Raw genomic sequence first — 144,179 nt, 5'->3', positions numbered from 1 at the left:
CATTATCTTCAGGTTTTCCAGCTATATTAACTGGAAAAGAGAAAGCAGAATATGCTTGCTCTATCTACTTGGAACTAGAAAGTAACTTTCAAAGAATTAAAATTTCAGTATGGATTTCATTAAGCTGATATCTGTTTTCTTCATTTTGTTTACTTAAATAATCTAGTTCTACTATGTGGGAAGTCTGTTATCCACCAACACACCAGAAATACTGGCATTTTCAGAAATCAGAAGCATCTTTTTGATAATTTCAAAAACCAATTATTTGGCCAGTGTTATATGTACTTCCTTCTGCTGGTTTCTGTTTTACTAGGATAAAAGGCTACAGCATACTCAATTACATGCACATATAATTTGTATTCAAAGAAGCAATTAATGAAGTATTGTGTTGCTTAACTTGACTGAAATTTAAATCTCTGCATGGCTGGACCATTTGATTATGCCACTTAAAGAAAGTAACAACAGCATAAAAAGTCCCAACATACCAGAGACTAGCTATTTGAAATGGTCATTAACATAAAACAACATTTTTGTTTCTTTCTTTTACTTTTAAAAAATGGGTTTTATTATATTGCCCAGGAGGACTTCAAACTCCTAAATTCAAGTGATCCTCCTACCTCAGCCTCCCAAAGTAGCTGGAACCATTGGTGTATTCCTCTTTATAAAACTAATGAGGGAGGCTGCTCCCACACTGCTATAGTCTGAATGCTGACTTTTCCCTAAAAGATCTGTATTTTAAAGACTTGGTTCCAAGGTGGCACTATTGAGAGGTTCTAAGGACCTTTAGTAGGAGGGACCTTATGGGAAGTCCTAGATCATTGAGGGTGTGCCCTCAAAGGGGATTGTGGGACTCTGGTTCTTTCCTCTTCCTCATTTGCTTCTTGGCTAATAAAGTGAAATTTTGTTCCTCTATGTGCTCCCACTAGATGTGCTGCCTCACCAATGGTGCAACGCAATGGGAGCTAATGAATCGTGGACTGGAATTTTCAAAACATGAGACATAATAAACCTCTTATCCCTATAAATTAATTATCTCAGGTATTTAATTATAATAATACAAAATTTAACTAATACACAGACCTACCTAATATTAGAATCCAACTTTTTAAAAAAGGATTTCCTGAGTACTTAGAATGTTGTTCTGCACATAGCAAATTTTCAATAGAAGAGAATCAAGTTCAAAATTTTTTCAGAGTAGGGGGTGGGTACCAGGGATTGAATCCAGGGGAACTCAACTACTAAGAAATATCCTCAGCTTTTTAATATTTTATTTAGAGACAGGGTCTTGCTAAGTTCCTTAGAGCCTTGCTAAGTTGCTGAGGCTGGCTTTGAACTTATAATTCTCCTGCCTTAGCCTCCTAAGCCCCTGGGATTACAGGCATGAGTCACAGCACCTGGCAAAGTTCATTATTTCTTGAAGACATATTATGTGTATTTATTGATTTGAATCAGTTTAAAGTGTCTCAGTGTATTTTCTCTAAAATAAACAAAAAAAAAAAAAAAGAAGAAGAAGAAGCAGGGCACAGTAGCCCATGCCTATAATCCCAGCTACTCATTAGGCAGAGACAGGAGGATCACAAGTTTGAAGCTATCCTAGGCACCAAAATGAGATGCCCCCTGTACTTCAAAATTTTTTCAAAAACAATTTTTAAAGGGCTGGGATATAGTTTAGTGCTAGGGTACCCCTGTGTTCAATTCCTAGTACTGAAAAATACATTCAAATATAGAAAAAAAGAGAATATGAAATTTATAATCTGCTATCAGCTTACTATTGCACTTGCTTTAACCAACAACACAGTGCTTTTGAATATAGTGGGCAGTCAATAAGCGTCTGAAGGGAAAGGGTATGAATAAATGAATTAGCCAGAAGATAACCCCTGATGAAGGAGAGGAATTGGCCCATTTTTTTCTTGTGGTTCCCTGCACTACACTTTCTGAGCCAGCATGCCCACAATGAAGGAACACCATTTGAACAAAGCTTCACAATTGCTCTCTCATTACCACTGGGCTTCTGGCATCCAGCATGTCTTGGAGTCCTGGTGTTAAGGAATGTATTCTGAGCCTCTGCCGGCACAGGCATGTCACAGTGATGCTTCTAACACAAACTGGGACTCAAGTTTGTTTCAAGTCTTCACTTGCTTTGATGGAAGGTGCGCTGGCAGCTGTTGTCATCATTAGCCTTGTGGCAATACTTTTTCCCTTGAGTGTCATGTCTCATATGAAAGCTTAAAGCTTGTTAAATAGGGAGGGGCTTTGGAATATGTGCCAAAGTCAAACAGTAAAGTTTTTATTTTCTCCTGTTGTAACAGCTTTCAAGGTCTAAGTTTCCAAATCTCAGTCCCTAACACTACTCAGGATTTTAAATTAGATAATGGGGTGAGAACAGGAGGATACCAATTCCTTCTCTTGACTTTATGATCTTTACCAGAGAAATAGTAAATAAAAAATTTAGAACCTGCTAGGCACTAGGGAGTGGAATTCTCCTATAATTCTGGCTTTTATAGGATGAATGAGCTGTCTGTCTATGGTTCTGTAACCTAGAGAGTCAAGATATCTGAATCTGTATGCTCAACTCAATACTGTCAACATTTTCCTAGCAGCTGATGCAAGTAATAATAACTAACAGTTATTGAGCACTTTCTATGTCTCAGGCACTATCTTAAGTACTTTAAGTTACAAAATGTTCATAAAACACTCTGAGGTAGATATTTGCCTCCATTTTACAGATGAGAAAACATAGTATTAAAGAAGTTAGAAACTTGCTCAAGTTTTTACCATTGTTAGGAAGATTTTTAAGAAAAGTTAATTAGTACTTTCTAATATTATATAAACATCTATCCTACTAGTCTGTATGTTCTTCTACAGCAAGAGCTATTATTTACTTCATTTTTTATCACCCATTATACCTAGAACAATGTCTCCCACATCCAAACTTCTTAAGAAAGTTAACTAAGGATATTAAAGGCCCCATAGTTCTGGAGAGGGAAGTATTTCTTTCTCCCCCACTCCCTTTACATTTTTTCATATTACAGGATATGTTTAAGCTCTTGAACATTTAAAGTCATTCCTACCTGCTCTCCTCCACACACACACTTGTTTGCCAATTTACCTGGGTCTCTCTGGGGCCAAAAGCAGCAGCTGCTGAATAAGTGAACTTCAACATCAAGTAACAGGTTGGGACAGGTAATTAAGGATACTGAACCATTTGATATTGCAGGTGAAATTTAGGGAAGTAGAAAGTATTTATCAGAGTTGGAATTTGGCCAGAATTCTAAGGAAAATACCAATTACCCTTTGATAATATAAAGTAGCACATAAATACTGTTTAACTGAATCTACAGAAGGTAAGCATTTCAGAGACCCACACAAAGGACACATCACCCCTGGACAAATTCTTCCATTGAGAAGGGTCTTTGTTCTTTCATAGTAACTCCTTGTATCTAACAAAGAAAACCTTTTGTTGTCAGGTTCATACTGAAAGTGAACCCTAATTAACAGAGTTGAAACAAGAGGTCTTTCCAACAGTATAATCTATAATGCACATTTAATTAATGTAAATATCTCCCTTCTGCAAAGTATCTTCACAACCTCTATATTCAATGTAGGAGAGACCTTAAGAGTGAATTTTGTCAAAATGGAAATTTTATCAGACAGTTCCTCTGTGTCTGTCCAAGATCATTTAGATGTGATCTCACATGAAGTGAGAAAACAGATTAGGTAACTGTTCAAGGTCTCTTACCACCTTCAAGTTAGAATTCTATTAAAGACTCTAAACCAAATAAAAACAAATAAAAATGGATCTATAGATTTAAGAGATATACAAACTAAATACAATGTATGGACCATACGCAACATTAATTTAAAAGCATTTTTGTGTGTTTTGGTTTTTTGATGCTGGGGATTGAATCCAGGGCTTCATGCAGGCTAAGCATGCACTCTACTACTGATCTATAGCCCCAGCCCATAACAAAGTAATTGTTTTAAAAATAGAGAAAGATGACTAGAAAAAAAAATTAAGCATTTAATGTTGATTTTTCATTTTTTATTATGAGGCAGGATTTTGCTAAGTTGTAAAGTCTGGCCTTGAACTTATAATCCTCCTGCCTTAGGCTCTCTTACTCCCCCTCACCCTGCACCAAAAGTTGGGATTAGAGGTGTGCACCACAATACCTCCCCACAAAATTTTAAAATTATTTTTAAATTTTAATTTGTTATATATGACAGCAGAATACATTACAAATATAGAGCACAATTTTTCATATCTCTGGTTGTACACAAAGTAAAGTCACACCATTCGTGTCTTCATACGTCAACTTAGGGTAATGATGTCTATCTCATTCCATTGTCTTTCCTACCCCCATACCCCCTCCGTTCACCTCTCTCCCCCTTTACCATCTCTAGAGTTCATCTAATCCTCCCATGTCTCCCTCCCCAACCACATTATGAAGCAGCATCCTTAAATCAGAGAAAACATTCGGCATTTGGTTTCAAAAATTTTTTTAAAGTAAATGAATATGGCTATAGATTGTAGCATAGGTGGATGGCTCATAGCTCAAGTGCAATTTACAGTAACATAATTTTTCTCTCCTTTGAAAAAGAATGCATACAAGAATTCAGATGAATGATGGTGACATTTTTATAGCAATAATCTTGAACTTTCACTAATTTATGAAGAACATTTTCTATAACTTAAAATTTTTTCTAAACACAAATCTTATGTAATTTTTTGGTTTTGTTTGAATTTTTATTTTTAAAGTGTTTCAATGAAGCAAAATTACACTATTTTCTAAGTCTCAAGTTGACCTGAACCAAATTAAATAATTTTTTGACCAATATATGAAGTCAAAGTGCTTTTGTTTTTAGCACCTTTGTTTTTGATTGTGCAACATTCTAGTGATATTTAACGAATTCCTACATGCTCTCACTAACATGTTAAAATATATTGTATATACCTGAAAGTTAAGATACCGTAAGTGCCTTCAAAGCCTTACGCCAAATTTGAAAGATTATTTACATAAGAAATAGTTGCATCATAATAATAGATTATATATTTAACAAAGGAATGTACACAACTATTTAAACCAAAAGTTTATTTTAAAAAATTATCTCTAAACAAAACTGAATTGACAAATTTATCATTCTCTTCAAATCTCTAATATTTTTTGCTCTGTTTATAATTATTATTATTTTATTCCTGCTTCTTTAAACTTTTGTTATTTCATTTTATTTTTTTAGAGCAGTTTAAGGTTTACAACAAAACTGAAAGTTCAGAGATGTGCCATATTCTATATCCCACAACAGAGCAGTGTATTTGTTACAACTGATGAACCTACAATAACAAATTATTATTATAAAAAGTCCATAGTGTACATCTTAGTATTTACCCAAGTAAATAAATTGGTGTTTATTCTTGGTATTCACATTCTATAGGTTTGAATAAATGTATAATAACATGTATCTACCATTATAGTAATAGAGTACTTTTATCACCCTAAAAATCTTCTATGCTTCACCTACTCACCCCTCCCTCCCTTCTAGCCCCAAGAAAGCACTGATGTTTTCACTGTCGCCATGGTTTTGTCTTCTCTAGAATGTCATATGGTTGGAATCATACAGTAGTAGCCATTGCAGATAGGCTTCCTTCACTTATTAATATACATTTAAGTTTCCTCCATGATGTTGTTTCATGGCTCAGAGCTCATTTCTCTCTCTCTCTCTCTCTCTCTCTCTCTCTCTCTCTCTCTCTCTCTCTCTCTCTCTCTCTCTCTCTCTCTCTTTCTGCTTATTTATTTATTGCAGGAGTGCCTTACCATTGAGCTACATTCTCAGTCCTTTTTATCTTGAAACAGGGTCTGGACTCAAACTTGTAATCCTCCTGCTCAACCTCCTAAATTGCTGGGATAAGAGGTGTGCACCTGGCCCAAATAATTTGTTAACCTAATAGCTTTTCAAGGTTTTTTCCCCCCCCCCAGGATTGAGGATTAAACTGAGGGTCCTGAGCATTCTATAAAAGCACTCTATGACTGAGCTATATCCACAGCCCTTTATTTCTCTTTAGCACTGAATAAAATTCTATTGCCTGGATATACCACAGTTAATTCATCCATCCACTTATTGAAGGACATCATGACTCCTTCCAAATTTTGGCAATTATGAATAAAGCTTTATAAACATCTGTGTGCAAGTTTTTGTGCAAATATGTCTATGACCAACAGAATATCTCTCCATTTATTTAGTTATTTTATTTCATCCATTTTGTCATTTTTCTCTTATAGATATTGTACATATTTTATTAGACTTATACTTGTTTCATTTTGGGGGGTACTAATACATGCTAATAATAATAATAAATGGTATTATGTTTTTAATTTCAAAATCCATTAATTTACTGCTTACATATAGGAAAGTGACTGACATTTGTACATTAACCTTGTATCCTGCAAACTTACTGTAACTTCTTATTAGTTCTTGGAATTTTTTTGTCAGTCCTTTCAGATTTTCTACACAATTATGTCATCTGCAAACAAAGACAGTTTTATTGTTCAGTATGCTTTTCATTTCCTTTTTTGTGTTTATTACATTAGCTAAACTTTCATTATAGTGTTAAAAACAGTAGTTAGAAGGAACATCCTTACCTTGTTCTGGGTCTTGGTGGAAAAGCCTCCAATTTCCATCATTTAAGTATGATGTTAAATTAGGATTTTTTGCACATGTTCTTGATCAAGTTGAGGAAGCTCCCTTCTACTCCTAGTTTGCTAAGAGTCTTAATCAAATGCCTTTTTGGCATTGATCAATGTGATCATGTGGTTTTTCTTCTACAACTGTCGATGCAATATTTGACATTAATTGATTTTTGAATGTTGAACCAGCCTTTCATACCTGACAGAAATCTCACTAAGCATGTTTTATAATTCTTTTTATACATTGCTGGATTCAATTAGTTTTGTTTAAGAGTCCATTTCTGCCTAAAGTCCTTCGAGAATAGGTTGTAGGCAGATTGTGAATTGACCTAGCAGGATCCCTGCCTCCTAGTGTATATGCTTTGCCTAATCCCCTCCCTTTGCCTGTGGGCTTCTAGCCAAATAGAATATGAAAAAAAATAATGGAATGTTGATTATGTTACGCTATATACCACTTTGTTTTGCTAGTTGACTTACTCTAGACATTCTCTTTATTGGCTTTATGAATTAAACAGCCTTGTTGAGAAAGCCCACACAGCAAGGAACTGTAGGCAACCTTGAGGACATGCAGGTACTAGGAGCTACGGGTAGCCTCCAACTGACACCTCACAGTGATACAGAACCTTCAGTCCTACAGTAACAAAGAATTTAATTCAGCCAACAGCTTGAGTGAGCAGAGAAGCAGAATTATTCTCCAGTCAAACCTACAGATAAGAATGCAACCCAGCCAGCACTTTGATTACAGCTTGATGAGAGCCTAAGCAGAAGAACCAAGTTAAACCATTCCCAGACTGACCTTAAAAAAAAAAAAACAAAAAAAAACTGTGAGATTATAAATGTGTTATTTTAAATCTATAAGTTTGTAGTAAATTTGTTATTGAAGAATAACAAATATAGAAAATTTTTAAAATATATACAAATTCAATTGAATCCTATAGAGGATTATACCTTGTCTGTTTAAAAAGCAAAAGCAGAAGATATTACATTACTAAAGTCAGAATGTCTTTAAAAAGGACTTCTAGGGCTGCGGATGTAGCTCAATGATAGAGTGCTTGCCTCTATCACAAGGCCCTGGGTTCAATCCCCAGAACCTACCCTCCCCTTCTGCCCCTAAAAAAAAAAAGAGAGAGAGAGAATCTGTAACCTGGAAAGAGTAAAATTTTTTCAAATTTAGTCAGATTTTTAGTAGGACACAGTAATTCCAGAGGAAATAACCTAGAAAATTGGTGTGTACCATATCTGAATTAGACAGTTATGAAAAATAACTCCATTAATCACAAATTCTAAACAAAATTTGCACCCCTAGAATTCTTGGTCACTTCAATTTTTTTATTCAGTTTGCTATAATTAAAAGGTTTTAAATCTATGATGAATATTGGTTTCTAGTTTTCTTGTAATTTCTCTGTGTGGTTTTGATATCAGGATAATGCTGACCAAATAGAATTAAAAAATATTCCTCCACTTCAATTTTCTGGAAGAGTTTCTACATAATTGGTACTATTTATTCCTTAAGTATTTCTTTTTTTTTTAAAAGAGAGAGAGAGAGATACCCTGTTCATGGATAGGCAGAACTAACATCATCAAAATGGCGATATTACCAAAAGTCCTCTATAGGTTTAATGCTATGCCAATCAAAATTCCAATGGCATTGCTTGTAGAAATAGATAAAGCAATCATGAAATTCATATGGAAAAATAAAAGACCCAGAATAGCAAAAGCAATTCTAAGCAGGAAGTGTGAATCAGGTAGTATAGCAATATCAGATTTCAAACTATACTACAGAGCAATAGTAACAAAAACAGCATGGTACTGGTACCAAAACAGGCGGGTGGACCAATGGTACAGAATAGAGGATACAGAGACTAATCCACAAAGTTACAACTATCTTATATTCGATAAAGGGGCTAAAAGCATGCAATGGAGGAAGGATAGCATTTTCAACAAATGGTGTTGGGAAAACTGGAAATTCATATGCAACAAAATGAAACTGAATCCCCTCCTCTCACCATGCACAAAAATTAGCTCAAAATGGATCAAGGACCTTGATATCAAATCAGAGACTCTGCATATGATAGAAGAAAAAGTTGGCTACGATCTACATATTGTGGGATCAGGCTCCAAATTCCTTAACAGGACACCCATAGCACAAGAGTTAATAGCAAGAATCAACAAATGGGACTTACTTAAACTAAAAAGATTTTTCACAGCAAGAGAAACAATAAGAGAAGTAAATCGGGAGCCTACATCATGGGAACAAATTTTTACCCCTCACACTTCAGATAGAGCCTTAATATCCAGAGTTTACAAAGAAATCAATGTGATGTTGGCCTCATAGAATGAATTTGGAAGGACTCCCTCTTTACAAAGAACTCAAAAAATTAGACAATAAGACAACAAATAACCCAATCAACAAATGGGCCAAGGACCTGAACAGACACTTCTCAGAGGAGGACATACAATCAATCAACAAATACATGAAAAAATGCTCACCATCTCTAGCAGTCAGAGAAATGCAAATCAAAACTACTCTAAGATACCATCTCACTCCAGTAAGATTGGCAGCCATTATGAAGTCAAACAATAACAAGTGCTGGAGAGGATGTGGGGAAAAGGGTACTCTTGTACATTGCTGGTGGGACTGCAAATTGGTTTGGCCAATTTGGAAAGAAGTATGGAGATTCCTGGGAAAGCTAGGAATGAAACCACCATTTGACCCAGTTATTGCCCTTCTTGGTCTATTCCCTGAAGACCTTAAAAGAGAGTACTACAGGGATACTGCCACATCGATGTTCACAGCAGCACAATTCACAATAGCTAGACTGTGGAACCAACCCAGATGCCCTTCAATGGATGAATGGATTAAAAAAATGTGGCATTTATACACTATGGAGTATTACTCAGCACTAAAAAATGACAAAATCATGGAATTTGCAGGGAAATGGATGGCACTAGAGCAGATTATGCTTAGTGAAGCTAGCCAATCCCTAAAAAACAAATACCAAATGTCTTCTTTGATATAATGAGAGCAACTAAGAATAGAGCAGGGAGGAAGAGCAGGAAGAAAAGATTGACATTAAACAGAGGCACGAGATGGGAGGGAAAGAGAGAGAAAAGGGGAATTGCATGGAAATGGAAAGAGACCCTCATTGTTATAAAAAAACTACCTAAAAGAGGTTGTGAGGGGAATTGGAAGAAAAAATAAGGAGAGAAATGAATTACAGTAGATGGGATAGAAAGAGAAGATGCGGGGAGGGGGATAGTAGAGGATAGGAAAGGTAGCAGAATACAACAGTCACTAGTATGGCATTATGTAAAAATGTGAATGTGTAACCTATGTGATTCTGCAATCTGTATTTGGGGTAAAAATGGGAGTTCATAACTCACTTGAAACTAATGTTTGAAATATGATATGTCAAGAGCTTTGTAAGGTTTTGAACAACCAATAAAAAAAAATACAATACCAAAAAAAAAATTTATCTCTCTCTCTCCTCTATCTCTCTCTCTCTTTAAAAAAAAAGAAATACTTAAGGAATAAATAGTATCAATTATGTAGAAACTCTTCCAGAAAATTGAAGTGGAGGAATATTTTTTAATTCTATTAGGTCAGCATTATCCTGATATCAAAACCACACAGAGAAATTAGAAGAAAACTAGAAACCAATATTCATCATAGATTTAAAACTTTTTAATTATAGCAAACTGGAATAACTTGAAAAGTATTGGTATTAATTCTTCTTTAAAGGTTTTGTAAAACTCCGCTGTATACCCATCCGGTCCTGGGCTTTTCTTGGTTGGTAGTCTTTTGATTACTTCTTCAATTTCATCCATTGATATTGGTCTGTTCAAATCGTGTGTGTCCTCCTGATTCAGTCTGGGCAAATCATATGTCTTAAGAAATTTATCGATGTCTTCACTATCTTCTATTTTATTGGAATATAGGTTTTCAAAATAATTTCTAATTGTCTTCTGTATTTCTGTGGCATCTGTTGTGATATTGCCTTTTTCATCCCTTATGTTAGTAATTTGAGTTCTCTCTCTTCTCTTCGTTAGCATGGCTAAAGGTTTGTCAATCTTGTTTATTTTTTCAAAGAACCAACTTTTAGTTTTGTTAATTTTTTCAATAGTTTCTTTTGTTTCAATTTCATTGATTTCTGCTCTGATTTTAGAGCTGCTAGAAATGCACACCAAACCCTTTTTCTAACAAAAGATATTTTTTTATCATGTAGAACCCAACATATGTAACTTTTCAGGGTTTTTAAGAGGGTATAAATTGAGTTCAAACAGTTATGTATATTTTATCTTTAGAAACTTCCTTTTTGGAAAAAACTTCTTTAGTGGTTTTGTTTAGTTTCTCAAAATGTGCCCCAGAACAACGTGGAATTTATATACTAATAAACTTTAAAAAATAGCAACAAGAATTTCTGGGAAGTCACATTGATAAGTTGCCTTCAGTAAGACCTTTTGGTCTAGTAAGTGACAGGAAATTTCTATTTAGGAAATGTTCTAAGCCCATTTCATCATCGTCTGTGTGTTCCCAAAGGGTCCACTTTAGTGTTCTGGGGAAGGAGTCAGACATCAATCACACCCTGTCTTGTTTTTTTTTTTTTTTCTCTTCAAAACACTTGCTGCTAGTTTGCCCAGTGAGAAAATGGATACAGTCTGAATCATATAAATTTTCTTTAGTAGAATTCAGTCAAGGAGTACAAGGAGAAAAGTTCTAAGATAATAAAAAACAAACAAACAAAAAAGCACTGAGAAGTAAAGCCTTCAACATTTAATTCTAGATGATGTGTCTAAGCAACAGTCTTTTAAAGGCCTCACAACTCTACCCACACACTGCAGCCTCCAATATATCTGTCCCTGCAAGCCCGACATTCTTAGCCCACAGCTGCTTTGGGTAGTGAGATTTCTTGATTGGCCATGGCAAGTTTTCATGTGTTATGAATATACAGTGGGGTAAATTATGTGAATGGACCCAATTGTGCACTATGTTATGCCCCACAAGAACTGGTCAGAGTAAAGATAGTGACAGGGCCTGAAGTGCCAACTATAATTGAATAGAGTGTTTCTTCACCATTTTGGGAAAAAGATGTTAATTGGCACATAACCTTCTCTCAGGTTTGTACATTGGATGCCAAAAATGGAAACAGTGACATTCTGAGTCAGGTATTAAACATTTATTCCTTCAGGAAATAACTTTTAACCAGAAATTACTTCCATTTACTTAGCCAAGTCTCAACCCTGTACAAAGAGTTTCTCCTTAGAGCTAGGGTATTTCTATTTCCTTCAATAATTTTGGTTTATTCAGGAAAGATAATCTCAGACTTTTTGTTATCATATAGATATTTATTTGTTGCTGAGCTACAAAAGATATCTACTGCTTCTTATTTTCCTCTCCAAGAAGAACTTTCCAAAGAAAAGTATTTGTCATCTGTGTCTGTAGTGTTGAGTCAAGAGTTTTCATGTTTGTTGTCTGATGAAATACAACAGCAATTTCTGTTAGTACCTAATATTAGCCTCACTGTTTTCAATGATATTAAAGACTGTATGTATTGAATCTCAATTGTTTCCTTATCTGTTACATTCAACTAAAAATAGTAATACAGGTAAAACAATATTTCTGTCTTTGAGAGGAACATATTTTTTCATAATGGTAAGAACTGGAATTTAGAATCATTCATCTCATGACCAACATGAATAAAGCAGTTTTTAATGCTTTACAATGCTAACAACCAGTTTTGATAGTGATCATACAATTACTTTGTTGTCTTAAACACATGATTATGGCAAAGCAAGAACCAGCCACATAATTTACAGAATCTGGTGCAAAGTAAAAATTTGAGGTCTATCATTCAAAAATTGTTCAAAATTCCAAGCAAATGGTAAAATCAAGCCTGAGACCTACTGAATGCAGGGTTGTTTGACTGCACAGGTTACATACCCATGAAGTTGGCCCTGGACAGGGAAGACATATTGAAACAAGTCACTGTGAAGACTTACTTCACTATTCACATTATTTCAAACCTTACTACCAATGATAAGTTCAAAGAAGTATCAGTAAAGACAGAGCCCATTAAGGAACATGAACTTTTCTACATGTTTTATAAATTACATAATAATCATAACTTAATTAATTAGTTTAATGGTGCTTTGGGTAAGACCATTTAAAACAGGTTTTGACATTTAATCAATGATACCCGAATGGTTGAACTCTTTTATTGTCTTAATAATTTCTCTTTCTGAAATCAGGTAATTAATATGGAAATCAACTTTAATACTGGGAAGCTAAGGCATAGAAGCATGAAGGCAGTGGATCTGAGGACACTTACATATTGATATCTCACAAATGAATACAACAAAGACCCTGTAAGTTTTCTACAAATAACCACTATACATTGGATTTTTACAAGCCAGACACAATGATAAGCATATTAACTCACTTAGTCCTCCTAACAATCCTATGAAATAAATAAGGGAAGAGAAGGTATTCTCAAAAGCAAAGTGAGTCACTTAAATGGACATCCCCAAAAATTGCCAACGGAAACTACATTGGTTATAATCCAGGCATATTTAAATAGGGTAACCAAAAAGAATTCATTAAAGAAAATATGTACAAAAGTGTGGGCATATTTTTAGAGAAGGTAGTAAGGAATAATGCAGGTCCCTATAATCCTATAAAAACAGAGGTTACTATGACCTGCAAAAAGAAGAAGTATATTGAAGGCTTCCTGGCAGAAAATGTGGCCTTTGTTAAAGGAATACAGCCAACTATTGGTGACTTTACATGGGAAGACCTGGAAAAATAAATGTCCAGAAAATATTCTCCTTCCCCCCTCAAATTTCCTACTAGTCCCCCGCAACTGACCAAACCCACAAGATACCCCAAAGGAGTTAAATTATGTTGTATTATGATTCTCAAAGATTAGCAAGAATCAGAATCACCAGAGAGTTATTAGAACACAGCAATCTAATAACAATGGGATAGGACCTGAAAATTTGCATTTCCAATAAACCCCCAGGTGTTGCTGATGCTGCTTGTCCAGGAATCACACTTGGAAAACCACTAACTTAAACTCAACAAGTCAGCCTTTCTGAGCAGAAAGCAGGGTAGAAGAAGGGTGGAGTGTGCAACTGGTAGATGTCCAACATAGGAACAATTGAAGTTGGTATGAGGACAAAGGACTTTTTCATCATCAAAACAGCTGCCTCTGACTGTTGTCCCTTTCTTTTGTTCTTTTTCCCCACTCTGTGAATGCTAAAAGGTTTATTTTCTTGCCTTGGTGAGCGCACAGAGAAGCTTGAAATATTTTCAACATACCTTCTAAGTAACCCCTTGAAAAACTCCAAACCTCCAACAATATCTAGTCTACACTGCCACTGACCAACCAGAATTGGTGCCTGCAAGGAGAGTATTGACAGAGACATAGCAGAAAGAGACTTTGGCTTTTTTTTCTTTTTACTACTACCTATAAGAGTGTACCATCCTCTCTGTGCAGGAAAATCTAGAAAATTGACAGCTTCAATGCTAAATCTATGATAGATTTTCATGAATGTACTGACTATAAAAAGCATTATTAAGTTTTTGATGGGTAGGACCATCAATCAAGACTTGTAGTAACTGAAATACAAGGCTGAACTGGATGGTTTCTCAGTTATAATGCCGCTTGCTCTTACGACGTTTTCATTAAAGTCCAACAATGAGATTATACTAAAGATAATTGAATCCTTCCTAGCAAAGTAGAGATTGAATGTAAAACTAAAAGCTAAAATTTTACCCTGTTCTGTATAAACAAACTCAAGCATGTCAGATTAATGAATGACTCATTTGGGAAAACTTGGAGACAAGGATTTAATGTGTATTTGATAGTGCAAAGGTTGTTTTCATTTCCTGGCAGAGATCTCAGAGCACCTAACTGATATGAAAAATGAAAAGTTCTCAAGAAACATGCAAATCCTGATTATCTTATTTATTCCCTTGGGTACATAACATTAGCTTTATACATAGTATTTTTGTCTGTTTTATGGAATTTTGTTATATTTTGAAAGATGTACATGCTTTAGTCTGCTTTATGTGGGAAAATAAAACCTGATATCTGAAATAGATCATGTTTAAATCAGTTATTTAAATAAGAATCCTAGCTTCTGCACAACTTCAAGAAAGGGATGTGGTAAATGTTAACCTGAAAATTCTACATTTGTTTACTTACTTATCGGCAAATTTCTATAACTACACCTTAGAATTTTAAATCTAAGAACCAACTTATCAATCAAACCAATGAATTATTCTATTTAGAAGATCATTACATCCTATTAGCCTTTTTAGTGTCTGTAGTATCCATCTATAAAATTAGATTTAAAACTTCATTCTTCAAAAATCAGATAATGATGGGGGCTGGGGTTATGGCTCAGCAGTAGAGAGCTCACCTTGCATGTGAGAGACCCTAGGTTCAATCCTCAGCACCACATAAAAATAAATAACTTGAAATAAAAGTTTTGTTTCCAACTACAACTAAAAATTAAATATTAAAAAAAAATTAAATCAGATAATGAGCCAGACAAGGTGGTGCATGCTTATAATCCCAGCAACTTGGGAAGCTGAGGCAGGAGGATCTCTTGTTGGAGATCAGCCTGGGCCAGACCCTTCCTCAAAATAAAAAGGTCTGTGGTAGAGTACCTCTGGGTTCAATTTCTAGTACAAGAAAAAAATTGGACAATGACCAAAATAATGCTGCATAAAATGAATATACTTTCATTCAAAGAATGAATATTTACTTTAAAAATGCACTAATGTAAACTATTTGGCCAAATAACAGAAATTAGTCCAGTCCAAAGATGCACAATTGTGAGCCATTCTCCCACAAATTCATTCTCCCATTCCTCCAAACACAGGTACTTTGCTCTAATTGCACAGGAACAGTAAAACCTTTGACATTGGTTGGGGTACCACAATCCCCAGCCATATGGAGGCCTCCATAGTGAGGTCAAAGCCAAGAGAGAACCAAGGCTACATAGATGTTGTGAGACTAGCAACTGACATGAATCACAGTGCCTGGGAGATAATGGCCTCTAGATCATTATCTTTTTGCCAAGAGGATTGATCAAGTGAATGAGGCATGAAATAGAAACAAACTCTCTAGGTAAAAATGAGTACAGGTTGGTTGAATAATAACAGCATTTAAAAAAATAAAATCAATACTATTTGCTATAAAAGATTTCAAACATTAGATAAGGCCATAAAGTGAAAAGTAAAAATAACCCTCTCTTCAACTTCTATTCACAATTCCCAGAGTAGTTTTTCTTTTATACTCTTCCAGGCATTTTCTAGGCAAATTTAAAAAATGTAAATGTAAAAATTCTTTGATTATATACAAATGAGATCACAATGTAAATATTGCTCAATAAAATTTTTTTCATTTAATGTATCTTAGAGATTTTGTTATAATGGCATATATGTGTCTACTGCATGATGAATAATACTATATAGATTGTAATTACCATAATTTAATTAACTAGTCCTCTATTGATGAACATTCAGTTTGTTTTTAGATGTTTCCTATTAAAAACCACTTGCAATTGAAACAATACAGAAATTTTTTCTCGTCTTTCAGATTGGCAATCTCAAAGTTTGAAAGTATTCTCTATTGGCAAGTCAGTGAGGAAACAGGCATTCCTGTACATTGCTGGCTATAATGCAACATAATGCAACACCTATGGAAAAGAACTTCAACAAAATTACATATATATTTTCCCATTAATCTAGCACTTTCATTTTTAGGAATTTATTCCAAAAATACACTTGCACGATCCTCTCTATGAATTGCTTTTGGCTGAAAAGAGTGGCCTCCCAATCTACATCTAAGGACTATTCCATTTGGGGGTACAAGGATTCTTGCCCCCTTGCCTCAAGAAAGAAAAACTTTTTTATTATTTACAGAATATTAGTTTTGTAATCAAACCCATGTAGATAAGACCTTACGTATTTTATACAGTATGTTACCCCAGTAAAAATGGGAAAAAAATTAAGTTTAATGTTTCTAGGCCAATATGGCTATTAATTTCTGTACAATGCTGACTCAAGATGGTAAACTGGGATACTTTTTCCAAAGTTGATAGCACAGCTAAAGTTTCCAAAAATTCAAATTATATATATATTTACATTTATATAAAAAGACCAATAATAGCAGTATGTTATGCATCAATAGCAGCAAGAGCTTTTCCAGGTTCTGTAGTCATCCAAACAAAATTATAGAAACATCCAGCACAATCCATTAAAAGGGGGGGGGGGTAAAAAAACACAAAAACAAAATAACACCTGAAAAAACAGCAAACTTCTGATACTGTTGTGATACCTGGCACCATTTTTTAAATTGGCTTCTCAATCATCATCTGCAAAGAAAATATTCTAGAATAACGTCATTAAAAACAGTTCTGATAAAGCACAGTCACTACTATGTATCATAAAGCAGGTACAAGAGGTTTGACATTCACAGAGTAAGGTACAGTACTGTCCTACATCTACAATATTAGAGGATACAATTAAAAAGGCAATTATTTGAGAATTGATTTTACTTTTCCAGCAGAGGGCCCAAAGGATGGTGTGACACAGCTCTGTAAAGAATTGTACTTCCTTGGGATTTCCTTTCATTGGTGGCACAGTTCCAAGTACTGACTCTCTTCGTGAATATCAGCTAAAAACCATAAAAAAGAAAAAGAAAAAAAAGCCAGAAAAAAAACAAAAAACAAAAAGCAAAACAAAGCAACCATTGGATCCATACAAAGGTGACCAAGTGGAGGCAAGCAAGACTCAACCTAACTAGAATTTTACCAAATCTGTAATGTTTGGGAAAGAAACACTTTAAAGAATCATCTAGCTCCAGAGTTCTCCATAGAATTGGCTGAATCCTTTGGTGCAACTTCACTGCAGTTCAACTATTCCCAAAGCCCAATCCTACTTCCTTAATCCCTTCAAAGATGTTGATCCTGAAAGCACTCACTAATAACTTCCTGCAGGAGCTCAAAATCTATTTCCTAGGTAACTCAACTGGCCAGAATGGTCCAAGGAAGCAGACTCTAAATGAGGTTTTAGAGCTGGATTATCATCCACTTAGCTGAATGAGGACCACATCACTGCTGGTAAGTGAAGCACTGAAAGTGCCTGACTTGCTGAAGTAGTACGATTGTTAGAACTTTTAGATGTGGTGAACTGCAATGGTACACCAGTGGAAAGGAAATGTACTGGCATTTGTAACACCTTGTGTTTTTGTAGAAGTACTAATTATAAGGACAATGAAATAAAAATTTATTGCTGATTATCATTGATGAACTAGAAAAATACAATCACAGGCTAAGAATAATTGTTATTTACAGGGAAAGCAAAATTGGAAACTCAGAGATCTTCCTTGGCAGTAAATAGAGACTTAGCTCCTGTAGATAGAAGACAAAAGAATTAGCACTGGAATCAGCATTTAATCACAAGAATAGCAGAGTTCCCGAGAAAAAGTAAATTCTCAATCTTGCAAAGTCGAATATGTCAGTCAGGGCCCTGGTGGGGAAGAATGTCATGGGCAAAGCCTTGTTTGTGTCTGGGGATGTATGGATAGACTCACTTAAAAGCCTTGAAATCTTTGATACTCCTGGAGTCTCTAGGCCTGCAAAAATATCTGTTCCTCTCTGTCCAGAGCTATATTTCCACCTTGCCACCCTTTCGTAGAGGTAAGGCATACATCCCTCTCCTTTCTCTCTCAACCTACTTCATTTTTCTCACCAAGCATACTTTATGTATTTCTATATATATAATATTCTCTATCTCCCTGAGTAAGCTCCTTTTGTACCAGTATTTTGTTTACTTTATTCATAGTGGTCTCCCTTTTTTTTTTTAACATTTGCCTGGATGATAATATGTACTCAATTAGGATTTGTTGAATGAGCCCCAATGACTCAAATGTCTATTAGCAGGTTAATGGATAAACAAAATGTGGTATATCCATACAATGAAATACCAACTACTCCACAATATAAAAGGAAGACTAAAAAAATAAAAATAAATAAATTTGAAAAAGAAAAAAAAAAAGACTATTGGGCTGGGACTGTGGCTCAGCAGTAGAGCACTCGCCTAGCATGTGCAAAGCCCTGGGTTTGATCCTCAGCACCACATAAAAAAGAAAAATAAAGGTATTGTGTCCAACTGCAAATAAAAATATTAAAAAAGGGAGACTATTGAAACATGCTGAAATATATGGATAAGTCCTTAAATCATTATGTGGCATCAAAGAAGTCAGACATAAAGTATTAAATATTATGATTCCATTTGTATAAAACACAAATGAAAAGCAACTCCATAGATACTAAGGATAGAGAAAAGATACAGAGTATAGAAGATAAAGAATGGTGGGAAGAATTAAAAAGGAACATACAGTAGTGCATGCCTGTAATCCCAGCAATTTGGGAGGCTGAGTTAAAAGCCAGCCTCAGCAGATTAGCAAGGTACTTAGCAACTCAGTGAGACACTGTCTCTAAATAAAACACAAAAAGGGCTGGAGATGTGGCTCAGTGGTTAAATACCCCCACCCCTGGGTTCAATCCCTGGTAACACCCCCCCCACCCCCCCACCTCCACCCCCCCCACCCCCCCCACCCCCCCCACCCCCCCCACCCCCCCACCCCCCCCCCCCCCCCGCGAAAAGGAACATACAGAATTGGACTAGGAGGTTCTATAGTTTGATTGTGGTACTGGCTTCACAGGGGCATAAAAACTTATTCAAATTCTTCAAATTGTATGCTTTAAATGATACAGTTTATTATGTGCAAATTATTTCTTAATTAAAGTTGAAAAACTTCTCAGGGGTGATGGTGCATGCCTGTAATCCCAGCAGCTAGGGAGGCTGAGGCAGGAGGATCATGAGTTCAAAGTCAGCCTCAGCAAAAGCGAGGTGATAAACAATTCAATGAGACCCTAAATGAAACCCTGTATCTAAATAAAATACAAAACAGTGCTGGGGGGTGTGGCTCAGTGGTGGAATGCCCCTGAGTTCAATCCCTGGTAGCCCCCACCCACACAAAAAAAGTCGGAAAAACTCTTTAGAAATTCTGAATAGGGCTGGGGATGTGGCTCAAGCGGTAGCGGCTCGCCTGGCATGCGTGGGGCCCGGTTCGATCCTCAGCACCACATACAAACAAAGATGTTGTGTCCGCTGAAAACTAAAAAATAAATGTTAAAAAAAAAATTCTCTCTCTCTCTCTCTCTCTAAAAAACAAATCTGAATAAATTGATTTGAAAATTTTAACTACAAGATATTGAAAAAGTAGAGTATTTTTCCCTTTCTCTACCTCAAGCATGGGTATTCAGAGTGCTATTTCCCATGTATGTTGTGGATAGACCTTTCTATAGATTCCCCAAGGGACAGGAAATAGGAGTTTTGAAATCACTGGCTCAAGCATACATATATGGTCTGTTTCCAAACATAGTTACAGGAAGTCTCAAGAGATGATGCTTGAGCATAGTTTCCATATTGTGATTATGTTTTACAAATGCACTTCAGTCATTAATATCAAAATTTTTAAACATTGAAATGCATCAATTAATACCTGCTTTAAGGCCAGAGGCATGGCACCTCCTTGTGCTGACTTCTATCTTATAATGCATATGAACCAGCTGGGCATGTAATCCCAGTGGCTTAGGAGACTAAGGCAGGAGGATCATGAATTCAAAGCCTGCCTCAATTTAGCAAGGCCCTAAGCAACTCAGTGAGACCCTGTCTCTAAATAACATACAAAAGTAAAAGGCTGGGATTGGCTTAGTGGTTAAGTGCCCCTGGGTTCAATCCCTGGTACAAAAAAAAAAAAAAATGCATATGAACCATGGTGTTATAGAGATTTACTAGTATAAATATGAATATCAATCTCAGTTTAAAGTTTCCTATAAAATTATCAGTTATAAAATATAAAGTGAAATAAATTTTGAGCCAGGCACAGTGGTGCACACCTGTAATCCCAGCTACTAGAGAAGCTGAGGTAGGAGGATCACAAGATCAAAGCCGGCCTCAATAATTTAGCAAGACGTCATTGCAAAATAAAATAGCAAGGGCTGGGGATATGGCTCAGTGGTAAAACATCCCTGGGTTCAATCCCCAGAATGAAAAAAAAAAAATAACCCAAATTTTAAATTGATTATTAATTCATAGAAAATGACTTTTATAAGCAACTAAAGAAATGTGCACTTGTTTTGAAGATGAAGTTACAACAGTGTATAGGAACTCTTATGTTTCACAATTAAATCAATATTTGTTATGCTTGGTAAATTGAACAAAAACATTATGCAGTACAAATAAATGTGGTACATTCTCCTTTTTTTAATTGCTCTTTTTAAAATTTTTTAAATTGTCAATAGACTTTATTTTATTTATTTATATGGGGCTGAGAATCAAACCCAATGCTTGACACATGCTAGGCAAGCACTGTACCACTAAGCCATAACTTCAGCCCTACATTTTTCATTTAATCAACAAAGCATTGAGCACATTCTTGTGTTAAGTAAATTGCAATTAGAAAATAAGAGTTAGGTTCTCTACTAATTATTCACTGTCTTCATATAAACTTTCTAAATTTACAATGGGAAGATGAAATTTTAAAAACTCTTAGCCATAAAAGCAATAAAAATAATGAAACCTAAAACAATACACTACGTTTTACTGAAGCACACTTCAGTACAGTAAAGGACAGAAAAGAGGGATTAAGCAAAAAAAAATCTAGAGACATGAATGACAATAATAAATTGCTTGAAACTTCATGTTACAAAGCTAGGAAGAAATAAATACTTTGATAAGTAATATCAATTACAGTCTTTGCCCTGAAAAATGAAGTATTTAAGTAATTCTGTTCCTCCACCCCTTTCCCTTTCTCAGCTATAGCTTGCCTAGTGATCTAAGATTATACCCTCTTCATTCTCTAAAGAATAGCATGAAAGTGCTTGTTTGAAAATAAAGTGAGGGGTTGAAACCCTATACTTTAGAAGAGAGAATCAGTTACCTGACACCCAATACCTATCCTTGCTGTGTTAAGAATGTCAGTGTTTCACATGCCCCACTCAGGAAAAGAGTTGCTTCAATACACGCTTCTGTGGCTTTATTCAGTTTGGTTACACTTCAGGGAGTTTAATTTCATGCAAAGCTTTCAGATAGCACTTTGTAGTGACAGGAGCAAATCTGGGTACATTAAGCAGTAGTTGGAATTTTTTTAAAAAAATGAAAGCAACCTGGATTGCTAATGCTTGATCTAAATTTTGGCCTTGCCCTGGAGTTTAGGCTTCACTGAGAAAGAAGCAAAATGTTGACATTTCTGGAAGTATTAATTAAAAATGTAAACATAATGGGATGAAAGATGATCGTGTTGCATTGGGTAGGGTGTATATTATGACCATAAAGGGAAATGACAATGAAAAGTGGATGTTGGAGATTTAACTAAACTGAACTGATTTCATGGAAGGCTTAAGGATCAACCTGACTGGGAAGAGTGGTAAAACACCTGCACTACTAGTCCACACATGAACAATGCACTTATTTTCAAACAAAGAGCAGATAATGCTCAGGCTTTGGAAGGGGAGATCTATTTTTCAGAGAAAATATGGACACCTGAAAGAAACACAAGGGGCATTGTGTTTAGGAATGAAACATGTGATCTAGGGAAATGCCAGTTTATCCAAGTTCTGGCTGGGTTACTGCTTTGTTAAGAAAAGGGACATATTTTTGAAACAACTGTGATTAACTGAGGTTTAATGTGCCTTTTTGTAATTACCTATAATTTTAAAAGATTACATTGTAGCTTGAAAGCCTGGTTAAAAAACAAATCAGGTGATCTTAAAAAAAAAAAAAAAACTCCTGTGTTTTATTGTTTAGAATTTATCCCCAAATACAAAAGAACTCTTTTGCTGTTTACTAAGAGCAATTTTGTTCATTCACTTTGGTTTCTCTTTTGGCCTTTGGTTTCTTAATACAGTTATATCAACATCAGTTATTTAATATTTCTCAAAATTCAGATAATTGTACTAGTGACTGAAGAATCACCCTGCACAACTAGGATTTTAAATAAGATGAACTGTCACAACTTACTGTTTTCTTTCAACCAAAGGATGAAACCTGAGTAAATTTTTCTTACACATTCAGGAACTCAGAGAGGTGAAAACTCTCTGGATCACAAATTAACTCAAAGAATGAACACAGTTTGTTAGTATTGCTTTTTGAGCCTCATGCTATTTATGACCAAGAGGACATTCTCCTAAGTTGCAAGACCTCATGCAAATTTGATACTCAGCTTCTCCACCCTCTTAGCTCCGTCTGTAAACATAGGGAATTAATTATCCCACAGAATTATTTTTAGCATTAATTTTTATAGTTCATTCATGTTTACAAAATTTAACAGTGTATTGACTAGTCTATTTATATTATTTCTTACATCCCACTCCTTTCTTCTTATGAAGCATATAATTTAGTGTTCTTTCAGGACGCATCTGTGACTTTTAAGCACACAATTTATCTCAGTTCTTAAACAATATTATTTCATTGCTGTATTCTGTTGATGCTGATGAGAAATATGTCATAAGACTGTCATTTATATATAAACAATCCATCTTTTCTCTAAGATTGGAAGAAGATAATTAGAATTAAAATAATTCTAAGGTTCCTGTTTTATTTATCCAAAGGACAGAGATATTAGCTTTAGATTCATTAATAAATTCATAAGTTTTAAGAAAATCACTGATATTAACTATCAAACCAGTAAAGGAGGAGAAAAAGAAAAACAAAATTAATCAAACCAACTAAAGGAAAGTGAGAAGCAGTACATAAAAAGAAAAACTAGAATAAATGAAGTGCAAAATAAGACTATAAAAATAATTCAAAATATGTCAATAATCACTAAGTTAGTAAATTTACCAGATATAAGATAGAGGCTCCAAAATTATTACTTCTTAAATCCAATTAAGTATTCTTAATAAAATACATTTAAAACCTTAGAGCACAGAAAGGTTGGAAGTAATATTATAGGAAAATATATATTATGTACCCACTAACAAAATTAAAAGCTGACATAGCTAGCTACAGTGGCACACACCTATAATCTTAGAGACTCAGGAGGCTGTGGCCAGTCTCAGCAATTTGGCAAGGCCCTAAGCAATTTAGCAAGACCCTGTATAAAATAAAAAATATAAAGGAATAGGGATGTGGTAAAATACCTCTGGGTTCAATCCCCAGTATCAAAAAAGAAAAGAAAAACTGATGTAGCAAAACTAATTGTGGTAAACAGAATTTGAAATGACCCTAAGATTCCCAGACCTTAAGTATGTATACATTTGCCCAGTTATTCAAACACTAATCTACATGCTACTATAAAAGAACTTTGTAGATATCCAAGTCAATTGACCTTAGATAAGAAAGTTTTCCAGGTGAGTCTGACTTAATCACACAAGCCATTTATATATGGTTTTATATGGACTGCAAGAGGCCTTTGAGAGCTGAGAATGGCTCTTGGTTGACAGGCAGCAAGATAAAATGGGATTTCAATCATACAGACACAAGGAACTGAACTCTGTCACAACCACATGTGCTTGGAAGAGGACCTGGAGCTCTAGATAAGAACATAGCTTAGCAAATACCTTGATTTTTTTTTTTTTTGTACCAGAGATTGAACTCACTAAGACACATCCCCAACCCATAACCTTATGAAATTCTGAGTAGAGGAACAAATATGAGAAGTGGCCTATAATCTAGAACAACCTAGATAGTCCATATAAATCAACTCGGAGATAACTCAGATGTTGAAGTTACTGAAGACTTTCAGAAGCTATTATAAACATATTTAGCAATCTAAAGGAAAATGTTTTCCAATAAAATGGTGTCTTAATAAATGAATAGGTGGTAAAACTCAGCAAAGAAATGCAAAACTATTAAAAAATTAAATCCATTGCTGTGGATTATATGATGAATTCCTAGGCATGATACCCAATGAGCAATGAAAGAAAAATAAACAAACTGTACATCATCAAAATTGAACTTTTTTCTTCAAAGGAAACTATTAATAAAGTGAAAAGGGGAGGTACTGGGGAACAAAATTGAACAAATTATGTTATATGCATGTATGAATATGTAACAATGATCTCCACTATTATGTATGATTAAAATTCACCAATAAAAAGCTGAAAAGACAACTCACAACATGGGAGATTATACGACTTGCAAAACATATATCTAATAAGGATATATATATTGAGAATATATAGAGAACTCTTATAACTCAATAAAAGAACACAAATATCCCAATTAAAAATGGGCAAAGGATCTGAATATATAGATACTAAAGAAGATACACAAGTATATGTACTTAAAAAGATACTTATTAGACACTAAGGAAAATCAAATAAAATTATAATGAGATACTTCTTCATACCCACTAGAATGTAAAAAATCAAAAAGTCTGGTAAGTGTTGATGAAGATGTGGAAAAATCAGAGCACTGGTTGACTGCTAGAGAAAATGTAAGATGGTATTGCCATTTTGGAAACTGATTCTGCAGTCCCCAATCAATTAAACATAGAGCTACCATATGACCTTATAATTCCATACCAAGGTATTTACTTAAGAGAAACAAAAATTATATTCACACAATAACTTGTGCATAAATTTTTATAGCAGTGTTATTCATAATAAAGATGGAAATAACCTAATGCCTGTCAATTTAAAAAAAGGATAAACAAAATGTTTATCCTTTATCTATATAATGGGATATTATTTAGCAATATAAAATAATGAAGTTCAGATAAATAAGTAAAATATGGATAAACACTGAAAATATCTTCCTAGGCAAAAAACAAAAAATCAAGCACACACACAAAAAAAAATCTATTATATGATTCCATTTGTATGAAAGTCCAGAATAGGTAAATCCATAGAGATGGAAAGTAGATTAGTGGATATGTAGGGCTTGGGTAAAGGTTAGGATTGACAACTAAAGGTACAGGTATTTTAGGTTTTTGTTTTTGCAGGGCTGGGATTGAACCCAGGACCTCACATATGCTAAACAAGTATTCTATCACTGAACCATATCCCCAGTCAGGGTTTCTTTCTGAGATGATATGTTCTAAAAATGTTCTAAGATTAATATGGTAATTATTGCATATATCTGTTTATATAGTAAAAGTTCATTTAATTGTACACTTTAAATGGATGAATTGTATTACATGAATTATTTACCATACAGTTGTTGTTTTTAAAAAATGAACTAAATGGAAATCTCAAGCTCAAAACTATGTAATAGTTAAAATGAAAAATCCAATAGATAAGTATAACAGCATATTTGAAATGGTAACTGAAATAGTGAAAAATGTGAAGACAGATAAATAGAAATTATACACATTGAAGAACTGAGAAAAAATATAAAGACACAAAGGGGCTGAATATAAAAGAATGGGAAAACATATACCATGAAAATCTGGTATGGCTATAATAATATCAGACAAAGTCAGACTCAAGAAAAAGAATATTACAAAGGATAAAGCAGGAAATTTCTTAACGATGAAAACAACCCATTAGAAAGATGTAACAATTTATGTATGAATGTGCCTAACAAGAGCTTCAAAATTCATTAAATAAAATTGACAGAAAAAAGGGAAAAAAATAGAGAAATCTACAAGTTACATTGAAGATTTTAATAACCCTCTCTCAGTAACTAAGACAATTAGACAAAATATCAGTAAGGGAACAGATGATCAAGCACCTTGACCAATTAATATTCATTAAAAACTCTTGCCAGCAACTGCAGAAAGCTCATTCTACTCAGGTACACGTGAAAACTTCATAAAGACAGACTATACACAGAGAAATAAATTCTTGGTAAATTAAAAAAGTTTAAGATCTTATGCAGTGAAATTAAATTAGAAATTAGTTAAGTAAATTAGAAAATCCACAAATATCTGGAAATTAAGTAACATAATTCTACTTCATATCTGGGGTCAAAAAAAACCACAAGAGAAATTATAAAATATTTTAGTATGCCCTATTCACACCTCTGTACCGCATTTTCTTAAGGTAAGGGAAGGAGTGGAGACTAAGGCTGACCAGGGTTTAGTCTAATTTAGTCTCATATTTTTTGACTTTTAATTTTGAAAAAATTATAGATTTACACAAAGTTGCACAAATAATATAGGAAAGTCTCATGTACTGTTCATTCAACTTCCCCCAATAGATACATCTTAGTAACTATAGCTACTTAAAACCAGGAAATCTTAAAACTAGGTAACTGGCATTGTCATCTTCTGTGTTGTTTTATCATGTTACATTCATGGAACGAACACCAAAATTAAAATATAGAACTGTCACCCTGTGCTATACCTTAAAGTCACAACATCCCTGGCAACCACTAATTTGTTCTCCAAACTATCATTTTGTCACTTCTGGAATGTTATATAAATGAAATTATACAAATGTGACCTTCTAAGATTGGTATTGCTGTGGTTTGAAAATGGTAAGAGTGTGCCCCCTCCCCAAGGGTTCATGTGTGGAAATTTAATTGTAAGATATTAAAATGATAGAAACTTAATCCAACAATGGTGTTTAGAGCAGGGCCTTTGAGAGAGATTAGGATCAAATAAAGTCATCAAGTAGAGCCATCATGATTGAATATTGATGGCTTTATAAAAAGGGGGAGAAATCAGAAGAGACACACACATAAGATCCCTGTCTCTTGCCATGTAAATGCCCTCTGTCACTTCAGGACTATGCCAGCGAAAAGACCAGATGTGGGCCCTTGAATCTCCAGAACTGTGAGCTAAACAAATTTCTTTTATTTATAAAGTTTCCAGCCCTTCGGTATAGTAACAAAATAGGCCAACTAAGGATTTTTCACTCAGCATAATGCCCTCAAGGTCTAACCACATTATTGCATGTATCAACAGTCCACTACTTTTTATTGCTAAGTAGTATTCCCTAGTATATCACTGAATATAATATAATATAATATTGAATATAATATTCATCTATTATAGGACATTTGATATTTATTGTGGAACTATGATAAGTGTTTACAGCCTTAGAACTATTACAAATAAGACTGCCATAAACAATTGTATAAATTCTGTGTACATAAGTTTTCAACTCCATTGTCACTAAGAACTTTTAAAAAATGGAGAATTTTTAGTCAAATGTGTAAAACTAGAATAAAAGATTTTTAAATGTGGAAGACAGGTCACTTCAATTTCAAACAGGGAAACATCCTCAAAAGATCTTTTATCCATCTTTCTCCCAAACTCACCCTGACAGCTGTCCACATCTATTTCACTTCCATTCTTTCTTTTCTTCTCTGCAGCCCTACACATCCACATCACTCTTTCTCCCCACTTTTTACTGTAAGCTACAAAATGATACTTTCTTAACTTCTACTAACCTCTTCCATCATAACTTTAGAAAAAAAAGATTTATTGCTTATTGTCCATCCTATGAATATTAGGGATGACATGTGTTCCACATATCATGAAAGTAGCCTTAGGGAGAAACAAGAATTTTCAAATATAAAGACATAAATAGTACCCTAATTTTACACTATTTCAGAACATAGCAATGTATTTCTATGTGTGCCCATTTATGTATACAAGTATTGATTACCAAATTAACTCTCATACAACAGCTTTAAAAGAAAAAGAAAAGGAAAATTGAAAATAATACAAATAATGCAAGCATAAGAGCAAACAACAGGAAAACAGCTCAATCTCTTCTCATCTTTATTTAAACAACAGTCACAATATAATAAAATATGAAAGAAGTGAACCAAAATAATTTAAAATTATTTTTAATCTATCTGAAACAATTGCAATTATCAGTAACAATGAACTTTACTATACATCTGAAATGTTAACTAGTAGTAGAGGTACATGTTTGTAATATGTAAATAAATAAAAGGTTTAGAGGCCAGTGGGCTAATGCACTGACAGTGCTGGGCATTCTGCCTCTCTCACTCCAACCTCCCCACTAGATTGCTCTTGTGAAAGTCAAACTGCTGAGTTGAGCTCCTACTGAGATCTCTTTGAGTTCCTAAAGCTTGTCTGTTACCTCTTCCCCAATGTGCAGATACCTGCAGTAAGTCTGGACCTTGGTACCAACTGAATGGCTAAAATTAATGTTTTTCTTTGCCGTGGTTCTAGACAGATTTCCTGAGTTTGTACCTCACATCTACCTACTCCTATAAGCCTCCAATCTATGACCAAAACCAATCATCTAGGTTGAATACGCTCCATCATTCAGATAAGACGAGCACCTAGCTGTCTTCTCCCTGGTACCTAGGAAAGAGCCTGGTAGCACATGGATCTGGCACAGACCGAAGAACAGGGCACAGAATGCCATGCCTACAGTATTAATTAGTCTTTCATAATACTTTGCTCTAGGTGTAAAGTTCTTAAAATCCAAATTAAGAATAAACTTTATAGGTAATTTTGAAAAGAATAACAGCATTTAATGGAAATACCAATAATTATCAAGTACTAAATGCCTTTCCAATATAAAGACAAATTTACAGTGATATATTTTAATTGACTATAATATATAAATATATGCATACAATGTATGTATTTATCAAATACAACATGTTTTAAAATATGTATACTTTGTGGAATGGCTAAATCAAATTATTTAATATATGCCTTGCCTCACACCCAGATTTTTATGTTTGTTTTTGTCACGAGAACACTTAGAATCTAGACACTTGGAAATTTTTAGATATATAATATAATGTTACTAATTATGATTACAATGACATACCATATGTCTCTTGAATTTATTCCTCCCCTGTAGCTGAAATTTTGTCCCGTTTGATCCACATGTTCCCAGTTCCCTCCTCCCAGCCCTCTAGAGTAATACTTTTTGAGTCCCATACTCTTAGTTTTGAGTTTCTTGAAGACAAAGACCCATACCACTTTGTTTCCCCAGGCCTGCATTGAAAATAATAATCAGGATATTAATAATTATTGCTACTACTTTTTAAACATTGGCTATATTCCACAATCTTACTAAGCACATTGCAAATATTGTTCCACTTAATCCTTATAATAATCTTATTATCCCTCTTTTCAGATGAAGAAACTAAGCTTAGAAGCCCAGTAACACCCAATATCTTACAATTAGTACATGGTTGAACCATGTACTGTAAGAACCCAGGTCTTTCTCATTTTGAAACCCAAACTCTTAACAACCATATTCTTTTCTTTCTTTCTTTTTAACTTTTCCTAACTTTTTATTGTGAAACAATTTTAGATTTATAGAAAGGTTGCAAAGATAGTATGGAGAATTCCCATATGCCCTTCACTTAGCTGCTTCTAATGTTAACATTTTATGTAACCATGGTGCAATGATCAAATCCAAGAACTACCATTTACACTTTTTTTCTTTTTTCTCCATTCTTTTTTGTTGTTGTTCTAATTGGTTATACATGACAGTAGAATGCATTTTGACACATCACACTTACATGGAGTATAATTTCTCATTTTTCTGGTTGTACATGTAGAATCACACAGGTAATGTAGTCATATATGTACATAAGGTAATAATGTCAGATTCATTCAGTTATCCTTCCTATCCTGATACCGCTCCCCTCCCTCATTCCCCTCTACCTAATCCAAAGTAACTCTATTCTTCCCTAGCCACTGCCCCCCTTATTGCAATTTACATCTGCATATCAGAGAAAACATTTGGCCTTTGGTTTGGGGGGATTGGCTTATTTCACTTAGCATGATATCCTCCAGCTCCATCCATTTACCAGCAAATGCCATAATTTCATTTTTCTCTAAGGCTGAGTAATATTCTATTGTATGTATATGCCACATTTTTTAATCCATTCATCTGTTGAAGAAAATCTAGGTTTGTTCTATAGTTTAACTACTGTGAGTGGAGCTGCTATAAATATTGATGTGGCTGCATCACTTTATGCTGATTTTAAGTCCTTTGGGTATATTCCAAGAAATGGGATAACTGGGTCAAATGGTGGTTCCATTCCAAGTTTTCTGAGGATTATCCGTACAGCTTTCCAGAGCAGTTGCACCAATTTTTAGTCCCACCAGCAATGTGAGTGTACCTTTTCCCCCACATCCTAACAACTGTATTCTAATGCTAAGGGGAAAAAATGGATATAAAGTTTAACCCTACCCTCCAAGCCAGAAGTAATGGAATGTTGTTACTTAGAAAATATAACCTCCAGCCATGTTTTCAGCTAATGAAAGAATACTGGTCATGATATTCTTGAACATATGTCACAAAAAAAAAATAAGTTGCAGTGACACAAGTCTCAATTGAGTAAAAGAAATATAAAATATTAACTTTTGTAAAGGTAGCTGAGGTTACTTTTCCTTGATGAGTCTAGTTATTACTGCATACACGTCAAATAAATCTATTTATGAATTCATATCTGTTAATTTGGCACCAGGTAGCAATTTAAAGGAAAAAATTATGAGTGGAAAAAAATCACTGCTTACAGCAGCAAAGAGAATCAAAAGTGATGCAATTTTTACTGCATGTCTCCTCAAGTCAAAGAATTCATTAACACCTATACAGTACTTGGGTAATCCTGAACAAAGCAAGTTACAATATTTAACCATAAGTTCATCTTGCTTTGTAATTCTGTGACTTCATATTAGAAGTTTAAGTACACCAATTACTTCAACATTAAATACAGATATAACCATTTCAAGTTCTTTCTTTCTCTTTAAAAAGTCTAGATCAATCACAACATTTTCTAAATAATGAATTATGAAGGGGATATTCTGCTACTAAAGTTAGTTCTATTCATTAAAATGAGAAAATATACTATAGTGCTCTTCTTTCTAATTCTAAATAATTTTTCAACTTATTCTGGTTTTTTAGTGGGTAGAAAATGCTTAAGTTGACTAACAAGGTCCTGTTTTCATTTCAATGGAAATTCTCTCTAGTCAACAATATGTATCCTATCAGCTTTATTATATGAACTAACCTGATTCCTGGCCCAAACTGAGTGTTCTGGAACAAATATATATAACCTCTGTCTATCTGACTCTCATCTAGGTATTTGCAATTGGGATCCAATTCTGATCAGCTAAGGTTGTTTGCTTAAACTAAGTTGCTACAGGAGGACTCCCCTCCCTACCATAAACAATGAGAAGCAAAAATAACAAAGGTCAAAATTACATTATCTTAACAAAAAATACCAGTACTATTGGTTAAATTATGTCCCTCCCTAAAATTCTCATGTTGAAGTCTTATCCTTTCCTATCTTAGAATGCAACTGTATTTGGAGTAGATCTTTAAAGAGATAATTAAGTTAAATTGAAATCAATACCATAAGTCCTAATCAAAATGACTGATGTCCTTATGAAGATGAGTAAATTTTGACACAGTCATGTATAGAGAAATTATGTAAATACACAGGAAGAATCCATCCACATGCCAAGGAGAGAGGCCTAGAATAGACTTTTTTCATAATATCCAAAACAAGCCTAATGATAGTTTGATCTCATACTTTAAGCCTCCAGAACTGTAAGAAAATATTTTTTTGTTGTTGTTTTTTAGACCATCCAGTCTGTGGTGCTTTGTTATGGCAACCATGGAATGCCAAAACAACCAGAAAGAGATATGTCCCTGTTTGAGTTGCTTAGGATAGAATGTAAACCCTGAGGCACAGGTACCAGAAGCCACAAAAATAAAGGAAATAGTAAAACTACTCCTTGTGGCACATAAAATAATTTTTTCCCTCATAAGAAAAGGAGAAAAAGGTTCATAAGAAAGTTTAAAGTTAATGGACTGGGATGTAATTTAGTGGTAAATATGTCCTGGCATGTAAGAAACCCTGGGTTCAATCCCCAGCAGCACAAGAAGAAAATAAAATACAAGTTTAGAGTGGAACTTTAATGTTAAGAACTTTTTGGATGAAGGGCCAAAGGAAATTTCTCAAGTTGTTCTAAAAGTATCCCTAACAGACCATGTTGGTTATATCACTATGATATAAACTCTCAAACTTTCAATGAAGGCTACTACATATGGAAATAGGGACCCAGAGCCAGAGGTGGTGACTATGGGAGCCTCAGCCTGGCATTCCCCTTCCCACTTACCTCATTGACTTCTAACTCAGAAACTTGCAAGAATCTTTGCAGAAGCCCCCAGAGTCCCACTGAGCATGAAATATACCTCACAAATATTACCTAAATCTCAAAGTGCTGGAGTATATTAGTTGACATTGCGTATGCAAAAAAAAAAGAAAAATGAAATAGACTGGCAGCTAGATTGAGAAATAAAGGCCAGGTGCCTCAACGAGAGAAAATGAGAATAATGAAGCTATTTCCTGATTATAATACCTCATTTGGCCAGAATGACTCCCTGCTTTTGAAATACTTATATCCCTATATTCCTTTTAGGATTACTTTATAACCTCAAGATAAATCCCTTGCCTTTTTTGGTTTAAAGTAGCTCAAGTTAGTTTCATTTGTAACTGAAAGAATTTTAACTAAGGTTTATATAAAATACATATAAAGGAGGACAATGAATAAAGAGCAAAACCTGGTAGATAGTTATTGGACATGTTAATCACACTGACTGTTATCACAGGGAAGACAATGATATTACAATACAATATATTACTCAATACATCAAGTAATAATGCTGTCTCATTTTCCAAAGTTAGTACTCCCAGAATACTCACACAGGATTAGGTAGTGGTTAATAAGTGACATTTAAATATTGTGAATTGTGCTGCTATAAACATTGATGTGGCTGTGTCCCTGTAGTGTGCTGTTTTTAAATCCTTTGGGTATAGACCGAGGGGAGGACAGCTGGGTCAAATGGTGGTTGCATTCCCAATTTTCCAAGAAATCTTCATACTGCTTTCCATATTGGCTACACCAATTTGCAGTCCCACCAGCAGTGTATGAGTGTACCTTTTTCCTCACATCCTCACCAACACTTATTGTTATTTATCTTCATTGTTATTTGTCTGCCATTCCGACTGGAGTGAGATGAAATCTTAGAGTGGTTTTGATTTGCATTTCTCTAATTGCTATTGATGATGAAAATTTTTTCATATATTTGTTGATTGATTGTATATCCTCTTCTGAGAAGTGTCTATTCAGGTCCTTGGCCCATCTATTGATTAGGTTATTTGGTTTTTTGTTTTGTTTTGTTTTGGTGTTTAACTTTTTGAGTTCTTTATATACCCTAGAGATTAGTACTCTATCTGATGTGTGAGGGGTAAAGATTCACTCCCAAGATGTAGGCTCTCTATTCACCTCACAGATTGTTTCTTTTGCTGAGAAGAAACTTTTTAGTTTGAGTCCACACCATTTATTGATTTTTTATTCTAATTCTTGTGCCAAAGGAGTCTTATTAAAGAAGTTGGAGCCTAATCCCACATGATGGAGATTAGGGCCTACTTTTTCTTTTATTAGACACAGAGTCTCTGGTTGTATTCCTAAGTCCTTGATCCATTTTGTGTTGAGTTTTATACATTGTGAGAGAGAGATTTAATTTCATTTTGTTGCATATGGATTTCCAGTTTTCCCAGCACCATTTGTTGAAGAGGCTATCTTTTCTGCAATGCATGTTTTTGGCACCTGTGTCTAATATAAGATAATTGAAATTTTGTGGATTTGTTTCTGTGTCCTCTATTCTGTACCATTGGTCTACCAGTCTGTTTTGGTACCAATACCATGCTGTTTTTGTTACTGTTGCTCTGTAGTATAGTTTAAGGTCTGGTATAGTGATGCCACTTGCTTCACTCTTCCTGCTAAGGATTGCTTTAGCTATTCTGGGTCTCTTATTTTTCCAGATGAATTTCATGATTTCTTTTTCTATTTCTATGAGGAATGTCATTGGGATCTGATCAGAATTGCATTAAATCTGTATATTGCTTTTAGAAGTATGATCATTTTGATAATATTAATTCTGCCTATCCAAGAGCAAGGTAAATCTTTCCATCTTCTAAGGTCTTCTCTAACTTCTTTCTTTAGGGTTCTGAAATTTTCATTATATAGATCTTTCACCTTTTTCGTTGATTCCCAAGAATTTTTTTTTTGAGGCTATTGTAAATGGGATAGTTTTCCTCGTTTCCCTTTCTGAAGATTTATCACTGATATACAGAAATGCCTTTGATTTATGGGTGTTGATTTTATATCCTGATACTTTGCTGAATTCATTTACTAGTTCTAGAAGTTTTCTGGTGGAACTTTTAGAGTCTTCTAATTATAGAATCATATCATCAGCAAATGGTGCCAATTTGAGTTCTTCTTTTCCTGTGTGTATCCCTTTCTTTTCATATACTTTTTGATCATTTATGTTTCTTCTTCTGTGAGTACCTATTCATTTCCTTTGCCCATTTGTTGACTGGATTCTTTGTCTGTTTGTTTGTTTTGGTGTTAAGTTTTTTGAGTTCTTTGTATATCCTGGAGATTAATGCTCTATCTGAGGTGCAAGTGGTAAAGATTTGCTCCCACTCTGTAGGCTCTATGTTCATGTTCTTGATTGTTTCCTGCTGTGAAGAATCTTTTCAGTTTGATACCATCCCATTTATGATGATATAAAACAGAAAAATAGTCAACTAGGCCTTTCTTATTTTGTTATTTCATATAGGAAACATAAACTCAAAATAATTAGTAAAATTATTTAGGTAGTTCAAAATTTTGAAACAAAATTATTATAATCATAAATTCTCCATTAAAAGGATTATTTTGTAAAAATTAAGTTGAGTTTATCTAAAGCCATAAAAGTTATAGTTAGTATGCTACATTTGCTCATAATTCTTGAGAAATAATATTGTTCCCTGCCCCCACAAAATTATTTAACCACATTACTAATTTATATATAAAACAATGTGTGGGAATTCATTCTCGAACGTGATTGGGCACCACCCGGATTGAGTCTGAGGCGTTTTGGCCAAACTGTGTTGAAGCTATCCCCGCCCTCTCCAGGTGCAAGAGTCTGTCCGTGTGGGGGTGTGACTGACCACTGACCCTGAGGCCAATCACTGACCCTGACCTTGGAATTCTGTCCCCCTCGATGTTCATTGGATGGAATTTCCCCCTTTATTTCTTGTTCCCCAATAAAAGGCCACTCCTGGTGTGCTCTCTCTCTCTCTCTCTCTCCTGCTAGCCCTGAGTAAGCCTTGCTGCCCTACCGGGTGGTTCGAAGTGAGAGCCAGAGAGGTGAGAGCCGTCTCGGAACTGGTCATAGAAAAAGGTAATTGAGTCTGTGTGTTTTATTTTGATCTCACTAGTTAACTTCTATGTCACGAACCTCTTTAATGAAACCAGCGTGCTGGTCACCTGGTGGAACAATGTCCATAATATATTTTGATTTACAAAAATTACTTGATTCTTGGGGGCTGAGGTTGTGATTCAGTAGTAGAACATTCGCCTAGCACATGAAAGGGCCTGGGTTCAATCCTCAGCACCACATAAAAATAAATAAATAAAACAAAGGTATTTTATTTTAAAAAAATAATTTGATACTTATAGCACCAGGTTCTACATGCTACTTTCATGAGGATGCTATATATTTTACCTAACATCTTTAAACATCTTTGAACTGTTTTGAGTTTTCTGTCACTATAACAAGTACCTGAAATAATCAACTTATAAAGAGAAAAGGTTTGTTTTGGCTCAGTTTTGAAAGTTCCAGTCCATGATCAGTTAGTCCTATTGCTTTGGACTTCTGGTGAGAGAGCACATCATGGTCAGAGCATGTGGTAAAGCAAAATCACTCATTTTATGGCCAGGAAGCAAAAAAGAAAGAGGAAAGGGGTGGGGTTCCACGAGCCCCTTTAAGGGGACACTCCCAATGCCTTACAGGTCTCTTATTAGGCCTAAGGTCTTAAAGGTTCCACTACCTCCCAACAGCACCACCCTGGGGACCAAGACTTTAACTCATGGGATTTGGTGGGGACATTCAACATCCAAACTAGAGTATGACCTCATAAACAAAATATTTTGATTCTCTTATTTTGAGTAAACTGAAAAATCACAGTATCAATACCAAATTGACAGAAAAGAACCAACGTCCAAATTTTTTTAAATGTTATTTCTGCATTATTTTAATGGTTTTTACCTAGGTTTTATTTTTATGAGAAATCAGAAAGCAAATACATTTTTATTTCTCCTGAATTAATACCTAGGATTGAATGGCTTTTAAAAAACTGCCAAACTGTTTTCCAGAATGGCTGTACCATTTGATATTTCCACCCCCAACAGTGTCTGAGAATTCTAGTTACTTTACATCTTTACCCAAGCTGGGTATTGTCAGGCTTCTCAATTGTATACATCCTATTGGACATACAGTGATAGCTCATTGTAGTTTTGATTTATATTTCCCTAATGATTAGCAAGTTCAAGCATCTCTGAATGTGCTTACTTACCATCACATATCTTCTTTGCTGATATGTCTGCTCAAATATTTTGCCTATTTTTATGTTTATTTTGTTATTAAGTTTTAAGGGTTTTAATGTATTTCTGGTACAAGTCCTTCATCTGATATGTGATTTGCAACCAGAGAGCTCGTTGTTAAATATTGACACATTCTGTGGCTTATCTTTTCATTTTCTTAAAATGTCTTCTAGGGGCTGGAGATGTGGCTCAAGCGGTAGTGCACTTGCCTGGCACGCATGCGGCCCTGGTTCGATCCTCAGCACCACATACAAAGATGTTGTGTCCGCCGAAAACTAAATAAATAAATAAATATTAAAAACATATTCTCTCTCTCTCTCTCTCTCTCTCTCTCTCTCTCTCTCTCTTAAAAAAATTTCTTTTAGAGAGCAGAAGTTCTCAACTTTGGTCAAGTCAAATTTATGAATCTTTTTTGGATCACATTTTTTGGTATCATATCTAAGAAACTTCATATAATTCCAGGTCACAAAGATCTTCCCGTTTCCTCTTAGAAACTTTAATGTTTTATACATTTTACTTAGATTCATAATCTACTTAACATTTGTTTGATTTATGAAATATACAAGTATGAAATACAATTTTTCTAACACAATTATAAAAAAAGACTCTTTCTCTATTAAATTACCTTTGCACCTTTGTCAAAAATCAATTGGTCATATATATATGTGTCTGTGAACTCTTTCATTTTTCTTATTTTGTGTTTATTATCTAACTTTGTGCCCATACTACATCATTTTGATTACTATAGGTTTATATTAAATGTTAAAATCATGTAGTGTAATAAGCAATATGCTGAAGCTAGCTTGCACTTATTTACAAGAGTTGGTATTGTGCACCTCTTCCCAATTCTGTGTTCAGTGAGATGTCATATTAGTAACTTGACATTACATGGTATACTTATACCACAAAAATACTTCCAGAGAGCTGGTTGTTAAATATTTACAAATACTACAAATTTTCCAACTTTACTTTTGTTTTTCAAAGTTGTTCTGGTTATTCTAGGTTCTTGGCATTTCAAGATAAATTTTAGAATATTATTTTTTAAATGCTATATTGTTATTAGAACTGCATTAAGTCTATAGATTTATTTGGGGAGAAATGACATCTTAATATTGAGTCTTCCAATCCATAAACCCTGTATATCTCTCTATTTAATTGATCATTCTATAATTCCCATCAGCAATATTATTTATTTTGTTTGTTCTTTTTTTTTCTTTTTTTTTTTTTAAAATTCTCCCCTGAGATAGGGTCTCACTATGTATCCTGGACTGGTCTCAAACTTATGATCCTCCTGGCTTAGCCTCCCAAGTAGCTAGAATTACAGAGGAGTGTGACCATTCCCCATTTTGTCAGCACTATGTTATAATTTTTTGTTATAAAAACTGTAAAAACTTTTGGTTTCCAAGCATATTTTTTAAGATTTGTCATATTATGTTTGATATTGTTTGATATAGAAATAGTATTGTTTATGTAAATATTAATGTTAAATTATTCATTGCAATTATTTTTGGTTATGTTTTTTATATATTGATCTTATATCCCAAAACCAAACTCACTTATCATTTCTAGAATATTCTTTTGTAGATTCCACAGTATTTTCTAAGTAGACAATCACATTTTCTGCAAATAAAGATAGTTTTACTTCTTCCTTTACAATCTGTATGATTTTTATTGTTTATCTTGCCTTACTGTACTAGTTAAAATCTCTACTGATATTCAAATGGCTCTGATAGGCATTCTTTGCCTTGTTTATTAACTTAGGAGAAAATCTTTCAGCCATTAATCATTATTTCAGCTATAGGTTTTTCATAGATGTAATTTACCATGAGAAAGTTCTCTTTCACTCCTAGTTTACAATTTTTTTTTTCTGTACTGAACCCAGGGATGTTGTACCACTGAGCTACACCCCTAGTCCTTTTGTTGTTGTTGTTGTTGTTTGGTTTTGAGAACAGATCCCATTAAGTTGCCCAGGCTGACTTCAAATTTGTAATCCAGTCTCCCAAGTAACTGGAATTAAAGGTGTGTGCCACCTCAGATACCCCAAAACAAATAATTTTGATCAGAAATGGATGTTAGATTTTGTCCAGATTTTTTTTTTCCATGTCTTCAGATGATCATTTGGTTCCTGGTTTTATAATTTGTTAAATCTAATAAATTTGTTAATTTTAAAATGTTAAACAAACCTTACATTCCAAGAATAAAACTCCACCTGGTTATGATGTATTATCTTTCTTATATGTTGTTGGGTTCAATTTTCTAAAATTTTGCTTAGAATTTTACAACTATTTCATGAAGAACATAAATCTGTTGTTTTCTTTCCTTGTAATATTTTCATATGGTTTTGGTGCCAAAATAATGCTGACCTTGTAAAATGAGTTGGGAAGTAGTTTCCCTCTTAGATTTTATAGAAAAGTTTGCATAAAACTGATGTGATTTCTTCTTAGGGTGTTTGTAAGAATTCACCACTAAAACCATCCTCAGTGAATCTCCTGGCTTCGAATTCTTTATAGTTAGGTTTTTAATTACAAATAAAAAAATTTTATTAGCAAAAAGCTATATCTTTTTCAATAAGCTTTTACAGTTTGTTTCTTTGAACTTAACTGCATTTCATCTAAAAATTTGACTGTATTGGCATAAAGTTGTTCATGATAGCTCTATATTATACTTTTACCATCTGTTCCATCTGTAGTGATATCACTTTCCTCATGCCTAATAATTTGGAATTTATGTTTTCTCTCCACCTTTATTTAATTTTTGATTAGTCTGGCTGGATGTTTATAAGTTTTTCTAATTTGGTCAAAGAAATTTTTGGTTGCAGTAATTTTTGTCTGTTGTTTTTTTCTGGCTACAAATTCATTGGTTTTTATTCTGATTTTTATTTTCTTCTTTTTCCTCCTAGTTTCTTACACTGGGGGCTGATTTGACATCTCTTTTTTTCCAAAATGGACATTTAGTATTATAAATTTCTCTAAATACTGCTTTAGCAACACTCACATATTTTAATGTTGTATTTTTACTATCTCTTAGTGAAAATACTTTTCTGTTTGATTTCATCATTGATGCATGAATTATTTAGTTAGTTCTCAAATATTTGGAGATTTCTCACATAATTCTGTTATTGGTTTGTAAAATAATTCTATTGTGGTCAGAAAATATATTTTGTATGACTTAAATGTGTTTAAACTTAAGACGTGTTTTATGTATGAAAATACAAGTCTAACTTGATAAATGTTCCATGTATACCCAAAATGAATGTGTGTTATTTTTTTAAAATGGAATGATCTACAAATGTCAATTATATCCAGTAAGTTGATGGTGTTAAGCCTTCCGTGATTTTACTGATTTTCTTCCTACTGATAAAGTAAGTATTAATTGTTAAAAGAGTAGGGTGTTGAAATCTCTAGCTATGATAAAGTGGTATAGTTATGGATTTTTCCTAATCTCCTTACTATCAGCTTTCACTTTACATATTTTTAATTTATATTATTAGATGCATAGATGTGTTATTAGATCCCATTAATGAATTGACTCCTTTATCATTTTGAAAATGACCCTTTTTACTCTTACATACTCAGATTCACTGATTTATTCAGTAGTGAAATAACTCAGATATAAACTCTATTTTGCCTGATATTAGAATAACCATTATCAGTACCTTCTGGTTAGTGTTAGTGTAGACATCTTTTTGATGCTTTTATTTTTAACCTACTTGGTTCATATATCTAAAATTTGTTTATTGAGGGCATTATATGATTGAGTCTTGCAATTTCTTCCAAAATATAATCTCTGTAAGATCACTGAACTCTATCCATGTCAACCCAGCTCGGAAATACTCCAGGTAGTAAGCTGGGGGTAATTATAGGGGTTGTTTGTTTACCCTCTCTTAGGGATAACTGTTCTTTACTGGCCAATGTACAATGACTTGGAAAATATTGTTTTATACATTTTGTTTTTGTTATTTCAGGTGGTAGGATAAATCTGGTTCTTGTAACTCCATCTTGGCTGAAAGCAAAAGTCTTAGAGCTTTACCTTACAGCACCTCAACCTTCCTCAAAGAACTACTCTTGAGTTATACTACATCATACATAGATGCTGAAAGTAAAAAATGCCTGGAAGTTTTAATCTCTTTTGGTTGACAAGTTAGCCAGTGACTGGTTGGAAGATTGTGGAAGCCCCAGGTCCTTGCCTCCAAGTACAATAAACTTTTTCATTGTAATTTAAAACCTGGAGCTCCTTAGGACTGAGATGATAGTAAAATCATATCCTTGCTTTTCTTATTCTCCTTTCTGGTCCTGCCTCTCCAAATATCCTGCTGGTTTCATAGAGGAGCACATTTTTACCAAATCACTTGTACCTGCATGTCTTAGCATCAACTTCTGGAGAATCCAACCCCAAATTGTCTCACATTTAAAATATTACTCTTTTGTAAAATGTTTTCTTCACTAGTTTATTTGCTTTGCTCCTACATTTTGAAAAAGTTATTCACTTGCCCCAAAGAACACATTTTGATCTGAATAAATATTTAGAATATAACCAATCAAATTCTCTCCACTTAATAAGTGAAGCAACTGAGGGTTAGAACATTGAATAAAAAACTAACCCACATTTATATAACCTAAGAGTAATTGAGAAAATCTCAGAATAAGGTTTCTTGATTTGATCTTATTCAGGTAAAATGTGCTATTAATTTTATAGTGATCAGGTTTTACTAGCTATTGGGTAGTATATTGCAAAACTTTACTCATGAAAATTGGCAGATATAAATGTTTGTGCATACTTCTTCTGTTGGTGCAAGTTTGTACTTGTACCAGTTTGATTGCCTTCCTCATTTTATGATCTGTGAACATTAACCTCATTTTCTATTAACCTTGAATCAATTAGAAAATATTTCCAAATCTCTCAGGATAAGTCAGCTTAACTACATTGTGGAAAATAGCTAACCTGATGTTATTTGGCTTGCATTATAAAGTAGAAATATAATTCTGGTTCAGAGTAGACTATATTTTTTCTTATCATATGACAAGTTTAAGATTGCTGTATAAAACTATCAAGTAAAATCAGAAAAAGAACTTTCCTTGGGAACATCTAGGTTAAAAATAAAAAGTAAACTCTTGCATTTTCAAAAATCTTTTAAAATAAAATCTAATAATATTTATTATAATTACTCGAAGTAATTGTAAAAGCAATAGAATTGATGGTATAACATATGTTTAATATTTTTCAGTAATTTAAAAATTAATTGAAATTAATTGAAAAATTAATTATGCCAAACCATATGTATTCCTCTGGAAATGACTCTTTTGAAAAGTGAGACTTAAAGGTACGTAGGTATATATGTGAGAAAGGAATGGATATTGGATAGTCAGTCACATGTTGATAGAACTTCCATTTCTAGATGAGAAGCAGGGAAGTAAATACAACAAAAGACCACTTATATGTCTCAAGCTCTACCTATTAAGATTCATTTGGGTAATAAGCTATTTATTTGGAATTAAAATACCCTCATAGATTATTATGAGGTTGTTTAATGAAAGTAACATGTAAATTAAATCAACCTTTAAGGAAAGAGTTTGCTTGAGGAAAGAACAAAAATCAAAAGTAGACCTTGGTCTCTGTATTATTTTTCTGTTACTAAAATGAGATACTTCAGGCTGGGTACTATATAAATAGTATAGAGGATTATTTAGATCACGGTTTAAGCCCTGACTGGGCTCTGATAAAGGCATCAGTGCAGATGCTGTCACAATGGTGAAAGCATGTACAGAAAGGTATCATCATAGGGCAAGACAGGAAGCCAGAGAGAGACTGTGGTCCCACAAGAGCTAGTTTATTCCTTCCATCGGCAGGTACCCAGTGATCTATTGACTTTTATCAGCCCCCACCTCTTAATAATGCCACACTGAGGACCAAGCTCACAATATATGACCCTTAAGAGACACACTGAAACCATATTCAAACCACAGCAATCTCTAATTACAAATGCTGATAGAATCTATCCTTTCCCATTGGTAGTCCTTCTACTTTAACATAAAGATTAACACCCTGGATTTAGGAATCAGAGTGCACAGGTCTCTTAAAATAGGTTGACCACTAAACAGTTACTTTGCTTTCAGTAAATCACTTTATTTCTATGGATTTTATTCCCTAATCTGTAAAGTAGAAAATACAGTAATAACTAGTTCTCCATTAGGGACATTGTAAAAATTAGATATGTGAAAAGTGTTTAGGATGAGGCCTGGCATTGATCAATAAATAATAGCTGTTTGTTGTTATTACCATCATTAGTTGTTGGAGACAAAGTGCTTATGACCTATAAATGCTCAAAGATTTTTAAACAATGTCTGAGATCTAAAAATACAATTGGATAGATATGGAATACAGGGTCATCTACACATGTAATAAAATGTTATATGTATGTAACACATTTCATTGCTTTCTCTTCCCACTGCCACTTTACCTGAGAACTTTCTTTTTTTTTTTTTTTGAAAGCATCATTTCTTTTTTTTTTTTTTTTTTTTAGAGAGAGAGATAGAGAGAATTTTTAATATTTATTTTTTAGTTCTCGGCGGACACAACATCTTTGTTGGTATGTGGTGCTGAGGATCGAACCCGGGCCGCACGCATGGCAGGCGAGCGCGCTACCGCTTGAGCCACATCCCCAGCCCAAGAACTTTCCCATATATAGCATCACAGCTCTGAGGCCTACTCGCCAGATTTGTATCATGAATACTTGACACAAGAACATCCAATTAGTTAGATGCTCAATAGCCAATCATACTTCTATATCCAATCTTCTCTCTTTTGTGTGTATAAATCAGATTCTTCAGTAATGTACTTATAATTAGTAACACTATGGAGATTTTGGAACTAGAACTGTGACCATGTGGAACTTCAAGTAAAGAAAAGAAGCAGAGATTATCCTGGATTTCATGTTTTCAGCTTTCTTAATTTAGCCTTTATTTTAAAGCACATCTTCTAGTAATTTCTTAAGAAAAGATAACAGTTTGAAGGGCCTTATGTACCCTAAACTATATTTATTCTACTTTCACTTTTGATTACAAGGTTGAATAAATACAGAATTCTTGTTTTGTAAATAATATTCTCACAGAATTTTGGAGATTAATCCATTGATTTCTAGTTTCATGTGTTGCTATTAATTAGTGTCATTTGTTTCACTGAATCCTGCTACTTTCTATGTGACTGATGTTCTGTATGTGTGTATGTGTTTGTGTGTGTTTTCTCCTTTTTTTCTCTGGAAATATTTGGAATTTTTATTAATCCATGGTATTCTGAATTCCATGATTTGTCTGGTTGATAGCCTCTCTTCATTTATTTGGTGGGTACTTGTCTTCCTTTTCAATCAGAAACTTGGGTTCTTTGTTTCTGGTGAAAAAAATCAAAACTATTTGATAATTTTCCATTTATGTGTTCTTTCCTGAAACTGCTTTTGTCAGTTATTGGACTTCTGCAATTTATTCTCTGATTTTAAAAAAATATATTATCTTCTATGCCTCCCCTATTTTTATTTTTTATGTCTTTGGACAGGGTCTCTTGATATTGCCCAGGCTGACCTCTTAACTCCTAGATTCAAGTGCCCCACCTGCTTCAGTTTCTGCATAGTTGTAACTACAGAAATACACCGTCAAAATGGCTTGTTTCCTCTTTTTACCTTTCTATTTCTGTTTATGGAATTTTCTCAACTTTATCCTCCAACTCCTTCTGCTGACTTTATTTTTGCTATTATATTTTTATTTTCTAGTATCTCCTTTTTAGATTCTAAAAGTTCCACTTTTACATTGCCTTTCCATTCTCATTCTGTGTAATCAGCAACCACTCTAATTTCTTTGAAGACAGTAATATTATGAACTTTAAAATATTATTCTGCTCTCTGCATTTACTGTTTTCTCTAAGTTCTTTTTATCTGTTTCTGATTTGTGCCAGGTATGGTGGTACATGCCTATAATCTTAGCAACTTGGGAGGCTGAGGTAGAAAGATTACAAGGGTAGCCTCAGCAACTTAGTGAAGCCCTAAATAACTTAATGAGACTCTGTTTCAAGATAAAAAAACTAAAAGGGGATACAGCCCAGTGGTAAAGCACTCTTGCGTTCAATCCCTAGTACCCTCCTCCCCCATGCCAAGAAGACACTGGTTTAGAACTCTGTAAGCCTAGCTAGGACTTATTGATTTATGTTAGAGTGATACTGACTGGAAGATTTAACATGAGAATAGGATTTCTCAACCTTGGCACCATTGAAATTTCAAAATGAATAATTATTTATTGGAGTGGGAAGTGAGCTATCTTTTGTATTTTGTAACACATTTAGCAGCATCCCTGGCCCTTACTCACCAGATGCCAGTAGCAACTTCTACATACCTCCCTAGTTGTTACAATGAAAAATCTCTTCAGAGATTCCCTACATACATAAAATCAGCCCCAGCTGATAACAACTGTATTAGGGTAATCAGGGTCCAAAGAGTTTCTACAGAGAAATTCTCCAGTTTTCATGAGTGAAGAAAACAAACCTAATTATTAGCATTCAGAAGTCAAGCAGAAGAATAAACCTGAGTATCTCACCAACCAATAGACTTTAACCTAGACTCCATTATAGGCAGAATAATGGCCTCTCAAATATATCCACATATCCTCATCTTGGGAACTTGTGAATATGTTATTTTATGTGGAATTTAGATAGCAGATGGAATTAATTCTTTTTGTTTCTGCCGCACTGGGGATTAAACCCAGGACCTCACACATGCTAGGCAAGCATTCTACCACTGAGCTACATCCCCAGCCCACTGTAGATGGAATTAAGGTAACTAATAAATTGTACTTAAAATACAGAGATTAACTTGGTTTGTCAAGTTGCACTTAAATATGGAAGAGGAGAACAGTAGAGTCATGGTCAGAATGATGAACATTAAAAAGACTTAACCTGTCATTGCTGGCTTTGAAGATGAAATGAAACTATGGGTCAAGAAATGTAGGTATCTACTAGAAGCTAGAAATGGCAAAAGGGCAGATTTTCTCCCCTGAAGCCTCCATAAAGAAATGAGGCTTTGAGTTTAGCCCATTGAGTCCCATTTTGGACTTCTGATCTCCAGAATTGTAAGATGCTATATTTGTATTTTCTTAAGCCACAAAATTGGGGGTAATTTGTTACAGAAACAATAGGAAAATAATGCAATTTTTAAAATATTCAGTATGATACTTAGCACTCACCATCAGCTCTGTCTGGTATTTCCAAATCTAGTACCAATGTGGGACAATCTCCCCTACCATGAATCAACAAATCCTACCTCTCTCCAGCCAAGACTGAAGAAAGTGCATTCTCCAGGTTTCTGGTTTGGGGAAGGGACCTGCAAAGCAAACTGCTCCTAAACAGACTTTTTTCAACCAACCCTCCCATTTTAAGGCCACTTTATACCCCATGACTTTTAGAGGTCCTTGTTCAATTTTTAAAGTTTTCTAGCAGCAGAGATAGACTTGCTTTTATTAAAGTAAGTAGTCAGACGTTCTCTTTCTCTATTCACCACTTATCCTCATTCCTTCTTCTAAAACTTCATGGACAACTCTATCTACCTCTCTTATTCTTTTGGTCCTCAAGATTTATGCTATTTTTGTTCTTTTCTGCCATTTTAGTAGGATTTCAAGAAATAATGAAAATAAACACCTATACTCAACTACCATGTTTGAACATGTTTATTTTTAGCTGACATTTTATAGAGTCCTTACTGTGTACTAGCTTTTCAGACAGATGCTCATATAAACTATGTTATTTGAATTTTATAACTGAGGGGGTAAGTGATATTGTTTTAATCCCCATTATATAAATAAAACTGATGCTTGATTCAACTGACAAAGCTAGTATGGAACAGAACTGGGATAGAACCCATGTCTTTCTGACTCCAAAGTCCCTTTTCCCAACCAAATATGCAATCTTGTTAAAATTTTCACAAGGTTCATCAAACTATGGCCCACTGATCAAATCTAGCCTGCCACCTGTTTTTATAAAGTTTTATTAGAATACTGCCATGCCCATTTCTTGACTATTGTCTAAGTCTGCTTTTATGCTACAATGTTACAACTGCATAGTTGAAATAAAGAAAATCTGGCCCACATACTCTAAAAAATTTATAAAAAATGTGCTGACACTTGCTCTGAAAAATAATCTAATATTAATCAAGTTTTGAGTAATGGTGTCCTCAGATACTTACATTTATTACTGTACTAAATCAAAGGCAGTCTTTGTATTGTACCTTCATCCTTTTGTTATCCTGCAGATAGCAATCTTTGGTCATAGTCAAAAAAGAAATCTCTAAACCATCTCCTTTGTGAAGTTTCCCCATACTTACAGTCATACTTTTAGTGCATATGTGTTCTATTATCAGGCACAGAAATAGAAAGAACCTAAGCATGGAGTCTGGATCTTTGGTCCCCAGGATAACTGCTTTAGAATCACCGGAAGTGCTTAGGCAATATTTCAGATCTATTCAATCAGAATCTCTAGAGGCTAAGGCTCAGCAATCTATGTTCTTATCACCTCAGACGATTCTTACAGAGAAAATTTCAGATTCACTGTGTAGGAACCTAGGAAAGATTGCTTCTAAATATGCAACTATTACAAAAGAATAAGAACAAACTTCACTTGATCTCTTTTAATATAAATCAATTTCTATCAAAATGTAATCTTGTGTTACTTACTTCTCCCTTCCAAAAACTTACTAGACATCTTAATTGGAAACTGACATAACTCTCAACTCTTACTAAATTTTTCTTTTTCACCATTGTCAATGTAATACATTATTCTTGAGATACAATAGATATCAATAATTTGTATTGAACTGTTGAATATCCAAAGTGAAACCTTTCTAAATTGTCCCTGTTTTGTAGAAGTAGCTTTTCTAATTTATACTGGAATGGTGTGAGGATCATTTGAGAACAAGGAAGATAACACACCCAGGCAAATGTTTGGTCAAACTACACTTTATTTCTCTCTCCCTAGAAATGCTTCCTTGGGCAATGCTTCTCTGGGCAACCTTGTGGGGAATATTAACCTCTCCCCTCAAGGCTAAGTTAGGAAAACAAAGCTAAATGGACTAGTGTGAAAAATTCAGGAATTATGGTATTCTTCTCCATTGTAGATAATCTATTTCTAGAGAGTTCTGACAGCACAAAGTCCTAGAACACATTTTAAGAAGGATTACCTACCTTTCAGGACAATAGACCACTTATTTATATGTATCTACCAGGAGAGACTTACAACAATGGACTCTTGCTATACCTGACACAGATCTACCCCTCCCATCAGAACTCTGAATTATTTTGCTGGAGGCTACAACATTCCGAGTAGTTTGTTGGGAGTTGACGGGAGGTGGGGATAACTCACCCAGTACAAGCTTCGCAAAGCTGAGCAGCTGCAGCATGTTGGGCTAGCCTTTGATGCAGACTGGTCAGACGGGTTCTGGATCTACAGAAGAACCGGTTTGACTGGCCTGTTATGCCAACATATTCTGGTTTGATTCCATGTTCCACAGAAGGTAGAAACCTGCCCAGCCAGTTAAATGAAAGGCATATTAGGTTATCCATTGCACACAGTATATAGCTTAGATGCAGCAGAACTCTTCCACATAACTGGAGTGTCTAGCAAACTTAGTGTGGTCCAGAGAGGTGGCGTCCACTGATTTAACATTTATGTTCATAGCCTTAGGGAAAGTGAGGAGTGAAACACCTTCTGCTTTTGACCAAGAGCAGAGGTTTTCTAAATAAATTGAAGGGTAAGTTAATATATCTTTTATATTTCTCAATTTTTATGCAGTTTTGGAAGGTTAAATTAAATGATGTTTAAGAAGATACTGATTTTTAACATGATAATATTTGCATTCTACCTTTTCTGTAAATCTGATTGAATATTGTTTATAAAACTTGCACATATGTTCATGGATTTGTTTGGATAGTTATTTGGTATACAATATACTTTTGCTGTACTTTTTATAACTTGGTTATGGCTACTGTCATTTAAAAAGTTGGATTGAATAATTTTGCTAAATATTTCAAATACTAATGATTCATTTTAAGCCATATACTTCTATGATAACATACTATTATGTTTTACAGGCTGTTGCTATATGGTGCAATTTTACATAGTATATTGAGTTGTGTATAAAAGAATAACTGCCTTTTTAAAGTAAAAGAAAAAAGTACCTGCTTGGTAATCCAAAGTATATTAGAGGAACAATTCACAGCAAGAATTGAGGAGTGTGAAAAACAAAGATTGTGGAATCTGGTAACTGATTAACTATTGGAGCTCAAAAGCACTTGCTGAGCTGAATAGAAAGGAATGAAGACAGGTTTTGTCATGCCTATTAGGTCTGAAAACCTTTTTAGGCTAAAGAATACTTGGGTCTTCCTTCCATTTATATTTTAAAGTATTTGTTTTATCTCTTTCTTTTGTGGATCTAATTAATTTATTTTAATAGTATGAGTCATTTAAAATGAAAGTTACCGATCCCTTTAGATTCATTTTTACATAATAAAATTTCCCCTTAGTTATCAATATTAGGATGAATCGAATCTACATGTCTTTGGGGGCATTTAATTTAACATAACTGCTGACATACAAATTTATCTGGGAATTTAAAAATTGTAAACAGATTTACACTGAATATTTCCTGTCAAGCATTATCTGTAGATCTTCTTAATAGAACTTAGCCTTGAACTGAGCAAGGCTGATGCATACTTTTCATTGTTCCTAGTGTACCCACTTTGTCATTATGTTCATACTCAAAGCTTCTATGTTTCTTTAGGGTATTAATTTAAAGATGAAAATAAATGTTCAGATGAGATTTCATTTTTTGCAAGGAAAATCTTTGGATACTTCTTAATTCTACTTCCAGAGAGTTCTGCATTAAGCTTCTGGTAATTCAACTAAACTTCTAAAAGCTATGTAATGTATCTGCAAATGGAATGTGCTGATTCAGCAAACCAAAATTAATTTTCTTCAGCATAAATTGTATTATGACAAGCTTTTGGAAACATGGGTCAAATTTACAACTGATTGGATTTTTCTCTTTTCAATCAATTTTCAGGTAAGAGCTACATATGCATCAATAGAGTACATTGTTGATGTTTCTGCTGCATATATTATATACAGTAATTAAAAATTTTAAAGCATACTGTGTTTAAAATACAGGACTTATCTGTGTAAAGATAAATAGTTAATTGAACCTTTTGCATTTGTAGTTTTGAGGAAATCTTATAGGATCAAGATACATTTCATATAAAATCCATGAGTAAAATTTTAAGCCTAACTCTATATTTTTGAAGGGGATTCTATAGTTTTCATTTAATGGGATTTTCATTTTTAAATATACTAAGACCTATTAAATGACTTAATTGAATGACATGTATTTTCTTTAAATGGATTCCTTTAAAATATTAATACACTGTTTTGATTAAAATTAAAGCTATATGAATTTACTAACCAAATTAAAATGCATTATTTTTCTTTCTGTTCCTAGCCACACAATTCTTCTTGTCAACAATGCTAGCTTTCTAACAACTTCTCCTTTATTAAAAATCTTCATCCTACTAAAAGCACTTACAATCATGACATTTTTTGAGCTCAAAGTATCCTTAATAACTCATGAATCCAACTCTTCATTTTGAGTTGAGGAATGAAGCCAAGAAAATGTAGCTAAGTCACTTCTGTATAATCTAAGGGTAGAGCTCAGGCCAGAACATCCAGGTTTCCTGAACACCAGCCCAGACTAGTAGTTCTTTCACTACCTTGCATGTACTCTCCTGAATACAGCATGAAATCTAAATGTTTTCTATTGTAAAAAGATAAACTTGGATAGTTATGTTAGTGAAATTTTGGTGACTAAGAAATTGCTTTAATACTTCAATATTTATCATTATTGCCAACAAACATTTTTGGCACAGTGGTTGAATTTATGGGATGGCCATTGGTAAGAAAGGTGATTATCTCTTCAAACCCTAATCTCTTAATACCATCCTACAAGTTTTTTCCAATTGATAATAGGGCCTCTGATGTGGCATTGCTTTAAACCATCTCAACTTTTTACTTTCCTTTTTTTAAAATAATTTTTTTAGTTGTACATGAACACAATACTTTTGTTTTATTTATTTATTTTTATGTGGTGCTTAGGGTTGAACCCAACACCTCATGTATGCATGTGTAAAAGCTGTACCAGTGAGCTACAACCCCAGCCTACTTTTTGTTTTCTTGATATGTATTAAACTTTACATTTTTATATTGTTTTAGTCATTTTTATGTAGGTAAGAATTTAGGATTTGCCTAAGAGGTTAGAATTCCTAAAATTTAGCATGAACCAATAAGAAAATTTCAATAGATTATACAGACCAGAATCGTGACATTCAAAACTCAGAGATGACAAAACCTGTATTTAAGAGTATTCTCTTAAAAAGTGCTTTGCATACAAGTGCTCAGAAAATACTTTACACATTTTTAACCTGAGGAATTGTTGGTACTTGGGACTACAGAAAGTTTGAGAGTAAAAGGCTCAAAATTTTAAGTTCTGATTCCTGGTACTAAATTAATTTTCCTAATCTTATCTTTTTACATATAAATCCTAATTTTGCAATACTTCTAAATTTTCTAACTTTAGTTCAGTCCAAGTGGACTCTGAAAAATCATTCCTTTTTGTTTGTTTGTTTGTTTCTTACTTTTATAATACAAAGGAAGGAGAGTATATTGAAAAGGATATGGGCATTTGAACCAAAATGACATGGGTTTGAACATTGGTTATGCTACAAACCAGTTTGCACTTGGGAATCATTTAACTATCTAAAATCTCTTTTCTCTATCTGTGAATTAAGGAAACTAAAACCATTCATTAAGAGTTGTTATATTAGGCCTGGGGACATAGCTCAGTTGTAGAGTACGTGCCTAGCATGTGTAAGACCCTGGGTTTAATCCAAAGCATGAAAGAAAGAAAGAAAAAAGGAAGGAAGGAAGGAAATAGGGAGGGAGGGAAGGAGGGAAGGAAGAAAAGAAGGGGTGAATTGTTTAATTATATTATCTTAAAACACCTGGCAGTTTTTAGAACACAGTAGGTGCTCAGCAAATGTCAATATCCTTCTTACCTCATTAAGAATATCTTCAATAAGAGAAGTCAATGCTTACCTTAGAATATATGCATTTTTGTCAGAAAGATAAAAATTAAATCAACAATCTTGGGAGGCATTGAGATTTAATACTAGAGGATTTTTTGTAATATTTATTTTTTAGTTTTAGGTGGACACAATATCTTTATTTTACATTTATGTGGTGCTGAGGATCGAAGTCAGTGCCTCGTGCATGCTAGGCAAGCACTCTACCACTGAGCCACAACCCCAGGACCTGAAGAATATTTTAACCATTTTAAATTTTAAAAATCAGAAATTCATATAATCCAATCCAATTAAACATTCACTTAAAAGAAGCCTTATACTAAGAGCAATATATCAATATGACTAAAAGGTTTAAGTACTTTTTTAAAATTTAGATTTCTATAATCTTTATTCTAGTATATGAGTGGAATGAAGTTAACAGGGATAATTCAAATGCCCTATGTGTGTCTTTATCTCAGTTTCTCAAAGACTATTTGCATCTATTATCTTATATGACATCAAATCAGTTGGCCAAGGATTTCTAGATGCTCTAAGGATTGTGCCGTATTACCAGCAATACTACCCTTACAAACACTGACTGTCCCGTCCATGCATGAAAATTTAATTTTCCACTAATAACAACTCTTTATCTGTTAGTCTAGGTTCTCCATGGAAAATAGAACCCAAGTTCTTTGGGTTACGTACAAGTTTTTATTTGGGAAATCATACTAGAAATAGGAGTTGGGAGTTAGGAGAAGAAAACAGTGAAGGAAGGAAAGCCAATTAAGAGTGGGGATTTTTGCTTTGTTTACAGTTTGGGAAATTGAACCCAGGTCCTTGCCCATGCCAGGTAAACACTCCACCACTGAGCTACTACCCTTAGCCCCAAGGGTGCATTCTTGAATTCATTGCCTACTATGAGTAAATCAATGCTCAAGCTCAGTATGAGGAGTTGTGAAACAACTTCAGAATTGCCTGCCATAGGACCCATGAGAGAAGCAATTCTCTATCAATTCTGACTTCCTTCAGTTAAGGGTTGCCCTTTCTTACACTTTCAAGTTATGCACTTGTTTTCACTAGCTTCAGAAAAGGTCCTGGGCCAGAAAGTCAGGTGAAGGGCTGTCAGGTTTCGCCTGCATGAAACTGGTTGCCACTGCAATGGCTGAGACTCACAGGGCCTAAGAAGTATGCAATATATCATTATTATGGGACAAATATAGAGTCAAACTGCTTTTTCTTTAGGCTTACCATATAATTCTTATATTCAAGAGAACTAAAATGGATTTTCTGAGAAATGAGTATAGCAATGTCAAGTGGAAAATAAGGAACTTTACCCTACTTTTGTCTGATGGATTTGATCCATTCCCACAAAACCCGAGTTGCACTGAAACTTTATCTTCTGTGAGAAAGGTATTATCTAATAAACTACAATTCATTTCCTGAATTTGGTTGCCAATTTTTAAAGGGACAAACAGCAACAAAATGAACAATTAATTAGTGTGTACTATATGAATACTTTTATGCCCAGCATTGACCCAAAGTCTTTAAGTTTACAATGGTAAAATTATAGTAAAAACAAATGGACTACATTAGACCCTCAAGAGACATTTCTCATTTTAGTGAAACACAGAATTTTGAATAGTACAAGTTTGTCTTGGACTGTCTCCAAAAGGGTCTGGTTACAAGAAGTAATTCATTAAAACCTAAAATGTGATCCTGGAGCTTGATTTTGAAGAATGCATTATACGAAGGCTCTAGTCAAGCAGATTAAAAATGGAATAACTAAACATCAAGTCATGTGCTTTAATTAAGTAAATACCATATCTGTATAATGCCTAAGCCTACTTTAGAGAAAGTGAAGGAGAAATAGATGCAAGTAAAAAGGAAATCTAACAAAGACTATCATTTTTTCACTTAACTTGAATTCTGGGAGAAAGCTGAGTATTTTAACAAATCAATAAAGTAGCTAATGAATAAAGATAAATAAAGTAGCTAATGAATAAAGTAACTAATGAATAAAGAAAAATTGAAATGAAGATTACATAGGAAATGGGGAAAAGTGGGGACACATGTGGCTGAACAAAGCCCAATCATAACAGATAATATTTTCAAAAAGAGAAACAAAATATACTCAGGTCTTTACTATATTAGCTCAGATCATAATATCAACATTTATTCTAATATTCCCTTTCTTGGATTTGAAGCTGGAAAGATGACATATCGCTATTATATTAAGGATTTCTTACAAGCACTAATCTCTGAAATAAATGAATGAATTAGTTTTTCCTGTTTATACAACTTTGCTTTTGGGCTAGATGATTTTTAAATCCTTTGGAATAGAATGGAAATATTTAAAACCATCATATTCAAAGGGGAGTGAGGAAAGAGGGTATTGGGAACAGGAAAGAGTAGAATGAATGGAACATAACTTTCCTCTGTTCATAAATGATTATATCACCAGTGAAACTCCATAACATACAAGAATGAGATCCTAATTAGAGTTAAGTTGTACTCTATGTATGTACACTCTACTGTCATGTACATCTAAAAAGAATTTGAGAATAAAAACTACCATTTAATACTACCTGCTTTACCTAAATTTGATCATGTAAATCATGTAAAAGCACTTAGTTAGTCCCTTCTTTTATTATGAATCTCTCACCATTTGCATACCAATTCAACATTTCACTATAATTACAAGTTAGTGATTGGAGACATGTCTCCTATTAGCCTTAAATCTATTACACAAGATTCTTACATTGTCAGGGTACATATATATATATATATATATATATATATATATATATATATACATCTCATCCAATCTTATCAATGATTTTGTGAAATACCCAATGTATATATTATCTTCATTTTTTTGATAAACAACCAAATCAAAGAGAAGTTACATTATTTACTCAATAGGATTAGAATTTTAAAAATTAGAACTCAATGCCACTTTCCCAATATCAACCTATATAAATACATTATAATATATTTGCAGTTTCTAGAGCTCACAATGATTGCCTGCCCCCTACCTCAGCAGAACTTTGCACACTCCTGCCTGGAAAGCCTCTGTCACTCTGCTCCCAAAAGGCAAGCTGCTTCAAACTTAAGTCTTCTTTAAGAAATTTCACATATATTATTTCATCCTTACAACAACCCCTTTGGGTAAAATAAATATTGTCATCTTTCAGTTGGGGAAATAAGACTTGTCTAGGAAATGTGCAGATAATTAGAGATAGGGCCAGAATTTAAGCCATAGTCCTATCTCCCAGCTCTTTCCCTAGTGTCCTAAGGCTACATTGATTATAGAATACAATTACATTTTTTTTGAACACTCCTTACTTTGGTACTTTCTGATATTGCAACATAATTCACCCTTCGATCTATTCAATTTTAAACTTGGATCATGAAAGAATCCACAACTCAGGGCTGGGAAAGCTTGTATAAACATTTTTGCTATTTCCATTACAAATTAGTTTATAACAATTTCTCAAATATACATACTAGTGTACAGTAAGTAAAACATCATGTGTACCAAAATTACTTAGAAATAAATTATTAGTGCAAAAAAGTCTAAAAAATGAACTGGAATTGTTCATAATAGGTGCTTCACTCCAACTCTGATTAAGAAAGCCTGCTTTATTTTCTTCTTCTCAGTTGTGAGACTAATTAAATTCTGTCACATTTACAAGTCCTTTTCATAACCTTTTACAGTGTGAAACTTTCTGAAGTAAATAGAAAAGTATACTGGAGCTGCAAATTAACCTTAAAATAAGAATAATTTTCTGTCAAAATGCACAAACTAATTATTTTTTCTAAACTATTTTCTAAATTAAAAAATAAAATAAGCTTTATATAGATTCTATTATTTAAAAACAGCATGGTATACAGATATATGTATGTATATATATTATATACATGATAAAATATATTAATATATGTATATAGACATATACTTTTCATATATGTGAAACAATATATATACATATAATGCTAGTCAAGCTACCTAATTTTACAATGTCTGTGGAAAGATGAAAACTGTACTATTGTATCTTTTTGACAATTTTTTTTTAGGTTGAAAAAGAAGATAAATGGGAAAAGTACTTTGTATTTTATCATTGTTAATGCTCTTGAATTAATTTCCTATCAGTAGTAAACAAACCACTTCTCAACTCACAGGAATTTCAGAGTACTTTAGTAAATCAAAGAGTATAATTCTTTAATAAGCTAAAGAGAGTTTAGATAGATCTGTACATAGATGAGAAGGAAAAAGTGCTGACTACAAAAAAGTATTTAAATCTTCCCTTTTTATTAGTTTATATCTCAAATTTCTTCTGACCATATGATTTATCACCCAAACCAGGACATATTTTTAAAGTAAAAGGGACCCCTATTTAATAATTAAACTAGTAAAACAGGCATTAACCAGAACTATTGCTGGTAAACCTGGTCATATGGTCACCTTACATAAAAAGTTTACTAGACGTGGGAAGGTCTGTTTCAGTCTTAGTATCCTATGTAGCCCATAAAAACAGTCACAATTAATGTGAAGTAAATTACAACATAATTTCACTATAAATTTTTAATACTTCTGGTTATAAGAAGCAAAACTGAAAAAGTAATGGCTAAAATGTACTGTTTCCTTTAGAGGAGAGAGGAGATACAATTTTTCTTTTTTTTTTTTCTTTTTTTCTTTTTTTTTTTTTTTTTTTTTTTAGTACTAGGGGTTGAACCCAGGGGCATTTTGTCACTGAACGGCATTCCCATCACTTTTTATTTTTTGAGACAGGGTCTCACTAAGCTCCTTAGGGCCTTGCTAAATTGCTGAGGCTGGCCTTGAACTGGTGATTCTCTTGTCTTACCTCCCAAATTGCTGGGATTACAGGCAAGTGGTAAAATGCAAAATTTGTATTATTATTAGAGGAGATGATTATTTGAAATGATTAGCCAATAATAATCAAATCAGGATAATCGGCATTTTTATCTTATTGAACATTTACCCTTTGTGCTAGGGACCTTCAAACTCCTCTCTCCTAGTTCTTTTTTGTCGAGGGGAATCCTGAAGATGGAACCCAGGTCCTCAAGTATGCAAAGCATACACTCTACCTCTGAGCCACACCTCTAACCTGCCTTGTACTTCTTTATAAACTATATAATAAATTGTTGTAAACTATTGTTACCCTACTGAGCTTTAAGGAGGAATAAGAGAACTCATAGCTATCTAACTGAACACAAAATATTTTGAATTTTTGCATTTATCTTTGGAAAAGTAATAAAATATTAAAGTTTTCTTAACTTTACACTAACATATGGATTAGGAAAAGCAAAAAGCCAATATTTTAAACAAAGTCTATTTTTCTCAAGCATAATTAGAATAGGGAAAGATGGGGAAAAAAAGACAAAGTAAAACAGCGTGTTTGAAGATACATCTGTGATTTGTGATGCATAGGTACACTAAGGATCACAATTATTTCCAAGAAGTGGACAAATTCATAAATTCACAGAAGGAAAAATTGCCATTTTTAAAGTGGACAAAGCAATGGATATTAAATGTGTTGGCTCTTGTGAACTTACTAAGGAATGCTTTAATAAGTAGACTCCACATGTTGGTGACTTGTTTCTACAGTTAACCCTTCATAATGTTTTCCATTTACATGATAGATAAATATTCTCACAACTTCCATCATGGTAGCATTATACATATGTACACAGGGCAGTGCAGTATAGTACATTTTTACTGTATAAAAAGGTAAAAATTCATATTTTTCAAGATTCCCAAAATAAATGTTTCTACCATACAGTCTTAGTGATCTTCTTTTTCTTCCTTCCTTTATTTCTTCCTTTCTAGTACTGGGATCAAAATCCAGGGCTTTATGCATATTAGGAAGGCACTTCACCATGAAGCTATATCCATAGCATGTGATCATTCATAAGTTCTTTTCCTCTTTTCTTTCTTTCTTTTTCAGGGCTGGGTACAGAACCCAGGGCCCTGCACATGCTAGGCAAACATTCACTGGCTCATAAGTTTTTTATCTCTTCAGCAGTTAAGTTCTTATAAGTACAAGTGTTAGAAGGTGTAAAGGCTAACTAACCAGTTAAAAAAGTCTCTGGGCTTCAAAAACCTATAGAGTATGCATAGATTTGAAATATTTGAAACATTCTCTGCATTATAAATAGATGACCTGAAGTAACTAGATGTCTCTGTCCATTAATGATAAATTATTCTTCAAATAATATATTAATAACATTATTAATCAGTCCATTATCACTTAAACCTAGGCAGCCAATATAGGGACCTTCATCAAGCACAGTGAAATATACTAAATTGAACAATTTATATATCCAGTGAAAGTTTTCCCATTACTAACATGAAATGAAAGATGTTTAAAAACAAATGGAACTACTTTAATAGCCTATAGAGGAAAATGAAGAAGGAAATTCAGTCCAGTGTAGTTATACCTACATAGTTTATTAAATAAAGCTTCTTTATCTAATTTGGAAACTTACCAGACAGACATGAGACTATTCTTTCTAGTTGAAAAGTAATGTATAATCTTTAATGTCTATGATTAACAGACATTTAAATGAACACCTAAGACAATGACAAAATAAAAACTGATACTGACACCCTCTATGAATGAATGTCAAATATATCTTTTAAAACAATTATAAAACTTATTCAGCCTAACTGGAATCTTGGTACTATTAAATCATAACCAAGCATTTTGACACTTGAAGCAAGATCCCTGATAGATGTATACTATCACCCACAAACACTACTTACTAACTCCTATAAACAATTTTTAAAAAATTAAATCAGGTGCTCTTTTAAGTTGACATAAATATTGACAGTTAACAGAATTTTCTTTTGTCTCTCAAACTAACCTTTTGACCTATACTTAAAATAGTTCTGACTAAAGGTATAACAGCTCACCCCAATTTACCAATACTGTATGTTCATGTTAGATGTGCTGGAAAGTATTATGCAAATAATCATTATGGGTTTAATCACTTAAGTTTTGAGCAATAAGATGTAAGCACTCAATGCTAGGGAAAGGAAGGAGGCAATGATAAGGGAAGTGAAGAGAGATGGGAAATGCCCAACACAAGTGGCCATCTAATAGCATTAGACTGAGAATATGATACCATGTCTTATTCCCAGCTCCATCTTGGTTCTTTAGATATATCACATAACCTCATTTTTTTTCACTCAATATTCAGCATAGGCCAGTGCTGTCCAATACAGTATCCACTAGCCACATGTGTCTTTGAGCACTGAAATATAGCTAATCCAAATTGAGATGTGCCATAAAGGCAAAATATACATTGAACTTCAAAGACTTAGTAAGTCAAAAATGAATGTAAAAAGTCTTATTAATTTTTAATAAAAATAATATTTTAGGTAAATTGAGTAAAATAAATATATTGCTAATTTCACCTGTTTTGTTCCTCATTTTAAAATGTGCTCACTAGAAAACAAAATTATATCTGTGGCTATATGGAATGCTTAAGAACTGAGAAAACTGAGAAGAAAAAAAAAAGTACAGTCTCTGGCATCAAGGAGCCCATAGTCTGCTTGGAGAAGATAAAAGTCTTATGAAAATAATGACAACATAATGGCATTAAGTGCACTGATAGAATACATGTATTGAGGGATATAGATGAATGAGGAGGGCTATTTGTGGGAATGGATAGGAAGGAGGCATAGAGAGATATTAGGTTACTCTACTGGAAGTGGTACAACTTGAGCTGTCTTAAAGAATAAGTTGAAATGTAAAAGAAAAAAAAGGATTGGATGAACCAACACAAAGAAATAGAAATGAGGAGGAGAGAATAAAGGGGCTTTTCTGTTGATAAAGGGAAAGAGCAAGTTATACATAGAGAGTATGCAGAACTAAGAAAGGCTTCTGTGATACTTTAAAGGGATTGAATTTTAACCTTTAGGCAATAGAGAGTCACTGAAGGGTTTTAAGCAGAGTGATAAGATCAGAAATAATGGTTTAGATCTCAGCTGTGGGGAGACTCAATTAATGCAAACAAGATTGGAAGCAGAAAGGCTGTCTTCTAGGCAAAAAACCGGACCTAAAGTAGGGCAATAAGAAAGGGGATGAAAAGGAAAGAACTTACTCAAAATATATTTAGGAAGTAACATCAGTAGACTATAGTGACTGACTTGTCCTGACTCCTTGGAAAGGGCTTTAGATCTTATTGTAATGTTATGGGAAGACCCTGGAATGTTTTGAGCAGGGGAATGTGATGTTCTGGCACATTTTAAAGGACCAGTCTGACCACCATAGGATAATATTCTGAAAGGGAAAAGAGTGAAAAAAGAAAGATAATTGTTTAACTTTTTTTAAATGGAGACTATTGATTTATAAAAGTTTGCTGGTGGATTAGACCAAGGTGGATGCAAAGGAGGTGATGAGAAGCAATTCGATGTGGGTTATATTTTTATCTGCAATGTGGTCCTGCCTAATTCACAGGGTTGAGAAAGGGAAAACAAAGTTTAGGAAGATCTCACTGCCTGAGTTCAATTGTCTGGTTTAATCTGTACTAGGTTTGGTTAGAAGTGAAAATACCACATAGAAAGACTTGAAGAAAATAGTGAAAGATGGAAGACGGCAAAGGAAATAGAAGGAGCTAAACAAAGGCTATTTTAGGGATTAACTAACGTCCTGAATGAGGTTTGAAAACATGTAAATTTAGTGTTATCTAAAAGTCTAACCTGGTTATTTCCCCTTCATCATATTTGGCTACCCAGCTGTAGGAGTTAAACATAGACTGTAGAATCAACAATTTCATTTTTGAAATAGCTAAAGCTAGATGATTTTAAAATCTACATGAATTCCAGATTTTTTTCTTTTTTTTAATTGGTTGTTCAAAACATTACAAAGCTCTTGACATATCATATTTCATACATTAGATTCAAGTGGGTTATGAACTCCCATTTTTACCCCAAATACAGATTGCAGAATCACATCGGTTACACATCCACATTTTTACATAATGCCCTATTAGTAACTGTTGTATTCTGCTACCTTTCCTATCCTCTACTATCCTCCCTTCCCTCCCCTCCCATCTTCTCTCTCTACCCCATCTACTGTAATTCATTTCTCTCCTTGTTTATTTTCCCATTCCCCTCACAACCTCTTATATGTAATTTTGTATAACAATGAGGGTCTCCCTCCATTTCCATGCAATTTCCCTTTTCTCTCCCTTTCCCTCCCACCTCATGTCTCTGTTTAATGTTAATATTTTCTTCCTGCTCTTCCTCCCTGTTCTTAGTTGCTCTCATTATATCAAAGAAGACATTTGGTATTTGTTTTTTAGGGATTGGCTAGCTTCACTAAGCATAATCTGCTCTAGTGCCATCCATTTCCCTGCAAATTCCATGATTTTGTCATTTTTTAGTGCTGCGTAATACTCCATCGTGTATAAATGCCACATTTTTTTTATCCATTCATCTATTGAAGGGCATCTGGGTTGGTTCCACAGTCTAGCAATTGTGAATTGTGCTGCTATGAACATCCATGTGGCAGTATCCCTGTAGTACGCTCTTTTAAGGTCTTCAGGGAATAGTCTGAGAAGGGCAATAGCTGGGTCAAATGGTGGTCCCATTCCCAGCTTTCCCAGGAATCTCCATACTGCTTTCCAAATTGGCCGAACCAGTTTGCAGTCCCACCAGCAATGTACAAGAGTACCCTTTTCCCCACATCCTCGCCAGCACTTGTTGTTGTTTGACTTCATAATGGCTGCCAATCTTACTGGAGTGAGATGGTATCTTAGGGTGGTTTTGATTTGCATTTCTCTGACTGCTAGAGATGGTGAGCATTTTTTCATGTACTTGTTGACTGATTGTATGTCCTCCTCTGAGAAGTGTCTGTTCAGGTCCTTGGCCCATTTGTTGATTGGGTTATTTGTTGTCTTATTGTCTAATTTTTTGAGTTCTTTGTATACTCTGGATATTAGGGCTCTATCAGAAGTGTGAGGAGTAAAAATTTGTTCCCATGATGTAGGCTCCCTATTTACCTCTCTTATTATTTTTCTTGCTGTGAAAGAACTTTTCAGTTTAAGTAAGTCCCATTTGTTGATTCTTGTTATTAACTCTTGTGCTATGGGTATCCTATTAAGGAATTTGGAGCCCGACCCCACAATATGTAGATCGGAGCCAACTTTTGCTTCTATCAGATGCAGAGTCTCTGATTTGATATCTAGCTCCTTGATCCACTTTGAGTTAACTTTTGTGCATGTCAAGAGGAGGGGATTCAGTTTCATTTTGTTGCATATGGATTTCCAGTTTTCCCAACACCATTTGTTGAAGATGCTATCCTTCCTCCATTGCATGCTTTTAGCCCCTTTATCAAATATAAAATAGTTGTAGCTTTGTGGATTAGTCTCTGTGTCCTCTATTCTGTACCATTGGTCCACCCGCCTGTTTTGGTACCAGTACCATGCTGTTTTTGTCACTATTGCTCTGTAATATAGTTTGAAATCTGATATCGCTATACCGCCTGATTCACACTTCCTGCTTAGAATTGCTTTTGCTATTCTGGGTCTTTTATTTTTCCATATGAATTTCATGATTGCTTTATCTATTTCTACAAGAAATGCCATTGGGATTTTGATTGGCATTGCATTAAACCTAGAGAGAGCTTTTGGTAATATCGCCATTTTGATGATGTTAGTTCTGCCTATCCATGAACAAGGTATATTTTTCCATCTTCTAAGATCTTCTTCTACTTCTCTTTTTAGGGTTCTGTAGTTTTCATTGTATAAATCTTTCACCTCTTTTGTTAGGTTGATTCCCGAGTATTTTATTTTATTTTTTTTGAGGATATTGTGAATGGAGTGTTTTTCCTCATTTCCATTTCAGAAGTTTTGTCGCTGATACACAGAAATGCCTTTGATTTATGTGTGTTTATTTTATATCCTGCCACTTTGCTGAATTCATTTATTAGTTCTAGTAGTTTTTTGTAGACCCTTTTGGGTCTTCTAGGTATAGAATCATGTCATCCACAAATAGTGATAATTTAAGTTCTTCTTTTCCTATTTTTATGCCTTTAATTTCTTTCCTCTAATTGCTCTGGCCAGTGTTTCGAGCCTACATCCTGGGAACAAATCTTTACTCCTCACACTTCAGATAGAGCCCTAATATCCAGAGTATACAAAGAACTCAAAAAATTAAACAATAAGAAAACAAATAACCCAATCAACAAATGGGCCAAGGACCTGAACAGACACTTCTCAGAGGAGGACATACAATCAATCAACAAGTACATGAAAAAATGCAGTTGTACATGGACATCATGCCTTTGTTTATTTTTTTATGTGGTGCCTCCACACATGCTAGGCAACACTCTGCCACTGAGCTACAGTCCCAGCCCCTACTAATGGCTAGTTTTTATTGAACATATACTAATTATATATCTGAACAGTGTACTAAGCACTTTACATGTTATATCACTTAATCTTCATTCCCTATGAGATTGGTACTTTTATTATTTTCATTTTACAGACAGGAAAAATGAGAGAGGTTAAGCAAACAGTCCAAAGACACTGAGGATATTAGCAGGATTCAAACACACGCAGTCTGGCTTCAGAGCCTATACTCTCCTCATTAGACTATACACGATTTTTCAGCAATACATGTATACAATAAAAATTAAATATATACATGAATAGAGAATTGATACTCAGCAATTTTCCAGAGAAGAGACTGGTTTAGGTTGGTTAGTAGATTGGGTAGACATGGAAAATAGAATAGTAGTAGATCAGGTGAAAGTTAATGGAAGCTAAGATTATGGAGGTAGTGATAAAAGGGATGGATTTAAATGTTTGAAAGGATTTAGTAAAGAATTGGGTACAAGGGTTAAGGGAGAATAGTGTCAAGGATGAAATCTTTGGATTCTATTTGCATAAATGGATTAGTGAGTCATAGGCAAAGGTCTTAAGAACAGGTTAGGTCATTCTGTTCAGATAATTTTTCTTTGGACCACAAATACTATTTTTGTTTTGTTTTTGATAATAAGGATTGAACCCAGGGGCCCATTACCACTGAGCCTCATCCTATTATTTTGAAAGGGGTCTAAGTTGCTTAGGGCCTGGCTAAGTTGCTAAGGCTGGCCTGGAACTTTCGATTCCCTTGCCTCAGCCTCCAGATTCATTGGGATTACAGACATCCACTGTCTTTGCTGACAAATACTATGTCCTTTAGATATGCTGTTTGATATGACAACCTGATTACAGTTTTTTCCACATATTAAAACTCCAATTTCTATTATAAACATTTATACAAGTTTTAACTCTGCCAATTATGTTGTACTAAAAATGGCATAGTCAATTTTTCAATCTTTTTTTAGGGGGAGGTGGTACTGGGGATTGAACCCAAGAACACTTAACCACTGAGCCACATCCCCAGTCCTTTTTAATATTTTATTTAGAGACAAGGTCTCGCTGAGTTGCTTAGGGTCTAAGTTGCTGAGGCTGGCTTTGAACTTGCAGTCTTCCTGCCTAAGCCTCCTGAGTTGCTGGGCTTAAAGCCACTGCAGCTGGCTCATTTTTTAAAAACATTATGAATTAAGTCTTATAAAGTTGAAAAATGAAAAAGTTCTTACAATAGGGCAAGGAAGGTTCAGCGTCTTCTTTAAAGATACCAGCTTTTATATGTCCAATATCAAAGAGGAAATTATGATATTCACTCTTGAAATCTCGGATGAATGGGAAAACTGCCATTCCAGGTATTCCAAAGATAAAGTGATTTATAGTTTATTTTCACCTTGATTTGTAGAACTAAATGGTCAAAAAAATGCTACATGCAGAAATTAAGATAGCTGAGTGTGTGGTACTGCATGCCTATAATACCAGCGACCAGGGAGTCTGAAGCAGGAAGATAGCAACTTCAAGGTCAGCCTCAGCAAATCAGAGAGACCCTGTCTCAAAAGGGGTGAGGGGCTGGGGATGTAGCTCAGTAGTAAGGAGACCCTGGGTTCAACTTCCAGTACTCCAAAATAAAAAAAAAAAATCAAGATAAATAGAAAAATATACTATCCGTTTGAATATCAGACAACAGCGACAGGAAATTTTGATTTTTTAAAACAATTATCTAGCAACGTGTTGCCCCAACGAATAATGAATGCTGTCGCTTCTGATTCCCTCTCATTTCAGGTTTGCCAGAAACTTCCCATTTAACTTCAGCAAAATAAAAAGCATTTTGAAACAGGAGGTTACTAACCAGTCCCGTAGATAATGACTATCAGGCTACTACGTGAGACTGATCTGCGTCCACTCCCACTCCAGCTGATTCTGAACTCTGGGTTTGGTACCCTCCTCCTACACGCTTTCCTTGAAATATGCTTTTGTCACATGCACAGAGAAGACAGCGTTCACAGACACCAACGGCTGGGGCTCCCCAGACAGAACAGCTTTAGTTTTCCTCAGGGCACCTCCAAAACGCTGTCGCGGACGCCAAGCTCTTGAGGCCGGTCCCTTCAGCTCGCAGGCAACGCTCTACCCTCCAGCTAAACCCCTCCTTCAGACTCCGCGACCGAGCCAGCGAGGAGGAAAGGGCGTGCCGCCGCGGGAACTCCCGCGTGACGTCACGTGACGTCGCGTGACGTCGCTGGGCTCCCGGGCTGGGCGGGGCCGGCCGCTTCCAAGCCGGGCCGGCCGCCCTCCGGCCTTCCCCCAGCCCTGGACCAGGGTCTGCCAGTCTGGTGAAAGAAGGGGGCGACGGGGAACAGGGAGCTGCTGTCCCTTTACAACCCCAGAGGGCATCTGCTCCTGTCCTGGGGCTCTCGAGAATTTCGAGGCTGTCCTGGAAGCTGTGAGTACGAGGACTCTTCTTTCCCCCACCCTGAGTGCCGAGTCCTAGGGGCTATTTCCGGTCTGGAGTTGCGCGCTCGTCGTAGGAGTTTGGCTCTCGGGGTTTGGAGAGTACCACAGGCACTCGGGTTGTGAGGACGTAGGCAGGGCTGAGTCTGAACTCTGTGGAGATGCCCCCAGCTAGCATTCTGTGTGGTTCTTGTTCTCCCGCGCGGGCTGAGGACGCGCCTCCCAGCGCCCGGCACGCCCGCGCGCATGCGCCGAGCGCGCTGTGAGCGATTCCCGCGCCGGCCTTGGGCGCATTTTCCCCAGAAGCGCGCGCGCGGATTGTGCGCGGTGCTGAGGAGAGGCTGGTGGAGACCGGGAGGGGAGTGAGTTCGCTGCACTCCTGCAAGTGCCTTGGGCAGTTCCTCTTGCCTCACCGGTGTGAAAGGACGTGTGTTGCGACAGTAAATATCTTATTGGATGCCTTCAGTGTGCTGGTTTCCAGTGCTAGGGAATACACAGGAATGAATTATCACTAGTCTTGGAGCCCATCGTGCAATTCGGGTGGCAAGATGTACGTTCTGAGAGATCAAGGCTCACTGTGCAGCAGTAACGGTTCAGTGCTACCAGAGAGATGTCAGCCAGAAGTGCTGAGTGGGCAGGGAGGAGGAAAGGGTTTCCTGAGCCACGATTTGCAAGTTTGCTTTTGATAAAGAAAGAGTGTGTGTGTGTTTAAAGCATTTGATTGTTTTAGTTTGTTTCTTAGGGACGCTTAAATTCATTGGTTTTAAACTAATATTGTGCAATTTAAAAGTTTCAATTGAACCTTTAAACTGTTCACTTAATTGGAACAGTTAGCTTATTTTTACTTTTTTGTTGTTGCTTTTCCTGCTACCTAGGTATTTTTTGGGCTCACGACTTGACTGTTACACCTGTTTCCTCAACTCTAAAATGAAATTTATAATTGTGGCTGTTTTATAGAGTTGTTCTGAAGATTAAGTATAATAAATGTAAACTAACTTAGCCTTTTGCTTTTATACACATAATAATTGGTGGTTTTTATTGGCAATAATGTAAGCCTCGTAATTTATCTTTTCTGGTTAAAAGATAGTAGAATACCAGCGTCTTTGGAAATAGCTGTATTAATGTAGTTCACCTAATCCCATTTTTTAAAACTTTAACATGGAAATGAGTATACATGAGAGAGTACAATTATGAACCCTCTCATATACATACCCATCGTTCAGCATCAATAATTGTGAAAGTTTAGCATTTTTTATTTCATTTTTCCACCCAGCACCCATTATTTGTATTAGTAGGAATATTTTCATGCCAGTCGCAAAGAATATATTGCTTAATCTATACACACTTCAGTATATATTTCTTTGGCAGATGAGGCGTTTTTAGTGACTATCATTATTAAACCCAAGAAAATTTATAACTCCCTAATATCTGAAATACAGTGTATGTTCAGTTTTTGCTAATTTTTTAATTGAATTTTGGGCACTGGGCCATATCCCCCGCCCTATTTTATGTTTTAATTAGAGACAGGGTCTTACTGAGTTACTTAGTGCCTCACTTTTGCTGAGGCTGGCTTTGAACTCTCCATCCTCCTGTCTCAGCCTCTCAAGCTACTGGGATAATACATGTGCTCCACTGGGATCTGGCTAGTTTTTGCTAATTGTTTTTTAAAAGTCCAATATCAGTTTTTAAAAGCTTGATAAAACTATATATTTATTTTTGTAGTATTTATAGGTTACCAAGTAGTTTCACAATATTCTTGTTTCCTTTAGAGATTTTATTTTAGCTTCTTCTTAGATAACCTCAATAAATTGTTAGCCAGGGACACTTAAATCAGTTTGGGCATTTGTTAGCAACTGTATAGCATTCACTAAGGAGCCAGATTTGAATTTAGTAAATTCATTTATCATTTTACTTTTTTCCCCCTTCCTTGGTATTGAGATTGAACCCAGAGGTGCTTTACCACTAGCAACATCTCAGCCCTCTTTCTTTTTTCTTTTTCTTCTTTCTTTCTTTCCTTCTGTCTTTCCTTTTTTCCTTCTTTCTTTCTTTCTTTCTTTTTTTTTGAGACAGTGTCTTCCTTCTCTGCTGAGTTGGGCCTTGAACTTGAGATCTTCCTGCCTCAGTCTCCAGAGTTGATTGGATTGAAGGTGTGCACCAAAGTGCCTGGCATCATTTTACTTTTTAAATGGTTTCTTGGTATAGTTTTGTACTGCACATCAATTCAAAAGTTAAGAAAGCAATAAATTCTTTTATAATGGTAAATCAATACTGACTGAATGAGTACAGACCTGTCAGTATTAGTCCTTTTAGTTTAACAGAACATAAGTAATTACTTCTCTGTAGGTGCAATAAGATATTTCCCCTATGTAAAGGCCAAATAACTAAAATCAAGAGGTTTATCTTATTTCCTCACACCCCACCAACCCTTCCCAAATTCTCAAAATGATTGATGGTCGGTAAATAAGGAAAACTTTTAAAACAACTGGGCTTGTGTTTCATCCTGACTTCAAATTACATAAAGGTGAACAACAAAGTTTATTTATGTTGCAATCTGTCGTTTCAGGTATTTCAGCTGTCTAAAGACAACTTCACACCTATATAATGTAACAAAAAAGGTCAGAAAACATTAAGCAAATAGAAGTGTGGAACCTGTTAAGCAAGATGAACATCTCTGGAAGCAGTTGTGGAAGCCCGAATTCTGCAGATATATCTAATGACTTTAAGGAACTTTGGACAAAACTAAAAGAATATCATGATAAAGAAGTACAAGGTGACATCTTAAATACTTACAGCAACATTTTATTGAGACTGTACTAGTAACTTTGTATGATAGTTTTATGTATTTATAGAGAGAAGAAATTACCTTTTTTTAATTTTTTTTTTTTTTAGTTGTTGATGAAACTTTATTTTATTTATTTATTTATATGGAGTGCTGAGAATCAAACCCAGTGCCTCACACAGTGAGGCAAGCACTCTACTACTGAGCCACAACCCTACTTCTGAGAAATGATCTTCTTTAAGTTCAAATATTCCATCTTTCAGCAGCATTTACTGTTCTAATTTTTTTGAGATTCATTCTTATGGGTGAATTGTTAAAATTCTACAGCTACTACTATAGGACATAGTTCTTAAACAGCTTGTAGTTGTTTATGATAACATGAAATGGGTGGTGAAAAAGAATTAGAATTTATTTACTGAAGACCTGGATTTGAATTTGAATTTCATTTGCCTACTTGCTGTGGGATCTCAGCCAAGTTATGTAACCTCTGAACTTAATTCTCTACTATAAAATTATTTGTAGGATTATTTACAGATACAAAAAGTATTATTGGGCTTAAGTCTTTTGACAATCTTTGGAAATTTTTTTTTGCTGCTAAGCACTGAGATAGTAGTAGTTTACTTTACCTGCAGTCCAGTAGAGGTAGTGATTTAAACAAATAATTACAGGGGGGCGCTGCAGTGGTAACTCAGTGATAGCACATGCCTAGCATGTGTGAGGCACTGGGTTCAATCCTCAGCAACACATAAAAATAAATAAATAAAACAAAGATATTGTGTCCATCTACAACTAGAAAATTTTTTTAAAATAATAAATTTAAAAAACCAATTACCGTACAATAAAATAAGAACTAAAAAAAAGGCTTATATATGAAATACAGTGACTATATAGGATTGAGCAATTGTAGCTAGGATGATTATATAAAAGGAAACTTCTATTAATGCTAAGCTCAAGATTTGATATCAAACTGATATACTTTAATTCTGGAATATTTATATTTAGTACACTGATCTTGTGTATGAGAAATGCTTCGTAGTATCACAGTTATTTCCTTTTTTTTTTTTTTTTTAGTACTGTGGAATTGAACCCAGGGGCACTTTACCATTGAGCTTTATCCCCAGACCTTTTATTTTTCTTTCTTTCTCTCTCTTTATTTATTTATTTATTTATTTATTTATTTTATAGCATAGTCTCACTGAGTTGTCCAGTCTGGCCTCAAACTTGTAATCCTCCTGCCTCAGCCTCTCCAGTAGCTGGATTTACAGGTGTATACCACTGTGCCCACCTAAAATTGTTTCTTGGTTACATATTGCAACCGTGGGTTTAGTATTGCAGTACTTAATGTAAAATGTGACCCACCTAAATCTGAATTACAGTCTGTGGGTCTATGTTTGAACTTTCACATGGCAAATTTAGCTTCTGATAGAATTGCATGATGATAGCCTCGTTATTAATTAATGGATTCTGAAATGTAAGTCCTAAAAACAACTTTGGAAGCCCCAATATACCTGGAGACACTTAATCTAGAAGGGCATATTGGGTGTTTACTGTTTTTTTAAATCATTTGGTGGGGGATTGTCATAGGGATTGAACTCAGGAATACTTTACCACTCAGCTACATTACATCCCTAGTTATTTTAAATTTTTTAATTTTGAGATAAAGTCTCCCTAAATTACTAAGGCTGGCCTTGAACTTACTATATTCCTGTGTCCTCAGCCTCTTGAATTTCTGAGATCACAGGTATGCATCACTGTGCCCACCATATTGGATGCTTACTACATGCCAAACTTTATGAATAAGCACAAATCATAGATATTCCTAGTTTTAAGGAAATTTCTAATTTAGAATTTAATATAGTGTACCATGTCATCTGAGAACATAAAGAACCAGGAGTGTGTGCATGTGTGCATGTGTGGTGGGGGTTACTGTCAGACTTCACAATTGGATAAGTTTAACTAATGAGGCAATAAAGATGGTAGAGGAGAGGGAATTTTCTTAATACAGTGAATAACATATGCAAAAGTTTGGAGATAAGAACTTGATATTAGTCAAGGAATAAAAGGTAGTTTGATACAGCTCAAAGAGGAAAGGGGTGGAAGTTTGAAGAAATGAATAGGATATGATACTTAGAAAGATAGATTAGCTCTGTATGCTATGCTGTAGTGTTTGACATCGTGCCTTTAGGATTAACTCTAAAACTTCCATCTTGAATGCCTACCTCTATTGATTGTGAGTGTATTTGATAGGTTAAGAAAGAGGTATGAGATATAGTGTCTTAGTCCATGAATTCTGCATCTAGACTACTAGTGTTTAAAAGTCATTTCTGTCATCTAATTTGAATAGAGATAGTGACTTTGTTCAATTTATTTAACTTTATAATGCCTCATATTCCTCATGGATAAAATAAACATACTAATAATATATGCTTCATTATATTAAATAACTTAATAGATGTAGAGTATTTGGAGGAATGTCACACATGGTAAACAATATATGTTAGTTGTTGCTGTCATTCAGAATCAGCATCCATAATGTGTTTTTCAGTGCCTGCTGTGTATTATCCTAGCTATGGATGATGGGATGCTCCAAAAATCTTTTAACAGAACTTTCACATACTGATTACTTTTTTTAAAAAAATATATTTATTAGTTGTTGATAGACCTTTATTTATATGTGGTACTGAGGATTGAACCCAGTGCCTTACACATGCTAGGCAAGCACTCTACTACTGAGCCACAACCCCAGCCCCTGATTACTTTTTATTATTCCCTTTATGTTTGTTAAAAAAAAAAAAGAGAGAGAGAGAGAGACTGTAGGATTTCTAGGAGAAAACATAAAATTCTTAGTTTCTAACTCTCCTTTGGTAGCAAAAGGAGGGTACTTACTTTTTTAAAATGTGGTAAAATTTAACATAACTTCCGATTTGTCATTTAACCATTCTAAAGTGTACATTTCAGTAGCATCAAGTATATTCCTGTTTTTGTGAAACCATCAGCACCAACTGTTGCCAGAACTCTTTCCATTTTGCAAAACTAACTGTTCCCATTAAGCAACAACTTTCATTTTTCTCTTCCCCCAAGTCCCTGGCAACCAACATTCTATATTGTATTATCTATGAATTTGATTACTCTAGATACCTTATATAAGTGGAACCATATAATCATTGTCCTTTCAAGACTAGTTATTTCACATAACATAATGATTTGTAGGTTCATTCATGTTGAGTATGTGTTAGAATTTTCTTTTTAAGGCAAATATTATCCCATTATATGTATATACCTTTTGTTTATGTATTCATCTGGCAGTAGCCATTTGAATTACTTCCATCTTTGAACTGTTGTGAATAATATAAAACAAGTATCTCTTTGAGACCATGCTCTCAGTTCTTTTGGGTGGCCACCCTAATGGGTATGAAGTGGTATTTCATTGTGGTCCTTTCTGTTTTCTCTGTCATATCCAAGAAATAATTAACAAATCCATGTTACAAAGCTTTCAACTCTGTTTTCTTCATAGAGTTTTATAGTTTTAACTATTACATGTAAGCATTTGATCCATTTTAAGTTAAATTTTACATATGGTATAAATACCCAGCTACAATCTTGCATGTGGATATCCAGTCTTCTTAACACCATTTGTTGAAAAGACTGTCCTTTGTCCTTTGAATGATCTTGCATCCTTGAAATCATTTGACCCTATACAGGATTTATTTCTGGCTTCTCCATTGTATTCTACTGGTCTTTCTTTATGGAAATACCACAGTGTTTTGATTATTGTAGCTTTGTAGCAAGTTTTGAGATCAAGAAGTGTTAAGATCTTCAGTTTTGTTTTTCAAAATTGTTGTGGCTATTCAGATCCCCTAAGATTACTTGTGAATTTTAGTACAGATTTTTCTTCTTCTACAAGAAACAACATTGGGATTTTGATAGGAATGACATTGAACCTGTAGATCACTTTGAAGAATGTTGGTGTCTTAATAGTATTCTTTTTCACTTCATGAACATAGGATGTCATTTCATTTATTAGTGTCTTCTATAATTTCTTTCAGCAAAATTTTGTAGTTTTCCATATATAAGTCCTTTGTCTCCTTGGTGAAGCTTACTGCTAAGTTATTCCTAAGTATTTTATTCTTTTTGATGCTATAATAAATAAAATTCTTTAATTTACTTTTCAGATTGTTCATTGTTTGTTAATAGAAACATAATTGACTTTTTTGGGGCGGGGGGGTGGCTAGTAGGTATTTAACCTAAGGACACTAACACTGAGCTACACCCCCAGCCTTTTTATTTTATTTTGAGGCAGGGCCTTGCAAAGTTCTCCAGGCTAGCTTCAGACTCAGGATCTTCCTGGCTCAACCTCCTGGGTTGCTAGATCATAGGAGTGTACCACCATGTCCAGCATATAACTGATTTTTTCATGGTGATTTTGTATTCTGCAACTTTACTAAAAGCCTTCATTTATATACATTTTAATTTATGACTAGTTAGAGTTTAGCTACCTCTTATTTCATTTGCATATTTTAATGCTCTTTTATGCTTTTTCATTGATTATGCTGATCCATGTTCCTATTATAGCCCTCTTCTAGCATATAACATTGCTGATGCATTCAGTGTACAAAATTGTTCATTTAGGAAACCAGATATTGATGGAATGAGGTTATTATTGGTATTTTTCCATTAAATTTTTTGAAATTTTAGCTTTTTCTAAAAATGTCAAAACTCAAACACAAATAACCACTTCTTAGTTTCTGAGTGTTTTCTTCCAAAGTTTTCTGAAGTATATTCTTTTTTTTACAAAAGGTTTAAGATTGTTTTTTATTTGAGGAAATTTTACATGTATACAAAAGTCAAGAAAACAATGTACTCATCACTCAACAACTATTATCAATACATGGCCATCAAAACAATTTATCTTGTTTTACATGTATTCTACATCCTTTTCTATTCCTTTTCCACTCAATTATTTTGAAGTCCCTATCATAATTTCATCTATAAATACTTCAGTATGTATGTCTTGTAGACTCTTAAACACAAGATGCCATTAAGAAAACAATTTGGGTTTTTGTTTTGTTTTTTGGTCATAGTGGGTGTTGGCTTTGCACTGTTAAGCACATACTCTGCTAAGCACATGATCTCCCGCTGAGCTACACTCCTGGCTCCCAAAACAAATTCTTTAGTATCATCTAACATAGATTAGATGATAATGTTTGCATTTCCTCAGTTATCTCAAATGTCTATCTGTATTTATTTATAATATGTATCTAAACATTCTCACGTTTATATTTGATTAATGTATCTATTTTCTTCAGTGTAGTCTTAGTTTGTATTTCTCTTATGAGTGAAATTAAACATCTTAGTTTAAGGGTGACTTGTATTCATTTTTCTATGACATGTTTACATACTTTATTAATTATTTTTTGGGGTTTTACCCTTTTTTTCTGTGAATCTCTAAGAGCTGTTTATGTGCACGGCAGATTAGTTGACATAAATATTTAAAGGTTTGGAATCCCAGTTGGTTATTAGATCTAATTTTAAAATAAACTATGCTTGTGGCATATGTCCAGGGAGAAATATGAGTATTTAACGTTAACGCCACCCTTTACTTGACTACATTATTCCTCTTCACCCCTCCTGTACCCAGAAAGTCTAGTGTAAATCATTGAGGAAGGATTCTTTTTGTACTGTCTTGTTATTCATTTAGTGGATAATTACTGAATTATATCGCTGGGCTTGGTAGCAGTTACTGAAGATACAACAGTGAAGAAAACACAGGGGTTTGGGAGCAGTTGTATTCATTTTCTTTAGGAAAATATACAATATAAACATACAGTGAAATAGCAGAATTAAGGCATATCTTGATAACAGTGATGTAATAAACTGCATGTGTTTCTTTTAGAACTAAGAAGAAATAAATTCTCCAACTTCTGTTGAATAGCAATATTGTCCTTTTGGTTTATAATACCATTATCACATCCAAGTGCATGGTGCATGCCTGAATCCCAGCAGCTCAGGAGGCTGAGGCAGGAGGATTGCAAGTTTGAGACTGGCCTCAGAACAGTAAGAACACAAGTCAAAATTAAAAAACAAAAATGTAGATTTTTCTCATAAGAACAGCTTCATGTTTAAACTTTTTAGTTTCTTCTACATATTATAAAATTTTTTATTTTTTGTGACCTGGAAATGAAGCAAATACAATTTAAATCGGAGCAGATGTACTTAAGTTTTTATTAAACATTTGTTAGAGAGGAATTAACATCTGCCATTATCAAACATAATGCTAAATTATTTATCCTTCATATAATTAATTTTTGAAGTTTTATAACTGGTATTAAGAAGATCATGAAATTTTTATTATGCAGAGTTCCTATCTTAGATTCTTTACATCCTTGTGTGTAAAGATGCTTTGGCACATAGTAAGAGTCAGGAAGTGGTATCAAAATGAATTGCATAGTCTGTAGCTGGATCAGTGGAACATATTCTTTTTTTTTTTTTTTTTTTTATTGTTGGTCGTTCAAAACATTACACAGTTCTTAATACATCATCTTTCACAGTTTGATTTAAGTGGGTTATGAACTCCCAACTTTACCCCGTATACAGATTGCTGTTTCACATCAGTTACACTTCCATTGATTGACATATTGCCTTTCTAGTGTCTGATGTATTCTGCTGTCTGTCCTACTCTCTACTATCCCCCCTCCCCTCCCCTCCCCTCCCCTCCCCTCCCCTTTTCTCATCCCTGTTTAATGTAAATCTTCTTCTCAAGCTCTTCGTCCTTACCCTGTCCTTGTTTACTCCCCTTATATCAAAGGGGTCATTTGGTATTTGTTTTTTAACGATTGACTAGCTTCACTTAGCATAATCTGCTCTAATGCCATCCATTTCCCTCCAAATTCTATGATTTTGTCGTTCCTTAATGCAGAGTAATACTCCATTGTGTATAAATGCCACATTTTTTTTATCCATTCATCTATTGAAGGGCATCTAGGCTGATTCCATAATCTTGCTATAGTGAATTGTGCTGCTATGAACATCGTTGTAGCAGTGTCTCTGTAACATGCTCTTATTAGGTCTTTAGGGAATAGACCGAGAAGGGGAATAGCTGGGTCAAATGGTGGTTCCATTCCCAGCTTTCCAAGAAATCTCCATACTGCTTTCCAAATTGGCTGTACCAATTTGCAGTCCCACCAGCAATGAACAAGAGTGCCCTTTTCCCCGCATCCTCTCCAGCACTTATTGTTGTTTGACTTCCTAATGGCTGCCAATCTTACTGGAGTGAGGTGGTATCTTAGGGTAGTTTTGATTTGCATTTCTCTAACTGCTAGCGATGGTGAGCATTTTTTCATGTATTTATTGATTGATTGTATGTCCTCCTCTGAGAACTGTCTGTTCAGGTCCTTGGCCCATTTATTGATTGGGTTATTTGTTATCTTATTGTCTAATTTTTTGAGTTCTTTGTATATTCTGGTTATTAGGGCTCTATCTGAAGTGTGTGGATTAAAGATTTGTTCCCAGGATGTAGGCTCCCTGTTTATCTCTCTTATTGTTTCTTTTGCTGAGAAAAAACTTTTTAGTTTGAGTAAGTCCCATTTGTTGATTCTAGTTGTTAACTCTTGCGCTATGGGTGTCCTATTGAGGAATTTGGGGCCCGATCCCACAGTATGTAGATCATAACCAACTTTTTCTTCTATCAGATGCCATGTCTCTGATTTAATATCAAGCTCCTTAATCCATTTTGAGTTAACTTTTGTGCATGGCGAGAGATAGGGGTTCAGATTCATTTTGATGCAAATGGATTTCCAGTTTTCCCAGCACCATTTGTTGAAGATGCTATCCTTCCTCCATTACATGCTTTTAGCCCCTTTATCAAATATAAGATAGTTGTAGTTTTGTGGATTGGTTTCTGTGTCCTCTATTCTGTACCATTGGTCCACCCGCCTGTTTTGGTACCAGTACCATGCTGTTTTTGTTACTATTGCTCTGTAGTATAGTTTGAAGTCTGGTATCGCTATACCGCCTGATTCACACTTCCTGCTTAGCATTGTTTTTGCTATTCTGGGTCTTTTATTATTCCATATGAATTTCATGATTCTTTTATCTATTTCTACAAGAAATTCCATTGGGATTTTGATTGGCATTGCATTGAACTTATAGAGAACTTTTGGTAATATCGCCATTTTGATGATGTTAGTTCTACCTATCCATGAGCAGGGTATATTTTTCCATCTTCTAAGGTCTTCTTCTATATCTTTCTTTAGGGTTCTATAATTTTCATTATATAAATCTTTCACCTCTTTTGTTAGGTTGATTCCCAAGTATTTTATTTTTTGGGGGGATATTGTGAATGGAGTAGTTGTCCTCATTTCCGTTTCAGAGGATTTGTCACTGATATACAGGAATGCCTTTGATTTATGCGTGTTGATCTTATATCCTGCCACTTTGCTGAATTCATTTATTAGCTCTAATAGCTTCTTTGTAGACCCTTTTGGGTCTGCTAGGTATAGGATCATATCATCTGCAAATAGTGATAATTTAAGTTCTTCTTTTCCTATTTTTATGCCTTTAATTTCTTTCGTCTGTCTAATTGCTCTGGCCAGTGTTTCGAGGACTATGTTGAACAGAAGTGGTGAGAGAGGGCATCCCTGTCTTGTACCAGATCTTAGAGGGAATGCCTTCAATTTTTCTCCATTCAGAATGATGCTGGCCTGTGGCTTATCGTAGATTGCTTTTACAATGTTGAGGTATGTTCCAGTTATCCCTAATTTTTCTAGAGTTTTGAACATAAAGGGATGCTGTACTTTGTCGAATGCTTTTTCTGCATCTATCGAGATGATCATATGGTTCTTATTTTTAAGTCTATTGATGTGGTGAATAACATTTATTGATTTCCGTATATTGAACCAGCCTTGCATCCCAGGGATGAATCCTACTTGATCATGATGTATAATTTTTTGATATGTATTTGAATCCGATTCGCCAGAATTTTATTGAGGATTTTTGCGTCAAGGTTCATTAGAGATATTGGTCTGTAGTTTTCTTTCTTTGAAGTGTCTTTGTCTGGTTTCGGAATCAGGGTGATGTTGGCCTCGTAGAATGAATTTGGAAGTTCTCCCTCTTTTTCTATTTCCTGAAATAGCTTGAAAAGTATTGGTGTTAGTTCCTCTTTAAAGGTTTTGTAAAACTCTGCTGTATACCCATCCGGTCCTGGGCTTTTCTTAGTTGGTAATCTTTTGATGGTTTCTTCTATTTCCTCTATTGTTATTGGTCTGTTTAGGTTGTCTATATCCTAGTGGAACATATTCTTGAACTTTAGTATTTAAAAACTCATGACAAGCAGGACATGGTAGCACATTGCCTGTAATCCCAGCAGCTCCGGAGGCTGAGGCAGGAGGATTATAAAATTCAAAGCCAGCCTCAGTGATTTAATGAGGCCCTAAGCAACTTATCAAAACCCTGTCTCCAAAAATAAAAAGGGCTGGGAATGTGGCTCAGTGGTTAAGTGCCCCTGGGTTCATTCCCCCTTACCAAAACAACAACGACAAAAGGACACAAAAATTATTAAACTTTGTGTCTAAACTTGGGAATATTTTACTATTCATTTACTTTAGTTTTTAAAATTTTTTAGGTACTATTCTACAGAGTTGGGAAAGGAAAAATAAAGTACCACTCTACAAATATAACATTTGTACTTTTTGTTTTTTTCTTTCTTAGATTTTCTGTTCTTTTGCAGTGTTAGGATTAAACCCAGGTCCTTGCGTATACCACCAACCTGTACCACTAACCCCCTCTTTTCCTAAAATGCAATAGATTTTTATATTGTTGAGGTCATTGTATATACTGTTTTGTATCTGGCTTATTTTTCATATGGTTTCATTATCTAAACTGTGCTTTTTTATATTAAACATAATTATCTCTTTTTTACACATACCCATTGCTGTAGTTTGGATATGTGTTCCCCAAAGGTCCATGTGTTAAAGGTTCAGTCCCTAAGGCGACACTATTCTGAAGTGGTGGAACCTTTAGGAGGTGGGTCTTACTATCCTTAGGCCATTGAGGACATAGTCTTGAAGGGGATTGTGGAACCTTGGCCCCTTCCTGCTTTACTTTTTCTCTGTGGCCATGCACTCCCTGCCATTGATGGCATGCTCACCAGAGGTACAAAGCAATGAGTCCACTTGATCTTGGAATGGAACCTTCAAAACTGTGAGCCTGAATCAACCTTTTCTCTTTAAAAGTTGAGTATTTAAGGCATTTTGTTATAATAATGAAAAGCTGACTAACATTCCTGTTTAAAACTAAACCCATTTTATTTTTCAGCTTTAAATTTAATGGGAACAAAATATTTGTTGGATTTTTCCTCATGTATTTTAGTATTGTACAGTCTTTAAGAGACTGCTATTTTATGATGAGGAAACATCAGGAATATAGAATAGACTTTATAATAAGTACATTAAGCCACAATCATCAAATTATAGAGTCTGACAAATATTACATAGTCTAACTCACAAATGTTAAATAATTGATGATTCTTTTAATTTGTGTACTCCTTGTGGCTGTGCTCAACAGTCATCATATTTCCAGGAAAGTTAGTTTGTGTACTCTTAAAAACCATGAGAAGAATACAAGAGTTGTTGGTGTTTAGGGTTAATATCCATGCTTTATGAATGGTAGTTATTGAATATATGTTTGAACACATAAGAGAAGGTAATCTTTGGTATTGATAAGGCCACTTTCCCCAGTTTCAAATCACTTAGGGATTCTTGAAGGTATTAAATGAATAATTGCTATTTTTTAAAAAATGGTTATGTCATTTAAAACTACTTTGGTTTGGACCACTGCAAATTTGCAATATGAAGGACTTAAAAAAATTTTTTAGTACTAATCCATTGTCAATGTGTTCCACATAGTTTCATATAAAATTAGATCCTCTGACTATGTGATAACATCAAAGACATGCCTGAAGGTACTTAGCTTTTTTTAAAGAAGGTGGGGGATCCACTTGGAAAAACCAGTATAAGAGGCTATTTGCAAGACATCAAACATAGACTTGTCTGGACATTGCAGGTTTTGAAGTATATATATAGGGATCAAAATTGACTCATTACTTTGAAAGCTTCATGTCAGTAAAGACAAAGGAGAAATGTTATGAATGGTAGTACCTGAGATACATAATTTTTATTTATATAGCCAAGGAAATCTACCTATAGGAACTTACATGCATCTGAATACCCTGCTACATGTAGAGTTTTGGGGTGGTGCCTCATTTATCCAAACATAATAAATGGTAGCAAAAATATGCCGTATACAAGACAGTATGTGTACTAATCATGTAAGCTTCATGCATTTCTTTTAAAACCATGGGAAAAATATACAAAATCCCCCATATTCTGTGAACAGCATTATACAAACCATATCATCTGGGGATAAAAATTCTGGAGACAGTTGTAACTAACTTTTTTATATGGTATCCTTTCATGATTGTTCATTCTAGTATCTTGTGTACCTTTTATGACAAATGCTGTTAGCATACAGTCTTTTTATGCTCTGAATTCAGAATTAACATTTTTAAATAGGCTTTATCTTTTTTAATAGGATTTAATAGAAATTTCAGAATTCTTTAAAAGTCTCAGTTGTATTTTTAGGTATACATTTTTTTTTCCCCTTTCAAGTCCCTTCAGTATCAGGTTTACTGTTAAAAGCACAGGCAATCAAACAGAATTTAGAGTATTTTTTTAAAACACCACCATTTTAATTAGCTGTCTCATCCAAGCCTGGTTCTACCATCAACATCTGGATAATGTATGGTAATCACTTTCACAGAAAATGAAGCAGGTTTTAGGGGGCAGAATTAGAACCCCTTTGAAGAAATGGTATGGCAGTTGTAATGTAACAGGGTACATATTTTTTAGTTCATTTTTGGATTGCTTCATTTATTTCATGTTTCATCAGAATTCCAAAAGAAGATTGCATAAGTTAATAATGAAATGAATTGTATATAAGTTGGCTTTATAACATCAGTGTGTCCTATTTGTTAAGAATACTCTGTTACTCTCACATCTCTTATTTTTTAATTTGCATTCACATCTATAAATTCAGTGAAACCCATAAATATTATTTTACCCACTTTTTGATAATTAAATATTAAGCAATATTAGCACACCTTAAATATGGCAGATTTCATAAAGATAAGGAGATTCCATTTTGGAATTGAAATAATTAGACAATTATAAAAATGTTAGTAATAGTATTTTTGGTAGAAGTTAAATTATTTGATCTATATATAAAACTACTATTTGTACAGAAAGGTGTTAATAGTTTTATCATTTATAATTCAAAACCAAAAGAAACTCAAAGTGAAAGTGCATGAACCATATATGGTTTGTTCTGGGTAGAGAACTAAAACAATATAACAGTGATTTTTGTTTGTGTGTAGCAAATTGAGCTCTTGTCTCATTTCTTAAACTTGTTTGCTGATAACTACATGTACATGACCTTAATTACTTCATTTCCTCCAAAATTCATACAAGAATAGATGTAGGGTTAATTGTAGTGTGGTGCTTGGTCTTTTGAGCAGTTTCCTCAATAGGTGTCTCAGGTTGCCAGTGTTACAGTCCCAAATACTTTGTTGAACAGACTACCTGTTCGTACAGGAGCCTTATTGTTGTATAGCCTCATTCCTTCCGATGGGTGTGGAGCAGGATTAAAGCACACTTTATAGGGGTTCTAATTGTAGATGCCTAATTGACTTGACGAATAGCAAATGCTAAAATTTAAACACACACACACTGGCACACACATAAACCTGTTTCAGGACTGATCTGCGTGACAGAACAAATGCTTCACAGGTGTTGAATGCTTACAAGATAAAAGAGTAGTCTTTCCATATTTCCCAAGAATTTTCTTTTGAAGTTTATATGGATTTTCTATCTCATTGTTTCTTTTCTTAAGATGGTCATGGCAAGAATCCATTTCATCTTTGGCTACACATTTCACTTCTAAAAGCAGACCTGAGTTTTAAAAGTCAGCCTGAATTTAAAACTAGAAAATCTGTGAATAAGTGAATTTTCCCATATTTGGGAAGGGAGTAAGAGAAGAAAACCTGCTGATGCACAAGTTCTTAATTCTGCAAGGACGATTTTGATGTTTTACTGAGTACTTTTCAGGTCTCATAAGTTTGTTATCATTACCTAAGAAAAAGAAGCTTTTTTTAGGATAGGAATTTGACAGATGGAAAGGATTTATTTAAAAAACCAAAAGACCACATCAGTTTTTTCTCTAAACCTTTTTTAAAGATAAATTTTCCCTTTATTGTTATGGTTTGTATTTTAACTGTTTTCTATAAATCTAAGGCAAGTAATAGTTTTCCCTTTTTTTTAAAAAAAAATTAAGCCAATTACAGATTTACCTGTAGTTTTAAGAAATAGTACAAAGAAATCTTTGTACCCTTTATTCATTTTTCCCCAGTGATAGCACCTTGTTTTATTATAGTACATTTTCACAACCAAGAAATTAATATTGTTGCAGTCTACCAGCCTTACTCAGATTCAACCAGTTTTACATGAACTCAGTAGTGTATGTGTGTGTATTTAGTTCTGTGCTATTCAATAGCATGTAGATTCTCTTGTTACCACCAGGAGTTCATCATACTACTTTTAAAAATCCCCATCCACCTTGCTCCAACCCCATCCCTCTGACTTTTGGCCATCCGTAATCTCTTCTTCATATCTATAACTTTGTCATTTCAAAAATATTATGTAAGTGGAAACATAAAACATTACCTTTTGAAATTGGCTGGTTTAAATCAACATAATTTTCTTGAGATCTGGCCAAATTTTTCCAAATGTCAGTAGTTCACTCCTTTTTATTGTTCACTGTAGTATGTGGATGCACTACATTTTTTTTGTTGGTTTTCTTGACATTACTTATTAAGACATTATGTTTGGCTGTTATGAATAATCCAGTGGTCTTCTTTTTCATGTCAGACTTAATTAAAACTAAAAATACAAATATCTCAAGATATTTGTTATACTCTGCCCTTTGTTAAGTATATTTCTATAAACAATTTTGTTCCCCTTCTAGGACTTCCTGCTGCAATCTAGTTTAATCCCAAAAGACGAGCCTACATAAGCAGTATTGCTGTTAGCAAATACATAGGCTGTGTCAGAACATAGCCCTTCATTTATAGTGAACTTCTAATTATATGTTTGCCCCTGCTATTAGAAAGGAAATAACTCACTTTAGGTGGGGAAAATTTCATACTACGTGGCTGTCATATAATAGACTAAAAGCAGTAATGTTACAAATATACTTTTGTGACCCCAGGGCACAAGTGAATGTACTCAATCTTTACAAACAAGTGGGACCTGGTTCATTACTCAGAGGCCAGACTGAAGGGTCTTAATAGTGTAGCATTTGATTTATAAAGGAACTTTGATAATTGCCTTAAAAATAACAATATGTATAAATAAAATACTAAGGCTTTTTTTCTTTATTATTTTTCAGGTTTACAAGTAAAAGTAACTAAACTGAAAAAGGAACGAATTTTGTAAGTATCAGTATGTAATACGGATGTCTTATTTGTAACATATTTAATCCTGTTTAACCTCAATCTTATTTAAAAAATTTGCTTTACTTAGATCAACTGACAATGATTTCCCTTTTTAAGTTTTAAAATAAAGACAATAACTGATTTTAGGTGTAGTTTTACTATGTAAACATACGTTCTAATTTTAAATTAGTTTTTTTTAAGAGTATTAGGATGAGAACTGATCTAATCTGTAAATTCATTTTAATCTGTCAACAATATTTCCCCAGCTGTATTAACACCTAGAATTTAAAATACTGCAAGATGGGGAACAGATTAATTCTGGGATTTCTAAACTCAAAAAAAAATTGAGACCCCTTTTAAGTAGTTTGGAATTACCCTAGGATATCGTGAATTGTTCTGATATTAAGCTCTGAATCACGTCTCATTTTCTGTGTTAGCAGATTTTTACTTGTGGTTTTTTAGTGTTTTCACATTCAGGAAAGCAAAACAGATGGCATGGTACAGTATCAGTAGTATAACAAACATCAATATTATTATGACATGATTTCACATCTTTCTTATAGTATATCCCTGTGGGCTTCAGTTACTTCATGTTTCTAACACTTCCAAGGCTTTAACTGAAAACTAGAGTTACTAGTCACCTATCAGCATACATCCAATTGTTTTCTGTCCTGCATGAAAATTAGTAATTTTTTCTTCACACATAGAAAGTCTTTATACTTCTGAAACATAAAATCATTAAGTTTAAATGTTTTGTTTTAAAAGTAATAATTTTTTATTCTTAATTAGTGAAACTTTTAAATGTTTTGTACTGTTGAAAGTATACATATTTCTACTTAAAGATGTTGCTTTAAACCTTACCTGTAGGATAACCCATTTTTTCTGTGATGGTGCTGGGTTTAGTTCCCAAAATTGACATCTTTCTCTACTTACACAGAAAATTAATAAGTCTTTTTGGAGTAGTAATGTAGGATGTATATCTTATTAGATAAATATTATTTTCTTCCTGCAAAAAACAAAACCAATCATAAGTGACATTTACAGGAAGGAAAATGTATTCTTTCACCTATAAAGCCACTAAAAAAAGGGCATTCTAGCATTGCTTAGTTAATGACTCAAAATACTCAAGATTCTGCATGTCTTCTGTGACAGTGTTAGTGTTCAGTTTTCCCTTTTATTCTTGATAAAACAGCAAGATGTCCATCATCATTCTAATCATCACCTGCAGAACATCTTTGTATCTTTTTTTTTTTTAACTAATTATATAAGTTTACAAGAACAGACCCCAGCAGAGTTCTTTTAACTTGCCTGGTCATACCTGAACAGTAACTGCAAAGGAATTGATCTAACATGATTGGATTAGTCTAGTGAAGATTTTGACATGGCTTTATTTGTATTTCAGAATGGAGCAAATAAATAAGTAAATTGTTGATAATGAGTGCTAAGATTCTCATTGTCAGGAGGAAGGAGCTAGCACATACAGAAAGGGGGAGGACTTGAGTAAACCCTGTACTGCTTGGTAGGAATTGGAGTTACCAGTATGAACTCATGGTTTTTAATATGTAGATAAATAAATAGATAGTTGTTAATGTAAATAAAAATATACACATATTTCCTAGACTTGATTCATTGAATAAGCCTAGAAGCAGTGACATCTGAGTTCTTCATTTTTGACATAGGCCATCTGGCTGATAGTTTTAATAAATACTGTTAATCAAAAGATGTATCAGTGATTTGGTATGATGCTTTAATACATACCAAATAAAATAGCTGAATCACAGTGTGTTGGAGTTATTCTACAAGTCTTCTCTTTTTGTATGTATGACAACACTGTACAGGAATTCTTGTTTGTGCTGACCTTTTCTCATACCAAAGGTTTAATGTTTCAGAGTTGATTATTAAACAATGATTTCTTTATATTATACCTTGGATCTTTGTTGAAGTTAATGATCTTGTAAATGATGGATTAACAACTATTGATTGGAATGACCTCCTTTAGAGTCAAAATGTTGATTACTTCTAAGAAGCAATACTAAAACCCAGAAATTACTGTTTGATATTTATATATTTCAAGCTACATTTACAAAATGTTTTTGAAGATTAGCTTTATTAAAACAGATCCTTCATGTAGGCCTAGTCATTTTATTTTCTAAAACATAACTATTTTATTTTATTTATTTTTTATTTATTGTTTTAGTTTTCGGCGGACACAACATCTTTGTTTGTATGTGGTGCTGAGGATCGAACCCAGGCCACATGCATGCCAGGCGAGCGCGCTACCGCTTGAGCCACATCCCCAGCCCAAACATAACTATTTTAAATAATAAATTTCTATAAACTTTATTAGATAAATAATTTTAAAAATATAAATTGTATTATATTACAAATATATTAGCTTGAGTCAGAATCATTTCCCTGTAGATTGAATGTTTAGAAATTCTTAGAAATGATCTAGTCTGCTTATTTTAAGTGTACTTTTTATAGTAGACTTTTTATACAAAATGTATTATCCACACCTATAACCAAACAGCCACATGAATAAACTTCTTAAATTTGTAACTGAATGTTGAATATTACTTTTTCAAAAATCACCAATGACATCTCTGAAAATTAAACAATGGAAACACAATTGGTTATTCAGTATCTGATATAATGCCTTCACTATGTAAAGAGTCATTTGATCCTTTTAATGCATATTGTTGTTACTCTGTACCTGTATGCCTCAGGTGGCTTGGGGTTATACAATTTGGAAGCACGGGTAAGTTGCTAAATTTCCTCAGTAATCAGAGAATTAAAGGGGTGCTTTATTTTATCCTCCCCAGAGTGAGTTAGGTCTTTACATAGTGGGATCAGGAACTTGGATTTACCTATCTTATATTTATTGTTTATCAACTGTAATGACTCTCTTCATGGTCAATTAGTGAATCCAACAATCTTATTTATCAGCCACTATTTAAAGAAAAACAATAGCTTCTTTATTTTTCTCTGAAGAAATAAATAATAAAATATGACAGCTACCATAATTCAGCCATCCAGCTATATGGCACTTACAAAGGAAAATTCCCTTTCCAGCTGCTATGAAATAAACAACTCATCTACAAATAAACCCTTGTTTTCTTTTAAATTACTCTTTTAATTAAGAAATTTAAAGAATTACAGAGAAAAAAATTGTGCAGCAGTTTCATACTTTTTATTTCTTATCACAAATAGAAAATCTCCCATAATTGGAATAGAGACAGTATGAGTAGAGCTGTTACTTACATTAACAAATGTTGACAAAATAATATAAACCAGTAAGTCCGTGTATTTTTTAAATATTTTTTTAGTTGCCCAAGTCCCTACGTAATCTAGTTGCTGCCCAACTTTTCAATCTTATATCCTGTCACTCATCTCCTTTACTCATTAACCTACAATAACAGTAGACTTTCTGTTCCTCAAATATTTCATACTCATTTTTACCTTAGACTTGATAATTTATCTATTCTATCTCCTTTTGTCTTTGTTTCCTCAGATAACTTGGTTCTTTTTTGTTATTCAGGTCTCATTTAAATAGGACTGTCTCAGAAAGGTCACTCCTGGCTACTCATCAATATCTCTTCATTTCTAAGAGATATTGATGAGTAGCCAGGTCACTCAGTTACATCATTAAATTTTGTTTTCTTCATGCACTTAGTCTGCAACTGTTATGTTTCACTCCCAGCCTTTGACAATTAAATGTAAGGCCCATGATATAATAACAGTAGCTGTCCCTAGCCTCCAGAGCAACACCTCAGAAATAATAAGGACTGAGTTATTTGCTACTGAATCTAAATTAAGGACACTGTGTGAAGCTAGAATTCAAATACATATGTAAATACACATATAGGTGATTCCAAATCATATGATTCTTTCTTCCACAAAAATATTGCCTATTCTAAGTAAATAAATAATAAAAGAAGAAAGACCAATAGAGTAGAGAAAGGAGGTCAGGCGAAGAAGGGGATAGTACTGGGGATTGAAATGGAGAAAACTAAGTTACATGTGTGTATTTGACCTCAACTTTTTTTGATATAAGAAATTTAAATATGTATTTGTGAGGCTAAACTGTGGACTTCTAAAGTCACAATTATCTTTTTAGAGTGTCTTTCTTTGAAAAGCTTACTTATTTCTTGACTTAGAGATGCACAAAGACTGGAAGAATTCTTCACCAAAAATCAGCAGCTGAGAGAGCAACAGAAAGTCCTTCATGAAACCATTAAAGTTTTAGAAGATCGGTGAGTCTTGTACTTAAGATGTGATTTTCCCCTTAAAAGAGAGAGTGCATTGATTTTAATTTGTAATCAGTTCTGGATTGAAAGTGATCTTTTCCTAGTCTTCTGTCATCTTTGAATAAGTCCTTTATGGCTTTAGGTATATATTCTTACAGGCTTGTTTTTCATTAATTGTAACAACCATCTCAGCTTAACCTTTAAATGGTATCTTTCTTTAGTGTTTGATGTAAGGCGAACTTAAGGGTAGTGGTGTTCTAATTCATTTGAAGCTTTAATTCTATTTTTACTTCTAATTAGATGGAAACTGTTTCACAATTCTATTCTTGTCTTCTTTATTCCCCTACCCCGACCATTTTCTTTTCTTCCTTTCACATTTCTTCACTTATAGGCAATGTTAGGAGTTCTTTCTAAATATTACTGGGATAATATAATCAATTACTTAACCTCCCCACATAGACTTCTTTGATTTTAGGAGTTTTGTTTGTTTGTTTGTGTTCTTTTTAATGGTACTATTGATCAAACCCCATATTTTAAAATATTTCTAATAAAAAAATTTTTAAGTTTATAGTTTTTTATTTTTAATTGTGATGGAAGCCATTGGAGGGCTAAGAGGCAGGTATGACAAAAGGATGTGAGTACCAATAGCACCTACTCTATACAAAAGGAGAGGTCAGGTAGGTGGTTGTATATGTAAATATGGAGCTCAGTGGGTCTCCTAAGGACATCTTAAGTATCGGAAGAGAATAGAAGAGGACTCACCTAAATCCTTGCTCATTCTAATTAAGGTTTACCTCCCTTTAATCCTTCCCCAATCCAGTACTAAATAAGAAATTATTAATTACACAAGTTTTTTTCTTTCCCATAACAAGAAGGAACACTTCTATGCCAACAGATAGGAACACTTGCTGTTCCTTGTTTCCTGTGTAACGACAAATTTAAGATGGGCATCATAACTAAATATATTAGTCTATTATTCCGAGTTTTCCCTCTCTCTTCCCCCACCTACCACTGAGCTACATCTCTAGCCCTTTTTTTATTTTTTTCTTTTGAGACAGAGTCTCCCTAAGTTGCTTAGGGTCTCTCTGAGTTGCTGGGGCTGACTTTGAACTTGTGCTCTTCCTGCGTTAGTCTCTTGAGCTACTGGGATTATGGGCATGCACCACTACATCCAGCTAATCTTAGTTCTCTGAGAAGCAAATGCCAAGATGACTTTGGACATTAATTTTTTGAGAGGAACACCTGTAAATGAGGTGGGAATTGGAAGAGGTTGGGAAAGCTGTCAGACCTCCAAGCATCTGTCCCTATCACAGTAAGGAAGAGACGTTAGAGGGCAGATCTTCAACTGCTTTTTAAGGAAGCTTTGGCTAGGGTGATGTGGAATCTTAGAGCCATAGTATCCCTGTTGAGCTTATGCATCAGCCAGATCTGACCATAAGTTGTGTAGTGTGTTCACCTGTGCAAATTGGTGAAGGACTTCAGTGCACGAAGGTGGACCCAGTGATTTTATTCCTCACAATAGGAAATAGATAATTTTATGTAAGAGATTGATAATATTAATTTCTAGTTGTCCTTCCTGTGTAGTTGATCTTAACAAGTTTAGGACACAAAGTTAATACTCCGAAAAAAATAGTTGTCTTTATATTTTGCTGTAACTGGCTGATGCAGTTGGCTCTTCATTTCTTCCCCAAGATAGTGTTCTTCATCTTAGCCCCTGAAGCCCTCCTTTTTCAGTTGTTAAAAAGAGTTTTTCACTGTATAGTTTTGTTTGAACTTCCATTTCAGTTATCCTTTGTACCTTGCACTCCCTTCCTGAGTGGGTTTTCCTTTCCTGGGCCCTTTCTGGAAAGCAATGTCAGTGGGTCATACCTCCACCCTTCCTGTTGAAGTCTTTTCTAAATTATTTCCCTTTGTTCAGTTAAAATTTTGAATTACTAAAATTGTTGGGATTTTTTTTTTAATTCTGCAGGACTTTTTTAGAACTGGATTCTTTTTTATTCTGTTTTACCTGTTGTCATTAATTTCATGTGTATTCCATGCTTCCTTGCTGTTTCTTATCCTAAATATTCTCTTCCTTTTCTTTCCATTCACTTTTACATTCTTAGGTAGGCATATGATTCATTGCATAGTATTAATTTGACAGTGGTGAATTTCTTTGTACATATGGTGTTTTCTGTCTTACAAATCTGATATTTCCTTCTAGGCACGCTTTAAGATGTATCTTCATTTAGTAAATAATTATTTTTCTTCTGTTGGTTGTACTGGTGTCATACACACACACACACACACAAAAAAAAAAAAAAAAAAAACACTGCCAGATTCATTGTCATAAAAGTTTTCCCCCCATCTTCTTCTAGTAGATTTTTTAGATGTAACTTTTACATTTAGGTCTGATCTGTTTTAAATTAAATTTTGAATATGGTAGAAGATAAGGGTCCAAAGGAAAAATGATAAACATACAACTTCATTCTTCTTCCAAATTTTCCTCTAACTTTTCTCTTGGTTCTTCAGAGTAATTTACTTTACTGATAGTAGAATATCAAGGTTAAAATATGTTTTAAAATCTTGTTTAATTTGTCAGTTGCTGTACATGTGTGACCATCAGAATTTTCTGAGAAACTTTTGAAAAAATAACTCATGTGGTAAGCTGGGGCTCTAACTCAGTGGTAGAGCATACATGAGGCCCTGTATTTAATCCCATGCACTGCAAAAGAAAAACCAAAAATTAAATAAACCTCATGTGGTCTTCCAGTTAAGAACTTTGGTTTCTTGAATTTTGATGAGATTTAATATGTTGCAATTCAAAGTAAAACTTATCAGCTCTCATTTCCACTAACAGATGGCTGTAAGAGTAGGGCATAGTCCTGTTTTTAGACTAGTAATTCTCAATCCTCAAATTGCAACTCCCCTTTATAAAATATTTTATAATGTCCTTTTTACTATTTTGAAATGAAATTAATGAATAATATAATCACATACATATAATTAAGGGAAAATGTCATAAGTGTAAGAGAAAAATAAAGTTGATTCATAAGAAATATTCTAGAATGTAAATATTATGGGTATGTCTGTTCTAAAATATGAATTGTTGAGCTACTTATTACTTTATATAAAATAATCATATATGTGATTGTTACAAATATGGTCATTGATGATTAACATGAATTGTGTTGTCATCAGGGACATAATTTTCAAAAATTATAAAGATTTCTTGGTAAACGGGAACAATTCTAACAAAGCTAATAATTTTTTGTTTATTAAAGTTATATAAGCTTCTGGTTTAGCTGGTAGAAAGTGTTGTGTGTATGTGGAGTAGAGTGTAAGTTGACAAAATCGCTCAATTTAGGAATAAGATATTGAAAGAGCATAGGAAGGAGAAAGAGAGTGCCTTATTGTAAAGGCTTTGAAGTATGTGTGGAGAGGAGCTTCTGAGCAGATTTGTAGGACCCATCCCTGCTGATTCTAATGTATTTGGGCCTAGGTGAAATTTATCAATATTTTTCTTCCCTCCCTTTTAAAGCTATCCTAATGGTTTTGAGATATAGTCAGATTTGGGGACCATTATCCTGATGGGTTCAACATGTGTTTTAATTACCTTCCCAATTTCTGGGTGATCGTCTTTTCTATGCTTAAACATGTTCAGTGACAAATGAAATCACTACCTGCTTAGGTTGCACATTCCATCTTAAATAGTCAGAAAGTTTTCTATATACTAGATGGAAATCTGTCCATGTAATTTCTCCACTTGGTCCTAGTTTTTGCCCCTTTGATCCATAAATCTCTTTTTACATAATTGATTTTTCTGATATTTGAAGACAGCTGCCCAGGTGCCCCCAGTTATTTTTTCTACTGTCTTTATTTCCTTCAATCATTTTTGTTTGTTTAAAGTCATATAAGCTCATAGTTTAAAGATTTAAATAGTTTTTTCAAGGTTAAGATAAAAGAAAAAACAACTGTTTTTCCCTTTCTTCAAAAGCAATCATTTTGAACTCTACGTTTTATTTTGCTCTTTACCTCAAGATCTCTTTTTAAAAAGACTTGTTTTGTCATTTAAAATTTTTTCTTGCTTAGAATTTTATTTCTTTTTTCTCTACTCTGGATAACATTTCCATTTCTCACTTCCTAATATAGTTTATAATTATTTTGGTTAGAACATTATTCACTTTTATTATGTATGAACTGTGTAAATGCAGTTCAGAAGTATTGTAAATTGTGATTAATTTTTCCTTCCCATAAACATTTTTACTGTCCATGTTTATAATAAATCTTTTTTTCACATGTTTAGGTTTTTGCCTACCAACCACTAATTCAACAGCAGTGTTCCTTCAGTTATCTAAATTTATCAGGTTGTGCAGATGGATCAGATGTTTGTCATTTTACCTTTCTGAACAAATCTTCCCTGGACCCTCTGATCTGTTCCAACATGGACTCTTCTTTACTTGGCACATTGTAGTCATCAGAGGTTTCTCTTACTTCTTTATGGCTTCAGGAGTCCTATAACTTCCTCTTTCCTGATTTATTTTTCTGTATTTTGAAGGAGAACCTCCTCCAATAGATTTCTGAGGCAGATGTGTGGAAAATTAAAAGGTTATTTTAGAAAATTAAACATAGGACATAATAAGGTAGCCAGCTCCACTGTATCATCATCCAGCTTCAACAGTTATTAACTGTGGTTATTCTTTTCTTGTTTTTATTTTTCTTCAGTGGGATTAGGTTTTGAACCCAGGGGCAATCTACCACTAAGCCACATTTTTAGCCCTTTTTTATTTTGAGATAGAGCCTTACTAAGTTGATGAGGCTGGCCTCAAACTTGCAGTCCTCCTGCTTCAGCCTCCAGAGTCACTGGTATTATACGTGCGCACAACCATGTCCAGCTGTAATCATTCTTAGTTCATCTATATTTCCACTAATCCCTTATTAGTCATTATTTTGAAGCATAATTCAGACATTAGATCCTTTTATGTAAATATATCAAAATATATCTCTAAAAGATTGAGATTCTTTACTATACACATACATTAATAATGCCTTAACTTGCATTAAAAATATTAATGACAGGCAAATTATTTGAGATTTTTTTGTGTCTTAAATTTTTTGCTGAATTGATAGTTGAACAGTATGAAGTTAATTTAGGTTAATTTTCTTTCAGAATTCTGAATTGCTACTTTTTCTAATGTTGGTATTCAATCCTATACTTTTCTAATTTCTGACCCTTGTATAAAATCTTTTTTCTTTTTAATTTGTTTTCCTTCTGAAAACAAGTCAATATTAAAAAAAAAGTCAATATTCTTTAATTTCTTTTGCTTTTTCTGAAATTCCTATTTATTTGACCTTCTAGGATAATCTCCTACATTCTATTTATAGAGTTTGCTTTTTTTAATATTCTTAAATCCTAATGTCTTTTTTAAAAAGCACACAACTAACTTGTTTATAATACTGGTTGTCACTCAGCAACTTGGCATTTGAGTAATTCAAAAAATATATGCAGAGAAATAGATGCAAAGAGATCTCAAAAATGATTTGAAGAGATCAATTGCAGAATGCTTTTTTCAGGTGTTCTTTTTGCTATTTCCCCTGTTGTCACGAGTATGTGTTTCCATATAATTTTGTAATAATACCTGTTATTTAAAATATAAAGATGTAATAAATATTTTTCTGGGTGGTGAAAAAAAGATATATTTTGTTTTCAGAGTATTTCTTTTTTGTGGCAGTCCTGTTTTCATTTCATTGTTTTTTGAGATTTTTTTTTAATCTTTGTAGAGTATTCTTTATAGTTTAGTGGAGGTGATGGTGGTGGTTTTCTGTTTCTTGGCATAGCTTGTGTCTTTTCTAAATTTCCTTTTTCTTTTCTTAATGTCCTGATTGTTTTTGTGCTAAGATGTCTCTTGATACTGTTTGTTGATATTAAAGAGAAGAGGATACAAGTTAATTGAAAGCTCTAAATCCATAGAGTGATGGGTCATCTGGCCAGTCTGTTTCATTGATGATACCCTACTGTTGTCAATATCTTTTAAATATTGTTTGAGTCCTCAGATTATCTAGCAAAGACTCCTTACTCTACTTCCTAGAATGTATAACGTGGCTGTTATACATTGTTACCAGTATTTTAGATGTCAAGTAGATGACAAAGGCCTAAGTAGGAGTGTAAGAATTTGGCTATTTCTGTATTCATTACTGTACTCCTGTCTTTAAGTGTACCTCATGTCTCTCAGGCCAGAAACTGTTTTAGACTCTAAAGATTCAATCTCCATTCTGCTACCGGCATGGAGAGGAAATAATCTATCAGATTATGGGAAAGAATGTGTTGGTGTGATAATTTCTTAAAACATGCTTTAAATCAATCAGTCTGGGTACCAATTTTTGCACCTTTTGGGAATTTTACAATGTAAACCACATTGAGTATAAATCAGTGCCATCCTATTTTCTGTATTAATGGAAATGTTCTATATTTGCTTTTGCCAGTATGATAGCAACTAGATACATGTGACTGTTGAGCACTTGAGTGTAAGGACTCAATTTATAAGATGAATATGACTTACTGTGATTGAAATAGCAATATGTGGCTATGGCTACCTTACGAGACAGTACAATTCTAGACTTTTCTTACCATTTGCTTAGAAGTCAGTGTTCTCAGTTTAGTTTCTCTACACAAACACTTTACACGTATGAAGTGAAAACACAATTGCCATAAAAAGGAAATACAAAATATATATGTATATTTTTTTACTACCCAGAAAAATACATTTATTATATCTTTATATTTTAAATAACAAAGTTATATGGAAACACATACTCAGGAGAAATAGAAAAAAGAAACATGAAAAAAGCACTCTGTATTTTTGTGAGACTCTGGGGAAGAACAAAAGTAGATATAGGTATTCTCTATTTTTCTGGTGCCGGAGGGATATCGTGGATTGAACTCCAAGGCACTCAACCACTGCCACATTCCCAGGCCTTTTTTGTATTTTATTTAGAGACAGGGTCTCACTGAGTTGCTTAATGCCGCTTGCTGAGGCTGGCTTTGAATTTGTGATCCTCCTGCCTCAGCCCGAGCTACTGGGATTACAGGCCACCAAACCTGGCTCTCTTTCATCTTTAGTTTGATGTTCATACAGCGTGGTCCTGATATTCAAATTCCTACCTTCAGAATTACTCCTATTAAGTAAGCTGTCTGCCTCTTTTTTCCCTCATTCTAAAAGTTGTAATTCTATTAATGCATCCTATAATGTCTTATTTTTTTACATTCAATGTTGATATGAGCTTTACTTTTATATAAAATGTCCAAGTTTCTTCTTTGTTGTATATTAACTTTTAAAATTTATGATATATACCACCATGTGGTGACTTCCATAGATAGCTGAATACTTGTTATGCTGTTGACTTAGGTTATTGAATTGAAATTATGCTAAGTATATATTCTGAATTTCTAATGTAGGGTGTGTGTTTCTTTTTAACCACTTTTTATTATATAAATAATGAAATTGAAAAAATTAGAACTCTATAGAAAAACACTAAGAAGAAAATCCCATTGTTACTTACAGGATAATTATTATTATTATTAACTTTAGAAATACAATTTTTTCTATACCCTCCACACCTATGTGATATATGTATTTCCCTCTTTAGCACTCAAATAATTAGTAAAAGCTATTTTATAATCTTTTTTGTATATTATGGATTTTTGCAAATACTGGTTTCTTTGAATGTTGAAAGGGATATAGGAAGGTGACTATTTTTCCTTTATATTCCTTGACCTTTAATATTTATTCAACAACAAAATATATTGTTGAGCACTGCCTGTGTGCCATATACTGTAATGAGAAAAACATGCAAAGTTGCTTAAACTGTAATTTGGCCTGTTAGTGCTGGATATGGTTCATATTTTGACTGTAATAAAAACAAGGTTGGTTTCTTCAATTAAAAGTTCTCTTGGGTAGGGCTTAAAATTAGCAATTTTGCAAAATTTCACTCAGAAATACAGTTGTAGAAAATCGTGCTGTAGCAGATTTTTAGCATTTGTAAGGATATGCTAAAAATCTAATACTTCATTAAAATGGTTGATTTTCATTATATTTGCCAAATAATTTCTTTAACTCTTCACAAAGTAAAACAATCTTGAAATGCAAAAATATAATCCAAAAATCCAGAATTCAGAATGCTCTGAAACCCCAAACTTTTTCAGTGTCATGTCAGCATACCAAAAGGGTTCAATTTGGGAGACATTTCAAATGTTAGTTTTTCAGATTAGGGACCTGTAACTGGTAAAGTCTGCAAATACTCCCCAAACCAAGAAACTAAAACAAGAAGCAAATTTAAAGGGTCCCAAACATCTCAAATAGGGTAATTTAACCTATAAAAGGAAATAACTTTTAGTAGATGAAAAATATTTTGTTTTTGCTTCATAGATTAAGAGCAGGATTATGTGATCGCTGTGCAGTAACTGAAGAACATATGCGGAAAAAGCAGCAAGAATTTGAAAATATCCGACAGCAGAATCTTAAACTTATTACAGAACTCAGTGAGTTTCTTTTATTTATTATAATTTAAAGTATAACGTATTCTTGTTAAAAACCTATTAGTAAATTGATTGTAATCAAATGAATTGTGTCCATACATTTTTTTCTTATTTTTAATATTTTCCTCCTTTTTTCCTTCATTTGTCTAATTTCTTGATTAAAAGGTTGCAACCCAGGTTTTTATTGTTTTCTTTTTAGTTATATACACAGTGGAATGTATTTTGATATATTGTACATACATGGAATATAATTTCCCATTCTTGTGGTTGTACAGGATGTAGATTTACACGGGTCATGTATTCATATATGAACATAGGAAAGTTATGTTTGATTCATTCTACTGCCTTTCCTATTCCCATCCCCACTTCCCTTCCCTTTACTCGACCTATTCAGTCTGGTGAACCTCAACTCCACATACTCCCACCCCTCCTGCCCATTGTGAATAAGCATCCAGATGTCAGAGAGAACATTCGGCCTTTGGTTTTTTGGGATTGACTTATTTTACTTAGCATGATAGCCTCCATTTCCATCCATTTACCCACAAATGCCATAATTTCATTCTTCTTTATAGCTGAATAATATTCCATTGTGTATATATACCATATTTTCTTTATCCATTCATCTCTTGAAGGACAACTGGGTCGGTTCTGTAGCTTAGCTATTGTGAATTGAGCTACTATAAACATTGATGTTTCATGTCACTATAGTATGCTGATTTTAGTCCTTTGGGTATATGCCAAGGGGTAAGATAACTGAGTCAAATGGTGGTTCCATTCCAGGTTTTCTGAGGAATCTTCATTCTGCCTTCCAGAGCAATTGCACTAATTTGCAGTCCCACCAGCATCCTCACCAACATTTATTGTTACTTGTATTGGTAATTGCCATTCTGATTTAAGTGAGATAGAATCTCAATGTAGTTTTAATTTGCATTTCTCTTATTGCTAGAGATGTTGAACATTTTTTCATATATTTGTCAACCATTCATATTTCTTCTGTGACGTGTCCAGTTCCTTCCCCATTTATTGATTGGGTTATTGGTTGTTTTGTTTTTTTTTTTTTGAGGGGGGTTAAGTTTTTTAGTTCTCTCTATATCTCTATATACTGGAGATTAATCCTCTGTCTGTAGGTAGCAAAGATTTTCTTCCATTCTGTAGGCTCTCTGTTCACCTTCTTGATTGTTTCCTTTGCTGTGAAGAAGCTTTTTAGTTTGATACCATTTCATTTATTGATTTTTGATTTTGTTTCTGGTACCTTAGGAGTCTTGTTGAGAAGTTCAATCCTATGCCAACGTGATGGAGATTTGGGTCTACTTTTTCTTCTAGCAGGCTTGGGGTCTCTAGTTTAATGCATAGGTCCTTGACCAACTTTGAATTTTGTGCAGGGTGAGAGATAGCCGTCTAATTTCATTTTGTTAAATATAGATTGCTAGTTTTCTCAGCACCATTTGTTGAAGGGGCTAGCTTTTCTCCATTGTATGTTTTTGGCACCTTTGTCTGATATGATATTCTTTCTGAGATGCATACTTGAGAAGTTCTTTTGAAGGATTTTTTAAAAATTTTATTTTGTACTAAGAATCAAACTCCAGACCTGAATGTACTAGGCAAGCACCGTACCAGTGAGCTACACCTCCAGTCCTTTATATTTATGTTTTGAGCCAGGGTCTCAAGGCATTGTTCAGGCTGGCCTTGAACTTGTGATACTCCTTCCTTAACCTACCAAGTAGCTGGACTTGTAGGCATATATCACCATTCTGGCAGTTTTTGTTGTTTTTATGATCAAATTTATTTTAAGATAAGTGACTCTTCCTAAATTGGTATTTGAAATTAGTAGGACTGAGTGACCACATGGAATTTTTTCTTATCTTTATTGTATTAGACTCTATCTCTAGTATATAAAATATTCTCTTTTGTAACAAGTGTTGCATAAATTTATTAATCACATGGAAATGGCACAATATGAAAGGTAGTAATATCTACCTGATAACAAATTACTTTTGCACAGTAGCATCAAACTAGAATAATATGATTTAAAATTAGAAATTCTCATTTCTTCATAATTGTGGATCTTATTTTAAAAGCCTGTGGCTCAGCAGTAGAGCGTTTGCCTAGCACGTGCGAGGCCCTGGGTTCAATCCTCAGCACCATATAAAAAATAAATAAAGGTATTGTGTCCAACTACAACTAAAAAAAATAATTAATAAAAATCCTGACTTGAATATTAATATAACTGTATTATATGCTTTTTTCACATTGTTTTTAAGTGAATGAAAAGAATTCTCTTCAGGAAGAAAATAAAAAGCTTTCTGAACAACTGCAGCAAAAGATTGAGTAAGTATTTTTCCTAAATTTTAACAAAAAATATTTTCCTCCAATTTTCTTTATTTTACTTAGCTCTAGAAACTGTGAAAGTATCTTAATTAAGAGTTGCAGATTTCGTTCTTAAAACTTGGTCCTCTACAATTTAAAAAATAAAGATATCGCTACATTTTTATGTTTGGGGGATATGTATAAAAAATGCGTTTCTTCTCTTTGGTTAGTGTGTGAGTGTACAGTGAAAAAGTATCAACATTTTAATTAAAACATTTTATAATTTATAAATATCAAATATTTTGTTACCCTCTTCCAACTGTATCTCAGAGCTTCATAAAGCAGACTGAATAAGTATTTCCTCTTACTAAGTTCTTTGGCCTGTTAGAACTTCTGTCTTCTTCTATTCTCACCTATTTCTCTTTAAAAATAAAAATAACTTATCTCTCATATTCCAGTTGCTCTTCTGTGTTTTATGTTTATTATTTCTAATCTTTTCTCTGATTCTGCAGAATAGTTTTATTATCCTTACTTTACAAATGGGGAAATTAAAATGCAATGTCAAATAACTTGCCTGTGATTTCTTAACTACTATGTAATAAGACCATCACTTATACCCATGTCTTCTGATTTAAACACCTTTTTTTTTTCTTTTTTCATTTCTGTGCTACCCTGTCTTAAAATTTTTTTTTCCCCTGATGTGATCTAACTAATTCAGGGTAGAGATAGGGCTAATTCTTAGTTCCCATTTATAGGAAGATTATGTAGTATTTTTATTTATTTTACTTACTTTTGGTGGGGAGGGTGAGTCAGGGTTTCTCTGTGTTGCCTATGCTCTCCTTGAACTTCTGGTCTCAAGCCATCCTCCTGCCTCATTTCCCCAAAAATTGCTAGAACTAATGGGACACCATAGCACCAAACTCTTGCAGTATTTTTTAAAACTTAGAATCTGGGATAGTACCGATGGTGTTATAGGGTTCTTAAAGATTCTGTTGCTTTCAAATAAACACAAACACTTTGATACCCCAAACTATGAAGATGTAAGATATTTTTTTTTAACTTGGAATAGTTATTATCTGTGTATAAACATGTTTCACAGGAGGAAATAACATTCTTATCAGTATGCTTTTAGGTATTAGATGTCCAATAGAATTTTGCTGTTTCTTTCATATTAGTCCACTGAACACTGGTAGCCACAGGGAATTTTGAGGGGGATGATAGATGATGAAGGAAAGCTATAGAATCAGACTAAAGCTATGAAATGTGTGTATGAAAATGTCAGCACTTTCTAATTTTACTGATGCTCTGTGATGAAAAAAGACTAGGACAGACCCACAGTTTTTCAATGATTCCAAAAACCCAAAAGGTTCTTTTTTTTTTTTTAATGTTATTCACAACTTAAGTTTATCTCAAGTACTAGAATGCTATTTGTAGTTTTTATTTATCTCACTTTGTGAGTATTTGTATGTTTTGTTATGAAAATACCAGTGTATTTGATTACTGGACAGTGCCTCAAATTGCACTGGAAGTGTTGTATAATAACCTATATATGTTCTGTATTATATTTTATTTTTCAAAATCTAAATTCTGAATCCTGTCTGGTTCCAAGGATTTCAGATAAGTGATTGGTGACCTACATTAATCTATGTGAAGTGATTTAGTACATGTAGCTTATGGTATTTTGAACTTCTCAACCTTGATATTTATGATAGCAGAGATAAGATATTACGTATATAAAGGTTAATACAGAAATGCCTCCTAAACCAAAGTGTATAAATTGTATTGAAACTGGATTGTCGTTTGCTTGATAGAAATATGAATTTTAATTATTTAAAATTTATTTTTATTGTTCTTAAATGTACAAATTTTCCTGTTGAAGTGAATTTATATATTTACAAAAGAAGTAGACTTCAGTAAAGGCTACAATATCTAGTGGTGGAGATCAAACCCAGGACCTCACATGTGTAGGCAAATGCTTTACAACTAAGCTAAATCCCCAGCCCTTCCTGAGCTAGTTTCAGTGTCTTCTATGTCATCTATATGGTAGAGTGACACTTAAGTGTCACTATAGTTAAGTGACACTACAGTAAGAAATTATTCAATAAAAATTTGCTGTTATAAAGTTGAAAAATAAAGACAAAGAGTGAGCTCTTCCAGTCATAGGAAACAAATAATTAAGCTGTGTATTGAGGTCATGATTCTTTGTATTGGAAAATAAATGTGATGCATTAGTGAAAGTTAAGGAATCTACACAAGATTTCAAAGGACTGTAGAATTCATTTTATTTAACCCTCATCTCTATAATAAAATTCCTGTTATAACTTCTTTAACAAGTAACCATTGTTGAAATACCTTTAGTACAAGTTCACCATTTCCTGAGTCTGTTTAATTTTAGCAAGATGATAGTTTTCCCATGCTTGTGTAGAATCACCTTATTTACAAATTATATTTATTGATTCTGATTTTATTCTCTTCTACTTTACTACACTTTTGAAACATGAAGACACCGATCGTGGTTCTTCCGAGACTTGTCTTCTCTAAAGTAAATATCTGCTCTTCATTAACTGTTCTTCATGTGGCACTACTTCAGGACTTATCAAACTGCTATTTTTTTAATGTTTTAGTTATCAGTATCTTATTTAAGAATTTGATGATATAGATATATAAGTCTGACTAGTACACCAGTATTAGCCAATATATACCCACCACACACTTTTTTTTAACCTATATTGATATTACCCAAACATAACATATTGCTCATGGTTGCTTATGGAGTTTTCAGTTAACTTATACCTTTAAGTTAGTATCTTATTGTCCTCTACTTGTGAATTTGCTGTTTTAGTTTTAAACATAGGACTTAATAATTTGTCAAAGACACCTCATATCATTTAATCTGCTCCTTCATTTTTAAGTACTAGCACTATTTATTAAATACCTACTAATTTTCTGGGCACTGGGTTATATCTTTGTGTATATTATTTGCTTTTTATACCTTCATTTAAAAAGAAAACAGGAAAATACCCATTTTATAGACAAGGAAGCCAAGGTTCAGGAAGATTAAATAACATTCAGCTTGACTAGTAAGTGAACCCACATCTACCTTCAGGCTTTATATATCCTTTCTACAGTGTTGTTAAAACTGCTTCAGAAGGTTACCTACAGAGTGTTGACCTGTAGATGACAAAGCACAGATTATCTCTCTTCTTAATCGATTCAATAAGACTGATACCTAGCATTTAGTCTTGCTCTGTTGTATCTTATTAGATTTGGCCCATAATTCTAGCCTTGGAGTATGTGAGAGGGGGGGTCTTTCATTTGCTGACTTTTGCTGCTGTTCTAAGATGAGTTTTTATGCTAAGCTTGTATATTCCACAAATTTGTGAATATTCCATTAATGCCTTTCATCAAGGTCATTGATGTTGAACAAAACACCTGAACATGAAGCTATGAGGATTTTCTTCAATAATAATAATTTGTATAGCCAGGCACAGTGGTACACATCTGTAATTCCAGCAACTTGGTAGGCTGAGGCAAGAGGATTTCAAGTTGGAGACTATCCTCATCAATTTAGTGAGGCTTTGTCTTAAAATAAAAAATAACTAGTGCTGGGGATGTGGCTTAATGGTTAAGAGTCCCTGGATCCAATCCTCAGTACTACAAATAATAATTTGTGTCAGTTAGGAATCTGTCTTTATTGATCCTGTGTTTATATTTCTTCTTTTTGTTTGCATTGAGAGAATATCAAGGAAATCATTGTCTGATACACTCTTGAGACCTTGATTATATGATAAAACATTCCGTAGACAACTGATCTAATAGCACTACTTCTAAAAATTAATTTTACTTTAATTATTCATAAGATATAAAATTATAAGGTTCTCAGGGATCTGTATAAGGCTCACTAGTTTCAGGGAATCCTCTTCCCTTTTGGAAAATTAGAACATTTAAATGAAGGTGATAGTTTTAACCTTGCTTTCTTATATTTAAATTATGTTTTAACTGGAATTATAAGTTTTTCAGAGTGGAGAAAGAAAAGTTGAATGTTAAAAATTGCGGACTCCCCATGAAGAGAAACCTTGGATCCTTTATAGATCTTTGGGGGAAAGGAACAACTAAAACAGATTTGAAAGAATTTAAGAGGAGGCCTACAAATAAAACAACCGAAAACATTTATTCTCAAGCCCTCAGAAATAAAAGTGAAAAAATGATAACAACTGTGCATAATTAGTTTAGCCAAAAGCTATGACAGAAACTCCTAACTTTTCTCAGAAAATCAGAGACTTAGTATTTTAAAGAATAATATTTGGTTAAGACATAAAAGTTTTTTGTTTTTTTTTTCTTTTTTTTCTCCCCTTTACTATGACAAAGGAGGATAAAACCAGCATTTGTTTATTTAGTTTGGGCACTTCTAGTTGGAGCTAGTTTTGGTTTTTGTCTTTTAGGTGTTTGTTTGTTTGTTTTCTCCTTTTGTGGTCCCAGCTACTTATAGATTGACATTGCCAGGAAATCAGTTTCTTCTCATGACTCATTCGTGTTTCAGGTTGAATTTTTATGACTAATAGGAAAGTACACTATGATGTGATTAGTTAAAGGTAGGCCAGACAGATTTCACACTCCATTAATTTGTAAGGCTTTCTCATATGACTTTAGTGTACTCTGTTTTTCCATAATAAGGATAGAACTGCAGGAAGAGATTAAAAATTAATTATTAATCTATTATAAGATTACTGTAATAAATAATACAATATTGTATATTTTGAAATTCCTAGAAAAGTAAAATTTAAATATCGTTACATAAATCTGTGAAGTGATAAATTTGATTAGCTTGATTTAATCATTTCACGATGTAAGCATTACAAAACATCACATTATGCTCCATGAATACTTATAGTCATGGGGGCTGGAGATATAGCTCAGTTGGTAGAGTGCTCGCCTCACATACACAAGGCTCTGGGTTCAATCCCTAGCCCTGCCCTCCCCCAAAATACTTTATAGTCATTATTTATCATTTAAAAGTAAAATTTTTTAAATTAGATATTATCTCTAAAAATTGTTTTTTAGCATAGACTATATATAGGATTATAGACCACAAGTAATATTTATATTGTCCAGGGAATTAAAATATAAATCTTTGTTAGAAAACATTAATCTTTGTCTTCCAAACTCTCATGTGTTTTGTTTGAAACAATATCACAAATTAATAGAACAGGCTACTTTGGTCATGTAAAGATTAAATGACTGACAAACTGATAAGAATGGGGCCAGTAAGGTCAGTAGTGTTCTGACATTGGAAAGTCAGTTGACTTAATTTTACTCAGAAACCACAATTCAGTGCAAATTCAGTCTTTTAAGTACCATTGGTCCTGAATTGAGTTGACAAGAACATACACATCAGCATAAATTTATTTCTTGAGTAGCATCTGGGAAAGTCTTGTATTTATTCATTCAACAAATCTTTGTGCAGTACATACTACTTGACTACCATTGTAGGTATTTGTAATTCATCAGTAAACCAGAAAGCCTTACCCTCTTAAAGCTTATATTCTAACAAGTGAGCAGAGACATATTAAATTACATACTTTGTTAGAAAGCATATTTACTATAGATAAAGTAAATAAAGCAGAATAACAAGAAATAGGAAAAGGTTGTGTGGGAAGGGAGGTGCACTTTTAATTATTAAAATTCCAGCAAAGATAGAAAGATGAGATAATTAGCCATGTGGATATCTGGAGAAGAGTAGAGCAAAGAACATCTAGAACAAAGAGCCCAAAGTAAGATTATACTTAGTGTGTTTGAGGAAACTCAAGGAAGATTATGTAGCAGGAGTTAATATGGGCTAGATAAACAGATCCTATAGGGTCTTAGGGATTAATCAAAGGCTTTGGTTTGTGTTTTTAGTGAAATGGGACATGTGGCACGGTTTTAATCTGACTTAATTGACATGACTTAAATTTTTAAAAAATTTTTTAGTTATAGATGAACATGATACCTTTATTTATTTATTTTTATGTGCTGCTGAGAATCTAACCCAGTGCCTTACCCATGCCATATAAGCACTCTACCACTGAACCACAACCCCAGCCCTGACTTAAATTTTAATAGGACTGTTGTGACTGATGTAAATCAGAAGCTGATATAGAAACTCAAATTTTGCAGCCTACCATAATTGGTCATTAGACTCATGGTGTAGAATACTTTAAAAAGGTTAACTATTTGATAGTGAATAACAACACTTGAATACTTGACAATAAGGGCCTCTAGAGTCTGCCAAAATTTAAATCTTTGTTACTTACGATTTGACTTAAGTGACTTAACTTCTTTTTCTTCATTCCTATGGTAAAATGAGTAATAATAATATCTCATGAGACACAATTGTGATAATTAAAGTGATGGCATGCAGCACTTAGAGTAGTTTCTGGTGATTTAAGTACACAGCAAAGATTGGCAGTTATCAGTGTCAGTATTGTTATCCCATCTGTAGTTTGCCAAGTAGTGTTGATTCTACCACCAGAGTGTTTAAAATTGGTTCTTTCCTTTCTATATGTATTTCCAGTATTCTGATTCAAATCACAGAAGCTCTTGCTTAGACTGTTAAATTTACTGTCTAATTGAGTGCCTTGCTTCCTTCTGTACCAGTCATTCTGGTACACTGCTATAAACTTGTCATATTACTTTTATACTCTAAAACCTTATTTCTTTTTCTCTTGCTTTCTCAGTTACATGCACATTTACTCACAGTTTCCTTTCCTATAATTCTTGCTTGCTCTTATCCAACACATGTACAGTACTGTGTGCCTTTACTCAAAATAGCGTGGATCCTCTACTGAACTTCTTTGCCTTTTGAAATACTTCTAATTTCATCTCAGGTGCCAATGACTACATTTTCTGTTTCACTTCTCATGATAATATTCCCCACTTGGTATTATAGTAATTTGCATGCTTCTCTAATCCTTGGATTTGGAATATTAGATGCAAGGCATTACACACATTTCTTGTGTCTTCCACTTGTGTTCTGCTATAGCTCCATACTATATTGTAGACGTTTTAATAAATATTTGTTGAATTTGTTTTCTTTCAATTGTCATCTTCCTCTAGGAAGGATCAACAACATCAAACAGCTGAACTTGCATCTGAGGAAAATGTTATTCCAGGTTCACCAATAACAGCCTTCTCATTTTCTGGCATTAACCGGCTACGAAGAAAGGAGAATCTCCATGTCCGATACATGGAAAAAGCACAGAATAAACAGGAGTATTCTGTTTGTACAAATGGTAAAGGTTAGAGTTCTTTCTTAGTTACCTGGTTTTGTAAAAAAAAAAAAAAGAGAGAGAGAGAATATTTGTCTGTTGTTTTTACATTATTCAGTCTAATGAAGGAAGATAGTCATTGTTCGGTAATCCATGGTACACTTGTTGGGTTTAACTTCCACTAATAAAGTGACGGGGCATTTTCTGCATGTATTATGAGTAGATGTGTTCCTTGTCTGAATATGTAAATACTCAGCATTTTATAAATATAGGAAAGTTTCTTTTTATTTTAAAAATATTTGAATGTGCACATATCTGGGGTGGAAGGAAAGAGGAAAAGAATATTAATTTCCATCTTCTGTTTTGAATATGTTAATATGCTGATTGTTTTGCATACATTATTACTATATGTTAGTTATCACAGTAGCTTATGGGATAGCTGTTAACTCCTTTTATTGATGAGAAAGAGAAGTTAAAAATACACTCAAAGTCAATTGTCTTATAAGTAGATAAGTCACAATTAACATACAGGTCTTCCTTGCTCTAAACTTCCATACTTTCGAAGAATTGCCCACAGGTACTGCTACCATTTGGAGCTATTTTTAACTCGTTATTTTTGTTGTAATCTGTAGCAGTTGGTGGTAATTAAATGGCTTTATAATGTATATGTTTTGTGAATTATCAGTGACAGATTTTAATTCCAGCCCAGTTTACCATTTCTGTAAAATTCTTTGAAACTACCTTTATATATAGCCATTAAATTTGTCATATGACATGATACAATGATTACCATTTAATAAAAAAAAATGGTAAAGATTTTTAAGTTTTTACCTAAACTTCTTGTAATAAGGAAAGCATTGGAGGAAGGTAATATATGAAGTTCTGGAGGTATTTGTATAGTGCAAATACATTATTGATGGTAGCTATGCTTTTGAAAGAATAAGTAGATATTTATTCTTTGAAATTGGAAAATTGACAGCTTTTCTGTATTTTATTTGTGTTTGCATCACCATCTAGTGGAAAGCCAAAGAACTGTTAAAAATTCTACCTACAATTAGCAGCTAAATTAAAAACGGGATCTAGATATTATATTTTAGAAGGAGTAATCATTGGCCTTTTTGACTGCTATTAGAACATGAATCATTACAGACAGATAATCATCTATATAATTTAGATCATGTTTAGGTTCATCTATATGAATATCCAGAAACCAAACCACAAAAATTTCTTTACTAGAACATCTTTTGTATCTCACATTATTATTTCTAGTTTATTTCTTCATTGTATGAGAGCAACATATAACTATTTAAAATTTTTTTGCTGTATCCTTATTCTGATCATTTTTTCTTTGGAATCTGAAATTTTGGTTTTAAAGATATAGTAGCTTTTTTTTAAAAAAGATTTATTTTTTAGTTGTAGTTGGACACAATACCTTTATTTCATTTATTTATTTTAATGTGGTGCTGAGGATTGAACCCAGGGCATTACATGTGCTAGGCAAGCGCTCTACCCCTGAGCCACAACCCCAGCCCCAATATAGTAGCTTTTGAGCCATGCAAAATTTTTTAAAAATAAGTTTTAAGTGATTTAATGACTAATTAGTCTTGTTCTGATCATGTTTGCTTGTTTATCTTAGATACATAGTGCTTTTTAAAATGATTTTCAAGTTACATTTAGGCTATGTTTTTCTTTACTTTTATCCTTTTGGTTTTTTTGGAGTAAATCAGTTGAGCTTTCTTTTTTTTTTTTTTTTTTTTTTTCGAGAGAGAGAGAATTTTTTAATATTTATTCTTTAGTTTTCGGCGGACACAACATCTTTGTTGGTATGTGGTGCTGAGGATCGAACCCGGGCCACACACATGCCAGGCGAGCGCGCTACCGCCCGAGCCACATCCCCAGCCCCTGGAGTAAATCAGTTGAAATATTTCTGATATGTTCCATAGTTTCCTTCTAGAAAATTAAAGTAATGTAAAATGTAATATATATTTTAAATTAATCTACTGATTTGTAACAGATACAGGAAAAAAAGAAACATTAAAATGTTATGCCTTAGGCATCTTAGTTCAGAAGAAACTTGTCTCTTCAAGTCCTTGTTCCCACCACTGCCTTTCAGCTTTGTTCTTAATAAAACTAAAGAAACTTACTTTTTCTTAAAATATGAGAATTATGTCAATAAAATAGTGTTTGTATACATTTAACTACAGGGTAATATTAGATTATCAGAGTAATATTTTGATAATAATTTTTTTTGTTACATAATTGTTCCTGTTTTTCCCCCCTTAGAATTAAGAAAAATCTCCAAGACTTCAACTCACCCTCCACATAAGCCTAATGAAAGTGAAATTCTAGTAGCTGACACTTGTGATCAAAGTCAAGCTCCAGTGACTAGTAAGATACTGAGATTACTTTATAAGTTTAAAATTTGTGATTATTGGTAGACAAGAGTCACCAAAAGTTAGAATTAGACTATTTCAAGAGTATTTTTATACAATTTATGTTTATGTTATTAGTTGCCTAGAAGTCTTTTCATATTAGAAAATAATGTTATCCTAGTATTAATTTATATTAATATTCTTATCCATATTAGTATAAATTGCTAATGATATAAGAAAGGCTTTATTATGGTTTACTCATTTATTTTAAAAATGTATAAGTATCTACTATATGTCAAGCACTGAACAAAACAAGCCCTTGTCCTTGTGGAATTTATAATTTAGTTGGGAAAGAAAAAGAATAAATACATGTCAGGCGTAGAGTCAAGTGTGCTGAAGAGAAATGAAGCAGGTAAAAGGGATATTAGAAAGCCTCACTCATTAAGTGACACTTCAGGGGAGACTGAGGGAGGCATGTGGATACCTGAGAGAACATCATCCCAGGCAAAGAAAGTACCATTTGGTTTGCTTGAGAAACTTTAAAGAAACCTGTATAGTTGAAAGAACGGGAAAATCCTTTGAACAACAGGAGGAATAGAGTTACTACTGAGATAGAAGTGACTGAGAGCAGCAGGTTTGCAGGGTAAGGGATAGGAAAGGTTACAATTCAGGATTTTGGTTTTTTGTAATATTCTGTTTGAAATATAGAATAGATATTCAGATAAAGATTTGGGATGGGGAGTGGATGTAAATTTACATTTAGGGAAATTCAGGGTGAAGGTATGTATGGAAGTTTTCAGCATAATTTTCAAAACCATGAGACTTGATGAGATTTCCAAGCAAGTCAACATAGATAGAGGAGAGAAGTTGAGTACTGAGCCTAGAGGAATTCCATTATGTAAAGCAATGATTCTTAACTCTTCACATATTTATTCCACCTGTCCAGTGAGCCTTTTAGTTTTTAATTCCCCATATCACCCCCCCATGACTTTTTTTGGGGGGGGAGGGTTGTGGGGATTCAACCCAGGGTCTTATGCATGCTAGGAAAATGCTGTACCACTGAGCTACACCCCCACCTCACCTCCACACAATTTTAATATTGCAAAAATGCTATATATTCCATTCATGTACTCTTTACATTTCATTTGTACTTTATACATAAAAAGTATAAGACTTTTTTCCCCTGAAAGCCATTTTGCACTCCTTTCAGGCAGTATTGCAGCTGTTTTGATTTAGAGATTATGAAAATGAGAAGGAACGAACAAAGTAGCCAGAGAAGGAGCTGCCCATAACATAGGACCAAAAGTGAGATCCTTTAGGCCAACTGGAGAGAGGCAAAAGTTGTGTTTTCTGTTTCCCAATATAGGTAGTCCTAGACCTGCTCATGTCTTTTTTTTTTTTAATCTTTCTAGAAGGCTCTCTAATAATACAATCAATATTCTACTACTAACCTATATGCTAATAAATCCCAAATTTATGTCTTTGTCCAATGCTCTTCTTCTGGATTCCAAACTACTATATACCCCTGCTGCTGAGCATCTCTCTCTGAATATCTTTCATCTTCAGCATGTCCAAAATGGAAGCTTTCCTATCAGACCTACTTTTCATCCTTTTATTTACAACCTCAGTGAACAATATTATACACATTTCTTTTGAGTTATCTAAGTCGAAGAGTTCTAAGTCATTTTATATTCCTGCTTTTTCATCTTATGTTCTATGTGGCTTCTAAGTCTTACTGATTCCGGCTCCTGCATATCTGTTTTACATAGTTTTCTGTACCACCATGGTACTGTTTTAGACCATCAGTATCTCACACCAAGACTGTTTTCGTAATCTAATAAGTCTTTAAACTACTTAGCATAATCTGATCCCTAACTATCCTAGCTAGGTTCCTCTCCTTTCTACTTTCATCTTGTGTGATTCACTTCTAGCAATTAAACCACATGTAGTTCCCTGAACAAGCAATTTTGTTTCAAATATCTGGGACCTCAAGCATACCTAGAATCCTACTTTCTGACCCACATCTAGTTAACCTGCCACACTCCTCTTTCTCCTAAGGGTCAGTAGACATTACTTTATGTAGTTTGCCTTGATTTCCCCAAGGATGATTTAGGAGTCCTATGTTTGAGTCACCTTTTATGTGTACCTTTATTATGTTTATCACATCTACTGCAGTTCTCTTTTTACCTTTCAACTGTAGTCCATATGGTTCTTGAAAACAAGAGCTTTTTCTTTTCATCTAGTGCTTAAACATACCCAGCGCATAATAGGTACTCTATAAATACTTACTATGTACAGAAACTCTAAATATACAAAACTTTATAAAGTGATTGAATGTAGATGATTCCTATATAAATATACATTAGCTTAAAACTTGAAAAACATGCAGTGCTAAGAACCTCCACTATATTCACAAAACATACTATAAACATGGTTTAATTACAAATCCATTTTATGATTTTTTTTTACAATGTCAATAAAAGCAATCTATGTACTCCATTTAGTACATTTAGGAAAAATGGAAAACTGGAAAGGATTAGCAAGTGTGGATGCAAAATACCAGCAACTTATTGTTATTTATAGTAGATACTTTTGAGCTTTCTTGAACAGTATTTTAAAATTTGTCCACTATTTCCCCCCTGCACCTCCAAGTACTGAGGATTGAACCCAGAGGTGCTTTACCACTGAACCATATTCCCAGCCCTTTTTAGTTTTTATTTTGAGTCAGGGTCTCATTAAGTTGCATAGAGCCTCGCTTAGGTATGGAGGGTAGCCTTAAACTTGTAGTCCTCCTTCCTCAGCCTCCTGGGATTATAGGTGTGCACCACCATGTCTGGCTCCAGTGCCATCTTATAAATAGGTTCTTTGAGATTTTTTCCTACTTTTTTATAATTTTTTACATGTAATTTCTGAAACTGAGTAATTGGTTTGTTTTTCTCTTATTTAGAAACACGTGGAACAAGCAGTTATTCCACTGATAAATCATCTTTTAATTTGGCTACAGTTGTTGCTGAAACACTTGGACTTAGTGTTCAAGAAGAATCTGTAAGTAATGGTTTAGTTTGTTAATAATATGTTTTTTGATATGTCCGTTTAGATCTACTCTTAAAGAATTGAGCCAGAGGAAAATTACTTTATCCAAAGATTATTGAATAAAGGCCTAGAACAAAACTAATGTTAAAAAGGTCCTTTTATTTATCTCCCCCAGAGAGTCCTGAGTCTTCAAAATTCTTAGGATATGGGTCAAATCAAAATTACAGGGGAATGATAATGGCTTAAAGGACTTATTTTGTCAATCCTCTCTCTAGTCCCCTCTTTTATGCTTTCTTCCCACCCTCACTGTATCCAAGAGAAGACCTAAACCTTTAGGTTGGTTCAGAATTTGTTGGGTCTTTTTGGCATCTTTTAAACTGCGTCTTGGTTTGGGAAAAGATTGAATTCTCAGGACTACCAAGAACTGCCAATCCAATTCTTAGGGATTGGTCAGGGATTGGCCCCTGTTGTTTTCATTATTTGAATACTTCCTTACATCAGGCAGGTTTACATCTTTTTTCTTTTCTTAATTGATCCCTAGAAAATAGAAAACTTGAATTCTTCAGTCGTAAGAAGTTCTGTTTTGACACAACTTTAAATTAATTTTCTCTGCTTTAGTTAGTAAATGTGTACATACTCATAAAGTTGTCTTACTGTTGAATTTCTGAAAATTGAATTGATTTTTCATTACATTTGAGTTTTTGATGTATTCTCAAATGATAGTGGATTTTTTAAAACTCTTTGAAAATTAAATGTGTCTTAATAGTTTTTAATTTCCTCCTATCCATAAACCTAGCAAGTCAGTAGCTTAGACACCAGATATGTTATGGGAGCTGACGTCGAACAATTTGCTGCAGCTGTGGTGGTGTATGCCTATAATCATGTGACTCATGATGCTGAGGCAGGAGGATCATGAGTTCAAAACCCAGCCTAAGCAACTCTGCAAGACCCTGTCACTAATAAAATATATAAAAGTGTGGGCGATGTGGCTTGGTGGTTAAGTCTCTCTGGGTTCAACCCCTCGTATGAAAATTTAAAATTAAAAAAAAAAAACTTGCTCAGAATATGACGTACAGCCCAACAACATCTGTATCACTTTTGAAGTTTGTTAGAGATACAGAACCTTAGACCTACTGAACTTGCATTTTAATAAGATCCCTAGTTGACTTGTATGCATGTTAAAGAATAAGAAACACTGTTCTCTAAAGGATCCTTTTAAATTCATCTGTATTCTCTTCCCATCTTAGTGAGTTTTTTTGGAATTGGAGTTTTATATATCAGTAATACAATGTACTTTTATAAAATTTTAACATCTTAATGCTCTTTCTCTTTAAACTTAATATGCTTCATTTTTATTGTGATGAAATTCACATAATGTAAAATTAATCATGTTACAGGATATAATTCAGGGACATTTATATTATAAGAAATATACACCATATTATACAACTGCCACCTCTGTCTAGTTCCAAACCATTTTTTCCTCCAGAAGAAAACCGCATACCTCTGAAACATTCAGTCTTCATTCACCCCACCTTATAACCTGTGGCAGTCACCAATTTACTCTCTGTCCCTATGGATTTACCTACTCTGGATATTTTTGTGTAAATATGAAATTATACACTATATGTCTTTTGAATCTGGCTTCTTTCCTATAGCATAGTTTTGAGGTTCATCCACATCATAGCATTTACTCAGTACTCTATCCCTCATTAAGGATGTATAGTATTCCATTTTTGTGTGAGTATGCTGCTTATTTTACCATTGAAGGAATCTCAAGCTCCCCTGAGCCCTCTTGGTGATGAGCTCTACCACTGTTTGGAAGGAGATCATAAGGAACCGCCTTTTGAGGAATCTGCAAGAAATAATGAAGATAGTTTAAGGTAACTTGGGGCACTTTGGTGAAGTTTCATTATAATTAAACCAGTTAATTAAACCCTCTCCTTCAGCATTTAGTTTGCTATTCTGCCTCTATTTTCATTTTTTAAAATGTCTCTCCACTTAATGACCTGTTGAGAGCTTTTGTGCATTACAACAGAGAGGTGGATATTATTTTTAGATCCTTTTTGTGCATCATCAAATAGTGTTTAAGAGCTTCCAACCTTGTTATTCTACCCTTTTAAAAGACTCAGTTATCCCTTCTATGTTTATATTTCCAAGCACTGAATGCTATACAGAATGTATCTGTAAGTTTGGATGAACTTTCCAAGATTGTGTTGCATCTCATTTTTATATCCATTCTAACAATAACTGTAATGACCATAGCAATTTTTTTGTTTAGTTTTTAGATAGACTTATTATATTTAGTCTGTTAACAAAGTAAGTCATTAAGGAAAGTTTTATTATATACTTACCCACCCCTTTTTGTGGGGAATGTGGGACAGATGACAAAAATGTAGCTCCAAGAGATTGTTATTAAATGTCTTATTTAAGGTCACTTAATTATTAAGTACTAAACCCAGGATATCTATCCTATATTTTCAAAATTAAATCTAATGACCTTTCTACAACTATCTCCTTTGCTAGAGATAGGGTGGTTCTTAATTTATGTCTAATTCTATAGTATAAGGATTTGGGAGCTAGAGGTGTAGTTTATCAGCAGAGTGCTTTTGCTTAGCAAGCAGGAGGCATTGGGTTCAATCTCTAGCACTGCAAAAATAAAAGATTCTTTTTTTAATTTGTTAATTATTTTATATAATGAAGTTATTTAATTACTTTAAAAAACTTATGGGCAAGAATATTAGGGTATTAAAACATGTTTTCTGTATCGTTTTCCTCTACTTTTGTCTGCCAAATGGAAATAAAGCAACAGTGGTACTGTATCTTAAATTTTGGTTAATCATTATCTGCTTCTGATATGTAGAAAATATTTTACTATCTCTTCTGTATTAGCAAAGGTGTTCTCTTATGCCTATCTTTTAATTTTTTACCCTATTTCTTTAATAAGAATCAAGTTTTATCATTCTTTATTTATTTAGATTTTCAGATTCTACTTCAAAGACTCCTCAAGAAGAATTAACTACTCGGGTGTCATCTCCTGTATTTGGAGCTACTTCTAATGTGAAAAGTAGTTTGTGTTTGAATACAGGTTTATCCCCTTCTCTTTTAGACACTGGGAAAAAAAATCATCTGAAAACAGTCCCTTTTAGTAACACTTCTATTTCTAGATCAGAGAAGCCTAGATCAAAATCTGAAGATAGTGCTCTTTTTACACATAATCTTGGGTCTGAAGTAAACAAGGTCATTTGCCAGTCATCTTCTAATAGACAGATACTTATAAATAAAAATATAAGTGAATCCATAGGTAAAATGGATGACACTGATCACATTAAAGATATTACTGATAAACATTTGGTGCCCCTGAAATCTTTGGAAGGCAGAACATCTAAAAGGAAGAAAACTGAGGAAGAAAATGAGCATGAAGTAAGCTGCCCACAAGCCTCTTTTGATAAAGAAAATGCTTTTCCATTTCCAATGGATAGTCAGTTTTCAGTGCATGGAGACAATATGATGGATAAACCTCTGGATCTCTCTGATCGGTTTTCAGCTATTCAGCGTCAAGAGAAAAGCCAAGCAAAGGAGACCTTTAAAAACAGATTTAAGCAAGTGACTCTCTATGAGGCTTTTAAGCCCATTCCGAAAGGCTCTTCCTCAGGCCATAAGGCCTTGGATGGGAGCCGAATATTACCCAAAGATTCTTCAGAGGAGCCCTGTTTACAGGAGTGCATCCTCCAGTCCTTGAATAAATCCTCACCAGACAACAAAACACCATTACAGATAAAAGAAGAAAATCCTGTATTCAAAATCCCTCTATGTCCACGTGAAAGTTTGGAGACAGAAAATCTTTTTGATGACATGAAGGTTTGTATTAAATGTGAAAGGATTTTTATAAAAATGGTTGTTTGATTTCATTTAGATGCTAATGGTTATTTCTGTTTAGGGTGCTGGTTCTCATGAGCCAATAAAAATTAAAACCCAGCCAGTCCAAGGAGCATGTGAACTTGCATCAGTCCTTCAGTTAAATCCCTGTAGAATTGCTAAGACAAAGTCTCTGCAAAACAACCAAGGTATGGATGTTACAAATAGGATGTCTAGTCTTTTTTAAATGGCAAGAATATCATTTGAATTATTTGAATAAATTGTTTTAAGAAAAATAATCTTTTTTCTTCTTGCATGTTTTTGCTTACAGGATGATTCTCATTGGTTTAATTTTACCTTTGATTTTTCTGCTGTTGTGCTTTTTGAAAAAAAAATGAATCAAGAGTTAAATATCTGCTTTTCTAAGTGATTTTGTGGATTATTTTACATAGTTATTTCTTATTTCCTTTACAAAAGCTTTAAAAATCTAAACTATACAGAATTCTAAAAAATATAAATTAGAATTTTTATCATCCAAACCTTGTTCCTCACCCTGATAATCTGTCCTTTTTCTTTGCATTTACATGTAAATATGTGAATATTTACATTTATATAGGTTTGAAGACTTCCTGTTTGAAAGTGTTATTTGCCCTAATATTTAGATAAATCTTTCCATAATTCTACTTGTTAAAGGAGTCCTCTTGGGGGTCTGGGGATTTGTTATTAAGGTAGCAAACATTTCTGTAGTTCACATGCAGTATTTTTTTATTAACTATTATCCTTCAGTGACAACTTCTTCCTTCATTCTGGACTTACTTTTATTTTCTCCTGAAGCACATTCTTTACTTGCTCTTCCAACAAGAGTTTCATACTCTGTATGAAAACTTTTCTTTCACATTTACTATTTTAGCTTTGGGGAATTTATAATGGACCTATTTAAGTTTTCTCATTCTACTTGGAAACTACTTCACAATCTGCAGCTGCAATTGATGTAGTTGTCATTTCTTTTGTCTGCATACAATATGTTGAAAACCTCTCCAGACAATGTTATCATTTCAACTTTTAAAAAATTTTTATTGATTTGCTTGCTAAGCAAATACTAAACTTGGAATAATACAGAGAACATTAACATGGCTCCTACTTTTTAAAAAAATTATTGAAATATATATATCACATACCATAAAAATCACCCATGAAAATGTTCACTTCATTGATTTTAGCATATTCTCAGAGTTGTACGTCTATCACTGTCACCTAGGTTTAGGACACATTAATCACCATCTCTCTTTCTGCTCCCAATCCTAGGCACCACTGATATACTTTTAGTCTCCATAGATTTAACTGTTCTAGAGGTTTCCTATAAGTGAAACCAGTCAGTATATAATCTTTTGTGTCTGACTTTTTTCACATGGCATACTATTTTCAATTTTCATCCATATCATAGTATTTACCAATGTTTTCTTTGTATTTCTGAATAATATTTCATTGTATACTGTGTTTCATTTATTTATCAGTTTATAGAAATTTGTTTCTTTTTTGCTATTATGAATATAATATACTGTGAACATTTATGTACAAGATTTAGGGTAGATGTTTTTATTTTTTCCTTGGGTTATTACTAGGAATAAAATTATTGAACTATATGCCAAATCCATATTTAAACTTTTGAGGGACTGCCTATTTTCTTTTTTTTTTAATTGCTTTTATTTTTTAAATACATGATAGTGGAATGCATTACAATTTTTATTACACTTTTGGAACACAATTTTTCATGTCTCTGTATATAAAGTATGTTCACACCAATTCGTGTCTTCATGCATGTACTTTGGATAATAATGTCCATCACATTCCTCCATCATTCCTAACCCCCTGCCTTCTCCCTTCCCCTCCCACCTCTCTGCCCTATCTAGAGTTCATCTATTCCTCCCATGCTCCTTCTCCCTATCCCAGTATGAGTCAGCCTCCTTATATCAGAGAAAACATTCGCCATTTGTTTTTCGGGGATTGGCTAACTTCACTTAGAATTATCTTCTCTAACTCCATCCATTTACCTGCAAATGCCATGATTTTATTCTCTTTTGTTGCTGAGTAATATTCCATTGTGTATCTATGCCACAATTTTAAAATCCATTCATCTATTGAAGGGCATCTAGATTGGTTTCACAGTTTAGCTATTGTGAATTGTGCTGCTATAAACATTGATGTGGCTGTGTCCCAGTAGTATGCTGTTTTTAAATTCTTTGGGTATAGAGAAGAATGATAGTTGGGTCAAATGGTGGTTCCATTCCAAGTTTTCCAAGAAATCTCCATACTGCTTTTCATATTGGCTGCACCAGTTTGCAGGGACTGCCTATTTTCCAAAGCAGCTAAACCATTTCACATTCCCATCAATAATATGGGTTCCAGTTTCTCCATGTTCTCACTAATACCATATCATTTCTCCATATCTAAGATGCATCCTTTGAAAATATCCAGTGGAGTATAGATCCAGGAGCAGACCTTTCTCAGTATAAAATGGATGTTACTGTAATAGATACGAAGGTAAGTTAAAAAATAAAACCAAAGCCCATTTGGTTCATATTCTAATGAGCTATAAACCTCCTCTCCTGTGACCTGAGATAGCTAATTCTTAAAACCTTTATTTATTTATTCAGAAAACAAATAAAGATGTTTATTCTTCCAACTTTATATTATTTTTGAAAGGGTAATAATACTTTCTGACTTTAAAGGCATTTCCTGAAAACCATTAATATAGTTTTTAAAAATAATGCAAAATTCTACTTATATCTTTTTGCATATTTTTATTGGTATATTAGAGCTGTTCATAATTATGGGATTTGCTGTTACATATTCATATATGCTCACAGTAAAATAATGCAATTTGGTCAGATCTTTCCCATGTGTTTCCCTTTTCCGTCCCCTCTTCCTCTTAGTTATATATTTTAAATATATAAGTTAAATATTATAAATGCCCCCCATTCCCTGTACCAGGAATTAAATCCAGAACCCTTTTTATTTTTTATTTTGAGATAGGGTCTTGCTAAGTTGCTGAGGCTGGCTTTGAGATCATCCTGCCTCAGCCTCTCAGGTTGCTGGGATTACTGGCATGTGCCACCGTACCCAGCTAAAATAATTTATTTTTATCAAAGAATTCATTATATGTCTTGACTAGCTTTAGAGTAACATACCAATAAGAAAAAGTTTATTTTTCCCATTGATTACTTTTTTAAAAATTGGTTTGCCTTATATTTAGGTTCTGCATAGATTGAGAATTTTTTCACTTGGTAGTATAGTAATAACAAAAATTTTAACAGTTGCTAAGATAATATGTACACATTAATAAATCAAATTTGATTATTGAAATTATCATTCTTGGCATACAATGATGTTTATTATAGTGAGGCTGACTGGGGAAGAAGACAGGAAAAACCCCAAAGAGTTCATTGGTAAATAAGCCTCCTTTCCAATAGCAGCAGCCATCTTTTCCTGTGTTTGAGAGAAGATGGTTATATATTGAAGCTAAAATATTTTACAGGCAATAAAATCTAGATCTCTGTTCCTAAAGAATAAAAATAAATATAACAGTTCTCAGGAATAGTAAACATTTATATTACATATGTTTTGCCAAAATTTTTTGGTAAAAAGTAAATATAAAACCATAAAGGAATAATCATTAAAATCTTGGATTTTTGAAATATTTATTCAGGATGGCAGTCAGTCAAGATTAGGAGGAGAGACAGTAGACATGGACTGTACATTGGTCAGTGAAACCGTGCTTTTAAAAATGAAGAAGCAAGAACAAAAAGGAGAAAAAAGTCCAAGTAAGATTTTTTTTTATAATTGTAATAAAATTAGGAATGAAATTTAGTCATATCATTGTACTGGTTTAGCACAGTGCCCTCTTTATCATAAACTAGGGTTTTTTCCTGCTCTTTTAATTTTATGTTTCTCTTTAGTAAAACTTAGCTTCAGTATTTTAGGGGAAAAAATCTTTAAAATAATTTTATTTCGGAAAAAATTCAACTGCCAGTTTTGTACATGAAATTTAGTTGGAGCACAGCCTATTTGTGTGTTGCTTGTGATTGCTTATTCTATTCAAGGAAAGAATTAAGTACTTGGTGCAGAGCCCATTTGGCTCCACAAGACTAAAATATTCATTGTTTGATCTTTTAAGAAAAGAAAATCTGATTATTAGATAGTTTTTCATAAAAAGTGCAAAAGGGATCCTAAGAGTACTGTGTTTTATGATTTTCTAAATCAATTTAATAAAAAAGGAAAAATCTAGTAAGACATTAGTGTAGAATCCCTAAAAGGCAAGAGAAAGAGTATATATGCTGAGTTAATCTATCATATTAGCTTTAATAGACAACAGATTTAGTCAAATCAGGGTCTACCTACTTTTGTAGTAAGAAACTGTTAATCCTTCACCAAGAAGTTTGATTTTCCACAAGAGGAGAGAGAAAGAACAATGGAATGGTTCTAGTTAGCACTACTTTAGCACATGATGTGAGAACACATAGACTGCTGACAGCTGTCATTGATCATCCTTATGTATTTAGAGCTTGACACCTGGGGATATAATACTAAAAGTGGAGGCATTTTTCAGTGATCACCTGTTAGACATTCAGGCAGGTGATACATTCCTTCTGCTAGACTTTCTATAGTCTACCTTCTTAGGGCCTTTTTAAAAAAAAAAAAAAAAAAAAAAAAAGCTAGTCTTGCTTAGCTTCTCTTAAATCGACTTTTTATTTGCTGCCCCAAATGCAGTGAGTGATATTTCAGTATTCCTTGCCTTGAATCTTTGTTCTTTATTTTTTTGAAGCAGAATTTATTGTTATTTTTTAAAATTTGAATTACATATGGGATCATCATCACTTATTTTTTAATCTTCAGTCTTTTTTTTTTTTTAAGAGAAAGAGAGAATTTTTTTTATATTTATTTTTTAGTATTCGGCGGACACAACATCTTTATTCGTATGTGGTGCTGAGGATCGAACCCAGGCCGCACGCATGCCAGGCGAGCATGCTACCACTTGAGCCACATCTCCAGCCCAAATCTTCAGTCTTTAGACATGATTAAGCAGATGGCTTGTTGTAAGAATAGTTGTGTGAAATAGGTGACATTACTGAAACCCTATTTTGGTGGGGGGGAATCTGCCCATAATATGTAAAACCTTTTTAACACTTAGAATTGTTATTATTGAAATAACTTTTTAAATTACTGCTAACATTTTAATTCAGAAAAATGTTTTCTATATCTCTATTCTGTGTTAGACTTACTAGGTGCTGTGATAGATCAATAAAATTATGCTTTCTTAAGTATTTTGCAGTCAGAAGTCAGACCAACAACAACAACAAAATAAGTCAGCAATTTAACATTGTGATTTACTAACAGCATATACAGAATGCTTTAGGGATGTGTATTATTATTATAGCACCTGACCCATGAAAATAATATTTTAATTAACAGATACACCCCTTAGCATTAAAATAAATATTTAATCACTCAGTAATAACAAGCAAAAATTCCATACCAGGAAGTATTTTAGGAACTGAAAATTTAAAAAAAGAAAAAATACCTATCTCATGGAACTTATATTCTAATGGGAAAGAAACAAGCAGATATATAGTATGGTAGATGAAATACATGGTATGATAGATGATGGTAAGTCAAGGAGAAAAGGCAAGGTGAGAGTGATAGTACAGTATGTTTCGGAGAGGTAGTAGAGTAATCTCATCTGACCAGTATTCTGTCAGTTTTGTTTTTGCTTTTGTTTTGCTTTGTTTTTGGGGTTTTGTTTTGGTACTAGGGATTGAGCATGGGCATTTTTTCACTTAGGCTCTAAGTTGCTAAGGGTGTTCTCAAACTTCAGATCTTCCTGCCTCAGCCTCTCAAGTTGCTGCGATCATAGGTGAGCATCACCATGCCTGATTTGTTTTGTCACATTTGTTAGCCAGCTAAATATGTTTCTGGTTTTTCTTAAATTCTAATGTATTTTAAAATGTAATTATGAGCAAGGTGCTGTGGTGCATACCTGTAATCCCAGCAGCTCCGAGATGCAGAGATAGGAGGATCCAGAGTTCAAAACAAGCCTCAGCAAAAGTGAGGAACTAAGCGACACAGTGAGACTCTGTCTCTAAATAAAATGCAAAATAGGGCTAGGATGTGGCTTAGTGGTTAAGTGCCCCTGAGTTCAATACAGGGTACCTAAATAAATAAATAAAATGTAATTATGTAATGGGAAATGTAGTTAGAACTCGAAAGATGAACTTAGCACTTCTATTTATCAAATTGGGCATTGGATTATTATTTCTATAAATTTAAACTATCAAGTGCTAATGGTGATACGAGAAAATACTGTTTTTCCTACTTCATTAGAAAAACAAGTAAAAATTAGATAGGTTTTAATATCCACTGTTTATACAATTTTTGTTTAAACTTGGTGCTTATTGTCATTTATTTTGTTGTATTTTTTATTCCTCACAGCTTCTTTGGTAAGCCTCCTTTTGGTTTATATGAATTGTACATGAACTGATACGGGGAAGAGGCTTTGATGTTTGTAAGCTGGTTATGTCAGTAACAAAAACTAGCATTTTCTTCACATGAGTAAAGGATATTAAAAACCATTGTAAATACTCAGATAACTACCAGGACATGAGAGTTTATTTTTGCCTCATACACCAAGTATAATTTAAGCCTCACCATAAGAATCATGATTTAAGAAGTGCCTTTAAATATCTCAATGTATACATTATAGTTTGTTAATCACTTACAGTCACTGAGTTAACCCTTAATATCACTGCTTGTAACTATTATTTTTAGGATCACATTTTTAACACATGTTCACAAACATCACTTATTTATGTCTGTTCACTTAAAGAACACTTCACAACTCTGCCTAGAACCTATATTTTAATAGTTATGTTTTAAAGAATTGTTTTTAAGCATGTCATTATATACATTACAGTTTTTAGCCCATTTATATTCACTTTAAACAAAGTTTACAGGTAACATTCTTAGAACCATCTTATACACTTGAATCTATAAGTTCTTCATACATCTCTTCATAAAAAGAACACTCTTCAAAGTAAAGCCTGTAAACCACATGTAACAAGAGTCCCTAAAAGCCTCATTACATATTTTGTGGCAGTTATTATAGGTTTCTCCTTGGTCTACATGGAAAGCAGAAAGCTAGTTTTGTTCTAAGCCAGTGCTTTTTTTTTTTTTTTAAACATAGATGGAGAAAATAAAATGAACGATAGCTTGGAAGATATGTTTGATCAGACAACACATGAAGAATACAAATCTTGTTTGACAGATAATTTCTCCCAGATGGAAGATGAAGAGGAGGAATTGTCTGCTGCCACAAAGAAACCAAATAGTAAGGCTGTTTTCTCTTTAAATTATGGCTTCTCCGTTAAACTGAGTTCAGTAAGCAACTCAAAAAGCTAATTAACCAAGGCTTAATAATGCATTATTGTCCATTTATTTAATTTTCTCAACCCTATATTACAAAGTCCTATTTGGTCTTCCTTCATTAGAAAGACCATTTTTTGAGGTAATATCTAAATACTTAATTAGGCATGCAAGTGAAAGTATCTAGAAGGCAGTTGGCATGTATTTAGAGTATGGACAAGAAATCCAGAATAAACAATCTGAGGGCAGAAGGTCATCAGCAAGTAGATGGTGTTTAAAGCCATGAAATATGAGTGAAATCACTTTGGTATTAAAAAACAAATAAAAAAAAGAAACATTTAGGGTTCTGACCTCTACAACATGGCAACTTTAATATCTCAGAGAAACAAAGAACCAACAAAGGAAAGTGAGAAAAAGCTTTAGATTGTGTGGTAAGAGGGAAAGACAGATGTACTGTTCTGGAAGCCAAGTGCACATGTTTCTGTATCTTCATTATACTTGTCCAAGTCCTCTCTCTTCTGAAATCCTTATTGAATCCAGCTGACTATTTGACATCTGATAAGCATCTTTAACTTAATATAGTCAAATTAGAAATCGTTATTTTTCTACCCAAATTTGATCTTCATTTGCTTCTCCAGATCTCATTAACCATAGTACCTCTCTACTTCATTGCTAAAGATAGAAGTGGGGGTGTCTCATATTTAACCTCACCTTGTCTAATACCATAGGTAGCAGTACTAGCTCTAAAATATATTTTATGTCACTTCACTTCTCTCCCCCTTGGCAGCAAACCACTGCTGTCTCACCTATTTTATCATAGACCTTCTAATTTGTCTTTTGTATCAGTTGTTTCTCCTCTTCAGAATATCAAGAAGGATGTACTTTAAATATAGACTGGATTGTATTCTTTTTACTTTAAAATTCATCAGTGATTAGAAGATATTTGAATAGCCATTAAGCACAGGAAGAGATGTTCAGCATTATCAGACATCAGGGAACAAATACTGCTTCACACCCACTGAGATTATTAAAAAGACTAGTAATACCTAATATTGGAAAGGTTGAAGAGCAGCTTAAACTTCCACATACAGAGGATAGAAATATAAAATTGTTAAGACTACTTTTGAAAATGGTTTGGGAAGCAATTTTTTTAATAGCTTCATAGAGGTTTGTACATTTTATATAGCTATCCATCACCCAGCAATTTGAATCCTAGATGGATTACCCAAGAAAATATAAAATATACAAAATAATGTGTTTAAAATGTTTTTAACCATACTATTTAAAATAGCTCAAAACTGGAAACAACCCAATTATCAACACATGAATGGAATATTACTTATCTAGTAGGAAAGAAATTATTAGAAAATGATAAACAAACATACCATATAATAATGTAGTTTTAAAACAGGCATAACTGAGTTATTTAATGAGAGAAAAATCACTGTGGGAAATTGAAACTCCTTCTCTTAGACTTTGAGGCCCATCGTGTTCTGATATCTGCCCACCTCTCCAGTCTCATCTCTCCCAGTCCTTACCTTTCTTCACTAAATCTCAACCATACTAGCCTTCTCATAGTACCGTAACATACCATACTTTTCCCTGTTTCCAGACCATTACCTGTAACATCCCCACCCCCACCTCTTTTCATGGCTAACTTTTCATTTATCAGTTACTACCTCTGTGTTCTTTCTCAGGTAAACCTTAACTGTTCATTCACCTGCTTAATGTTAACTGTCCACTTTCTTTCTTAAGTTCTATTTCTCTCACTGTAATGTAGACTCCATAAGGACAAGAGATGAGGTCTTTCTTGTTGTACCTTGTGTGTCCAGAACTTAACACAATGCTGAGTAAATTCTGATTCAGATTAGATAACAGTTGTACTAATTTGAGTCTAGACATCTTGAAATTCAGATCCCATGTTCTGAGTTCTAGTTCTTAAATTTTGTCCCCATTTTCTGATCAAATGCTCTATTTTATAGTTATAACCTACTTTAAAGACACATTATGAAAAATAAACAGGACAAGTAAGTGAGATGTACTAAAAGCAACCTTCTATTATTCTTTCTTGCCAGATGATAATAATGAATATCTGAGTAGTTTTTTTTAAAATACTTTCTGAGATGTAGGTGTTTAGTAACTGAGATGTGGTTCAATCAGCACCATTTTCGTTATGTGAATGAAAAAGAAAAAGTAGTGATAGAAAATTTAAATGAGTTGCCCAGGGGTCTAGAGTATGAAACTCAATAAAAAGGGTAGTTTTGATACATGTCATATTTCTTTCTGAACAAGCTAATTATTTCTCATTAAATTCTACACTCATTTTGTTACATTCTTGTTTTGTTTATAGCACATGTTGATAAACAAGATAAGGTCAAGCAGAGAGCATTTGTGGAACCATATTTTAAAGATGATCAGAGGTAAGTGAGTCTTTACTACTACAAGCAAGGAGATTAGAAGTACAACAGAGCTCTTTGTTGGAATATCTCCAAGCTCTTAAACTTTACAAATATAGGAATTTTTACTAGCACCACACTTTTTTTGTTTGTTTTTTGGTACTGGGGATTGAACTTGGGAGCACTTGACCACTGAGCCATATCCCCAGACCTTTTCGTATTTTGTTTAGAGACCACAGTGTCTCACTGAATTGCTTAGCACCTCACTAAATTACTGAGGTTGGCTTTGAACTCGAAATCCTCCAGCCTCCCTAGGTGCTGGGATTACAGGTGTGCGTCACCATGCCCGGCTATCACTCATTTTTTAAAAGAAAGTAGTTACAGTTTTTGTTTTTGTTTTGCTGTGCAGTAACTTCATGTTTTATCCCTAGCAATGGACACTTTGTTTACAGTCATGCTAGCACACATAATTGCTGCTATGAATAGCTTTGTACTCCCCCTTTTTGTATTTTTACTTATGTATCTTTGGGATAGATATCTGAAAGTAGAACTATAGAGTAATAATTGTCATTATAGAGGCGCACTAATTTTAAAAAAATTTATTTTTATTTATTCTGAAGCTATTAAATAGCCAGATACATAAGATATACATAAAGAAAAGATGATAAAGGTATCAATTTAACTTGGTTACTTTCGCCACAGAGAATTCTAGCAAACCCGGCAAAATGCATTGTGTTGTGTCAGGGACAAAAAACTTAGTAGCCTTCTAAATGATGCTTTATGTAAGGTCTTGCTCCTGATGGCAGTTTAATAGTAGATTCCTTAGTACATTGCAATTACTTCAAAAATAGAATAGCTAATATTCAAAGGAAAGGATAGAGCCAAGATATGTTCTGTATAAGTTTACAATTTCATGAAACTCTTTGGGAAAAAAAAAATATATTTGTAGCAATATTTTTTAATCATCCTTTCTTGGTCTTTCTTTTTAAATTGTCGGATTGCTTCAGAGTTGAGAGTTTTTAGGTGAAAACACAGCAGGAAGCCAGGTGCGTGTCACACCTCTGTCATCCCAGCTGCTGGGGAGACTGAGACAGGAGGATTGCAAGTTCAAGATCATCCAGGGCAACTTAGACACTCTAAAAATAAAATATAAAAAGAGCTGGTGTAGAACACCCCTGGGGTCAATCCTTAGTACTGCCAAACAAAAACAAAAAGGACCTGTAACTTCATTTACTTATAAAAACAGCAGCTAAAATTTAATATATGTGCAATTACCAACTCTTCATTTACTGTCTTTTAAGTGTTAATTTTTCTGCATACCTATACCTATACCTATACCTCACTGGCTTGGACCCTTCCTACGTTTTTAGTGGTTCACAATAGGATCCTGGCCATTAAAGAGAAGTACAAATTTTAATTGTGCCCAATATTTTGAAGAACTCAGGATAAGTAGAGGCAGCAAAAGGTTATATTTCTTTTGTACACAATTGCAAATGGCATACAAATGGATAAATCTGTTCTTCAGGGAGAAATAGGTTAGCCCTGAAATTTGAGTTTAACAATATAGTTATTAGCTTTTTAATTAGTTATATTTTACCTTCTAGCTTTAGCTTACTATTTTCTATCAGAAACAAATAAGAAGTAATAGTTCTCCTTCACTTACAAAGAAATATCCACAAATGGACTTGACATATAATAGGCATATATGTCATTGTTTTTCTAATATACTGAATGTGCATCTCAAATATAATGAATTAGTGTTTGGGGATTATTTCTCCTCTGTGCTTAAACCTTTGTTAATTTAAATCTTAAGCCAAAGATTTTTGCAGTAGCAAATGAGTTAATATTAAATTTAGTTTATTTTGTTCCCCCAGAGAGACTAGCTTACAAAATTTCCCTCATATTGAGGTAATTCGGAAGAAAGAAGAGAGAAGAAAGTTGCTTGGACACACATGTAAAGAATGTGAAATTGTAAGTACTAATGTAACCACTATTTTATAGGTTATAAATGCATGATTTAAAAATCACAGATACAAATTATATTTATATCCAGAAACCATGTTTGAGCCAGGAATAATAGAAGAAATAAATATATATATATATGTGAGCTATGACCTGAGAGAATGAATGAAAATGAAAGCCCTCAATTTCTCTTAAACAAATCCGAGGCCTAAGCCTTAGTTCTTATGACCAGTTTAAAACATTGGTACCATTTTTTTTTCTCTGTATTTATTTTGAAAGGTTCATATACATGTACTATTCAGGGAAATTTTTGATATTTCAATAGGAAATTTTTACTATAACATTATTCCTTTCACCAGCACTTGCAGAAGATTAGTTACACTTACCAGTATAAGCTTTTTTCGCTGTACAAAATGTGATGAATAAGCTTTGCTTCATTCTTAGAAGGATGTTTAAGTAGTTAGTGTTAATTAAATAATAATCCCAAGAAGGTTGTAGTTTTATTAAAATATACTGTTTTCTATTTCTTTTCTCACTATGTAGTAGCTGTCAGATGGCTTCCCCCAGCAATTTACTTCCCCATTTAAATTTCCTTTAGACTATGTGTCAGCTCTTCATCACTGAGACAAATTGCCTAAGGTAAACAACTTAGGAGGAGAAAATGTTTATTTTGGCTCATAGTTTTAATCCATGGTTACTTGGCCCTTTTGTTTTGAGCTATAACAAGGCAGGAAGCAGAGAGAGAGAGGAAAGGACTAGGGGCCTGTTACATCCTTAAAGAGCATGCATCCCCAGTGACCTTCATCCTCCAGCTAGCTCCTACCTTCCTAAAAGTTCCACCACCTCCTAGTATCAATGTCATATGGAGATCAAGCTTTCACATGAGCTTTTGGGGGACATTTAAGATCCAAACCACAGCCAGGAACTGTACCACACACCTTTTAGTACCAATCAAGAAGATCACTTGAATTTAGGAGTTTGTGATTCATTCCCTCAACTTAGTAGACCCTATCTCAAAAAATAAAAAACGTGATCTAAACCAAAACAAGCTAAAAAATTTGGTGAGCAAGCACATTAAAATTACATGTGAAAGTATAAATATATTGCCATGGGGCTGGGGATGTGGCTCAAGCGGTAGCACGCTCGCCTGGCATGCGTGTGGCCCGGGTTCAATCCTCAGCACCACATACAAACAAAGATGTTGTGTCTGCCGAAAACTAAAAAATAAATATTAAAAAAATTCTCTCTCTGTCTCTCTCTTTCTCTCTCTCTCTCTCCCTCCCTCCTCTCTTAAAAACATAAATAAATAAATAAATATATTGCCATGCAGGTAAGCACTTGATGAAAATATGCAATCATAGTGGGAATACTATAGTTTTATTTTGTTTTTGTTTTTCTTTTTTTTAACATATTTAGTTGTTGATGAACCTTTGTTTAATTTAGCTGGGAAACAAACCTAGTGCCTCACCCATGCTAGGCAAGTGCTGTTCCACTGAACCACAACCCCAACCCTATAGTTTTGACACAAAAATTTTATCCATGTTTGCATGAAGTTCAAATTCTTTATGATCATAGTTTAAAATAGTGAAATCACTATTTTGAAAAGCAGTTTGGAAATGTAAGCAAAACCACCTATATCATGAGTTTTCATAACACAACTTTAATTCATAATTTAACTAAAGAACATGTTCTCCCTAAGTAAATCTCCCAACTTTTAGTTATAAGCATAATTCTTTATGATCTAGAACTAATCCTACTAATTAGAAATCATTGCTAGAAACAATGTCAATTTACTTTTCTTCTGATAGTCATTTTCTATGCTATTGTCCAGTCTCTGAAAACCATTGTTTCATACATTTTATATAATTTTTTTAAGATACGAGGGTGAATCATTTCATTATTCCATCATGACCAGAAGTGACACATCCTGTCTCGTGTACTTAAAATACTATCCATATACTTATAATTACTAAATTTATCCCATTGCCTATTCCACATAGAATATGTAGTATACATGCAGTTCTCAAACGTCACCACTGAGTCTCCTTCCATTGATTCTACTTTGAAAATATATCCCATTTTCATGCTCTCATTAGCTCTACAGCCAATATCCTGGACCAACTACTCTCCTCTATTTATTTATTATTTTAATAAGATTTGCTTTTTAGGGCAGTTTTAGATTCACAGCAGAAATGAGCACAAAGTACAGAGTTCCCATATACACCCATCTCCATTTTTTGTCAGAAGTCTAATCTCTTTACAACATTCTTCAAACACAATAGCAAATGGTCTTTTCTCCCCTAGTGATTATTTTAGAATAAAAGTTAATTCATATAACCCCTCTGCCCAAAACCCTTCAGTGTCTTCTCAGCTCACTGAGAAATAGAATCTGAAGTCCTTATCAAGGGACAGCAAACTAACATGCCATCTCCTCTCTCTGGATTCTACTACTCTCTTGGGATTGCTATGTTACAGCTGCACAAGCGTATTGTTGTTTCTCAGATAACGTTTTGGTTTCATGGTGAGCCACAACCCCAACCCTATAGTTTTGACATGCAAATTTTATCCATGTTTGCGTGAAGTTCAAATTCTTTATGATCATAGTTCAAGATAGTGAAATCACTATTTTGAAGAAGCTTTAATTATGTAAGGTCATCTCATCCCAAAGCCTAGACTCAGGTAATAAAAGCTATACAGCAAAGAGAATGATGAAAAACATGCTCAAAAAAAAGTGTTCCATGGCTGGGGCTGTAGCTCAGTGGCAGAGTGCTTGCCTTGCACGTGTGAGACACTGGGTTCAATCCTCAGCACCACATAAAAATAAACAAATAAAGGTATGCTGTCCAACTAAAAATAAATAATTTTTTTTTAAAAAAAGTTACAGAGACTCTCTTAAAGCCTTTAATCTGTGTAAAATTAAAATGTGTAAAAAAAAAGCTTTCAACTTAACTTCTACCCCTAAGTCTATCACTTTCAGTAGTTACCTTTGGTAAATTATCATGTAGATTTTCATCTCCTCAAGTATTTGACTAAGAGTGTATGACTACCACCTGTGTTTTGTTAAGCTGTAAACTACTGCTTTGTTTTCTTGAGGTCTAGAGCTTGAAGACCTGTATAGTTTAACATATAAGTTTTATCTAGGTCTGTAAGCAGTTCAAATTCTTTATGATCATGGTTGCAAAAAATAGTGTGCCTTTGATCCTAATTGAAAATACAATATAAAGGGGGAATTCATGAATCCTACAGCATTTAAGTGTCAATCTTTATTTTAAAAAAACTCTAGAGATGCTCTGAGCAGCCATTGAAGGGGAAGGAACTGCTCGTGTGTGTATATATGTGTGTGTGTGCGTGCATGCGTGTGTAGACGCACGCAGGTATGTGGACAAGGAGGTGGGGGCAGCCGAGTTAGAGTTCTAACTCCTTGGACTCCATTTGCTATTCTTTTCTTTCTCCCCCACATCTGTCTGGTGGTAGTGGGCGTTTAAATTTGCATTTCTTTTCATTCATTTTCAGATCTTTTAAAATTTTAGGGTTGGGGGTAGTGGGAAAAGCAGGAAAGGGGAAAGGAGGAGCAGAAGAGCAGGAGGAGGACATGGAGATAAAGAAGAGGATTAACATGGAGTTAATCCTCTTCTTCCGCCCTGGGGGAGGTGACAGAGTTAGTTCTTGATAATTGCCTGTGTGTCCCAGGGGAGGTGACAGAGTTAGTTCTTGATAATTGCCTGTGTGTCCATGGGGAAATTGAAGACCTGAATGACACTTTTAAAGAACTAGAGTTTCTGAGTATGGCTATTGTGGAATTAAGTTTATTGGCCCAACTTCCCAGCTTAAACAAACTTCGAAAGTTGGAACTTAGTGACAGTAATTTTTGGAGGCTTGGAAGTTCTGGCAGAAATATGTCCAAATATTACCTACCTCAATCTGAGTGGAAACAAAATCAAAGATCTCAGTACGGTAGAAACTCTGCAAAATCTTAAAAATTTGAAAGTCTTGACTTGTTTAACTGTGAGATCACAAATCTGGAAGATTACAGAAAAAGTATTTTTGAATAGCTGCAACAAATCACATTCTTAGATGGATTTAATCAGGAGGATAATGCAGCACCTGACTCTGAAAAGGAGGAGAAGGAGAATGGAGATGAGGAGGAAGATGAAGCTGGTCCACCTGAAGGATATGAGGAAGAGGAGGATGAAGATGATGAATCAGGATCAGAATTGGGGGAGGAAGAAGAAGTGGGCTTTTCTTACTTGACCGAGAAGAAATTCAGGATGAAGATGATGATTATGTGGAAGAAGGGGAAGAGGAGGAGGAGGAAAAGGAAGAAGAAAGTCTCAAGGGGGGGAAAAGAGGAAACGAGATGCTGAAGATGATGGAGAGGAAGAAGATAACTAGATCATTCTAAGACCAAATTCCTCAACATTCCTAGGTTTGCAGTAGAGTGATCACTTCTTTGTTTTTTCATGTACGATAGCTATCCCTAAAGAAGATACTGTGTAACATAGAAAAGTGTGGTTTTACTATTTTTGCCTTATCATTCCAGTTAAGATTTACTAGTCTGTTAATGATCATGTTGTATGTAGAGAAAAAATTTCATCGACACTCCCCCCATTAAGACATTCTCTAGCAATTATATTTAGAAGCTTAATTTTTCTAGTTCAGGTTCATTGTATTAGTAATGAAAACATGATTGCTTTTACAAGTGAAGTTTGGTGCATTTCATTCATAAGATTTTAAAGTTATTTATAAATTAACTGAAATTACAGTCATCTGTAATATGAAATGACAGTGTCTTGAATAAGTTGGTTTTTTTTTTTTTTTTAAGAGATGATCCAGGGATCTTTATTTTGAAGGCATTGACTTTTTTTTAAATAGCTAAGGATATTTGGGTGGGTTTTTTTGTCACATGAATTAAGTTGGAAAGTAGAAGCAGAATAATAAAGGTTCTATTCAGCAAGATAGTTTATGGATTTGAGGGAGGTTCTAGTCAGTAATATAATTCATGAATTTTGTGGTGATTGATAGGCAATGCCTATACTAAGTGAGACATGCAGCTGAGCCCTTTCTGTAGGCTGCAGATCATGACATGCCACATGCCAGTGGTTGTTTATTTTCTTTTGTTTTAGGTATGCATTTTTTTCTCCTCATCAATTTCTTTATGATCACCTTCCCTTCTTATTGACTCCTCTCTCTGTATCCCAAAAGAAAGCTGGGAACTTCTGGATACCCAGAAAACCTTTAGTTTTATACCTCAACCACCTTTTCAGATCTCTCTGGGTTTTAAACAAAGTAGAAGAAACTGAGAATTTTGACTGACAACACATAAGACCATATAAGTAGGATGAAGAGAGTAAAGAAGCAGGGGAGGATTTTTGAATTAGCATCAGTGTCATTGCCTGTTGATAATTAATGAGACATTTAAGTTAATTTTTAAGTTTGCATCCCAAATTATTTGGGTACCAACCCTGTGCAGTATTTATAATTTTTCTGAGTAGAACCTTTAGTTGTTCCTATAGTTTTAAAACATTACCAAATGTAGCATTTAATTGGAATATTGTAGGCAGTTGGAAAAATATTTGAGATTAAATATTAAAATTAAGACTTATTTTCAAGTGACCATTAAAATAGAAGAATATTTGGAATAAGTACAAGTGTGTGCTTACTTACATAGTTACTAAATAAAATATAATGAATAGACAAGTACATCTCTGTTTTTGTCATGGAGGCTCCATTTTCAAGGTTATTTCTTTGTTTAGCTTGACTATCTAAAAATTTTTTCTTTGTTTTGAATATTTGTAATGCAGGTTTTTAAAAGTGTCAGTAAACTAATTGAAGCTATTCTTCTCTACTGGGACACATTTAAATTACTGAATGTAGTACTGCTGCTGCTTGTTTTTGTTTTGTTTTTTTTGTCTTTTTTTTTTTAGTTTAAAATATATGACTTGTCATTTTAAAGGTTATTTGTGGAGAAACTAAAAAGTTGCACAACTGACTGAAATAAAACACTTGGAATAAATTTAGTAGGGGGATCAGAAAGTACAAAAGATTAACATTTTTCTCCTAATTGTTAACAATTGATATGCCCTGCTTTAGTCTCTAAGAATTCTTATTACAATACTATGCCAGATTATAAAATACTTATTTTTAAAATGAAATCTATGTATTGACTTTCTTATCAATCATCTTATTATCCAATCAAAATTAGAGTTTTTTGGTTTGAAAACAACACATAGTGAACCTCCAGATAACTTTTAAGAACTTATTTAGCTTTGTGGGTGGTATTTTCATGCAAATAAGTAAGGGGGGTTATATTTTGTAGAAGTTTGGGGTCCTATTTTAATGCTCTTTGAATTCTAATATGTATATAGTGTGTTAAGTTCTTTAAGAATCTCTCCTTAAACTTTGAGGTTAATACTCTTGTGCAACTGTGTTTTTTAATAAAGCCATGACAGTGTTAAAAACAAATCAAAAAGCAGTACTCATGATCATTCTTTGATTGTTTCTGACTATTCCCTGTTTTTCCTGTGACTGCTGTAACTTAAAAGTTTTTGAAACAGAATTGCTTCACATAAGTTGAAGATTTGTTATTTAAAAAAAAACCTCTATAGAGATAAAAATAAATTTCTTTTAAACACATGTTGTATCTAAATAACAGTTGAGAAAACTGTAGACCTCTAATTTTTTACTGGTCTGGCAGAATGAAGAGTTTGTACACAAATTAACATGTCGTGAAGCACATGGTAAAGTTCAAATGGCTTTTTTTTTTTTTTTTGCATTAAAGGAAAATACAGGGTAGGACACCTGTAAACAAGTCAATGTAGTACCTCAAGTCCATAAAAATTTTGTATAAGGACAATAAGAGGCCATTTTCATGAGAATGAGTTGGATTATTGAGGCAGATACATTTTTTGTTTTTTATTGCAAGTTGTTATTGATGGAATAGGTAGCATATTAATTTATATTGTAATGCAAGCTCCTTTTCTGACTTGTGAAGCGAACATTTTACAGACCATTACCAGCACTGATTACTGTAAATAATTAATACTACAAGTTTTAATTACTGATATTATTACCAGTGAGTATTAAGTTTCCTTAGAATACTTAATATTTCAAACAGTGACATGTTTGGCTTCTAGTTTATGGTAAATTAGCATGACACTCTTTTTTTTTTATTCCTAATTGAAAACACTTTCCAATTTTTGTTATTAGTATTATGCAGATATGCCAGCAGAAGAACGAGAGAAGAAGTTAGCTGCCTGCTCAAGACACCGATTTCGCTACATTCCACCCAACACACCAGAGAATTTCTGGGAAGTTGGTTTTCCTTCCACACAGACTTGTATGGAAAGAGGTGAGAATATAGATTGTAAAACTTTTGGAATTAGTTGTTTTAATATTGTATATACCTAAGTCTGGACATAAACCTTTTTCTGCGCAAATTAAGTACTAGTTATGTAACATAATAATAAATTTGTAAAGATAAAAGACTTGCCTTCAACTCCTCTGATAGTTTGAGATCAGACATAATTTATGATTTTACTTGAATGAGAGACTTTTTAATAAAAGAATCTGTTACAAAGTTTATATTTTGAAACCTCACTTAATCCAGAATGCCAGGTGTTTAAAAACTGTATCTGAGTTAAAAAAAAAAAAAAAAAAAAAAAGATGTTTGTTAGATTATTGACATGCTGCTGGCTCCTTCAAATATGGCACTTACATTTAATTTAAGAATGTACACATCTTTTAAAACTGCCAGTAAAAGATCATGAGTAATGATTTTTGTTGCTATCTTGTCAGCATTATCACTCACTAGAAGTGCAGTGTTTTAAAAATTCATACTTTAGCTTTCTTGGTTTATATTAATTTTCTCTCAAATTTAGTTGTAGTGCTCTGAAGTCCTCATGTTATACTGTCTCTGGGTCGGCATACTCCCATTTCTGTGCTCAGGCTGCGACTATCAATCTAATCATTCTCAGTACAGCCATGTAGTGCATAATGACCTTTCAGTCAACAATGGGTCACATATACAACAGTGGTTCCATAGGATTATATTGCCCAGCAATGATGTTTCCATCTTAGTTTGTGTTCATACACTTTGTGGAGTCCTCACAATACAATTGTCTAATGACATATTTCTCAGGACATGCACCCATCATTAAGCCACGCATGACTGTACTTGGGCAATATAATCATTCATAATCACTCATAATCATTGTTCCATTTTGGAACTTCATTGTGACCATTGTTCTAAATAAAATTAAATGATCTAGAGTCCTTGCCTTTAAAAGAGTCATTCAGTTAAGCAGCATCCATTGCACAAACCCATCACTATGAAAATATTCTAGGGGAACTTATAAGAGCATCTAATAGCTAGTCTTTGTGGTAGGACCTCTTTATTTCAAGATTTTACTCCCTGTGTTTACTGCATGCTTAGATACTTTTTTGTCTGTATAAATCTGATTTGCACAGACATTTAATTATATATTCTTTTAATAAAAGAATGTACTTTTATGCCTTATGAAACTTTTTAGTTCACAATCATTCTAAAACATAAGGGATGGATAAATGTTCATGTTAAATTTGTGCAGTTTGCTATGTTCCCAGTGCACCTCAATGAAGAAAATGTTTAGAAAAAAGCCAATAGGACAGAATATATTAGCTAAGCAGAGATTAATCTGAATTCTTAGTATATTTTGCTGTTTTCACCATGATCTGAAGACACCCTGGTTATAGGCCAAGTCTTGTGGTTTTATGAAAGTCTTATTATGAGTTTTATGAAAATTGTAATATGTTTTCTGAGATGAGACTGAAAATATAGTAAGTTCAGAGTATATATAACTTGAAATTCAAATTTATGACATTTAGTAGCTCTCAGGTCTTACGCCTAGATTTAGATAAATATCTAAAAGTTTTACCCACAAGAAGATAGAGTAGCATTGAATAAGCGTTAGAAAATAAAGATTATCATCTAGAATTTCAGTTCAACCTTGCTATCTTATGCTAGCCTCAGTTAGGAGTTGTAGGTCTAGATGTATGACTAGCAAAATGGAAGAAACTTACTCACTTTTAGGAAGGTTTTTATATATTTTACTGTGAGATAGTTTTTCCAAAAGATGCAAAGTCTTGGATAGCTATTAATCATATTTTCACTTTCCTCATTAACAAATTGGAATAAGTCTCCTTGATATAATCTCTGTCTGCCCGGTCGCTACATTGGATCATACAATCAGGCTAGAACCTGTGTTTGTACCCCTGGTAAGTTCCAAAAGTGTGGCAGAGCACAGTCCTTCCCTGAAAATTACATGAGTGGAAACACCGTGGGAGAATCTTAATGGTCTGAAGAGTATAAATGCATGTCATCTAATAAACAACTAATTCAAAAAAATCTTTAATAAGCACCTAGAATTTACCATAATAGAGTTCATGTTTTGTTCCCATTTACAACCTCTGGGAGGCAGAATAGGAACATACCTAAGAACTTTGGTTCTGGAATTAGAGGTTAGGCAAGGTTCCAGCTCTTCCACTTCCTAGCTTTGTGAACTTGATCAATTGATTCAAACTCCCTGGGTCTCCATTACCGCATGAGTAAAATAGGTATAGTGGAAGCTGCTTCACAGGAGTGTGAGGGTTGTCTGAGTTAACATATCAAAGCTTTGATAAATGTTAGCAGCTTTTACTGTTACTATAAATGAGCAGACTGGTGCTAAGTAATACAGTCATTGTGTTGCACAGCTAAAAAAAAAAAATCACAAGAACCACACAAACTTAAAAGGCATTATATAAAGACAAATAGTTACTGGGTGTGTACAGAAATAAATTTATGTTGCAAGTATACTCTTCTAAATTTATAATTTGTTTTTAAGGTTACATTAAGGAAGATCTTGATCTTTGTCCTCGTCCAAAAAGACGGCAGCCTTACAACGCAATGTTTTCTCCAAAAGGCAAGGAGCAGAAGACATAGATTTTGAAGCGAAAACAGAAGGATAGAGAACAGTTTTTCCCCTATTAGTTATTTATAGTTAAGTTGGTATTAAACATTGATTTTTTGATCTTTTGTAAATTGATTTATAAATCATTTTTCTATTAAAAATGTTTCTAAATGTCATTACCTTACCATGCAACTATTTAAAAGGTGGATGTGTTTATATTTCTTGCTTTTGCACCTTTAAAATAATAAGGTGCATTTTGCACTCTAACTTAAGAGTTGTTATTTACTTTATTTGGTAATTATAGTTTTGAAAATATGATGATTGTTGTCCATGATTTGTTCCTCACAGATGTTTTCTTTTTACTCCATCATCCTTATATTTACATTCAGCGTGACTTCATGTTAATCATTGCAGATTTTCATTCTCTTAATCATTTGCTCTTTGGTAGTTCATACCAGTGACATTTTTTTAAAAGGCTAAATTTTAGTAACCCACTTAACTCTTTTTTTTTTTTTTAATTTTTTTTAGTTGTCAATGGACCTTTATTTTTTTATGTATTGATACATACAGTGCTGAGAATCAAACCCAGTGCCTCACACACACTAGGCAAGTGCTCTGGCACTGAGCCACAATCCCAGCCCCCCATTTAACTCTTTAGCTTCTTTTGAATGGAAATGACATATTACTCTGTAATAAATTCTTTTCAGTGTATTTCACAGATACCAGAAAACTATAAATTAACATTATCCTTTAATCTGCTCATAATATTCTAGCCTTCACAAATTTTCTTTTAATCGTAGTTTGTTTTGTTTCTGGTACATTTTTCAAGCTGATTTTTATTGAGTTCTTCTCTGCCCATGTGTTCAGGTTCATTTATTTTATTTCTCTGGTTTGACTAATGTTATGAACTTTCCATTTGGCCTCAGAATAGACACCAATTTAGAAACTTTCTGATCCTCCCAGTGGTAGTAACTCAGTCATTAAGGTAATTGATCACATGTGGGTCACCTTTTCATGGGATTTTTTTAACCAGAGTCTGTTTTGCATGTTCCTTTAATCCATATGTTGGCAGTCTTATGTAAGCAGAAATAAGAAGAGATACTGAATGGAATGCTTCACTAAGCCTAAATAACCTTATAAACAGTCTTTACTTCTCAGGGTTCCTAAAAATCTCAGTGGCCAGAATTGTCACATGGTTACCTCTGATAACTGGAAAGTTAGAATTAGATCCTAATTGTCTACTTCCAGAGTCAGAGCTCACATCCCCAATAGAATAGTGCCCATGCCAGGAGTTGGAGAGATGCCTAGATTTGAACAGGGCACCACAGAATGTAGGTTTCCACTGTATACCTACAGTAGATTTTGCTTTTTAGAAGGCAGCCTAAGCAGAGAGAGGAATAGATTGTCTACCTGATTGTAACTTCAAACCTCTAACCCATTTGTAACTAGTATTTTTCATTTTATCTTCAGTCACCCTGTGTGTTTGGAACTGAGTTCTCTCTTTTTATCTGCTGTTGACCACTTCTACCCTTAAATGGAGTAATGAAATAGGCTCTTTTTTTTTTTTAATTAAGTTTCAGAGATCAAAAACCCATGCTCTTACACGTGTTAGGCAAGCACTGTATCACCAAGCTATTCGCCCAGTCCAAAACAGACATTTTTTAGACCACTTGAATCAGAAGGGTACATTTAAATACAAGTGGCAGTTTATGACATAGTGCACTCTCAAACTTTTCTTTTAAAAATAGTGTATATAAAGAGGCTTTTTACATTTTAAAGTATTTGTATATTCATTCAAACACATATTTTTGCTGATGATATATAGTTTATATATAATTTCAGGTTGTAAACTTTTTTTAAAAAATTTTTATTTTTTAGTTGTAGTTGGACACAATACCTTTATTTGACTTATTTATTTTTATGTGGTGCTGAGGATCAAAACCAGGGTCTCGCACGTGCGAGGAGAGCACTCTACCGCTGAGCCACAACCCCAGCCCAGGTTGTAAGATTTTGGTGTTGAAAAGCTCTGATTTAAACTTATGGAGACATGCAGAACCTCTATATTAGCACTTAACACCTTTCATGCCTTTGGTTAACAGGTACTTAAATTAAATCATTTAAAATCTAAGGTTGCCAAAGGAGTTAGATTGAAGATGTTCATCGCGGGTATCCAAATGTATGTAGAAGACATAATATGTTACCTTGAGAGAAAAGCCAAATGAAACACACACCCTAAAAACCTTTCATGCAGTGAAATATTTTCCCACAGTCCATCTGAAAAGTCTGCTGCTACTACACCCAGTATATTAGTAACTCAAAATAAACTGCTTCTGAGGTGTGTATTTTAAGATGAAGGCAGGGTCTTCTCAGATGCTCTAAAATAATAACTTTGAAAGACGACAAAATTGAAGATTGTCTTTAAGTCACAATTTTGTTCCAAAAAAAGAAGTGTTACTTAAATAGCACAAACTCATTTATTTACCAACATTAATGAAACACTCTAAGGGTCTTACTCCATTGTCTCTGGCACATTAACATAATAAGCATGAATTTAATTTTGAAAACTTTCATTCAAAAATAAACATTTGAATTGCGTCTCAAATTCTACCATTAATTTGTCTATTTTCAACATATGTAGCAGTTTCAGAGACATCTCAGAGTCTTTCTCTTGAACTTGATGTTAGAATGGTTGGGTAGTGAATTTACACTTTGGGTTCTCTAGCACAGTCAAGCAAAGAATTCATGAATTATTTTTCTGCTTTCACACCAGCAGAGGCCAGAAGAGAGCTACTTTTGGAGAAATAATCAGTGGGAAACTAGAGGATGAGCAATCACAAAAGAAAATTTATAGGGTAAATAGAATATGAGTTGGATATCTTCAGTTCAATAAAGAAAGCTCATTGGGCTAAAAAGATTTTCAGCATAGCTTTTATTGGAATAAAGCAAATGGCAAAAGCAAGAGTTCATGGTCTTGAGCAGAAAATAAAAATCAATAAACATTGTATATCCACCTTATGCTGGGCATTTAGGATTACAGGGAGACTGGTGAGATCCTGTTACCCAGTGGGAGAGCAGATGTCACATATAAAAATGCCTAAGAGGTCAAAGAAGCTTAAGCTGAGTGCCAATGAAATCTTAAAGATGATTAGAGCCCAAACAGCATTTGGATAGGTTAACCTAGAGAAGCGGGGGGTGGGGGGGTGAGGGGGGATAATATAAATCAGGAAATTAAACCAAGTTTGGAAATGCTACAATGCTGTCAGAAGGAGCCTTCGTGATAATTTAACAGCCTCTCAATTTATAATGAATAAATAGAAGGACAAAAATTTAGTGACTGCCGTGGTCTCAAAGGGCTGGAGTTAGAATCTATATTCAATATAGTAAAAATTACCTGGATGCTTGATAGGTAAAGATTCTCAGTCTCCTTTGGGAATTTTGATCCAGGTGTAATCCAGAGTTTTTGTATTTTTAACAAGTTCCCAAGTTATTAGTATGAAGCAAATTAAATATTTCTATAACTACAGGGAAAACTAACAATCATTAAAAGCTTCAAGCATCCTCTGACAGAAAAATTTTTAAGCTAGGTAATAATGAATTAGTTTAGATAGAATCATCAGAGAGAGATATAAAATGTATTTGGCAGGTGGAGCAAGGAGGATGAGTATGCAAGAGAAAAATTTAGTAATCTATTGTATTCCAAGTACAGAAAGCACCAGAGCCAAGATGGTGGCAATGGAATGGAAAAGAAATAAAATTAGGATGCATGAAATGAAACTATAGCCACTTCATGATTATGTGTTTCATACCAGAACTAGCAGCTAATAATACAAAGATGAATATAACACAATTTCTAAATGAGACTACAGTCAACTCAGTGGTTACAAGATACATTACAAAGTAAGAATCAATGGACTATATTCCTCCACTGGAAATGAGGAGAGATCCTTGTTCAGCATGTCACTTATAATTGCAAAACTTAAAAAAATAGGAATGAATTCATCTATAACTCTGAAGTTAAAGAGGGGGGAAAGCAATAGTAAAGGATTTAATAGCAATTACTTAGTGAATATGTATTTACCCAACATGTTATTCTCTTCATTCAAGTGTTTCTATTATCCACTTAAAGATTTGCTTTTTCTTAAACCTGTTTATTTTCCTTCTAACCATTTGTTCACTCATATGTCTGGACCTTTTTCACTGTCAACATTTCTCCAAATATTGACAGAACAAATAAAAGATGAAATTTAGGCCATCAATGTATCTTGATAAGATATTTGACAGAAAAAAAGTGGAAAATGGACTTAGAATTTGAGGGAGATGTATTTCCACTGATCCAGGCAAGTGTTTTCACAACCTAAATCAATAATTCTTGAAATAAAAAGGTAGGTAAGCTAGGGAAAGCCTCTGAATTTAAGTCAAAAGGATATTCAGTTGTCCCATAGGATAGATTCGGTTGTTGCAAATGAATATTCCATCAAGAACAACTAGCAAATACAGATAAATTACAAAAATAATCTCTTTAAATGCACTAGAGAGCTGCCAAGCAACAATGGCTTGCAGTCCTAAGTTTAGAGAGAGAGAAGAAGCTTCCAAGAGGTGAGCTAAATTTTGTTTTTCCTTGGGGACCAGATGCTGAGAACTGAGGTTGGCCACTAGGAGACAGAGGACCCAAAAAAACTGGTCAACTCATGCTTGAGTGACAAAACTAGAGACCTAGGAAGCCTTATTCACAATTTTCCCCTTAAAATGTTTGTCGGATTTTGAAGTTATACAGGAAAGGAGGCTAAGAAACCTTGATAAAAAATATTTTTTAAAAAGTAAATGGGGGCTGGAGTTGTAGCTCAGTGCTAGAGGCTTGCCTAGCATTTGTGAGACACTGGATTTGATCCTCAGCACCACATAAAAAATAAGTAAATAAAGGTATTGTGAAAAATAATGAGTAAATGGTAAGTTTTATGTTCATTTTTATCACAATAAAGAAAGTTCTACAAAAATTGCTTTCACTGTGCTGAGGAGAACAATAATAAAGTTCAGGACTTACCATGGGGAGATGCGCTGGGAAACACACCAGACTTGTTGAAAGATATAGAGGGCTATGACTCAGCAACGGGGTTAAACAGACGGACTACATATATACCTTACCAACACTACAACCCAGACTCTGCCCATAACTGGATTAAAACAATCAGCCCCCTCTGCTTAGCAGAAGAAAGTGAGTCATCTCTGGAGGAATATAAACCTGTCTGAAACCTCACAATGTCCAGCATTTGATTTAAAAAAGTGTTAGACACACCAGAAGATAATCATGTAACCAGCAATTGGGGGGCAGATCAGATAGCAGGTTGTACACGTGATCTACACATTGGAGTTAGTAGAGAAGAACTTTAACTGATTAATATACTCAAGAAAATAAAAATATGAGGATAGACTTAAAATGGAGAATTGCACTAGAGAATTGAAATCTTTTTAAAATTAAAAGGAAATGCTATCCTGCAACCTGTACATGTGGAAAAATGAGAATTCATACCCCATTTAAATCAAATGTATGATATGTCAAGATCATTGTATTGTCATGAGCAACTAATAAAAAAATAAATAAATAAAAAGGAAGTGCTAAAAGTGAAACAGAATCCAAACGTAGGTTCTCAATTGATAACTTTAATAGTTGATTACATACAAATAGAAGATAGGTAAGCTGGGATGCAGATCAAAAGAAAACATGCAAACTAAAGAGATTAAAAAAGAGAAATGAGCATAGGAAATACATGGAACACCCTGGAAACTTCTAATATGAATAATGGGAGGGAGAGGATGGGCAGAAGCAATAGTGAAAACAATGTGGAGACTTGAAACAACAAAAGACATCAACCCACAAATTCAAGAATTTCTTCAAAACCCCAGCAGCAGAAATGCAAACAGACCATTCCTAGACACATAGGAGTAAGATGCTGAAAATCATAAAGAGCAAATCTTAAAAACAGCCAGAAGGGGGGAAAAATGCATTACCTTCAAATAATTAACCAGATGGCCGATTTCTTAAACTGAAACCCAGGTGATGATGGAATGACATCTTTAAATTGCTGAAAGAAAATAACTGACATCCTACAATTTTATACTCTAGGTAGCTTTCAAAATTTTAATAAAGACATGTTCAAAGAAAAGCTGAGACAATTCATCACTAGCAGTCTTGCCCTAAAATACTATCCTAAATTCTTAAGATTGAAGGAAAATGGTTCCAAACAAAAACATGGAATTTTAAGGGAAAAAAAATGAAGAACAATGAAAATGTATTTTAAATGAACATATTATCAGATTTTTTTTTTTAATTTTTAATGTTTATTTTTTAGTTCTCGGCGGACACAACGTCTTTGTTGGTATGTGGTGCTGAGGATCGAACCCGGGCCGCACACATGCCAGGCGAGCGTGCTACCACTTGAGCCACATCTCCAGCCCCATTATCAGATATTTTACTAATAGATTTTAGAGGAAGTTAGCATTAAGCTCAAGAAAAATCACAGATAACAAGCTTTATAAAAATGTCCAGCCAATCATGCATTTGCTTGACAGAGTCATAGTATCAAAGATTCAAAATTTGCCAGGTGCTATGGCACACACCTATAATCCCAGCGGCTGGGGAAGCTGAGGCAGAAAGATACTAGGTTCAACGCTAGCCTCAGCGACTTAGCTAGGCTCTGAGCAAGTTAGAGCCTGTCTCAAAAAAACAAAGGGCTGGGGATGTGGCTCAGTGGTTAAGCACCCCTGGGCTCAATCCCCACTACCAAAAAAAAAAAAATTAAAACTTTTGCCAGAAATCATCTAGTTCTGTTTCTCTCTCTTTTTTTTTTTTTTTTTAAAATTTGAGTCTGGAGGTTTAGATTAACAGGTAAATTTGAAATTTGGAATTACAAATGACAGCCACAGTGTTATACCAAATTTAGTAATAAAATTATTTTCAATAATCTGGTAATTCAACATCAAGATTAAGTTGAGTCACAAAAATAAACTGTTGCCAGTGGGAAATATTCTTAACATCTATCTTGCATCTTGCATTGTAAAATAATCTATTAAACAATCTATTAAATCTATTAAGAGGAACAAGTTGAGTCATTTGCAATGTCTGACATCATGTAAGTAGCCAAAATTTTTCAAGAACTATGCATTAATATCCATTGGAATTACACTGAAGTTAGTGAATGCAATGAAGCCTTGCTTGCTGTTTCAGTATATAGTATACTTGATACATAGTGTGTATCTAGCCCTATTCTGTGACTAGAAGTAACTAAACCAAATATTTAAAAATACTGTTCAGAAGCACAGCCTTTCTGATTCTTTATGAATTTCTTACGTAAGTATACAAAAATAATCAGGAATACTTTAATCTGAGTTGCCATGAAATTTGAGTTAATCTACCTCAAGTTAACTCCATGCTAATGTGTATTTGCATGATGTACTCTAATCTTACAAAAGGAGTGTACCCAATGAAGGTACAGCAGCCCAATTAAGTACCTTA

The 144,179-nt window shown here is 33.9% G+C and overlaps 1 protein-coding gene, 1 long non-coding RNA gene and 1 pseudogene across 7 annotated transcripts; all 3 read left to right on the top strand.

The window, feature by feature from the left end:
* Positions 1–17,722: 17,722 nt before the first annotated feature.
* LOC120886629 (uncharacterized) lies at positions 17,723–37,550 on the top strand. The gene is made up of 3 exons (XR_005729702.2): positions 17,723–17,813; positions 35,814–35,900; positions 37,276–37,550. It is a non-coding gene; the product is annotated as an uncharacterized LOC120886629 (long non-coding RNA).
* An 11,136-nt stretch (positions 37,551–48,686) lies between these two features.
* On the top strand, positions 48,687–136,845 carry Rbbp8 (RB binding protein 8, endonuclease). Of its 6 annotated transcripts, none has more exons than XM_040274405.2 (19): positions 48,687–48,878; positions 68,633–68,839; positions 83,345–83,387; positions 87,548–87,643; positions 96,043–96,155; positions 98,414–98,480; positions 105,555–105,736; positions 107,990–108,094; positions 111,026–111,123; positions 112,882–112,994; positions 114,090–114,972; positions 115,052–115,178; positions 117,422–117,510; positions 118,676–118,790; positions 122,207–122,350; positions 124,736–124,805; positions 126,656–126,752; positions 133,950–134,091; positions 136,604–136,845. In XM_040274405.2, exons 2-19 carry the CDS (start codon positions 68,731–68,733, stop codon positions 136,699–136,701), a joined length of 2,691 nt encoding a protein of 896 aa, XP_040130339.1. In that variant the 5' UTR covers positions 48,687–48,878; positions 68,633–68,730; the 3' UTR covers positions 136,702–136,845. The 6 variants fall into 6 exon arrangements, with proteins under 6 accessions (XP_040130339.1, XP_077886397.1, XP_005329092.1 ...); XM_005329035.5 differs by lacking the exon at positions 48,687–48,878 and adding an exon at positions 65,856–66,061 and having other exon boundaries at positions 105,555–105,730; XM_013360225.4 differs by lacking the exon at positions 48,687–48,878 and adding an exon at positions 65,856–66,061.
* Positions 126,759–131,450, top strand: LOC144369839 (acidic leucine-rich nuclear phosphoprotein 32 family member E pseudogene; annotated as a pseudogene).
* Positions 136,846–144,179: the final 7,334 nt, after the last annotated feature.

This window comes from Ictidomys tridecemlineatus, chromosome 13, assembly GCF_052094955.1.
Source record: "Ictidomys tridecemlineatus isolate mIctTri1 chromosome 13, mIctTri1.hap1, whole genome shotgun sequence".
Taxonomy (NCBI): domain Eukaryota; kingdom Metazoa; phylum Chordata; class Mammalia; order Rodentia; family Sciuridae; genus Ictidomys; species Ictidomys tridecemlineatus.
Note: the sequence above shows the minus strand (reverse complement) of the source record. Positions and strands in the feature narration are given on the sequence as shown.

Excerpts from the sequence above, each read along its gene's own strand:
- Rbbp8 (XM_040274405.2), top strand. The coding sequence starts at position 68,731 with ATGAACATCTCTGGAAGCAGTTGTGGAAGCCCGAATTCTGCAGATATA. Across the intron at positions 68,840-83,344 it reads TCATGATAAAGAAGTACAAG|GTTTACAAGTAAAAGTAACT; the intron begins GTGACATCTTAA and ends ATTATTTTTCAG. Across the intron at positions 87,644-96,042 it reads ATTAAAGTTTTAGAAGATCG|ATTAAGAGCAGGATTATGTG; the intron begins GTGAGTCTTGTA and ends TTTGCTTCATAG.